This window comes from Ursus americanus, chromosome 30 (genome assembly GCF_024610735.1).
Source record: "Ursus americanus isolate L20-20 chromosome 30, mUrsAme1.1.p, whole genome shotgun sequence".
NCBI lineage: Eukaryota > Metazoa > Chordata > Mammalia > Carnivora > Ursidae > Ursus > Ursus americanus.
Window position 1 is genome coordinate 18,415,747 of NC_142156.1, and position 104,147 is coordinate 18,519,893.

Sequence of the window (104,147 nt, forward strand, 5' to 3'; positions counted from 1 at the left end):
GCACAGGGCTCCTCACCTCCAGCTGGTTGTTACCATGTGGCACCGGGGGAACCAGTCTGCATATCTTCTGCTCTTTCTGAAGAAGCTGGATATTTGGATTTCTTCTTATTGTGGTAAGATACACTTACAACTGACCACTGTAACATGTTAAGGTGCACAATTCAGTGGCACTACATACATTCACAAGGCTGTACAGTGATCGCCATCATCTAGTTCCACAACTTTCTCATCACCCCAAAAAGAAACCCCATACCCCTTGGAAGTCACTCTCTACTCCCCACCCTCACCCCCAGCCCGTGGCAACCACCAATCTGCTTTGTCTCTCTAGATCTGCCCAGTCTAGATACCTCGTGTAGGTGGAATCATACAATATTTGTCCTTTTTGTGACTGGCTTTTTTTACTCATCGTGTTTTCAAAGTTCATCCATGCTGGCTGTGCCATGTGTCAGTACTTCATTCCTTCTTAATACCTGAATAACATTGTATTGTGTGGATATACACATTTATCCATTCGTCAGTTGATATTTGAATTTTTGGTATCTTCCTCTTTTATTTTTTTTGAAGTTTTGTTTAAGAAATCTCTATACCCAACATGGAACTCGAACTCACTACCTGGAGAACAAGAGTTGCCTGCTCCTCCGACAGAGCCAACCAGCTGCCCCAAATATCCTATTTTTTCAGACATATGTATTCAGTTCTTTGTGGCCCTAAGCCATCAGAGGGCCAACAGGAGAGACCTCTGTTTTATAACCTGCTGTGACATATTTTCCTACATAATGTTCAAATGTTTTGCTGAGGTACTTTCTTATTTTTCGTATTAGGCATTCCATTTCTCCAGTAGCTCTCCCCCCCAAAACCAAAATCTCAGGGGAAACGGTTTGGTTCCGGAATGAGTGGGAGTCTGGGGTCTTACTTTAGGCTGTGAGCTTGAGCTTCCCTGGGACTCAGTGTCCCCCACGGATAAAATGACTGGTGTTGGACAGGTTTATCTCCCAAGACACTGCGTTTGCTAACAGCGTCACTCTCACTGGCCCTAGCAACCATCTGGGTATGAATTAGATCTGGTCACGGCGGTTTAGCGGCAGCTGAACACAAAGGTGTGGCCACCTGGGTTATCCTGATAATTGCAGATTCTCCCACAGAGCTGTCCCGAGGCACGATGGGGAGGAAACCACCTCCAAAGTCCTCTTTGTAGGCCGGCCAGCCCATTTCACTTGCTAGGGCCATCTGTGCGGTAGCAGCACCTGGTCTGAGCCTGGGACTTCGGTCTGGAGTGGCTTCAATTTAAATCGTGCTTCTCTGACAGCAACCCCAGAGGGAAAGGAAGAGCCCCAGTTGGAATGCTGATAATCGTTGAGATATTCCTTCGCGGAAAGGTATTTTATAGGCAAGGTCGAATGTCTCGCGGTCGCCTCGCCCCTGGCACCTCTCCTACGACTCTAGTTTTCCAGAAGGACGAGTGAAAGGGAGGCGACGTCCTAGCTCGCGTGTTTGCACAGGGCAGAGGGCCAGCAGAGATCCGTGCTTCCTAACTCTTTCCAAGAGCACCTCGCATCCCGAATCGCCGCCTTCAACTCCGAGAAGTCGGGAGCTCCACAGGAAACTTGCATTATTGCACCCGCTGCCACACACCCGGGGCAGCGGACCAGCCGCCGAGCTGGCTCCCAAGGAATGAGCCCCCTCCACGGCCAGCCGCCCCACGGGCGCGCCCTCCCCGGGGGACCCCGCGGCACCTGCGGCCTCCCAGTGAGTGTCCCCGCGCCCCGCCGCCCCCCTCCCTCCGCGCGCAGGGAGCCGGGGGTCGCCGGCGACCCCCGGCCGCCTCCCCGGGGAGCGGGGGGTCGCGGGCGCCTCGCTGGGTGGGCGGGGGAGGCTCGCGGCGCTGGCCGGCGGCGGCAGCGGCGCCCGGAGGCCGCACTGCTGGCGGCCGCGGCGGCGCTGCTCCCCCTGCTCGGTGCAGCTGGCGCCCGGCGCTTGCGCACTGGGCCCCGGGCGCGCGGCGGCTCCGGCTTTGTGTGTATGTGTGTGAGTGTGTGTGAGTGTGTGAGAGAGTGTGTGTGTGAGTGTGTGAGTGAGTGAGCGGGCGGGCGGGCGCGAGTGTGGCCGCCGCGGAGCGCGAGCAGGACCCGGCGGGCGCGCTCCCCCAGCCTCTCTCTCCCCGCCAGAACCATGTCGGGCAGGTCGGTTCGAGCCGAGACCAGGAGCCGCGCCAAAGATGATATCAAGAGGGTCATGGCGGCTATCGAGAAAGTGCGCAAATGGTAAGCGGAGGCGCCTGCTCGCTCGCTCGCCCGCCCGCCCGGCGCCGCGGCCGCCCCAGACCCCCGGAGCACATACAAAAAGCCGGCGGGCGCCGCGCCGCGGGCCGGCCGCGGGCCCGGGAGTTGGAGCGGCGGGCGGCGCGCGAGCCGGGTCACCTGCGCGAGGCGGGGGCCGCGGCCGCTGCCCAGGTGCGCTCGCGCCTGTCGCCCACCTGGCGCGGTGGCGGCGGCGGCGGCAGCCTGGAGGCGGCGGGGCGCCCCGGGGCCGGGCGGTGGAGCGGCGGGCCGGCCCCGCCGCGGCGCTCGGCTCCCGGGAGGGGGGCTCGGGGCCGGCCCCAGAAGCCATTTCGTTTTGTGCAAGTCACATGAAAGCGGCTTCCCGCGCGCCGGGGCCGCGATGCCGGCGGCGGAGGGGAGAGCGCGAGCTCCATTGTGCAGGCACCGAGCGGGCCGCCGCCGTCCCCGTCTCCTCCCCGCGCGCCCCGGGCGGCGCAGCGCCGGCCCCCGCGCCCCTGCCCGCGCCGGGCCTCCCTCCCGCCTCCCTCCCCGGCTGGCTGGCTCGCTCGCTCCCCGCCTCCCAGGCCCGGCGCCCTCGAGTCTGCGGAGTTTGCAGAGCGCGAGCCGTTTAAATTTAGCGCTTTGGGCTGCCTGGAGCGAGGGCTCTCGGCGAGGAAGAAAGATGGGGGCGAGCGCGAGGAGGAAGCGCCGGGGCGGCCGCGGGCCCCGGGCGCCCGGCACCCCCGCCCAGCCCTCCCTGCCCGGCCGGCGCCCGCGCGCGGGGGTCGGCGGGCGAATCTTTTTGGCCAGAAACCGGTCCTCGGCCGAGTCTGCCTTTCCCAAAGCAGCGGCTCGTGTTTGTTTTGCCGAGAGAGCCGTTGTTTTTGTTCTCTGCGCGGGGGAGAGGAGATTCGGGGTTGGCCGCGCGTGTTCTTCGAGCTCACGTTGGAGTCTGTCCGGCGTGGCCTTGTTGTAATTAATATGACTGAACGCGTTCGCCGCCTCATCGGGGTCTGGCTCCGAATCGGCCCGCGGGGCCAGGCCCCAGGCGCAAGCACATCGCCAGGTTGGGGCAGACTTGTTGAAAACTCCCGGCTCCTTGATTTCAACTTTATTATTTTTTTCCCACGGCTTCACCAGGGTCAGGGAGGGAGAGGAGAAGCCGCGACGATCTCGAGTGTCAGCCCCCCCCCCCCGCGAGCTCGTCCTTTTATTTAAAGACCCCAAACTGGGCAGGCCCCTGATGGGGTCTGTTTATGTTTAGGGTGTCATTTCTTGAGTAACGCCTTGGTCTCTAAACACCACTGGGGGTGAGCCTCTAGCCTAGCCGTGTCACAAGTTAGCTGTCCTTTCTGAGTCAAACCCAACAAAAAAAGGCAAGAGGAAAATCAATAAAGTCCACGTGCTCCCGGGCCTCCTATGGAAAGGGCTGCCTGCGGATGGCCGGATGCCCGGCCAAGGGCTGGGTTTGGCTCCAATGGGACAAAGAATTTTCAGAACCGTGAGAAGGGGAGGCCTTCCAAAGTTGAGATCCGAGTTTTTGGTGCTCTGGGAGCTCCCGGGGGCACGCAGGGTGCCCAGTGGCCAACTGGAGCCATTTAAAAATGGCAGAAACAGCTGCAGGCCAAAACACACACAGGAAAACAAGCCCACAATCCCCTCTCCTGTGGGATTCCCAGAGGGAAGGCTGGGGTTGTCCCCTGCTTTAGTGCCTGGGCAAAGAAAGAACCAGTGTCTGGGCCTGCGTCCCTTCTGTCAAGGCCTGGAGGTGAGAAAGGGGCTAGAGGCAAGCTGCCTTTCTCTGTTCAGAGAGGCGTGGTGGGGCCTTCTGCTCCAGGTTCCCAGCAGGACAGAGGCTCTGGCACCCTGACAGCTGCTCCTGGAGGGCCAGTGTGCTGGTGCTCTGTAGGGAGGGCAGATGGAGCTATGGGGTTTTCTACCCTGGGGGTGGCAGAACAGGCAGCCTGCAGGCCCCCTCTGGCCTGGCTTGTGTTTGGGGGAAGGGGAGCAGAACGTATTTCCTCCCTCCCTGCGTTTTGGGAAACAGGTCACCATGAAGACCTCAGGCTTCAGGATCTCATGGCTGGGCTTGCGCTTCACTTCCTTGCTGTGACCTTGGGCAAACTGGGGAACTTCTTTCACCACGGCAGCAACGGGTCTGGTGCTGCTTTCTCCCACCTAGAACAAGATCGTGTCTTCAGAAGCACTTACTGCTGTGGACGGGAGTGGTCCCAAACGGTGTCCTTATTGTAAGGTGGATGCCGTAAAATGTGTGTTTTGCTGATTTTTTTTTCTTTTTTTTCCTGCCCCTTTTAAGCGAAAAAGACTTTGCCTTATTTTCAGGGTTTCCCCAGCCCCGAGAAGCCAAATCTCACCTTCACTGTACTTCTGGAATAGGCCTTCCAGTCAGTCCTTGAGGCTTTGGGTTGTTTAGTAACTGCGTGGCCACCAACCATGCGTTTCACTAGTGGCTGGGACATCAGGTTGCCAGATTTAGCAAATAAAATTACAGGACACCCAGTGAAATTTGAATTTCAGATAAACAATGAAATAACTTTTTAAAAATAAGTGAGATATGTATATAAATTTTAGTGTAAGTATGTCCCGTGCAATATTTGGGACATACTTATACTAAATGGTTATGTATCTGGAATTCAAATTTAATTCAGCATCTTATCTTTTATCCAGAGAACAGAGGTGTCTGGCATACCACTTATCCTGTGAGTCTAGGGTGGTATTTCTTCTCAGCCCTGGTGACCCCTAAAATCCACCCCCTCCGCCAACCCTTCCCTTTCCTCGTCCCCAGAAAAAGCCAGCAGTCAGCCGTGACCACCCCATCCCTAGCCGCCAGCCGTTTTTCCTCCTGTCTGGTGTCCCGGCAAGGCAGGCTGGTAGGCTGTGAGGCAGCCGCAAGATGGCTGGAAGAAGAACAAAATGGTGGGCCCCTTTTTGGGAAACTGGGCTAGGGTTAGGGGCCCAGTGTGGGTGGAGAAGAACAGGTGAGAGACAAAGGCTTGTGCCACAAAGTAGGCTTAGGCCTGGGACCCCTGGGCCCTTGGTCCGAAGGGTCGCTCAGTGACTTATTAAAGGAGAGAGGCCTGTTCCCTGGAGACTTCCCACCCGTCCCTCAGGGAAGAGGCAGTTTGACCGTATTTAAGGTCTCACCCCTTTACCTTTGTGAGACCCCTCCTGCCAGGTACAGCGCAGGTCAAGTGAGCCTGGGCCTAGTTAGGATGACACTGGCCATAGACAAGTCCTTCTCAGTGTCAAGGACTAGCCCTGGGAAGTGCATATGAAGTGAGGGACTCGTGGTCTCTTTGAGGGAGTCAGCGGGGGCCCCTTGGGCAGTGACCCCAAGATGGTCTCCTTGGCTAGCCCTTGGACCTGGACCCAGGAAATCATTAGAAATTGATCGTGGCCAAGAAAATCTGTGGCGGGTATATGGGAACCTATACTGGGGGCAGGGGAATGTTTGGAGTTTGTTGCTACAGCTGGGACGCCATTTGCCCTTTTGTCCAGGAGCCCAAGTCTGGAGGGGAAGAGAGCGGTACTTAAGCCTGGCTGGTTTGGGGGGCGGGCAGCAGGGCAGGAGCATCCAGGGTTTGCCCACAGGCAGCTTTGTGGCAAGGTGGGGAGTGTGGCCTGCTGGCTGTGGTGAATCTGGGCCCAGTGCCTCCAGTGAGGGGGCGAGTGCTGGGGGCTCTGAGAGAGCCCTGACTCCTCACACGCGTGGTCCCCTTGTGGCCACGTCACCGCCTGTGTGAGAGTCATCAGGAATCTGGATTTTCGAGTGGAGTCTGACTTTTTTCCTCTCAAAGTTTGGCAATTGATTCAAATTTTTAAAACTAATATGCAGACCAGACAAAACATACCTGTTGGCTTGTTTGCCACCCCAGCTATAAAGTAGTGAGTGCAGCTTAATTCCCTCATTGAGGGCGGGACCTTGTGTTCTGGGATGATGGGTTTGGGGGAACTAGCAGGATCCCCACCGTTTCCCCTAAGCCCGTGTGTTGTTTTCCAAGGAGCTGCTGGCTTGAGGAGACACCCAGAGCCCACTGGTCATGTCTGTGAGATCCCGTCATGTCCCCCTGGTGCTTGCTCTGACTTACCACCCGTGTGCCAGGGCCTTGTCTCCCTGCGTGGCTGCTGGCCAAAGGGCAGCCCTGAGGCCCATTCCTGAGGTTGGATTCTTAATGTTTTTCCCGATGTCCTGGAGCCCCTCAGTGTCCGGTAGAAATGCAACTGAGAAAGGTTTCTAATCTTTGGGGTGAGTTGGGGGGACTCAGGCTGAGGGGTCGCCAACTGGAGCAAAGGGAGGCACGAGAACCTGGCTGTGCCACGCATAGGTTGCAGGGCCCTCAGCCACCCTGGGAAGCACGTGCAGCTAGCGGATTCATCTTGGCGCACATGCAGGCTACAAAGCCCAGATCTGGCATGCTTTCTGCCTTGAGACACATCCTATGTTTTGCAAATCAGTTACTTTTGTTTTTGTTTTTGTTTTTAACACAACCAAACCTTGGATTTGCTGACCTACTGGGGCCCTGGTCGAGGAAGGCGGTTGAGGGATTGTTGAGTAGTGAGTGCCTTTGGCCATTTGCGTGGGTTGCTAGCAATTTGCGTTTCTTTCTTTCTTTCTTTCTTTCTTTTTTAAGATTTTATGTATTTATTGGACAGAGAGAGACGCAGTGAGAGAGGGAACACCAGCAGGGGAAGTGGGAGAGGGAGAAGCAGGCTCCCCGCTGAGCAGGGAGCCTGATGTGGGGCTCGATCCCAGGACTCTGGGATCATGACCTGAGCCAAAGGCAGACGCTTAACGACTGAGCCACCCAGGCGCCCCAGCAATTTGTGTTTCTTTGTCCAGCTTCTGTAACCGCGGTGCTCTGTGGAATGATTTCTTAGTTTTTCGCAGGAGACAGAATAGCACAGAGTGGGCTCTAGGTCGGAGCCTGTGTCCAGTCCTGCTTCTGCCTTGGACTAGCTGTGTGACCATGAACTAGTTACATAACCTCTCTGGACCTCTTGGTTCCCACCCATAAAATGGAGTGACAGTGGCTCCCCTCTCATAGGCTTGTTGGGCAGTCTCTGGGGGAGAGGGCTGTATTGTAAATAAAGCACTTGGCAGATGTAAGCCTTCAGCACACAATGACGATTATGATTGTTGCTTTGTCCCCAAGGTTGTTCCTTGGAACGCCCCTGTCCCTTCCAGGTACCTTCTGATTATTCAGAATGGAGGTGGGGGAAGGACACGGATCGCGGGTTGTCCATCCCGCCTTCAAGACGTAGGAGATGGGTGGGTGGTGACTTAGGTACGTGCCTTCACTTAATTCTGGGCTGAAAGGGGGCAGGGGTGGGAGAAGCTGCCCCTAAAGCAGTGTGGCATGGGGGCTTTGTATACTGGCCCTGGGGAGAGCGATTTCACCATCTTGTGCCTTAGTTTCCTTGTCTGTCAAATGGGGAGGCTGACCGTCCCTGCCACACAAGGTTATGGGAAGATTAGAGCAAGTGTGTATGGGAGCTTAGACCTAGAAGACGCTAGAAATAGTCCTAAAATAAGTAAAAGCCAGACTGTGGTTTCCTCCAGCAGGGAATGTGTTGGACCTGAACAGGCACAATTTGGGGAATGGAGGTTTCTGTAGGTTGGGTTAGCTGGTTTTGCTCTTGCCTGGGTGCCCTGACCCCCCTGTTGCAAAGGGGTGCCAGGTGGCTGTAATGTGTCCCACCAACCCATGAAGGCCACCCACCCATGGAGGGAAGGAAGGCTGGTCAGGTACCTAGTAGCCCACAGAGGTACTCATTGCCACATGTAAATCTCAGTTCTGGGGGGACCCTTGTCACTAAACTTGTTGGGGGCTCCTGGCAGCTCTGTCACCTGTCCTAGGTGTGCATCTGGCCCCAACATCCCACTTTGGGTTCCTTGAATCAAGCAGCCGAGAGAGATCCTTTGTGCCCTCCCACTTCTCCTGAGATGGCAGAGCCTGGTGCCAGGAACGGGGACCCTAGAGCCCAAACGGCTTGGTTTGGAGTCCCAGCTTTCTTTCTGGATGATTCCACCGAGCCTCGGTGTTGTCAGGTGCACCTCTGGCCTTCATTCCCAACGTTAGGGGCAGGAAGTGACATGACCTGACTTGTAGACTGAAGGGGTCAGGGACCAAAGTTTGGAGGCTGTGGCAGGAATCTAGGGGTGATGGTGGCTTGGAGCACAGTGGTGTGGAGGAGAGGGTGTTAATTATTATCCTTAATGAAAACCAGTCACCTCATTTCCTTCTCCTGGCTTGAGATTTTTCTCCTTACCCATAAACCTGCGTCTAGTAGCGGGGGGGCCCTGGATGTGGTCCCCCAGGAGCTTAGGCTGTGTTGGGGGGGTGGGGACAGTGCAGCACATGCCTGTCTTGGAGCCAGGATGGCTGCTGTCCACAATCCAGCCTGTGCTTCCCTGTTGAGGCCTGGAGACCACCCTTGGGGCCAAGGCCACTGGGGATCCAGGTTTGCCCTGGCTCCCCTACCCCCTGGCTGCTCCAAGTGGCGTTTGCCCGAAAGAGCACTGGGTGGTTACTCGTGCTGTCTTCTCCTGTCTTCCTTCCTCTGACCTCAGAGGAATTGCAGGGAGGACAGGGTGAGCCCCTGGGTGCCCTTGGTGAAGAACCCCCCTACACTGCCCCAGGAGGAAATGCCCTGCTGGCCTAAAGCCCTCTCTGCTGCCCAAGGGGTTGGGGTGGCCCAGTTCACTGGCTCCATGGAGTTGGCAGTGGTGTGAGGCTCAAAAGCTGGAAGACCCTGGGGCCCACTTGCCTTCATCCGGAGAAATCCTCCTTAATGGCAGCCCCTCTGTCCCCCCAGGCTCACCAGGCACCTCCTTCAAGGCATAGAGAAGCTTTTCACATGTGCTGTCTCATGTAATCCTCATGGCAGCCCAGAGATTGATGACCCTATGTGGTCTAACAGATGGGGAAACTGAGGTGTAGGCTGGTGAAGTGACTTCCCCAGGAGCCCCCAGATACTACACCTGGAGTGGTCTGGAGCTCCTTCCCTTGACCCCAAGCTGAGCAGCCCCTGTGTCGCAGCTACTCCAAGGCAGTATGGCCCGTGTCCCCCGTGAGGGGTGAGCAGGGTTCTGCCCCCAGAAACCCCTGGTAATGAGCTCTTACTCATCTTTTGCAGGGAGAAGAAGTGGGTGACTGTCGGTGACACATCCCTGCGAATCTACAAGTGGGTCCCTGTGACAGAGCCAAAGGTGGACGATGTGAGTATGTGGGCCGAACCCCTGGGGTGGGGCCATCCGTCCGTGTTGCCCCTACCGCAGGTAGAAGGTGCTGTTCACCACTGCCCACCCAAGGCCACCTGGGAAGCAGAAGGACACAGCTTACAGCTGGAGAGGCTGCTGCACCTGGGTCCTCCCCCACTCATAGTCCAGCCCCAGAGTTTGGCCCTCAGAGAGCTGGGAAATGTCCCCTGCAAGTCGTCTCTTCTGGGCTGAGAGCCCTACGGTTTGCCAGTGGGGATATGTCTTAGTGCAGAGCTGTCCCCTCCCTGGGGCCCTGAGCACCACGCTTTGGGTGTCGTGTACGCATGGACAAGCAGACCCTCCCCCAGCACTGGAGCCCCCGACCATCTGCCAGGCGTTGCCTCACGTATTTCTCGTGCCAGGTCTGTTGAGCTGACTCTTTATCCCCTTTGTACAAGTAAGGACCAAGGCTCAGAGAGGTGAAGCCACTTCGCCGGAATCGAGCAGCAAGTGTCCGGTCTGTTTGACTCCAAAGCACATGCTGCCTTTGCTGTTGGAGAGCCTTCTGGAGGTTGGCGCTGCTGGCCACCCCAGAGCAAGCCCAGCACGAGAGGGTTTGGTGCATGGGAACACAGTCACTGTGGGGCCCCGCGGTGGGGGCGGAAGAGGGGGACTCCAACCACTAGAGGGAGCTTCCGCAGCCGTGCCCGGTGTCGGGGAGGGACCGCAGCAGCTGCTGCCCCACATCACAGTTCGTCAGCTTTGCGGCTCCTGGGCCAGTTTACCCCCAAAGACCCCAGGTCAGCTACTCTCGTTGGCAGTCGGCATCCAGGATGGTCCCGCCTACAGACCTTGGCATGGACCATCCTGCCCGGAGTGCCTTCCCTATTCGTGCCAACAATCCTCTCCCTCAGGAAAATGACTCACGCTGAGCCACATGGGTGGATGGCTCCATTTGCTTCTGGGGGTCGTGGTCATGATGCGTGGGGTTCTAGGGGCCGTAAAGGCGAGGCTAAGCCCCCCCCCCCCCCCCCAGCCATCTTCAGTTACCTGTCTCGGGTCTCCAGGCAGGGCTGAGGCTCCGTTCTTGACCCTGTGATCACAAGCCCGTCTTTGGGCAGGTTGGTGCCGGGCGGAGAACGTCGGTGTTTGTCACCCTTCCTAGTTCCGGGCTCCTGGAGCCACCGGGGTTGCAGTGCTCGAGGCCCCAGGACCTAGCCCGTCGCAGCCGCTGGTGCTGGCCGCCCTGGAGGGGAGAGCAGGGTGTAGCCGGCTCCTCGCAGGCAGCTCCTGGCTCTGGCCCCCGTCTGTGCCTTACACATCATTAGGTGTTGTATAAACGCCGGCTGCATTTGAGAAGACATGGTCCCTGCTCTCAAGGAATTTATAATCTCGTTGGGAAAGATAATTATAGAATAGCATGAAACAGACATCAGAGAAGTGCCAAAATGGATTGTGATCAAGGAGAAAGTGTAATATAGGGGCTGTCGGGAAGGACAGGGCAGCTGCAGGCTGGGCAAAGAGGTAGAGGACGGGCACCCCCCCCATTAACCTGTGATGTCAGACAGGTGACCCCTACTTGCCGGGCCCTGGCTCCCTCTTTTGTGCCGTAGAGCAGCAGTAGCCGGCTCCCGGGGTTTCGGCAACAGTGTGAAGGCAGTATATCAAACAGAGAGAACTTAACCCAGCACGGCTGTGCAGACGGTGCTCGAAAAATGCTAATTTGCCATTGTCTCTGAGCCATGATGTACAGTATGATGTTTCCTCCACCCGCCTTTCCCTCTAGGGCTGTGGGCCCCACCCCTGGCGGAGCATCCAATCCCCTGGGAGCCGTGAAGAAATGCAGGTCCCCGGGCCCCGCCCCAGACAGCGGAGTCGGACGTCTGGTGGTTGTGGCCAGGAGTCTGTATTGCGGAGGGGTAGCTTTTTATTTTTTTTAACACCCAGTTGCAGCGTGGCTGCACCATTTTTTCCCCCTTCAGAACTCTTGCAAGTTTTTTTCTTTTCCATCGGGAGACCAATTTACAGAATTCAAACACTACTTTAAAAACATTTTTTTTTCAATGAAGAGAACTCACATGCCATAACATTCACTCTTACGGTATACAAGTCAGTGTTAGGGTATTCACTGTCGTCTAGCCATCACTGCCATAATTCCAGAACATTTTCGTTACCCCCAAAAGAAAACTCACGCGTGTTAGCTGTCACCCCCCACCGGCTTCACGGTCCTGGAGCCCACCGGTCAACTCGCCACCTCTAGAGCTGTGCACAGTCTTCAGATGCTACTTTGTCACATGTGTGTATATATCTTTTTGTAACTCGGCTTCCCGTCCCCGTGTCCGCCCCCACGCCACCAGCGCCTTTCCCTGGAGGCGACCAACGTTTGTTTGTCCTTCCAGAGAGAGTGCGCACAAACGCGTGTGGATAGACACTCACATGTCCTTTTCTTTCCGTGAACAGTGGCCTTCCCTTCCCATGTTCTGCACCTTCCTTTGTACATCCTGGAGGTACCTGAGATAGTCTAGCACGTTGATATGTCTGTAGATCGTTCCACGTTAGTGCGGGAAGAGCTGTCTTGTTCTCGTAATTATTGCATTACGTTACGTTGAAAGAATGTGCTGTGATTTAACGAGTCTTACCAGTGGACACAGGTCATTTCCAACACGATTCTGTTCCATTTGTAAGAAGAGCAACAGCAACAACAACAACAAAACTGGTGGAACTGCACACAAAAAGCATCCTCCTCACCATCCCTCCTCCTTGGGATTTCCCCCCTCACCTGGCCTTCCGGTGTGCTGCTCGGAGTCAGCCGACTGCTCTTTGAGAAAGGCAGCCACGGGGCCAACAGGTAGTGGGAGTGTGTGACCTGTGTCTTCTCTGTCCCTCACCTGGCATCGCTGTACCTGTTTGCATGGCTGCTGGTGCTGGCCCCCCACACAAGGCAGGTTTATGCCCAGCCCCAGAATCCTCCCTTCTGCAGGTGAGGCCCCTAATGGGACGTGTTCAAATGCAGGCCAAGGAGAACCCTCCAGAGACTTGCAGGCTCCGAGATGAACTGGCTGAATAAAATATTCATACCACCCCCCAGGGGCTTGCTCACGCATGCACACGCCATGTGGTGACTCGGTTTCTGCTCCATTTTCTCCTCCAGAAGAACAAGAACAAGAAAAAGGGCAAAGATGAGAAGTGTGGCTCCGAGGTGACCACGCCGGAGAACAGCTCCTCCCCGGGGATGATGGACATGCATGGTGAGCTCTCCTGCCAGGCCCTGGGCTGTGGCAGAGCACTCGGTTTTTGTTCTCACCAGCAGGTTTGTTCACATTCCAGGCAAGGGTAGGAGGGCTGGGCAGCACTGGGAGGCCTCTGTGCCCAGGAGAAGGCTCAGTGGAGGAGAAACGTCTCTTCCCAGCACAGCAAGCCAGGAAACGTCAAACAAGCCAGAGACATGAAATAAGACCTTCTCCCCCAGTGGCACAAACCTCGGCGGGGGGTGACCTGTCAGCCCTGTGTGTGGTCAGGCACTTTTGTGGGTCTACGATCTTTTTCCGTCCTAGGCCTGACCTCCCGTAAAAATGACGCTATTTTCCATCTCCTATTTCGCTTTGGCTGCTGGGAAACTCCAGACTGGGTTTCCACATCCCGTTAATCACTCTGGGACCCGGGGACCTGCCTTCCACAATGACATCCTACCTCCCTTTGCTGTCTTATTTCAGAAGTTATAACCACTGTCCTCCTAATGGAATCCAGGCTGGAGACCTGCGTTAGCCAGTCTGCAGTTTTGACATTGCTTGCGTTGAGTTCCCACTTTACCTTGTTAACGGAGGGGAAAGGCACACATCATAAGTGTATGGTTTCATGATAGGTATACAGACTTCATACATGTATGTAACCGGCCCAGGTCAAGATGGAAGCGTGCCTGGCCATCCCCCTGGTGTCCCCTCCTGGTTGTCCCCACCCCTCCAAGAAAGACCGCTGCCTGACTTCTGACCTGAGAGATTCAAACATAAAATTTCTGAAACATTGAGTTTCCGATATTTATAAATTAGGAAATCTGCATTTTTGCCATACTTTGAGAAATCAGACCCAGAAACTCGGGGAGTGTGTTCTCCTCAAGGCAGCCACAGCTGTTCCTACAGGAGGCTGTGGTCACTGCAGGGCCACCTGCCTGGGCTGCCACTAGCAGAGCTGGTACCTCTTACCTTTTCCCATCTCTTGATCCCAGTTTCAACGTCTTTGTCCTTTTGACCACCCAGGCCTTTTGTATAGCACGGTGGTGTTAGATAAATAAGTACATCAAAAAGGAATATCGGTTCGATGGCGTTTCTGCCCCTCTGGTTCCGGGGCTGTCTTGCTCTGGGGAAGGAGTGCCAGTGAACTTTCCCATTTGCCCGAACTGACCAATCTGGAAAACAAGCTCCAAGGGCAGGGAGTCTTGCTTATTGCCGGGCTGGCTTCAGAAAGCACAGAGGGGTTTTGCTGATGACTCACAAGTCAAGAAAACCCCTCACTGGCCATACAATCACAGTTGAAACATGGGACACGATTGAACCAGGTATTGGAGCTGGGATGTAACCTGCCCCCCTGGCATTGCTTAGATCTTCTCTAGGGCTTGAGAAGAGCCCTGCCTGCCTCACGGGTGAGAGCCTTTTAGAGCAGAGGACAGGATCCCACCTGGGTTCACATCTGGCTCCCTAGGACCTCCCCCCGCCCTGCCCCCCGGCTGTGCGGTCCTCAGCTAGTTCCTTAACATGTAACTGTCAGGTCTGTTTTCAGTCTGCCCAGCGGGAGTGGTAATGCCCACTTCATAAGGTCCTTGGGAGTATTAAATAAGATCACCCCCTCAAAGCCCTTGGCATGTTAGTAGCTGACATTTAAGGAATTATCACAATGTGCCAAGCATCTCGCTAAGCTCATTTCATGCCTTACCTCATTTCATCCTAAAGACAAGCCCCATTGTGCAGATGAGGAAATGAGGGCTGGGGGAGGTGGCTGCCCCGAGTTAGGAAGCTCACGGATGCCGGTGCTGGCCTTGAGGTCCTTTGGAGGCAGAATCCGAGTATGTGGCTACCAGCCCGGGCGTCCCTGAGGCAGGAGCCTCGCTCACATTCTCAGTATCCTTTCCATTTTTAGTGCACGTGCTGCCGAGACCCACCTCCAGCCGCAGGGCACAGATGTGGGCAAAGGCAAGGAAAGATGGGGGCCTGGACAGGATTATCTGGAAGGCTCCCCGTGGGCAGTGGGCATCTGCAGCCCCTCTCTTGTGTCTGAGATTTTACCAACGTTGACCCGAGTGTCAGGGTCACGTGGTTACCAGGTGACCGGGTTAGGCTCTGGCAACTAACTTGTTAAACATTAGTGCTTGTTGTCATTAATTAACATAACTTCATGCTGGGGCCTCTGCCTTTTACACACATGCATACATAGCTTGGTTGAGGAAGGAAGTTTAGATTTTCTCAAAAGGCAAATCAGGAGAGTGCACTTTTTTTTTTTTTTAATCCCAGAATTCACAAGAGGATGCTTTCGTGCAACTAGTACACTTAAAATAAGGTGCACTTTACCTGGCCGGGACCGTGTGACGGCCTGGCTCTTCCTCGGCAGGTTGAGTTTGGAGGTGGGCAGACCAGCTTGAGCAAGGGGTTCTGCCGCACAGAGCCTCAGTTTCCCCCTCTGCAAACGAGGGAGGTAACAGCGCCTACCCGGCAGGTTGTCGGGAAGATGAAATAAGTGACTGTTTTTTCCCGGCTGCCAGCACGCAGCGGGGCTGGGGACGTGTGGGTGCGCTGCTCCGGGCCTCCTCCTTGCTCTCTGTTTCACAGAAGTGGCCTCGGTCCCATGTGTGCAGCGGGGCCGGGGACACGTGGGTGCAGTGCTCTGGGCCTCCTCCTTGCTCTCTGTTTCACAGAAGTGGCCTCGGTCCCACGTGTGCAGCGTGGCCCAGAAAAGCAGTGTGGTGATATTTTTGAAATCACCGCTTGGATATCTGCAACGTAACGTGACTCTGTGCCTAAGACGGGGTCCAGCGCCAGGGGCTATGTGCCCCCAGGCCCCCAGCCCTGCCACCAGCCCCACCATTAACGCATTGCTCAAATTACTGCTCTTTTTTTCTCTGTATTATGAAAAATTTTGTAATTGAGAACAGTTGGAAGAATAGGGCAGTGAACTTCATACACCTGTCACCTAGGTTTTCACTCACATGCCATGTTTGCCTCATCTTTTTTGTTTATGTTTTTATGTTAAATTTTTTTAATTGAAACGCAATTTTCATATAAAAACTGCCCAGCTCTTGAGTGTTAAGTTCAGGGAGTTCTGTCAACCGTAGGCAGCCCGTGCTGAAGTGTTTAAAATGAGTTTCCCTGCACTGTGTTTTAGGTCCGCGGCTAAACCCTTCAGCTCGCGTCACTAATACATGACATTTCTTTACACCCGTCTGCTGTTTTCTCTCCTAACAAAAGTAACCGTTATTCCGTCGTATCTTCTAAATCCCAGACTGTATTCAAATTCCCCAGTTGTTCCGAAATGTCCCTTACAAGCTGGCACATTCAAGACAGAATCCAAATAATTTTCACATGTCCTTAATTTAGCTGTTGAGTCTCTTAAATTTTTTTACAATAATTTTCCCTGCTTCTCTCTCCCTCTGTCTCTCTCTCTCCCTCTGTCTCTCTCTCTCTCTCTGTCTCTCTCCTTTAATGGTTCTGACTTGAAGAGCCTGGGTCGACTGTCCTGTGGTATATCCCACTTTCCGTTAACATGTTCCTCTCCCTCTCATTTTGTATCAAGTGGAAGTTGCTCTAGACACTTGATTAGATCAGTGGGACATTTTTTGGCAACGCTGCCTCATGGACCATGCTTTACCCTCTGTGTTGCCACAGAGCGAGCTGCACAGATCTGGCTTCTTCACCTAGAATGAGGCCTCAGATGTCCCCCAAAGACTTAAAACGTGGGACACCACTGTGTGTCACTGGCTGCCCCCCCCCCCCCGGCCACAGGACTGAGCCAGCGGGGGACGTTCAGGTAGGCTTCCAGAAGCCTTCTCCTTGCAGGACATGTGGAACGGCCCCAGGTGGCTCATCTCCAAGGTCTTGAGGGTGGGGAAGTGTCTCCTTCCCTGGGAAAGTGTCCCATGGGACTGCCGGCAGAGGTGTGGGGAGGCCAAACCCCCAACCCGCCTTTCCTCAGTAGCTGTGGGATTTCATCCTGTGGTTCTCTTCCCCCCTATGCAGATGATAACAGCAACCAGAGCTCCATAGCAGATGCCTCCCCGATCAAACAGGAGAACAGCAGTAACTCAAGCCCTGCCCCAGAGCCCAACTCAGCCGTGCCCGGTGAAGGCACTGACGCCAAGGTGGACGAGGCCCAGGCTGACGGGAAGGAGCTCCCTGGGGCCGAAGGTAGGTGCCCGCAGGGGCTGGGCCTTTGTGCAGTCGGTTGACAGGTCTCCAGGAGGTCCTGTCACATGTCGACCCCTGAAAGGTCACAGTAGAAGAAAGGTAATGCTTAGACTAGCTCATATTCTTGTGGGGCAATTTAAAAATCCTGTAGTCTAGTTTTGGGAAGATAAGTTCCATGGAAAACTATAATAAGAAAGAAGAGTGGAGGGTCTTAATGAATTATGGGGAGTGTTTCCATTTTAAATAGTGTGGCCAGGAAAGGCCTCACTGAGAAGGTGACATTAGAGCAAATTAGGCTAAAATTAAGTAAGGGAGCAAACCCTATGGAAAAGGGAGAGAAAGGCACTGTGGGCGGAGGGCACACTCCCTGAGGCAGGAGTGTGCTCAGTGGCTGGGGAAGGGCAGGTTCGCAAAATGAGATGAGGTCAGAAGAGGCAGGACCTTGAGTTGGGGGAGCTCTTAGGCTACTAAACAGACCCTTGCTTCTGTGCCAAGGGAGGCAGGAGCCATTGGGATTGAGTGCCATGGTCTGGAGGATCCCTTTGGTTGCTGTGATTGAGAAAAGATAGTAGGGCAGTCATCCAGATGGAAGACGGTGGCAGCTGGCGTGACCAGGGTGGGAGCAGTCGAGGTGGTAAGAAGCCGTCTGGTTGTAGAGGACATGTATGTACGTGGATATGTATACGTTGGTTTATTTTTGTCTATTTTGAGATCTGTGGATTCTTGAAAAAGAAAATTTTGAAACATGCAGAAAAATGAATAGGGTACTCTCCCGTATATGTCAACTGAATTCGACAGTGGTTTGTTTTGCTTTGTCCGTAAATATTTGGCGGGAGGGGGAGCATTTGAAGGTAACTTACAAATCTTACAGCATTTCATCACTGAACACTTCAGCACACATCTCTTAAAAATAAGAATGTTTTCTTACATGATCACAAGTACTGTCGTTACATCTAAGAAGATGCGTCTGTAATTCTCGCCTGTCTGATATCAGGGTGTATTTTGAAGGTCTGAGATGCAGTGTGTGGAGAGTGAGGTGACCCCTAGCATCTGGGGGACAGCCTCGCCAGCATCTGTGAAGGGAGGAGGAGGGAGAGGGCCAGCGGTGGGTGGAACGCCTGCACACGCCCAAGCTGAGCGTGAGGTCGGGCTGCTGTGCTGCTCACCCACCGGGGAAGACGGCTGGCTTCCCTGTGGCTGAGGAGGGAGTGGGTCAGGTCTTCTCGGGAGGAAGGCCTCTCTGTGTTATGGCATCAATTGGAACCCCAGAGGTCACAGACAGTCTAGATCCAGCACGGGGCATGTGCCTCTGGCCACGGGCCTGGTGCTGTTTTATTTTTAATTTGAATTGGATGTCGAATTTTAAAATTAAACAATTCCACTTAAAATAAGATTGATTTCCACCTTCTCTTGAGAAAATCAGAAGATCGGGCGATACTGGGTCTGCTTTTCCATGGAGCAGGAATTGGTTAAAGCAGAGATGTGGCTGCCCTTCCAGGGAGGGTGAGTGGGCCTGCATTTGCCAGCTTCCACACTCCCCACCACTCCCTATTGTCTTCCTGACACTGAGGCCCAAGAGTCGTGGCCCTGTATTACTCCATGATCACTGTTGCTTTCCTTATTACACATTTAAAAGAAAAATTACGTTGCTTTTTTTTTTTTAACCTATTTCTCTATCAAAAGTGGAAAAGTAAAAGTATGAAAGGTTGGGGGAATCTGTATTTCTTTGAGGAACAAGAGAATATTCCTTTAGATTTTTTTTTCTTACCACTGTCTGAGTTGAACAGCCCCCATGACTCATTCACGGCACTCCCTGGCCCTTAAGGGGGCTTTTGAGTTTGTGGTCAGTGCTGTGTTAGACAGTAGGAAAAGGGAGCTCAGGGGGCTCAACAAAGGCTTCCTGGAGGAGGTGCTGCCTGACTTGGGCTCGAAGACTGAACAGGGGTAGGAGGGAAATGAGCGATGCAGGCAGACGGGACCAGGGGGCAGTGCCTGGGGATGTGTTGGGGAAGGGGCGAGCCAGCCAGGCACGAGGGTCTCAGGGGCTCAGTGTGGCAACCCCTTTCTGAGCCGGATGAGGAAGGTGCTCATGTGCCAGGTAGGCCTGTGGGCGGGGCAGGGTGGGGTGCAGGTGACCCCACACACGGAGAACAATGCAGGCGTTAGGACGCAGACTGGGCGGCCCCCCAGCCAGCGCCTCGAGTGTCCTCCCCCGCCCCAGGAGGACCACTGTTGAGTCTAGTGTGGTGGCCGCAGAGACAGTCTGTGCACCTAGAAGAATCTAGATGAGATTGTAACCTCCTTTTTTTAGAATCCTTCCCTTAACGATCACCATGGAGATTGTTCCATGTTAGGACGTACAGGTTTGTTTCATTCTCTTCACCAGCTCTGCACTGTTCAGTGGTATGAACGTGTCGTCGTTTATTTAAATAGTCCCCACGTTGATGATCATTTAGGTTTTTTCCATCTTTTTTTTCCACACATGATCCTGCCGGGAGTCTTGTCCACACATCTTTTCATCCGTGCTCAGGTGCGGTGGAGCTGAAGGCTAGAGGGACTGTGTATTTAGTCAGAGGTGCGGGTGTTGAAAGTTGGGGTAGATCCCACCGTTTTCCTCCAGAGACGGGGTAGGCCGGACTTCTCAACCTCAGCACGCCTGGCATTTGGGGCCCGACGAGTCTTGCCTGTGGGGCCATCCCGTGTGTGGTGGGATGTTGAGAGGCCTCCCTGGCTTCTCCCCACAGCTGCCAGGAGCATGCCCCACCCCTGGATGTGACACCAGAAATGTTTCTGGACCCTACCGGATATCCCCCCAGCGGCGAGGGGCAAAATCGTCCTCTGTTAAGAGCCACCGTCGTAGGGAGGTTTGACAAGGGCCTTCCAGGGGGAGTATCCGCTCCTGTCCCCACAGCGGCCCCCAGCGCCATCCTGCCACTGTGGCTCTGCAGGCAGTGGACGGTGGGACCGGGGGCGGGGACCAGGGACAGGACGAGCTGTCACATCTGGGCTGACACTTGCTGGCCGTGTGGCCTTGGGCTGGCAGCGTCACCTCCTGCGAGCCTTCCTGTTTCCTTATTTACGAAATGAGACAAATGAACGTTGCCTCCCTCAGCCAGTCCCCGAAAGGAGTGGGGCGGAAAGGAAGCAAAAGTGCTCACCCAAGCCTGAGCCTGACGTGTCGGGAAGGCCTGGCGAGCAAGGGGAGGTAACGCACACCTGTAGGTCCTGGTGTGCACACATCCTGGCTTCTTTCCCATCCTGCATGCTTGCCCCCTCATGTCTCCCATGTCTGGGGGTTGCATCTCCTTTGCCCTAAAAGCCAGTTGAAGCTCAGGTGTAGAAATTGCTTCTTAGGTCACTGCTTCCAGAACCATTTTGGTAACTACGACACCCTGCTCCCCTCCCTGCCCCCACTACCACCAAAAGCTTTACCGGTCCAGGCAGGAGCCACACCAGGGTCCTCTTCTGGCGACACCAGGCCAGCACAGTTGCCCAGCATTGCTGGGGGTGGGGGGCATCATTGGGGGAGCCGCCCTACAGGAAAGACGTGAGGGCCTCCCAGGTGGGTGCGTACAGCCTGTGGGACAGGGTGGGTTAGTCGCCAGCTGTTGACCTTGCTTTGAACTTGTTTACTGCTGAGTGAGTTCAGGGAATGACATAATGTCCAAACTCACTGGACTAATTTTAGGCCCTAGGAAAATAATTTCCCCTGGGTGAGTTCCAGCACCAGCGCTAGGAGAATCAGGCCGCTGTACCGAGCCCTTCCGTGCTCTGTGAGCTTGAAGGCCAGTTCCCTCTGAGCTCTCAGGCTGGGCAGGGGGTCAGCATGACTCTCCGGGTGGCTGGCCATGATTTCTGAACCTCACTGTCCAGTCTGTGGAGCTCAGTGCATAGGGCAGAGAGGGGAGGCCTGAGGAGGACAGCAACAATTCAAAGTGTTTGCTAAAGCAAACATCTATTATGAACTAGAACATACCATTAACGTGGATTTCTTATTTTTTAAAAAATCGGGATGCAATTCGCCTCTGTCCAGTTCTAAAACATTTCCATCGCCCCCAGAGGAAAGTCTGTACCCACAAACTGTCACTTCCCTGTCCCCTGACCCCAACCCCCAGCCCAACCCCCAGCAACTGCCAGTCTGCTTTCTGTCTGTGTGGACTTGTCTGTTCCCATATAAGTGGGCGTGTAACGTGGCCTTTTGTGTCCGGCTTCTTTCACTTGGGATCATGTTTTCGGGGTTCCACCACGCGATAGCAGTGCCATTCCCTCCTCCTTCCTGTGACTCAGTAATAGTCCACTGGGTGGACTGTGTGGATGTGCCACGTTTTGTCGTTCAGTTCATTTATTTAATTTACATTTGGGCTGTTTCCATCTTTTGGCTGTTCGGAATAGTATTGCCGTGAACATTCGTGTACAGATGTTAGTTTGAGGACCTATTTCCAGTTCTTTTGGGTGTCTGCCTTGCGGTGGAAGAGCTGGGTTGCACAGTGATTCCATGTTTAATTTTTTGAGGAATTGCCATTAACACGGATATTAGGAGTAAAACACAGTAAAGGCCCGGCTGGCTCGGTCGGTAGAGCATGTGGCTCTTGATCTCAGGGTCAGGAGCTGGAGCCCCACGTTGGGTGTAGAAATTACTTAAATAAATAAAATTTTCTTTTTAAGTAGAACAAAATATCAAAAGAACTGTCAGGTTTATGGGGAGTGTGGTCCTGTGCCCTAGGTAAAGTTACTCCCCCCTGGGGTTGTTATGTTACTTGAGTACTTCCCTCGTCATTCCATGTAAGTCCGCACCGGGACTCCGCAGGGTGGCTGTTTTACGGCTCCCAGAGGAAACAAGTGGCAGAGACACACGGGAGCTCAGGTCTCCCTCTAAACCCTGGGTCCTCCCAGGTACCAGGTTGTAGGCAGAGCCCAGCCGTGGAGAGGGCGGACCCCCGAGCCTCCCCGTGGCAGCAGGAACACCCAGCTCAGGCCCTGGTGGGGTGGTGGGTCTCCAGGTGCTGCCCTCAGGATATCAGGGCTGCTGGTTTGGTGAGTCAGAGTATGTTAAGAGCAGCTCACCGGGGGTGGACATGCTGGGAGGTCAGCCTCCTTGGGAGAGGAAGGTCTTACACCTCCACCTGCCTGGCTCCCCAGCCCTCTGCTCCCCACTGGCTTCAGGCTATGGAGTGCTTTCGACTTGGCTCCATCTCTCCATGTTGCTTGCTTGCTTTAAAACTTAAACCTGGAGATAGATAGATAGATTGATAGACAGGCAGACAGACAGATTTTTTTTCTTTTCTGCCTCAGAAACCCCAGAGAGTGAGGCATTCTTGAGTCTTCTGGTGCCCTTTGAGAAAATCAGGGTGACGGATGTTGTCGGGGCCTCGAGTGCAAGCAGAGTGGGGCCGTGGGCAGGAGGCTGCTGCTGCCACCGTGAGCTCTGCGGCTCGGTGCCCAAAATAAGCTTCAGGTACAAACACTGCTACCTCCTCTCCCACACCCGCACCACCTCATGCAGCCAGCTGCGGCCTGCAACCCCCTTCTGCTAAAGAACCGTGCTGGGGAGGGGAGCAGGGAGACCGGTGCCTAAGAAATAGCCCAAATCATTGGCAAAACAGGATTCATAAATAGGTGATTGCTCGATGGAAGCCGTGCAGCCCTCTCGTACGCTCTTGTATGTAGAGAATTTTTAAAGACGTGAAAAAATTTTCCAAAATTCTGTGTGATCTCTATTTGGGGAGAGCAGAGAATTATAGGCATGTAGGGGGGAAAACATCTGGAGAGATGAAAATAAATCCTCTGAAAATGTTAGGAAATAAATCCTCTAAAATGTTAGTGGGTTGGTAGTTGTGGGTGGGGTGAGATAATCAGTGATTCTAACTTTATTTTTTTCCTGTATTTTCTGTTTCTGTGCAATCACCAGTCATTACTCTGATGATCAGGAAAATACCCACGTTAGTAAGAGAGATGTCTGCAAAGGGGCAGTTACCTCTGCGGCTCCCAACGCAGGCTCTGGGATGGAAAAGGGAGGAGTCCGCAGCCATGATGGTCAGGGCTCATTGTGCCCACCAGAGGGCGCCAGGTGCACGCGGCACAAAGCGTGTAGCATCCCTAAGATGTCCTCTCAGGGCACATGGCAGGAGGTGGGTGTGCAGGAAAGGGTTGGAGCCCCAGGGCCAGCGTGGAGCCTGGCCGCTTAAGACAACCTCACGAAAAACTCAGAGGCTTCCCAAGCACCCCAGCTCATTGCAGGCCCGACAGACCGCCTGGCCACAAAACTACCCAGTTGCAGGTATTTTTAGTAATTGGTCCATCTGGCTGCACATCTCACGTGTCTGAAAACAGCTTCTGTCATCTTGCTTTCCCTCAGATGCTTCTGACGAGCAGAATTCACAGTCTTCAATGGAAAACTCGATGAACAGTTCAGAGAAAGTAGAGCGGCAGCCATCTGGAGACGCGGGTCTAGCTGCAGAGATGTCCGCAATCTCTCAGGTACCTCGATCGAGGTCTCAGAGGGGCAGCCAGATCAGCCGGGAGCCCGTTGGGGTGTCGGGGGTACGTTGAAAGGTGTTTTGCTATTTTGTTCTGTTGTTTTCTCCTCGGAGGATTGGCACTTCCCTGCATTCACTGAGCAGGAGTCGTGAGTGTCCTGGGGCCCAGCCCTTCAGGGAGGAGGGTGTAGGAAGAGGAGGTGGCCTTTAGCCCAGCCTCGGCTTTGTCACTTTGTTTACTCAGGTCCACAAAAGCCTTGTCTGCTCTAGTGACCCAAAGTCAACTTCCTTTAGCGCGGGGACGATAAGTCTTCAGAATCCTAAATGCCGGATGAATCATCCTTTGGAATTTTGCAACTGACTGCACCGCCCCCTTGCTTGGACCCCGTTCTGGGTCATCCCTGTTTGTCAGCATCTGGCCTGAATCAGTGCAGGAGCAGGTGGCCGGTGGCTAGGAGCAAACATCCTGGGTTCGAATCCCAGCTCCCTCACTTAGCATAACCAAGCCTCCTTGTCTGCAGCTGTCAGAATGGGATCACAGAACTGTCTTGGGGCCAGGGCGCAGATGGGATGAGAGAATGTGGCTAACACACTCGGTGTGGAGCTGGACACGGGAATGCCTCAGATGCCGTCACTGTGATGTTTCACTGTCAACCCTCCGCTCACCTAAGATGAGTGGGGACTCCGAGGTATCAAAACTTGAACTAATAGAACCATTGTCCAGTACCTCCAGAGAAAGTGCCAGCAGCAGCAGCAGAAAGATTGGAAGGGGCCAGGGTGCGGCAGGACTTGGTCTGGGCTTTGCAGAGCCTTAAGCCAGGCCTCCCCAAAGGGGAAGTGCCTCCTGGACTCTAATGTCCATCTCCCCTTGGATCTGCAGCCTCCTCCTCCTGCAGAACACGCCGCCAAACGCCCAAAGACACAGAAGGAGTGTTGATGCAAGATGTGTTTGCAGTGGCAGGAAGTAGGCCACAACCTAAGTTTGTCGAAAGGGGACTGGCTAAATTAATCTGGGGTCATGGATAAAACAGACTGGTATGCAGCTGTTAAAAAGAGTGTGGCTGACCCAGGTACAGACAGACAAGAAAGAAATATCCTTCCGATGTGAAATGAGAAAAGCAAGGCCTAGAACCTCAGGCATAGCTGGAGCCCATTAGATTAAAAATCAAAGCCTCCTGTACAGTGTGGAAAACCAGGATATCGGCTGGGGCCTCCTGGCCTTCTGAACTCAGTGGAGGAAAGGTTAGCTTGAACCTTTGATCCATAGCTTGGGGGCATCTAGTGCTCCCCCCGCCCCAGATGTCTGAAAGGTGCAAGGGTCTTCTGTTTTCACGTGCCCCCCACCTCCACTCCCATTTCCGGGGGCCCAGACCTGGAATGGGGCCTCTTGCACTGTTCGCAGGCACACACAGACCAGATACTCATCCACAGAGCTCCTGGGTTTGTGAGCAAGGTAGAGGATGTATTACAGTTAAGCAAGCAACTCAATACTGACATTTCGCCGTTCCTGTGTTTAAAAAAAAAAAAAAAAAAGCTTCCCCAACGTCCCGACGGGAGCAGTACTCCGGCTCTTCTCCCCTGCTCAACTGTGCTGAGCTCGCGGCTCCGCTCTTTTGCTCCCCTTTTCCTTTCTCGTCCACTCCCAAGCGCACGTGCTGTCCTCCCATTCAAGCGCTCTGCAGAACCAAAGAACCTTCTCCCCTACGGGACCCAGCATCCTCTGAAGGCACAATACCTGCTTTCTCCTGTTACGTCTGTATTGGGCTTTTACTGCTTTCAGAATGCGGACCAGGGAGAACACAGAGGCAGCTCTTTCAGCTTCCCTGTGATGCCTGCCACAAGAAGCTCCCACACAGCCCACCTCAGGGCCTGGGGGCTCTATTAAACATATGTTGGGCACCCACTGTGGACCGGGCACTATGTCAGATACCAGGGACCCAGCATGCACCAGAGATGGGGTCCCTCCCAGCCCTCATGGGGCTCACCATGGAGTGGGGGAGAAGAGACACAGCCAGGGCATAGCAGGCACCAGTGGGTTACAAGGTCACAACGCGTGCTGCAGAAGAAGCTGAATGGGAGTGCGAGGAGGCCTGCCAGTGGAGCGTTCTTTGGGCTGGTGTAGGCAGAGAAATGGACGGTGAGCAGGAATTTGAGGGCTAAGAAAATAGGGCCACGAGGGCAGGCTTTCTGGGCTGGGCCTGGAGACAGGAGCAAGCCTGAGGAACAAAAGGGGAGGCCAGGGTGGCTGGGGCAGGGCGGACGAGGAAGAGAAGAGCCAGACGAGGCACAGAGGTAGGTCTGGGCTAGGTGCCGGGCCTTCCCAGCCTGGTAAGGAGGCGGGAGTTTGCTCCGGAGTCAGTGGGAAAGTATCCGCAGGTTTTATGTTCTGTGTATGGTTGCTATTTTGGGATTTCTCGGACTGTGGAAGGCTGCACAGGAGACCTCGGAGCCGGGTGCTGCTTTGTCTGGGCGGGTGATGGGTGCGGGCACAAAGGGCGCGGGCGTGGCGGTGGGAGGGGGAGAGGCGGGCGGGCCCAAGGATATTTGGAGATGGAGTTGGTGGGACTGTGGGTGGGGTGAGGAAGTGGGGAGAGCAAACGAGGCCGCCTGGGTCCTGTCAGCTTGATCCTGGGCAGGTGTGGTGTCATCAACAGACTGGGGGCGGGGGGCGGTCAGGGCGGGTAGTCGTCAGCTGGTCTCTGGTGATGGGTCAGGTTGGAGATGCCTGAGTGGGAAAGTCAGGGTGGGGGAGTGAGTGCCGGACCTTTCTGGGCCTTGAGACTTAGGAACGTGGTCACCACTACAGGCCTTTTCCCCAGAATAACACACATGAGCATTCAGGGAATGCTGAGTATCGGAGGAGCCACTGACCACGTGGCAAGATCAGACGAGGCCTTTGAGCTTGAAGAGGTAAACTTGGAACTTGTGCACATACGATTATCCTGGTGATTAAGGACAGTCGGGAAGGCTGATGATGGGGAGACCCCACGCCAGACCCAGCTGGTGTAGGGAAGGGGACGGGGGAGCTTAGAGGCACAGGGGGCAGTGTGCTCAGAAGCCACCGTGGCAGGGACAGGCGGGTCCAGGTGACCCTGGGCTTAATGAACGTAGGCCACAGGGTCAGAACTGTGGGTTTGAACCACAGAGGCCCGTCCTCCGTTTCCTCCTGGGCCGACCTTCAACCTCACGGCTGGCCTGAACTTCTCCTTGGCGTGGTAACCTGTATCCTCTCTTCTCCTCCCCCAAGGATTTGGAAGGAGTGCCCCCCTCGAAGAAGATGAAACTGGAGGCCTCGCAACAGAACTCGGAAGAGATGTAGACTCTGCGTTCAGTCCTGCTGTCCATGTGTCACGGGAGACCCATCTGCAGGCTGAGTCCTAGAGCAACCCACCTGAGCAGTTCCTCTCGGGTGCAGACGAACTACTAACTTTCCAAGTTTACCAAGTGCAAATCCAAGAAAACCCAGAACAGCGTAACTTCTCAGACACTGAAGAACTCTCTGCTGTGAAGACGAACACTCGAGTGTTGAAGGGACTGTCCTTGGGACGGCGGGGTCGACAGCTCAGGAGTGTCTGCACACTGTCTCTGAAGCCAAGATTACATTTGTGTTGCTGCTGTATTGTTTTGTGTCGTCCCCCCCTCCCCACTTCTCTATTTAACAATATAAGCTATTCGAGGGTGGTACCGATCAGGGAATCGGTTTTCGTCGGGGCTTTTCACTGTTCGCCCGATTCCTTCCGCTTTCTTTTTTTGTGCCTTGTGCCCTTGAGGTGACCTCTGGCATGTTTTCCTGGTTGTTTTGCATCTCCCTTTGCAAAGTGCCCTCGGTTTTGTCCAGGCAGCCGGTGCCACCGTCCTCACACCTCTCTCCTCCCTGACCCGGGACTTTAGCTGGAGCGGAGCAGGCAGGGAGGAGGCGGACCGGAAGCCTCGCAAGAGCAGGACCTCCTTGGCCGCCTGATTTGCAGGGGCAGGGGTGTCGGGCACGCCCTGGGCCCTGGGTCCTGGGTCCAAGGTCCGAGGAATCTCGGGTGTTGGGGCACTGTCCCCAAGAGCTGGCTTCGCGATGTGCTCTCACTTCCTCGGGGCATCTGAGGCCGGTGTTTCCAAGCCCACCGTGGCCCAGACGGACACACAGAACACTTCCACTGTCCTGGCACTTGCACCCTCTACCCCCACCACACGACGTTCTCCCACACCTCCGAAGACGAAATGGCTTCTGTGGCTGACTGCAGGATTGTCTCCTTAGGACGATAAAAGGGCTGAGGAGGCTGGGAGCAGATGGCAGGAAGAGCTGGTGCTGAACTTTCTCTCATAGGATGTTGCCTGGATTTCAAATCCACAGTAACCTGCTGCCCTCTGCCTCCCCGGCTCCACTCGGCAACCCCCCCCCACAAGGGGAGGCAAGATTGCAAAGTGTTCCTGACGCTCAGAGCCAACAGTCGAATGGCCTGTTGCTCCCAGGATGTGCTGATGGTCCCCACGGGGGAGCAGACCCTGACGATTGGGCCTCAAAGGCCAGAAGCAAGGCACCAAGGAGTGGAACGCTCTACACTCCTCCAGAAAGGGGCGACTGAGTCCCCTCTCCTCGCCTCCGTCCCCTGCCTATGCCGGGACACCTTCCTCTCACGAAAATGAAGATGCCCCCTTGGATGAACTGCCTGATTGTTTGGTTCTGAGGCCTGGTTTGCTCTTAATTCCTAGATGGACTCCTCGGACCTTAACCCTTTTCCTGAGCTTTCTTTACTGCACTGGAGTTCCAACTCCCTTTGAGTTGCGTGAGGGGTGGGCGGGTTGGGGGGGAAGGGGTTTGTTTTGTTTTGTGGTTTGTTTCTTTTTCTCGGTTCGTTTTTTCGTTTTCTTTTGCTGATTGGTGCATACTCACGTACCACCTTTGGTACCTTGACGTGTGGCTCTCTCTCCTGACCGCCGTGGAAAGTGTCTGCCAGTTCCTAAGTCTCTGAGGGGGAGGCTCTTGTTTTTCAGGGAGCCGATCTATTTCCTGCACTTCAAGAAGAATCAAAATGTTCCTGAATTTCAAATACCTCATGCAAAAATGTCTCCTGAAATAAGGGAAAAAAAAACAAAAACAAAAAACAAACTTTGAAAATCTTAATGTTGAAGTTCACAATGCCGAAAGGTTTCTGTCTTAAAAAAAAAAAAAAATCCTTATCAATTTTGCCCCTCAGGCAGTGAGCTCTGTGCAGAACTGCGTTCTGCGTTACCTCTCAGCGTATCTCAAGGCGGCGTTACCTCCAGGTCCTCTAGAGCTAGAACTTTCTTTCTTTGCAGCGAAACTCCATTTTGATGAAAGATGAATTTGGATATTTATTTCCTTTCTTTTTGGGAAATGAGAGGTGAGAACCAAGACAGCTGAAGGAGAATCACACGCATCCACAGAAGCGACAAGTCGGCTGGGGGTCCCCCCGGGGGTTCCTTCCGGTTGCGGGGGCCTCTCCGGACAGGCAAGGGGAGTCAACGCGGTTGAGAATGAAGACAACATCCGCGACACCGAGGCTGTCATTTGTTTTTCTCTGAAGTGCCTGAAGGTAGGAAGGGGCCCTTGGCCGGGGCCCCCTCGCCGCCGCGGCCATGCCAGGCAAAGCGCCAGCGGCCCTGCGCTCATCGCTGGCCGGGAAGGCCTTCCACGCGGGATGGTGAGACTGCAAAAATCCAGACGTGCTTCCTTCCCTGGAGCCACTGTCCCCCACCCACCCTGCACCCCTCGCCCCCCTCCCACCACAGAATCTAAGACCTTTCAGCCGGCCGAGCCAGGGGCGGGGGTTCTCAGCAGGTGCCTTCCACGGACACCAGGCCCCATGGCCTAAAGGGCTCCCAGGGCAACCTTACTCCCCGCCACACGTGAAGTTGGGGGGGGGGCTTCGGCTACACATTCCACAAAGTGCTGGCACTTACACCCGGAATCTGGAAGGCGGTGGACCCATCTATAGGGTGGTGACCTCCCGTTACAAATGATGTCATGGTTTGGAATGTTCATTATCGCCAAGGACCTGGTTAGAGGTATAAAGACCTTTTTTTCACTGTTACCTAATTTTTTTTTTCCTCTTACGTTTTGGGTTTTTTGTTTTGTTTTTGTTGGTTTTTTTTTTTTTTTTGGTGTGTTGTACAGCAGTATAATTTTTCACTTATTTATTCCATCAAGTAGATATGGTTTGTACAATGTACAATGGTTCCATTTCAGAAAATAAAAAAAAATTCAAGTCATGAACACCATGTGATTTTGTAGCATTATAATAGAGAGTAAATCTGATGGGTGGTGAGAAGGTCCCGCGCCGGCTGCTGTGGCCTGTCCTGCACAACTGTGTGGCCCTGACTTTGTGTAGGATACTAAGCTCCTTGCAGGCAGGGACTGTTGCCTCCCACGGTCATGTTCGCTGCCATCATGAAGCACTGGCTGGGTACTCTGGGCAGGTGTTGTAGGCCACCCTGTTGACGTGAGAACATGGCCCAGTCACATTGCCAGGCAGAGTCCTCCTGGAAAGGCCATGCCTGCTCCCTGGTCAAGGGATAGCTTGCCATGTCCTGACTGTGGGAGGCTGTGACTCATGGCAGGGACTCTGAGGGGTCAGCCCAGAAGTGGATTGTAGCTTTGTCTTGACTTGTCCTAAGTGACTTGTGGCCAGAGCCAGAGCCTTCCCAGGACCCTTTCCCCTCCCAGCAGCTGGGACATTTCTCTCCCTCCCTGGAGTTGACTAGTTCTTTTTCTCTGGCCTGTCTCACTGCCTCTTCTTCCACCTGAAACTTGAACTTGGCTGAGCCGCCTGCAAGGGGAGGAGGGTGGTGAGATTATTGTTCTAGCCAGGGCTGCCAAGACTCACGTGTTGACCCACCTGGAGGCAAACGTTCTCCTTTGTTTTGTCTGCCTCTCCTCCTCACCCCCTTCCTTTTTAACATGTTCTAATGTTTTCCCCAGGATTGATTGCTCAGCGAAATAAACTGAACTCCTGATAGAGAAGTTCAACTTGACAAAACAGAAATCATAGGAGCCTTGTTTGCTTAACCAAAGATGTGCTTCAGCTCACACCCTTTGGCTCTCTTCTTTAATGTCTTCCCTGTATGTCTGCCTCTCTGTCCTGGATGAAGTTCCTTCCAGACTTGTCTGTCTGGATCCACCACCCTTGTCTCCAACCGCTGCTCCCCGCCATTATGTTTCTCAGTCGTTCTCTCACTCTCTCTGTATCTGTCTAGCCTTCTCCGTCGCTTTCAGTTTCCTGTCCGTTGTGGAGCTGACTTCCTCTCACGTCCATTAATGGAGGAGCAGTCATGCGCAAGAGCTGGAAGTGTAGGCTTTGCGGGTATTCCTGTGAGCATCCTGTGTGCTGGGCCCAGGGCAGCGGTGACTCAAGCTTGAGCCTTTCCCTCTAGGCAATGAGCCAGTGTGTCAGGATGGCCAACACAGTTTGGAATTAGGGGAGGTGCATTTTGATGAGGGGGTGGTGTCAGGAGGTTTCTAAGTGGAAGGAGTCCAGGCATGGAGCTAAGAAGCTCATTTTTCCTTGTTGATGCTAAGGAGCAGGCTGGAGCTTTCTGAGCCAGGGCTCTGCTGGGCTGGGAGTAGTATTTCCAGGGAATGGCATGGATTGGAAAAAGCCCGACTAGAGATGGGGACAAAGCAACTAGGGAACTGGGGCAATAGGCCAAGCAGGAGGCCAGGAGTTGGCAAAAGGCCAAGTGCTCCCAGGCACTCAGTACTGCAGCCCGGTGGGGTGGAGTCAGGTGGGCTGGGAGAGGCAGGTAGAGAAACTCAGGTCCAGGTATTAGCCCAGACTAAGCCAACAGGGGTCATGGAGGTCCACAGTCAAGACCAAGGAGGGACTGCATACCTTAAAGGCCCAGTCAAACCATCCCCTAGTGAGGAATGCTTTATTTCCTTCCAGAGGCTCCTAATAGACACCTTGCTCTTTGTGGGTTGCGTTCCCCTCTCCTGCCAGTAGGGGTCACCCCTGCCCACTCAGTCCCAGGGGCGGCCAGGCGATGGAGGCTGGTACCATCCCCACGGTCCCTCCCCCTGGCCACGGTAGGTTCAGGGATGGCTACGTAAACCGACATGGCCCAGTGAGAGTCAGCCCTGGGATTTCTGTGGGAACTGCTGGGAAAGAGTCCTAAAGTAGTCCCTAGGGAATTCCCTAGAGGGCCACCTTTGCAGCAATGCTGGGAGAGTCCTGCTTGACAAAGAAGTGAACCCAAGGACAAGTGGAAAGATGGGAGTTGGAGCTTCCTGAGAGCTGCATTTGAACACTCGGCCCCAGCCGGCCCTGAAGCCAGCCCTCCTCCTGAACTTCTCAATCCCGTGAGTCGATACATGCCCTCGATGGTTTGGGTCCGTTTTCCCTGGGTCTTCTCCCACATGAGCCCGAGCTGTCTGTCCCAGGGCTTAGAGAGTGTCCTGGATGAATCCAGAGGAGGGGTGGTTGCCCATATGGTAGCTCTGACTCCTGATGGTGTCATTCCCTTGGAGAGAGTGTCTCTCTCTCCCCCCTCCCAACTTCCCCCTTTTAATGCTCCCATGTGACAAGGACTTAGATGACTCAGAGTTCAAGAAAAGGAAATAAACAGGATAACACGGACCCGTTTTGGATTTCTCAAACAGCCACTGCTGTCATCCTCAGAGCTCCAGCACTTCAGAGCTGTGTCACGTCAGGTAAGAATCTTAACCTCTCTGGGCCCCAGTTTCTCATCTATAAAGTGGGAAGTGCCTACTCGGGTTGTTACAAGGATTAAATGAATTGAAGTGCTTGGGACAGGTCCTGGCACGTAGGAAATCTTAATAAATGTTAGCTGCTACTGTTATTGCTATTATAGTTACTATTTTCAATCATGTCTAGACTCCAGATGTCCTGCTCCTAGAGAATGAGGCACAGGGAGAGGCAAGAATTGCCCAACCCCGGCTGCTGTGGGCTTGCCTTCTGAATTATACTTGACCCTCTGAAGACCAGCCTCTTCCCCAAGTGATTGACCCTGGGGGTTATCCACCCAGGATAGCCTGAACTGTGCCTTATAGGATGAGTAGAAGCCTGCCAGGAGACAGGAAGAAGGGAAGACACTCCTGGCTGAGGAGATTTGAGGACACATCCCTGTTGTACTCGCTAGCTGCTCAGTAAAGCAGGCCCAAGTGGGGAGCTTTGGGGCCCTGGGTCTCAGAGGAACAGCCCACTGGGGACCCAGTTTTCCAGCCTTCCCTCTTCACCGCTGTTCTTCCTCCACAGGCTCTTGAGAGAAAAGCCTCTGGGGGGGCAGGGACCAGGATGTGGTGCCAGGCCTGTGGGTTCTGACTCCCTCCAGGATACCCCTGGGACACTGGTCCCCATGGATGCACTGGGTGACTTGGGGCCAATGGCTTTCTGTCTTCAGACCTTGGCAGAAATAGCAATTCGCTTTGCACCAAAGAATCTCAAGAGACTGTTAATTCCTGCTCTTTTCTCCCTCAGGGCTCCTCGCTTATGAGCTCATTTGACCTCTGTGTGGTACTTTAGAGCAGAAACCAGCCTTCCCATTATACAGGTAGGAAAACGGGGGCCAAGGAAGGGACTGAACAGGGACTCAGCGAAGGGGGCTTTGGAATTCAGCCTTTCACTAGATGAGGGGTCAGCAAATCCAGCCCACGACCTGTTTTTGTAAATAAAGTATTATTGGAACACAGCCATGCTGGTTCAGTTACGTATCATCCCTGGATGGTTTCTCGATACAACAGCAAAGGTGAATCGTTGCTACAGAGACTGTATGGTTTGCAGAGTCAAAAATATTTACTATCTAGCCCTTTACAGAAGAAGTTTGCCAACCCCTGGAGTGGACCACACTTTCCCATGGAAACACCATGTAGATGAAAGAACAAGAATAATAATTCCCTGCTATGTGCCAGGCACCATGCAAGACTTTTCTGGAGTGTTTATCACCACGTAAAGGTGTAGCTCAATGAACTTGCCCACGCCGACTACAGCTGCACAGCCCCCCGCTATCCCTTCCAGGCACTACCCCCAAAGGGCAACCGCTCTCCCTCCTTCTGTTTGCACAGGTGTGTTTTGCCTGGCTTTGACATTTCCGTTCATGGAATCACAGGATGTGCTCTTTTGTATCTGGATTCTTCCACTCTATGTGATGTTTGTGAGCTTTATCGATATGCTTGCACATCATTGGAGTCTGTTCCCCTTGCTAGAGAAGATTCCATAGGGCAAAGACACAACAAGGTACTTACCCGTTCTCCGGCTGCTGGCCATTCGGTCTGTTTCCAGTTTCCATGGAGTATGATGACTATGCAAGATATTGGACCCCCCATGATGTCATCTCACCCTGGCCTCAACCCTGAGAGGGGGACCCCCGTGTAGCCTCATTTGGAAGATGTGCAGGTTTGGAGACACAGCAGGTGAGGAAAGCCTTTGGTGACGGTGTGCTTGTGGTCCTGGCTCTCTGGCTTCCATGTTAGATTCTGGCTTGAAATCCCACCGTGACTACACACTGCATGATTCCATTTGCATGAACTTTCTAGAAAAAGCAAAACTCTGGTGACTGAAGGTAAAGCCCGGGTTGTCGGGGACTGGGAGCAACAAGGATGGACTGCAAAAGGGCAGGACGTGCTGGAAATATTCTAACACTGGATTGTGGTCAGGATCACACACCTGTGTGAATTTCTTCAAAGCTCATCAAGTTGTATGCTTCAGGTGGGTGAAATGTTATGGGATGTAAGTTATACCTCAATAAAGCTGTCCTCCCCAAATCCCAAATTCACACTCATCTATTTCTTTGTGCGTGCACACACAGAGCTCCCCCTGCCTCAGTTTCCCTATCTATAAAACAGAGGTCACCGCTCCATAGATGCGTGAGGCCGATTGTGCAAACAGTGAGGGCCGTTTAGCCTGGACCTCTTCCGGCTTCCCCCACGATTAGACACTCCCCACCAGCGCGGCCTCTCTGCAAAGGCCTGGAGGTGGGGGTGGTCTCCCTGGCCAGGGGTGACATCTGAAGCAATCAGGATCCTGTTTGGCTTTGCCATATCCGACCTGCCTCCGGCAGGGGCAGGAGAGCCACGCGCAGCGGATGCACCGGCCCCAAACTGTTTCTCCAAGTAGTCCCCAGAGATGGCCCTTGGCTTTCAGTTTCTGCACTTGTTTATTTTCAAAGGGACGTTGCCAGACCACTAAGCCACCCCTGCCCTTTCATGGTTTGTTTTATGCAAGAGATTTCAGGAAGAGAGAGAGGAGGTAAAGCGACCTGAAACCAGTTCCTTTGCCAGCAAAGAACTGCAGCCATCCCCAGCTGTTCGACTGGAGGGACAGTGGGGCCACGATGCCCTCTTGGTGACTGCCGGCCCCCAGAACGCTGGGAATCCTGATAGTGTTAATACTCATTGCAAATATTTAACGGTCGATGCTGGAACAATTGGACATCCACCTGCAAAAGGAATGAACCTCAGTCCATCCCCTGCACCTTAGAGCAAAATTCACCCAAAATGGATCTTACACCAAAATGTAACTCCAAAAATTCTAGAAGAAAACATAGGAGAAAATCTTTGTGACTGGGTTTAGGGAGAGCTTTTTTGAACATGACGTCAAAGCGCTAACCATGAAAGAAAAAGTTAATAAAATTGGACTTCATCAAAATTCAAAAGTTCCGCTCTGCTAAAGACACTGCTATGAGAACACAAACCACAGACTGGCAGACAACCTTGGCCAAACACATATCTGATAAAGGACTTGTGTCTAGAATATATAAAGAACTCCCAAGAGTCAATAATAAGAAAGCAAACACCCATGCCCGAAGAAGAAGAAGAAGAAGAAGAAGAAGAAGAAGAAGAAGAAGAAGAAGAAGAAGAAGAAGAAGGAGAAAACCTAGCAAAATATCGGCATAGACATTTCATCGAAGAAAATAGATAGGAAGCAGATGAGCACATGAAAGAGGCTGAACATCGTTAGTTATTAGGGAAATGCAAGTCCAAAGCACGGTGAGGTGCCAGTACACCCCCACGGAGTAGCTGAGAAGACAGACCACACCGAGTGCCCTCGGGGGTGCGGAGCAGCCAGGCCCCTCCTGCCGTCCCACACTGCCGGTGGGAGCTAAAATGGTGCGGCCGTTTGGAGAACAGTTTGGCAGATTCTTATAAAGTTAAACATCAACGTACCGTACTGCCCAGAAGTCCCACTCCTACATATATTTATCCAAGAGAAATTAAGATGTCCAAAAGCCTGTGCACGAATGTTTAGAGTTGCCTTATTTATATAATCACCCCAAGCTGGAAACAACTAAAATGGCCTTCGATGGCCGAGTGAATGAACAAACTGTGGTGTGCTCATAACACGAAATCCTCCTCCCAAATAAGCAGGAACAGGGGCGCCTGAGTGGCTCAGTCGGTCAAGTGGCTGACTCTTGATTTTGGCTCGGGTCATGATCTCGCGGTCCTGGGATTGAGCCCCGTGTTGGGCTCCACACTGGGTGGGGAGTCTGCTTCAGGATTCTCAATCTCTCTCTCTCCCCCTCTCCCTCTACCCCTGCTCATGTTCTGTCTCTAAAATTAATAAATAAATCTTCTAAAATCTTTAAAATTTGTTTGAGAGAGTGAGCGAGAGAGAGAAGGCACATGAGAAGGGGCAGAGGGAGGAGAAGCAGACTCCCCACTGAGAAGGGAGCCCTAAATAATTTTTTAAAAAGATTTTATTTATTTATTTGACAGAGACAGCGAGAGAGGGAACACAAGCAGGAGGAGTGGGAGAGGGAGAAGCAGGCTTCCCGCCGAGCAGGGAGCCTGATGCAGGGCTCGATCCCAGGACCCTGGGATCATGACCTGAGCCGAAGGCAGACGCTTAATAGCTGAGCCACCCAGGTGCCCCTAATTTTTTTAAACAGGGGCACCTGGGTGGCTCAGTCAATTAAGCATCTGCCTTTAGCTGGGGTCATGATCCCAGAGTCCCGGGATTGAACCCCACATCAGGATCCCTGCTCAGTGGGGAGTCTGCTTCTCCCTCTGACCCTCCCCTGCTTGTGCTCTCTCTCTCTCTCAAATAAACATACAAAATCCTTCTTAAAAAAAGAAAAATAACAGGCATAACTACGGAGACACTGAAGAATAGGGAAGAATCTCAGATACATTTGCTAAATGAAAGAAGCCAGACTCAAGGCTATGTACTGAAAGATTCCATTTGTATGGCATTCTGGAAAGAGCAAAACAGGAGGGACAAGAAGCATATCTGTGGTTGCCGGGGGCTGGGGGGAAAGGAAGGGGTATGAGGGAAACCTCTGTGTGTGTGGAGGGGGTAGGGTACCAGAAACAGCCCACGTCTTGGTCGCGGTGGTGATGACATGACTATATATGGTTGTTCAACTTCATGGAACTGTACAAAGAGAGAGCTTTCCTGTAGTAAATGATACCCCAACCAACCGAACAGATAAAAATAATAATAAGCCAACATGGCATACCAGATGTCGGGCACTGTTTGAAGTACTTCACACATATTGACTCACTCAATCCTCACATCAACCCCAGGAGGTGGGCATTAATCATCCTAAATTGTGAAAGTTTTGTCCCCAGAGCTCTCTTGCCTTCTTCAATTTCCTCCCCACCTTGGTCTGACCCCTAACATGTTCTTCCTTCTGCAGCCCTCCTCTTCCGTGGCTGTCTTCTTCCCACAGCCGTAGTAGGGAAGAGTTCCCACTAACTTGTTCCCCTGAGAGGCACACAGCTTGGCAGGGAATGCAAACTCAAATGCCTGCAGGAGCCGGGCAGGTAATGTAAAGAAGCAAAAGCACACTGGGACAATCGGGAGTGGTGGGAACTGCGGGAAATGGGGCACCCATGCTGTGTCTAAAGGGGACAGTTGCTCCTGAGCTCCAGCTGCTACCAGGTGGAAATGATAAGGGCCCATTGTTGTCAGACCTTCTGATAGTTCAAGAAAATTCTAACATTCTCATGTTTATATGAAATATAATTTTTTAGACATCAGCAAACCAGCCAAATTAAGGGAAAAAAAACCTGTCTGGATACGTTTTTGTTACTGTAAAATAACGGCATGTTCACCCCTTTCTTTTCCACCAAAATCACCCCCAAAGTACAAGAAAACAAGAAGCAGAAGCGGCAAATCCATATTTAGTGAAATAAGACAACATCTGTAGCCCCAAACGGCAATATACAAAGTGGAAAGAGGATGAGAAATGCAACTGAGCTCTGCAAGGTGGAGAAAGATCAGACCCAAGTGCTGGAGAAGTAGAATCTAGCGAGAGGCAAGCCAGTCCCCTCCCGCAATCCCAGAAAGAATCAGGAACTGGATGCAGCAGCTACTGCAGAGAGCAGGGGACTAAGACGGGGCTTGGGTGAAAGTCCGTATATGCAACAGACCTCTAGGTTGCCACCCCCATCCTGCTCAGTCTCAGCTAACCACCCTCTCTCCCTTCCTCTGGAGACAGGAGGTCTAGCATCTGGAGAAATTACACCAGAGAGGCTCCAGACCCATGGGCAGTAGCACGGAGGAGTGCAGGGAGTGAGTTGCCAGAAGCTGCAGGCAGAGAGTTTGGTGGCAGTGGACAGATGAACAGCAAGGCCACTGCCCCCTTCCCTGGCCTTGCTCCAGAGATTCAGTAGCCAGGCTTATCCTTTCCCAGAAGGCAACTGGAGCTCCTCTGTGCAATCTGAACCACTCAGAGCAAAGACCTCCAGATTGTGACATGTAGGAGTCTCCAACCTAAAAGCTCCCTGGCCACCCACTGACTCACCACTTGATGAGCCAAGTTCCTGCCACACATGCTGCTCCTAGTGGTCATTCTAAGGGGCATCCAGACTTTTGAGGAAAGCTTCCCTCATGGAGAGAGAGTTCAAAACAAACCAATGGAAAAAAGAAGAAAAAGAAACATAAACAATTCAGGGAGCAAAAGATAATTTCAAATAAACTCAAAGTAATATTCTTAGAGAGATGCGATGAGATTCCATCTCTGAAACAGGCACTGGGTGCTCTCTCTATAAAGAAATAACACTCCAAAAATAAGAAAGACCTCTAAGAAAAAGAGTTTTAATGTGGCATAAGTTAAAATTTTGGTGAAATTCCCCTAGAAGTAGGTCAGAGAGGGGCGCCTGGGTGGCACAGCGGTTAAGCGTCTGCCTTCAGCTCAGGGCGTGATCCCAGTGTGATGGCATCGAGCCCCACATCAGGCTCCTCTGCTATGAGCCTGCTTCTTCCTCTCCCACTCCCCCTGCTTGTGTTCCCTCTCTCGCTGGCTGTCTCTATCTCTGTCAAATAAAGAAATAAAAAATCTTAAAAAAAAAAAAAGGTCAGAGAGACAAAAATCGGGAAATATAATAAAATCAGAGAATTGATCCAATAGTTCCAATATCTAATAGAAGTTCCAGAAAGAGAGAACAGGAAAAATGAAAGGGAGAAAATAATCAATTACATAATATAACAAAATATCCCTCACATAATGACACAAAACTTCACGTTAAAAGTGCCCACAGAGGGGTGCCTGGGTGGCTCAATCAGTTGAGATCTAACTCTTGGTTTTGGCTCAGGTCACGATCTCATGGGTGTGGGATTGAACCCTGCGTCAGGTTCCACACTCAGTGCAGAATCTGCATCAGATTCTTTCTCCCTCTCCCTCTGCTCCTCCCCTGCCCGCATGCCCTCTCTCTAAAATGAATAAACAAAATCTTAAAAAAAAAATAAAAGAGCCCACAGAGTGCCCAACCTCATTCATTTTAAGGGGATCCACACCAAGACACATGATCATAAAATTCAGAACACTAATGACAGAAGATTCTAAGGCTCCCAGAGAGAAAAACAGGTCACAGGAGGAAAAAAAACAAAAGCAAAAACAAAACACAACAATATAGGAATGGCATTGGAGGGGCACCTGTGGCTCAGTCAGCTAAGTGTCTGACTCTTAATTTTGGCTCAGGTCATGATCTCAGGGTTGTGAGATCTAGTCCTGTGTTGGGTCCATGCTCAGTGGGGAGTCTGCTTGAGATTTTCTCTCTCCTTCTCCCTCTGGCCCTCCCCCAACCCACTCTCTCTTTCTCTTTCTCAAATAAATAAATAAATAAATAAATCTTAAACAAACAAACAAAAAAGAATGATATTGGATGCCTCAAAAACAATATCAGAAGCTACAAGATAGTGGAGCAATATCTTTCAAATTCAGAGGGCAAATGATTTTTCACCTTCATTTTTTTTTTTTTTAATAATGATTTTTTATTATATTATGTTAGTCACCATACAGTACATCCCCGGTTTTCGATGTAAGGCTCGATGATTCATTAGCTGTGTATAACACCCAGTGCACCATGCAATATGTGCCCTCCTTACTACCCATCACCGGTCTATCCCTTTCCCCCACCCTCACCTTCATTTTTTTACCCAGCCAAACTATCAAACGAATGTGCCGGTAAAATAAAATCACTTTTAGATGTGCAAATTCCCCAAAATTCTGCTTCCCATGACCTTTCTGCAGAGGCTACTGGAGGATGTACTCCTATGAAACAAGAAAGTACACCAAGACAGACAAAGTCAAGGGGTCCAGGAAATATATTTGTGTGTTTCTTTCTTATAAAAGGTAGAATTGATGTTTTATTGTCACTTATAATCAGAGGGTAGTTGGGTATATAGTCTTCATGCTTGATATTTCCTTTGAATAAATGAAAAAATTATAAGGTTTTTTAAGATTTTATTTATTTACTAGAGAGAGAGACAGAGAGAGAGAGAATGAGTGGAGGGGAGGGGCAGAGGGAGAAGCAGACTCCCCATTGAGCAGGAAGCCCAATATGGGTCTCAGTCCCAGGGTCCTGGGATCACAACCCAAGCTGAAGGCAGACACTTAACTGACTGAGCCACCCAGGCGCCCCCCACCCCAAAATTGTAAGTTTTAAACAGGCAATGGCTGGTTATGCTCCAGCAAACATGATTAGATTAATTCATTCTTCAAGCTTTTCCTTATTAACTCCAGAAAATCCACCCACCTTTTGTCCTTTTTTAAACAAACTGGAAGGTTGGCATGCATTTGCCTTCACACTCTGAAGCAACATCCCGGCAGTCAGTCATTCACATCTGCTTCAAGGGACATCATGTTGGAACACTTTTCAGAGAAGGAATGAAGAAAGGCTTGATCATTTTGCAAGGCCCACAACATGTGAACAAGAAGTCAACTGCTACAAGTTTATCTCCTGCCTGAAAAGCATACTTGCTCTTGATCTGCTTCACCATTTTGGTGGCTGGGGTCTGACAAGCAATTGTAAAAACCAATGAGAGGGGATCCAAAGCACCATACAGAGCTTTGGAAAGGGAGGTCCCAGTGCAATAGCTATGCAGTAAGCCTAGACAACAATCGATCCATGTTGTTAGGACAAAGGACTTCAGTGGGAAAAATTGAGGCTGATAAAATCTGACAGGATCGAGTCTGTCAAAATTGTATTGAGATATATTTAACAAAACTACTGGATGGTATGGGAAGTCTTAAACCATAGGTTCAAAGAAAGCTAAACAAATGGGGGAAAAGTGAGGCAATTGTTAACTCCAGGAAAAACAAAAATTTCAACAATTTCTTGTTCAAAGAAACAAGGAAAAGAAATTTTAGTGCACAATAATTTTGTGGCCAGGGGCGCCTGGGTGGCTCAGTCAGTTAAGCATCCAATGCTTGATTTTGGCTCAGATCACAAGCTCAGGGTCATGAGATCAAGTCATGAGTTGGGCTCTGCGCTGGGTGTGGAGCCTGCTTAAGATTCTCTCTCTCCCTCTCCCCCTGCTTGTGTGCACATGCACACATTCTCCCTCTCCCTCTAAAAAATAAAATAAAACAAAACAAAATAAAATAAATAATATAAAATAATTTTGTGGCCAAAATAATAAAAATATTGAATATGAATTTAACAAAATATAACTTAACTGTATTAGTAAAATGAGGGAGGAAAGAGGTGTCTAACAAAATAAAGTAGAATCATTTTTTGAATAATTTAATTTTTTACTTAATGAATTTATTTGAGATAGAGTGTGTGTGTGCATGAGCGAGCACAAGTGGGAAGGAGGGGCAGAGGCAGAGGGAGAAGCAGATTCCCCAGTGAGCCCCCAACTCGGGGCTCAATCCCAGGACCCCGGGATCATGACTTGAGCTGAAGGCAGATGCTCAACCGACTGAGCCACCCAGGCTCCAAGTAAAATCATTCCAACGTAAGTCAATAGATGATATCTGAAGTTGATGATTTTAGAATATGTATAATGAGAGAGGTTTTTGTTTTTTTTTAAATTTGGAGATAAATAGAAGTAATAACTAAAAATGTGAAAGGGATTACCTCTGGGAAGAGGTGGGTAGCGCTGTCAGTTAATAAGGGGCATGGCATGGGTGTGTGGGGGCCAGATAGGGGACTGCTATTTTTAATTATAAGACTTCTAACATTAGTTTTTAAAAACTCTATTTTTTAATATTTTACTTTTATAAAAATCTTCTAAAAATCATAATTTTAAAAATACAAGTTTAAGTTTTATTTTATTTTTTTGCTCTACACTGTTTCTTGTACTCTGTTTACTTGAATTTAATTTTTGCTTTGCTGAAGAATAACCTCCAGTAATTCTTTCAAATATCTTATGAATGAAAAAGCCATTTATTTAACCTTTTATCCTCCAAGATTTATTGAGCTAAAATGACACATAGTAAAATTCACTCTTTTCAGGCATACATTTCTATGACTTTTGAGAAACTTACACAGTCATATAAGCGCCACCATAATCAAGAGAGAGTATTTTCATCACCACAAATAGTTCTCTTGTTCCTTTTTGCAGTTAGTTTCCTCCCCACAAGCTTCTGGCAACCACTGATCTGGCTTTTCTGACCCCTATCATTTTGCCTCTTACAGATGTCATAAATAACTGGTACCAAACAATATATGATCTTCTAGGTCTGCATTCTTCGACCTAGCATAATGCTTTTGAGAGTCATCCATGGTATCCCATTAACGGAAACCAAAGGTATAATTGATCATTACTCATCAGTTCTATTCACTAAATAGTTCCAGTCATATGCTCGGATTGTACTTCCTGGCTCCTTAGTGTTTGGGTGAGGCCATGTGATGAGTTCTAGGCCATGACTGGCGAGTACATATCGCTTCTGGGCTGGACCATTGAACCGTTAATGTGAGACCCACTGAGCTTTCTCTTCCTTTCTGCCACAGTGATGGGCAACATTCCTGCCAGCCTGAGTCTTAGAGTGACTACAACCAGCAGAGCCCACTGCTGACCTGTGACGGACAGTAGCCAATAGATAGGTAGCTAGAATGAGAAAACACACCTTTGTGGTTTTAAGCCGTTGAGATTTGGGTGGTTTGTTATCACAGCACAATCAGCCTATATTGATCCATACAGAAGGCTTTTGTTTTTAAGCACTGGAAATTTTTCTTTCATTGCTGCTCGGATTATTTTTTCTCTCTCTGTTTCCCTTCTCTCTTTCACTTTCTTCTTTCTTTCTGGAACTATTAGGCAGGTGCTGGAACTTTTGAATGTATTCTCCATGTCATTTACCTTCTCTTTGTCCTTTTAGAATTTCTAGGAGAAATTCTGTTTTAATCTTTTAGCTTACTACTGTGTTGTCCAGCCATATTCATTTTGCTTTCAACTCAGCTTTAAAAATATATATATTTATATTTATTTTCCACGACCTCTATTTGCTTCTTTTAACAAAGAAGCTAAAATGAGTTTTTGCTTGATGGGTGCAAAATCTTCCACATTTTTTTCTAGAGCTATTAATTATTTTTAAAGTCTTCTGTTTGTTCTGTTAACTTCCTCCTTACTTGTTAGTTCTCATGTAGCTTTCTTCCAGAGTGCTGGCTTTCTTTAACTGCTTGCTGGCTGAGTTTTCCTGGTCTGCAATACTCTGTGTTTGGGAATTCCTATTTGCCTGATTGTTGATTTGATGGAGTGTTTCTGAGTTTTCGAGAAGAGATGGCTGTCCTTACGAGGTTCTGTGTTCTTGTGGTTTGCTGGGTGTAGGAGCTCTCTGTCCTTTGTGGGAGTTAGCTCCCCTGGAGCACTGCCCTGCATGTCCCTCTGCACGTGGCTGTTGCTGCTTGCTACTCTGCAGGAAGGAAGGTGGGGCCCCTCAGGCTAGATTCTCTGCAATCATTTCCACATGTCCTGGTAAACTGCCCCCAAGACCTTCTCCCTCTAGCCACTGATTGCTTTTTGCACCTTCCAGATCTCACTCTTGGTAATTCTCTGCTTCCTGCCTTTTAAACTGTGTTTTCCTCCAGTCTTTCTTTTTTTCTCTAATATAATCTTTAAGAATCTATGGTGTTGATTAAACGAAGCATGTCTGTGCACTGCATATGGCCCATGGGTTGCCAGTTCGCAACATCAGCCTTAAGAGAGGTTCTGTCCTCCTAGGGAACTGATGTTTGCTTTTTTAAATTAAAAAAATAAAGCATACATCCTCCCACAAGGATGTCTTTGTGCTAAGAGACCAAAGAGAAATAAAGAGTATTAAAAAAAATATATATAAGTATTGTTTCTTTTGGAAATTAGAAAATACAGATAAGCATAAAGAAGAAAATAAGAATCACTCCACCCAGAGATGACTGGTGTGAAAGTTATGGTGCACTTTCTCTCTCTCTCTCTCTCTCTCTCTCTCTCTCACACACACACACGTGATTTTGTTAATATTGGTTTGAAATTGATATCAAACTACCGATAACGTTTTAAAAGTTGGTTTTCCACCCAACAATATATCATGGGCATCTTCCCATGTCAGTAATATTTGCTTCATTTAATATGTCCGTGTTTCAGGGGTGTCTGGGTGGCTGAGTCGATTGAGCCACTGACTCTTAGTTTCAGCTCAGGTCATGATCTCAGGGTCCTCAGATCAAGCCCTCTGTCAGGACTCGGTGCTCAGCGGGGAGTCTGCTTGAGATTCTCTCTCTCTGTCCCACCCCCCCCCCCAAAATGTAGTGTTTCATTCCATTTGGAGCCATAATATACTCAATGAATTCCCTCTTGTCAGACATTACGTCGTTCCTAATGTTCAGTGATGCTACAATCCAAGGATCAAATTCTAAAGTGGAATTCCTGCACCAAATGCAGGAATTTAAGAGTTTCCCAAGGAGAGAAGTCTTCAGATGAAGAAAAGCAAGTCAAAGGGTGGCCTTGTAGACACCTGCAACCAGCCTTGGGAGCGCTGCTTTGGGCAAGGGGAAGACCTGAAACTCACACTTGAAGCTGCCAGTCCCTTTGCCTATCCCTCCTTGGAGACATCGGGGGAAGGAGGATGCACAGCCACTTGGTAAGAGCCCTTTTCACTTACTCTTGAGCACTCTGCCCTTCCAGAGGCCCTTGTCAGGAGGAGGGTGGGGCAGGGTGCTCAGTGTCCACCCAAATCTGGAAGTGAAACTGGTTTCAAAAAGCAGAGCACAGAAGCTGTGGAGGACGCTCAGGGGACTAGAATAGGTGCTCTCGGCCAAGTGCCTCTTTCCCTCTCTTGATGCCCTGTCATTCCTTATCTTCCCAACACGGCCCACACCCCAGGCTGGCTTTGAGTCCCTGAAACCTTGACAGCTTTCTAGAAGTGCTATTAGGTTGAACCACACGAAATTGCTGCTTCTGTAGGTCCAAAGTGGTTGAGTATTGGCAATTTCTAGGTACCTCTGGTCTGGTTGGTTCCATTGCTTCCGTCTGTGGAACATTTCTTTAGCACTCATTCGGAGCTAGGCACCGTGCTAAGCAATTTATCATCATTTTAAACCGACACAACTTGCTTAGACATAGAATTGCTCCCTATTTGAAAGAGAAGAAAACTATGGCTCAGAATTTCCCCTTTCAGAATCGCTTGGGAGCTGATTCACCCTCCAAATTTACGATCTTAACAGTAACGACAATATTTGGAGTTGTAGTTAAAGGAGCTGGAGGCTCTGCCACGTACTGACTGTGATGTCTCTTGGAGAGTGCCTTAACTTGGCAGAGCCAGTTTCCACCTCTGTGCATGTAAGCTCCCAGTGAGAAGTGTTCTTGATATTGTTTCCGTGTTAGAAAAATCAGTTTGGTATTCAGAGACTCAGTCTTTTCCTCAGTAAGTTGGATATCATAACCACTGTGCTCAGCAACACCGGGAACCCGCTGTTAGGACACAGTTCCAGGCCCAGCCAGAGAAAGCGGAGCCCGGGAGGGGGAAGGAGCCCCACCTCCACCCACCACGTGGAGCGCCCGCCCCGCCCGCAGCGCGATTCCCGGGAGGGCGGGGCGGGGTCGGCACGGCACCGCTCGGCCAACGCCTCTTCAAGGCCACAACACTTGTGAGTGGCACCACCTGGCCACCGCGGCCCGCAGCATCCCCGGCACCAGGGAGCGGAGGGGCCGGCGAGGGGCGGAGCCTCAAGGCGTGGCCTCCGGCGACCTTCCTCCCCGCCCCACCCCCCTCCGCTCTTTTTTTTTTTTGTCCGCCTAGATGCGGAAAGGCTCCCCTGCGCCTTTAAGAGGCCGACGCGGGCAGCCGATTGGGCGAGACGCGCCGGTGACGTCACACCGGGGCCGGCGCCGAGGCGGCCCCGTCGGCCCGCGCCCTCCCCCTCCCGCCCCGCGGCGCGCTCGCGGACCCTCCGCGCGCGGGCCGGGCCGGCACCCCGTCAGCCTCGCTCACCCGCGTCGCCCGGAGCCCCGGGGAATGCCCCCGGCCGGCACCCCCTATGGCCGCCGACGTCTTCATGTGCTCCCCGCGCCGGCCCCGCAGTCGGGGCCGCCCAGTGCTGCTCAAGCCTCAGGTGCCTGAGGACGACGACGACTCGGACACCGATGAACCGTCCCCGCCGCCCGCCTGCGCTTCGGCCACCCCGGCCCGGGCCCACGCGAGCGCCGCGCCGCCGCCGCCCAGGGCCGGGCCGGGCCGCGAGGAGCCTCCGCGCCGCCAGCAGATCATCCACAGCGGCCACTTCATGGTGTCGTCGCCACACCGCGAGCACCCGCCCAAGAAGGGCTACGATTTCGACACGGTCAACAAGCAGACGTGCCAGACCTACAGCTTCGGCAAGACCAGCTCCTGCCACCTGTCCATCGACGCCTCGCTCACCAAACTCTTCGAGTGCATGACTCTGGCCTACAGGTAGGGACCCGGCGACCCCGGGCCGGCCCCACCTCTCGAGAGGAGCTTCCTACTTTGACAAAACCCGCGCGGAGGGCTCCACCGCCTGAGGACCCCAGGGCTGCATGCATTCCCATTGGTTCTTGCCCCTTTGGGAGGATTTATGGATCTGGGATCCTCAGTGGAAGCCAGAGGGGTCGGTGTCCTGGCTTCTTCCCCTGCTAGCAGTGCTTGGGTTCTTCCGGCTTCACGTTCTTCATCCAGGCCCTCGCCTCCAGTGTCCCGAGGCCACGAAAGAGGTGTAAATACAGGCTGCCCCTTGTGTTACTCAACTCTCCTCACCCCTTCCCCCAAATGCTTTGTGTGTTTCCAGCAATATTGAATAGTGGTTAAGAGCAGCTGTCCAGGGGTGGCTTAAGTGCTGGTTGCAATATTTAATGGTTGTGTCAAATCTCAGAGCCTGTTTCTTGTTTTATGAAGAGGGGATGACAGTAGTATCAGCCTCCATTGGCTATTTTGGGGATGGAAAGAGAGAGGTAGTGCTTATTCCAGTGCCTGACACATAGTTAGATGCTCCATGAACGTTAGCTACTTCTCTTATTGTCCCAGCGGAGAGAGGCTGGGTCGCCTCACATCTACTTTATTGGGAGACCCTTTCCCACCTTAGTGGCCACCCTGGGTGCCTCCTAGGTAGACTTTTGGAGCCACAGCTGTTGGAGGTGCAGTCTGCCCCCCTGACAAGTTGGACGGTTCTTTGGTCAGCCCTGAAACGTTATATGGAGATGGCATTGTTGAGGGCAGGCATCCCAGACACCATTCTGACACGTGGATCCAGCTCTGGGCAGAAATCCCTTTTTTTTCTAAGTCACAGATACGCCTGGCCCTCATGAGTTAAAGTGTCTTTCCACCCTCTCCTTCCGTGTGCATGTTAGGTGTTTATGCCAGGTGACTGCTTCAGCAACAGAACTTCTTTTGGGCTAGCTGCAGTGCAGAGCAGTCCAGTCCTGCACGAAGCTCACGATAGGATCTCTGCTTGGGTGGGGGTTATTGTATTGGTAACTGGACTGGCTCAGGCTGTCTTAGGTCTGCTGTGCAGGCAGCACAGGGAAAGTTTCCTAGGAGACTCCAGAAACAGGGTAAAGAAAAGTAGGTACGTTCCCCCCTCCCCCCCCCCCCTTTTGGAGAGCTTTTAAACCCAGATATATCCAAGTTAAAACATTACACATTTACCTGAAGTTAAAACATGGCTCAGGGTAGCATTTTCCCTCTCTGGAATAAATGATTAGTCAACTTGTTCCTTTGTTATGTTCCTGAAACGAACCCTCCCACCCCCACCCCATTTCCTCTCTTGAAGATTTCCCTGGTGGTTTGTTTGCCACATGGCTGCAGTGTATTACCCAGAGCTCTCTTCCCATCCCCCTTGCGTGGCACATTGGTTAGGTTCTGCTCTGATTCTCTAGTCTTGCCAGTTTGAGCTGGCACTGAGCCCGTGAAGATGTTCTATTTTTTTTTTTTTATGGTATTGAGAATGCAGCCTTTTGCCGTCTTTTAGCCCTACTTTCTCAGTCTCGAATTTTGAGCACTTCATTGGAATCAAACCCACCTAGATCATAGCATATGCCACAGGAGCCTTTTCCAACAAAACTATAGGTGAAAGACAGGAATGTGTTTTATTAAGAGGACTTAATCCTTTTCTTTATTTTAATATAAACTTCTTCGTGTACTGGGAGAGAAGTGATGATTAAGTAGCAGGAGGCATGAGTAGAAAGCTCTTACCTAAGCTTTGCTAAAGGAAAAATAAACCAGTCTTCCCTTTGCCCTTTTAGGTTTGGATAACCTAAAGGCTTATTATTAAATAACACCAAAGAATTTTAGTAATGGCATTTTTTCCCCACTTCTTTCAAAAATATCTTGGCAACTGGCCATTGCTCAATTAAGTTTCTTGATTGCAAAATGCGCCCTTACCTTGCTCTTCAAGACCTCCAGCCCCACTGGCTCTTTCGCTTTGCTGCAGTTCCCTATGCACAAGTCCTGCCACTCTGCAGGTCCCCAGTGGGTATCTGCCTAGTAATTTCTCATGAAGATACTCTTTGTCTCGCTGATTTGACTGTCCCCGAATTTAGTTGGCAGTGTGGAACTGTGGTACAGATTGACAGAGGAATGACTCAAAACCAGTTGTCTGGGCTGTAGCCCCTGGCACAGAAAGCAGCAAGAGAACAGAAGTGAGTTTCTGACCTCAGCTGTCCTATCATGACCACTAGCTGGCTCTCAGAGAAGGAGGGTTGAGATGGGGGCAGGGAGGGAAGCAGACTTGATCTCACTGGTGGTCTGACTTCCCTTTCCATGGGGTTCAAGCCTTCACCACTGTTGTCCAGGTTTTCTCCTTCTCCTTGGACCTAGACGAAGGCCAGCGGGGCCTCTTCTGCGTGACTGTTTCTGGCCTAGGCTCTTTCTAACCTCAGCTTCCTGTCTGTCCCCTGGTCTCTTGGTTCTAGCTGCCTAACTCTCCCTGGTACACTCTGTGCTTTTTTTTTTTTTTTTTTTTTTTTTTGGTTTCCTGTTAAACTGCTGTCTCCCAGCTGTTTCCAGATGAGGTTCAACAGCTCTTTTGGGGAGGAACTAAGTGCAAGGGAAGTTGTGGTTATTTTTTCCCCAGTCCCGTGAAGTGGTCCAGGGATTCTGAATATGATCTGTTCCTGAACATGCAAAGTCTTGAACTCCTAAAGGGTCCTTAGCAAGACTGACTTTGGGTGGGGGAATAGGGTGTTTGAGAAATGGGGACTGCACGTGAGTGTGCCCAGTGGCCCGTCTGGGTAAGTAGTAGTGCCAAGGGGATTCCAGCTCCATATCTGGCCTTAGAATCCATGTCCTTCCCACTCTGTGATGCTAAGTAGCCCCATAGCAAAACATCTTGATTTGGTCCTACAATGGGTGCTCAATTACTGGGACGTTCTGGAGGGGAAGAAGTTGCCTTTCTCCAAGGCAAAGTTTAGGTGATAGATCATGGGGAAAAAGCCCGTGGTTTACCTTTTCAAGCCTTCCTGTCTGCCACTGTAAAATGGGGAGGATAAAACTGACCTGCAGGATGGATGTAAGGGTTAGCGGATAGAATGTCTGGGAATGTGTCTAGTACCTAGCAGGCAAGAGGGGGCTTCACAGGCTGAATCCAGTCCTCTGTCTTTACCAAGCTGACGTTTAGGAGGACCAAGAGTCCTCATCTGTAAGCTGAAGGAAATAACGTGTCTGACTGGGGTCTTTCAGTGTAGCTTTCAAATGCCTGCTTGACAAATACTAAATAGACGCATTCTTGCTTTGCCCATGCTTTCCAAGCTCCACAATGGAGCTATGTACTCTAGAACATAGCTCATGGTTCTTGCCCTCTTAGCATTTTAAGGAATGTCACACATGTAACTCACCCACACAGATTCTGATTACATCTAGTAGATAGCTTTTTTGGGGGTTGGTTTTGGTTTCACTTCTCTACCTTTTTATGTAACTCTTTATTAGGAAGTCTAGGTGCGAATGTCTCCAGAGGGCAAGAGATGTTGTTTTTTTTTTTAAAATGTATGTAAGGATAAGCAGTAGCTTTCTGGACAATGGGTTTCTGCTTAAGTGGATATCTGAGGAGACCTTTTAATTTGAACCTGTGAGATAGCCTTGGGATACAAATTTCCAAAATCTACCCCTGTATACGTGTGCTCTGTATAGTAATCATGTGTTCCTGAACCAAGGTAGGAATCTCTGCCAGACTTAAGGAATTGCTGGGATTAAAGGTTTAGAGTGCGGTATCCTCCAGATTTTAGGTTATCAGTAGAAGTACTTTCTAATGCTAGGCATGGTAACTAGATGTAAATGGGAACCATGCACACAAATGACTAAATTTACTCTTCTGCAACCGTGCCAAAGATAAGCAGGCTTTCTTTTGCACTTTTTTCAGTATTTGATCATTATATAGAATGGACTGAGGGGCATGCACAGGTGGGGATGAGGGCTACAGAGATGAGAAAGACAGTCCCTGTCCTTGAGGAGCTCACAAACTAGGGGGTGGGGGACAGATAGACAGTGGTACAATAGTTAGCAAGGGCTGTGATAAAAACATGAGCCAGCTCTGACAGCAATACTGAGATTGAGAGAGTGCGTGTGTATTTACGTAATTGCTATCAGTGTGGATGGTTTCCCCTGACATCAGGGTTTAATACTTACCTCCCCTTCCCCATGTTAACTGTCCACAATCATGGACCATATTCCCCAGCAGGAAGCCCCAGTGTTCCTTTTCTCTATCTTCTTCCCTTTAGTAGACTAGGAGCAGATTTCCTTTTCACGTAGGGGCTGATTGGCTAATTGCCATCCTGATGGAAGGGCGAAGAAAGACGATAATATTGGGAAGAGCCTGGGAAAAGAAGTTAGAGGAGAAGGTGGGGGAATTTATTTGCAAGGGTGGAAGAAGGGATAAGGATTCACACTAACTGAGCACTCCTGTGTCCTGGATTCTCTTGATGTGATTTTTAAAAAATTTTATTTATTTATTTGAGAGAAAGAGAGTGAGCACAAGAGATGTGGTGGGGGGGGGGCAGAGGGAGAAGCAGACGCCCCTCTGCGCAGTGAGCCTGAGGATAATGACGTGGGACTCTGTCCCAGGGTCCCGGGATCATGACCTGAGCCGGAGGCAGACACTTAACCACCTCAGCCACCTAGGCGCCCCTCTCTTTAAGTGATCTTAAGCAGCTCTCACAATAGCCTTCTCAGGTGGGTGGTGGTGGAATCCTCATTTTCCATATTAAAAAAATACCCCCTCCCCAAGTTTAGAGGTTAATTTGCCCTGTTCTGGGGTGAGGCAGCTGGTCTAAGGCAGTGTCTCCGGAGCGGAAGTCGCCTCTCTCATCTGTCCCACAAAAGCCTGTGGTTCTGTTAGGAGGTGAGAGTGCCAGTCCCTCTAAAGCCAGGCATGGGGAAACCAAGATGGGGAAAAGGAATACCTTTAGGCTGCTCTGTGCCCTTCCATGTGCTGCCCTTCCTACCCGTCCTTCAAGACTCAGCTCAAGCACTGCTGTCCTAGTACGGCTTTTCAAAGGGCGCATATAGCACATTGCTCTGCAAATCCATGACCGTTGTGGATTCTGCCTCGTATTTTACGTAGACCTGACGTGGCACCATTCGTGCTATCTTCACCTTTGACTTTCCCACAGAGCCTAACAGTGTCTGGCACATACTAAGTGATTAAGAAATACTTGGTGGTTTGAAAAGGGAAGCTCAGGGACCTAGAAAAGCCAACATTATAAACTTGCCCTTGGCGAGCCTTGTTTATCTTCACCTCTGCAAAGACAAACACAAACTCTGTGGAGCAGTGCTTTAGAGGATGTCGGTGTGGAGTGGGGCAACAGGCTGAGTGCTTTTGTTGGCTGGTATTTGCGTTGTGGCCCACGTGGACTGTTGCAGCAGATTAATGACACCCCTCCCCCCAATATCCATGTTGTAATTCCCAGAACCTGTGGATATGTTAGGTTAGGTGGAATCAAGGTTGCTAATCAGCTACCTTTAAAATGGAGAGATTAGGGACGCCTGGGTGGCTGGGTCAGTTAAATGTCTGCCTTTGACTCAGGTCATGATCTCAGGGTCCTGGGATCGAGTTCTGCATCGGGTTCATTGCTCAGTGGGGGGCCTGCTTCTCCCTCTGCCTGCCACTCCCCGTGCTTGTGTGCGTGCTTCTCTCTCTGACAAATAAATAAATAAATAAAATCTTAAAAAAAAATAAAATGGAGAGATTATTTTGGATTATATGGGTAGGCCCACTGTAATCACAAAAGTCCTTAAAAATAGGGGAGGAAATCAGAGAGAAGCAGAGAGAGGAGCAGAAGGCCTGGCCTGATGTTGCAGGCCCTGAACATGGAGGCAGGGCTGTGTGCTAAGGAATGTGGGTGCCTCTAAATGCTGTTAGAGGCAGGAAAACATATTCTCCCCTGGAGCTTTAGAGGGAACCCAGCCTGCTGACATCTTGATGTTTAGCCCAGTGAGGCCCGCGTCAGACTTCTGACCTCTGCAACTGTAAGATCATAAATAGGCGGTGCTCTAAGCCCAGTCGTTTTGTGGCCATTTATTATAGCAGCCGTAGAGAGCTAATGCAGCCTCATTTGAAATGTTCCTCGAGGTCATGTTTTTAAGCATGTAACCCAGCTTATGTAGAAGGCATTTTCAGCTCTTCTTCAACCGCAGGAGAGCATAACAGCCCACCGTGGGGTTCTCTCAAGTTATACAGGGTGTAGTAGGTACCAGTTCAGGGGATCTAGTGATGGGGGGGCCCAGTTACATAAGGAAAAGCCTGTACAATGGGTCGTATCCTTAGTCCTCAGTACAATTCCTAGAATAGGGTATTGTAGAAAGTTAACTTTACTTATTTTTAAGGATTCGTACAATGATGAAAAATTCAGTGTGGGCTCCCATTCTCTTTGATGTAATATGTGCAGTTCAGACAGCAAATATCTTAGATGGTATTTTCCATCTTTTGTTGAAATTCTGTCTGTAGTTAGAAATCCAGGCCACAGGAGTTGTATTTTATTTAGACAGAGCTCTTGGGATCAGGATCATGGATCAGGGACCTTCTTGTGCTCACCTGTGTCACGGGGGTTTATTACAAGGATCAGGAAAGGTGCTGGTAATCTCATGATGATTCCAGGATTCTTACGACTGCCTGACTTCAGTGCAGACTGGAGCCAGGTTCCAGGCGGCTCTGTGGTGTCCTCGGCATGGGGAGCTTGTCCTTCTTTCCTACTTCACCCCTGTAAAGTGACTCGGCTCTTCTCAGGCTCTGCTTTTCTTTGCAGTCTTGCTTATCCCGCTGCCAGCTGGCTCGCTTACCTGCAGCTCTGTTTCTTTTCTGTGTCAAAGCTTCTGCGTAGTGGGGCTTTTGCATCTGCCTGACTAGGGTTTGCCTGTGGCCTGTGTTTCAGATACAACCCTTGCTTAGAGCTTCCTACTACCACCAGTGCCCTTTGCCAATTGCCAAACTAAGCCCTATAGCCTCCAATTAAAATGTTTGAGGGGGAGACTAGCTGTCTCCTCCCTCTCTGAGCAGAACCTCACAGGTCCCAGAGCATGAGTCTGGCCATGGTCTTTGGATTGGCTGCTCTTTTCTTCTAGAAGTTATTAATCATGCCTCTGTTGGGTGCTAGGCACAGCTTTAGCCTTGGTGATACAGTAGTAAATGAGGAAAATTAGTCATCTCCCCTCATGGAGTTTATATTCTAGTAAGGGGAATCGGTAAGCAAATCAGATGTGTGTTGTTAGTACAGAGAAGAACATAAAACAAGATGGAAGAAGGAAAGTGATAGGGCTGGGGGAGGGTGGGCAGATACTTTATCTCACTGGTCAGAGAAGTCTTAGGAGGAGGTGACATTTCAGGTCGAGCTGAAACCTGAGTGGTGAGTAGGAGCCAGGCATGGATAGGCATCCCAGGCTGTAGAAAAGCCTGAGGCAAAGGCCCAAAGTGGAATGAACTTGGCACATTGCAGGGCTAGAAAGAAGGCCAACGTGGCTAGAATGTTGAGGCAGGGTGAGTGGTAGGAGATAAGACTGAAAAGGCAAGAGGCCTTGTTGGCCATGGTGAGAAGTTAGGATCTTGTGCTCACCACACTGGGGGGTACGGCTTGTTGAGGCTGCTCTGTGAAGACTAGTCGATAGGAGACAAGAGTAGAAGCAGGGGTACCACTTGGCAGGCTGTTGGAGCCTTTCTCAGACTAGGATGGCAGCTGTGGAGGTGAGGAGAACTGGATGGATTCAGGGTGGGTTTTGGACTTGCCAAGGGATTGGACATGGAGGATTAAAGAAAGACTAGCATCTGCAATGACTGGGAGGTCTTGGCCTGAGCCGTGGGGACTCTTACTGAGATGAGGAAGCTGAGGAAGGCCCAGTCAACTGCGCTGGCAGGACACTGCTGTGCTGTGCACTGAACTTGCCTGCTGTGGGTGCCCTGTGGCCGGAGCTGTGGGAGGGGCAGCTTCCCTAAGAGGAGGCTGCGAGGGGGCTGTCCATGGAGGGGGCACTTCAGTTGTTCAGCGAGGTCCTCATTATCGCTGGCGCAATCTTTACCATAGCCTTGACCAGTCTTCTGTCCATGCTGTTCTGTCTTGCCTCCCAAACCTCTACTGTGCCTCTCGAGGGGGCCAGCTGCGGATGGGAGGTTTGGGACTTTCGAGGTGGCATTGGGAAGGCAGTGTTTTTTCCTGCAAAATATATGCTATCATATATCCCAAAAGATATTTTTGCTCAGCTGGGTCTGGTTGTGGTAGAGGAATACTGCCTGATCTTAAATGCTCTGAAGAAACTTCTCCAAATCTAGCATTCTTAATATATTTGGGGTTGGACTGCATCACCAGAAAAATCGTCTGGAAGGAGGTAGCATAGAAGGGGAGCTCTAGGAAGGTGTCCAAGATCTGGAAAAACAATTTCAGAAACAGGATTCCTCACTTTTGAGTCTCAGAAGTGAAGATAAAGAATCTAACAGCAAAGAGTAAAGCTAAGCAGTAAGAGCTCAGAAGGAGACAGCAAAGAGAACCAGGCTACTGAGAGAAGCAGGTTTGGGAGTTTTAGTTGCAGTGGAGTGAGAAACCATGAGGACTTAGGTAGTGTAGCTTTGCTGTTGAGGAATGTTCTGGGAGTAGGAGGATCTGTTCTGAATGCTACATTTCCTTTCCTCTGAGGCTTGTGGGCATAGGGAAGAGGGTGGCCTCTTTTGGTTTGTCACCATGAGACAAACTCGGTCATCAAAACAAGAAACAGCTTCTGATGTAAAAAGTAAGGAGATTAACTTAGTTTCTAGGTATTTACCCAATAATCGAGTTTCTGAAAGAACACCCTGAACAACTTCATCCTGTGCTCACATGGTAACTGGCCTATTTGCCGGCAGACTACCTTGTCTCATGATGGGCAGCTGGGACCCGCCCTGATAGCTTGATACTGAGCTTTTTAGAGGAAGTTAATTTATAAATCCCTTTTATTTATTAAAATGAAACACTTTGAATGAATTCTTAAAACAACATATGCTTGTATTAGTTTGCTATTGTAAACAACTCTTTTCTAGTGGAGTAGCAAGCAAGGTCTTTTAAAATGCCTTCTTTGTTCTTTAAATTATCAAACAGGTCTTTCTCTGCCTTGGAGCAGGACTCTTAGCCACTTGCACAGACAAGTTTTTGTTGTTTTTTAGCAACGTTACTGAATATAATTTATATACCATAAAACACACTCATCTTTTTTTAAAAAGATTTTTATTTTTATTTATTTATTAGAGAGAAGAAGAGGAGAGAGAGAGTGCTAGGTGGGGTAGGACCAAAGCGAGAGGGAAAGACAGACTCCCTGTGGAGCAAGCAGGCTCCCTGCCGAGTGGGGAGTCTGAGGTAGGGCTCAGTCCCACGCCAAGATCTTGACCTGAGCCCATATCAAGAGTTGGACACCTAACTGACTGAACCACCTAGGCACCCCAAAACACGCTCATCTTAAGTATACTGTTCACTGATTTGTTGTGCGGTCATTATCCCAATCCAGTTCTAGCACTGGATTCCGTCACCCCACTGAAATCTTGTCCTTTTACGTTTGATCCCAGTTTCCACCTTAGCCCCAGATGCACTCTGATCTGCTTTCTGTGTCTCTAGATTTGCCTTCTCTGGACATTTCATATAAATGGAACAATTTACATCTGGCTTTTTCCACTTAGCATCCTGTTTTCAAGGTTCATCCATGTTGTGTATTTTACGTATAATAAAGTACGTGTCTGTATTTTATTCCTTGTGATTACTGAGTAGTATTCTATGTATTAACATAGCACATTTGTTTATCCATTCGTGACAGACATGTTTTTGAGGACCTAGTACCTTCATCATTTGGGTATTGATTTTCCATTCCAGTAATAAAATTCTCATACAGATTGAGATGGGAACTTTCTTCTAAGGTGAGACGAGGAAACGGCAGCGCACGGGGTGGAAAGGTGATTGGTTTGCGCACTACTGGACAGTTGTGCCACTGGTTAGTGACATACCACAACCCCTCTAAGTCATTGTGTCTCTAACGGAGGGTGGGGGGGAAGGCAAGGGGTGGGGGAAGAGCTTAGACTAGAACCATGGTTACCAACCTTATTTATCTTCAGTGGACCTGGTGTTTTTGAGAGAGATTGCCTTAGAAACAGTGTGCATTCAGCAATAAAAAAGATCAAACTACCGGTCTATGCAACAACATGACGAACCTCAGAAACATTATGCTGAATGAAATCAGCCTCACTCTGAAGAGTATATACGATTTCATTTATACGAAGTTCTAGAATAGGTGAAACTAAGGTGAGGAAAAATCACACCAGAACTTGCCTTTGAGGGAGGTTGGGGAGGGGACTGACTGGAAGGAGGCACAAGAGAACTTCTAGGATGGTGGTCATCTTGGTAGAGGATTGTGGATATATTTGTCAGAATTCATTGAATGAGAACAGCACGCGTAAAATGTGTCCATTTTTTATATGTATTTCTTACCAAAAGCAACAGGAACCATTGACAAATACTGAACTCTGGTTGATGTCATACATGCTGATGTGTTAAGGATGCGGTGTGCAGACGTCTGCATCTCACTCCGAAGGGCTTTAAGATAGTGGTTCTCAAACCTTTTGGTCTCAGGACCCCTTTGTGCTCTTAAATATTGAAAACCCCAAAGAGCTTTTGTTTGTGTGGATTCTATCTGTTGATGTTTACCATATTAGAAAGGAAAACTGAGAAAATGTGAAAATATTTGTTAAAGCATTGAAAAAAATGATAAACCCATTACGTGTTAACCTAAATAACAGTTTTGTAGAAAATAACTGCTCTCCGAAAAAACAAGCAGATCTCTTTAATGTTCAGCGAACGTTCGGTTGGAAGACAGCTGGACGCTCATCTCTACGTTCGTCTGTTGCAGTATCACATGCCTGGAGAACTTCACTGTATACTCTTGAGAGAATGAGAGTAAAAAAGGAAAAAGCCTCTTAGTATTATTTTGAAAATAGTTTTGATATCATGGACCCCTAGAAGGGCCTCAAGGACCCCCCAGGGATCTCCAGATCACTTTGAGAACCACCGCTCAAAAATAAACAAGGTGGGTGGATGAATAGATCAACTTGCGATAAAGTAAATAGATCCAAGTATTAATTGTAGCATCCAGTTGTGGGGACGTGGGTGTGCCCTGTATAAGTTTTTCAATTTTTCTGTATATTTGAAAATTTTCACGTTGTTAGCAAAATGAGAAAAATGCATTTATTTAAAGAATGACCACCATGGCTTTACACTGACAAATAAATACACTTAAAAATATTGAAGACAACCTTTGGAGTGAAGTATTGATGTATGTTACAGCATGGAGGAGCCTTGAAAACATTATGCTAAGAGGCCAGACACAAAGGCCCACCTGTTGTGATCCCATTTATATGAAATGTCCAGATTAGGCAGCTCATAAAACAGAAAGTGGAGTAGCGGTTGCCATGGGGATGGAAGAATGGTTCGGCACAGCTGATGGGTGTGGGGTTTTTAGAGGGGTGATGAACATGTTCTAAAATCAGAGAATGGTGAAGATCATGCAACGCTGTGAATGTACTAACTACCAATGAACATTTTTATTTTTATTTATTTTTATTTTTTATTTTTTTTTAAAGATTTTATTTATTTATTTGACAGAGAGAGAGACAGCCAGTGAGAGAGGGAACACAAGCAGGGGGGATGGGAGAGGAAGAAGCAAGCTCCCAGCGGAAGAGCCCGACGTGGGGCTCAATCCCAGAACTCGGGGATCACGCCCTGAGCTGAAGGCAGACGCTTAACGACTGAGCCACTCAAGCGCCCCACCAATGAACATTTTTAGAGAGAAAATTTTGTGGCATGGAAATTGTGTCTCAATAGAGACTGTTATTTAAAAAATATTTAAAACACTTCAGATTTTCAGTATGATCTTTAGGAAGTCTGACTTGGGAAGCACTGGACCACATGATTTCCAAGATCTTAAATATGTCAGTGTCTAGAAATTTCATCATTTGGTATTTCCCCATCTCTTCTGTGTATAGTAAATGAGAGAATGGTTGGGAGAATGACCTGCTTCTCCAGCTTGCCGATAGCTTGCCAAATCACCTTCTCTGGGGTTATCCCATTAAGACCTTTTTTCCTCCTTGTGTGAGTCAGGTTACAAATACAAATGCCCACAAGGGCCAGAAAGTGATGTGAGCCATCTGTGAGGAAAAGAGGACCTTTTCTATCATGTATTTTTCTCCTTTTGATAAAAGTCATGGTTACAGAGATATTTTTTAATCGTGAAAACCCATGTAAGCATAAACTGCATTTGATATGGCCTCAGTGATGGAAGGAAAGGCAATAAGGAGTGGTGGGGTGTGTGGTGAATTAAAGAATGTTTGCCTGGTCTAAAGGCGGCAGCCATCACTCAGCTTCAGGTGTTTGATTCCTGCTATTTCGGAATGTGAGCCAGTGTTACGAGATTTGGCATATTTGAAAAGTTGGCAGAAATCTGAATATGTGAACTCCACTTTTAAATTTTGCTTCAATTTATAGTTTAATGTCTGAATCCAAGTATTAGTTATTCTGGGGAAATGAGTTTAGGCTAGGTTAAATCTAGTTTAGAAGTGAGTCTTGGCCAAAGAGATGAAGGAATGTGCTGTGCTGTTTGCCACAGGTCAGCTTCTGGCACAAGGAAAATATTTTTAGGTGTACTAGCTCTTAATGTGTACCTTCTACCCTGTGCTGTGTTTGAAGTCACGGGGCTGTACTCTTCTGAATATAAAATCTAAGATTGCCTGGTAAATCCCAGAGGTAAATGTGCACCTAGTAGACGGTTACTTTGAGTTAGGAGGAGCTTGGGCAATTATTGTAAATGATCTGATCTTGGGAGATGGAGGGCCGATTCTGCATTTTGCGAATTTCTTGGACTAGAAGTTACTCTTAGCTTTATAGTCTATCTCAGGCTACACCCCTTAACTTCACCAAACTTGGCTGGGTGGGGCTGTTTTCATAGGGGGATTCTGGAGGAAAGGAATAATAATTTGACCTAACTACAAACAGTTGATTTGGTTATAGCTGAAACAAAATTATAGCTCTAAGTTAGACTGAGGAGGCCTGTCTCTGGGCTCTTGTTTAAGGTTTCTAACCTACACATTTAACATTATATTTGTGTGTGTGTGTGTGTGTGTGTGTGTGTGTGTGTGTGTGTGTGTATTGAGGCAGTTAAGATAAGAATAGATGTGCCACTTTAGAATCCTCCTCCTAACACACATGTTCACACATAAAAGTATGGTCTGTGCAGCCACCTTGGGCATGTTCCGGTTCTCGGATTTCTATCTGTATTTGATCCGATCTATAAGGCTGTGGGCAAATTAGCTTTATAGTTTTGTTTTGTTTTGTTTTAAGATTTTATTTATTTATTTGACAGAGATAGAGACAGCGAGAGAGGGAACACAAGCAGGGGGAGTGGGAGAGGAAGAAGCAGGCTCCCAGCGGAGGAGCCTGATGTGGGGCTCGATCCCCGAATGCTGGGATCACGCCCTGAGCTGAAGGCAGACGCTTAAACGACTGCGCTACCCAGGCGCCCCAAGCATTATGGTTCTTAAATACCAAGAACTTCTGCTTCTAAGCCAGATTGAAATAGAATTTGTATTTATTATTATTAGAGGTGCAGTGATTCTGCTGAGATATGTTCCCTGAAAAGTTGGGGAGTTATTAGGCTTAACATCTTACTTTTTGAAATTTGACTGTATTTCCAGGCTTCTTTCCAGGAAAAAAAAAAAAAGCCACACCCAGAGATAACTACTGTCAGTTCCCTAGTGCTTATCCTTCCAGACCTTGTGGGGCTTTTTTCTTTTTCCTTTTCTTTCTTTCTTTTTTTTTTTTGTCATTATGAGTGTATTTTTTTTTCCATTTAATAGATTATGAACGTCTTTCTAAGCCCTAACATACTCATCTGCAATGTTTTTTAGTGACTGATATTTCACTGTGTGGATGTACTACTTATTTAATCCCTCTCTTGGTTACTGAGAATATTTCATGGTATTTTTGTGTAACTTTAAGGTGTTTCTGGGCCCTTGTTTCATCTCTGTTACTGTGCTGCAAGGTGGCTCCTTACTCTGGAAATGTGGCTCTGCCTCCTCCTTCTCCCTGACAGAAATAACCCTCGACCCTGAGAATCTTTCAGCAGACTCTCGAAAACAGGCAGCAATTGGAACTGCCACATTAGGCACCCCACCTGCCTTGTCACACCCTCCCGGTCCTCATCGATAAGATGTGTGTGGAGGGAGGAGGTGAGCAGGTAGGCAGCTGAAAAGCACCTTTTGTTCTATGCCCTTGGCTGCTGATAGGAAAGCTCCCCGCATTTTTGTGTGTGGCTACAGCCTGCAGAAGGGCAGGAAACAGGATGGATGGTGTTTGACACGCCCATCAGCAGCATGCACGGCTGAACTGAGGCCTGAGCTGGCATGTCTGCACTGTGTCCTGCTGGCTGACAGACCCCTGAGGCCAAGGGCTTCGTAGTGATGTGAACAGGTGAATGCGGTCCCTTGGCCTTCGTTGTTCCAGAGGCAGGGAGAGCATTGAGTGTCATGAAAGTTTGTAATTCCAACTGTGTAAATCCACACCCCACGTGATGGGGAGCTGTGTGGATGCATTTCCTTTGAAATATAAAACAAAATGCTGGTATGACTTGGTTTGTGGAAGGAAAAGGTAATTGAGTTTGCTGGAAAACAATTTAATTAAGCTCTGTCACATCAAGTCCAGAGATGTTGACCTCTGGCTTTGGCAGCCTTACTCGTCAGTTTGATCAGTTGTGGGGTTTCTGTGGTTCCATCTAGCATACCCCTGCGCTGCTGGCAGAATGTATGGTGGAGGGGCTGGTTGGAGACATGAGGACCTTGGTTATGTTTGAAAAACAGCATTAGTCATAGGACTTCTTGGTTTAGTGGAGAGGTTAGGCTGCCCACTGTGGCATCCACATCCATGTGCCACATTCCAGCTCAGGGTTCCAGAGCCTGGCCCCCCAGCCTCCTAGCTCTTTCTCAGGCTGGTCTTCTACTCATTAGACAAGTCTCTATTTCCCTTTAGCTTTGGAATTCATGATTCCCCCCTCCCCCCATGAGAGACCTTGTCAGAAGGTTTTTTTCCCATGGAATAAAAGCCTTCCAACAAAAGCAAAGAACCCAGTTATCAGCCTCTGGCTTGTCCTTGGCATTGTCCTTGTGCAGTACCTGAGAGCCAGCAGGCAGGTGGTGCTGGGGGAAACTCACCTGTGGCATGCATGGCCTCCCAAGTTGCTTCGCAAAGCAGCCTGCCAGAGACCTCTTGATTACAGTGGAGCTGGCTTGGCCAGTAGGTAGCCAGCTGCTTTTTGCCCCATAACTTTGTTTGCTTATCTCTGTTTGTGTGCTTGTTGCTGGCTCCTTAGAGTTATGGGTGTGTTTGTACAGTGCTTGAGGTGATTGCTGCTGATTGGTAAAATACGGATGAAGTGAGCAAGGCTGGGTGTGGTGTGAGAAATACTGTAATCTGCTCGTTCCCCCACCCCAGCTCCCTCCAGTTCTTTCCTGCAGAGAGAATTTCTTTCTGTTTCCTGCCCTAGAGGGTCCTGGGGTAGTAGCTTTCAGGCTCTTGTAAAGCTAGGGGCAGCCACCCCAGCTTGGTAGCTCTAATTGAGGTCCTGGGTGTGCTGCCCTACCAGATGTCCTGGAACGTTGACCCAGCAGCACTATAGAAAAACTTGACGTTTCAGCCCTTTGTTCTCTGTTGGCTGGGATCACTGGAAATATATCAGTAAGTGAGACTCAAATATGTCCTGGGAGTTCCAGCTCCTGGGTAGGAGATCCATGGCAGCAAAACAGCCAGCTCCAGTGATGTGTCATCTCTGAGTGGCAGCTGGCCTGCCTCTCTTGTGTCACGTGGGTTGGCTGATGTTGGTTTAAATGTGTACTTTTTCCCCCTCTTTTTTGTGTGATGTCTTAAAGTCATGGGGACTAGGGGCAGAAATTAGGAGGGGAGGGCAGGTTTTTCAACTGGCTCTTGTTGGCCTGTTGCAATCTCCTGACAAAGCCATCATTGTTTTGAATAAAGCAGCAGTTGGTTCAGTTTGAGTCGGTTCAGTGCTCTGAGACTGGCTGCTTTTCTTCCACCTCAGCCACGTTCCTGGGGGGAGGCGGGAGGAGGACTGCCCGGTCCAGGGGGAAGAACCTGCTTTCCTTTGCCCTCTTGACTCAGTAGCATCTTAGGCGATTAGTTAACCATTCCAGAATAGACAGCTGCCTCCTGGTCAGTAGCCATCCCAGGCCCCTCCTGGACCCCAGCTGGGTCGCAGCCATCATGGCCTCCAGCATGGAGCCTCCAGGAATCGGGCTGCTTGCCTGTGGCCTCAGCCTCACTTGGCACTCACTCTCCTGCCTCATGCAAGAGACCACCTTCTCTGGCCAGTTTCCCCACCTGCTGTTACTGCGGCCCAGCTGACTTCCGCGCCGACCTTTTGGCCTGGCATCTGCCCGTATCATGCGTATGATGCTTCAAGCTACGAAGTTAATCTGAAGAGTGAATAATTCCTCTGGCTGGAGTCCCAAACACAGTCCCTCCAGCCTGGAAGCAGAAACTCAGTGTTTGGGTTCTTTCTGCTGCTGACTTAAGTGGCACTGGCTTCCACCCCCCGTTTAGTTTCGTATTTGTGTGGTCAGATTAGTCACATCCAGCTGTCTTTGTGGAAATGCCAGCCTCACGGGTGCGGACAGCAGGAACTCACGTGGGGGTGGAGGTAGCTCACATAAGCAGTGAGAGGATCAGACTCCGTTTCCTTACCGAGTCAGGAACTTAGTTTTTCTGCAGATGAGCTGGAAGCTCCAAATGCAGTGTGGTTGCAGAGGGGCATTTGAAGAGCTTAGGAAAAATGCAGGGTATAAGACAAACATTTTTTAAAGACCTGGGCCCCAGACAGCCAAGCTAAAGTGCTTTTTGCGGAGGTGCAAAGGCAGGAGATTATACGTGGTGGACAGAGCCAGATGGGGGGGTAGTAATAGACAGTGATCTTGTGGCAGCCCTCTTGGGTCCCTACCTCCTCCGGAGTTCTGTGTTATCACTTTGCTGTGTCGCTCAGTAAACCTTGCTTTGCTGCCCACACACACACGAAAGTGATCTTGTCCACAGGGTTAGTTCTTACTCAGAGCTGGTCTTGGGAACCACCTACATGGTAAGATCTGAGTTGCATAGAAGAATCTGTCAGTGGATCTAAATTATTTCTTTATTATTTTTTTTTTTAAAGATTTTATTTATTTATTTATGTGACAGAGAGACAGCCAGCGAGAGAGGGAACACAGCAGGGGGAGTGGGAGAGGAAGAAGCAGGCTCACAGCGGAGGAGCCCGATGTGGGACTCGATCCCGGTACGCCGGGATCACGCCCTGAGCCGAAGGCAGACGCTTTAACGACTGCGCTACCCAGGTGCCCCTAAATTATTTCTTTAGTTCAGTCCTTTAAGTGGCATTAAAATTGGGTAGCTGTTAAAATATGTTTACAAAAATACCTTATTTATTTGCCCCTCTCTTAATGAATAGAGAGCTTCCTTTGATATAGTCTTTCAGTTCTCCATGACTTATTTTGTTAATCATCTCTGTAATAAAATTAACCGTTTCTAATGAAAAGTGGAAATCTCTCTCAAATATATAATAATCTTCACTGCTTTCTTGAAGGTTTGAGTATAACTTGATTGTCCAGCCACCTATCTCTGAATATTATTTATTGTGTCATTGTAGTCCCTTCCTGATATTCTTGAACTATAAAGGGATGTATATTTGCTTCTCTGCTCAACCATCACAGGCTCTCTTGTGCCTGGGTTTTCGCATCTCTAATGATTGTCTCCTCCAGGCTCTTGGCTGCCACTTGTTCTGCAGTGAGTTTGCCACTTACCCTCCCTGTTTGTCTAGTGCCTCCCGTTTTCTATTGGTTTGCATAACTTGTTAAATTGAGTGTAAAATTAGACTAATTAACTTAGTGAGGGTTTAGAGACTCTCCTCTGAGTCAAGTGCACAGACTTTTATTATCTGTCTTGAATTATTTTTACTTCTGTATAACTAAGCCGCAGAGAGTTGTGAGATAATGCTACACATATAAACTTCTTTTACAGAATCATCTTAAGCCATTATTATCCATTTACATCAGTGAAATTTGTTGATAAATTAACTTGTGTGTATGATAGAAATTATCTGCAAAAAAGGGCAAAGATAATACACTCTTAAGAAAATTACAGTGTATTCTTATTTTTGAAATGTGGCAAAAAAAAAAAAAACCCACAAAACTCCAAATTAACATGGCAAACTGAATATCATTTTCTCTTAATTATGAGATGGAAATTCACTTTTTTCCTTTTTCAAAATGGAAATTTTTGTGGAGGTTCCTCTCCAACTCTCCTCATTATATAGAAATGGGTAGTCATTGTCAAATGGGGAATTCAGACATTTCAGAAAGACAGGAAGAAAAGATCAGAATCTTCTGAAACACTCTGTGGAATTATATTCCCTGTTATTTTGTCACTACGTCCTTTTTATTTTTTTCTGTACCTGTGTAGATAAAAATAGACCTGCACTATCATTTTCAGTCATCTTTTGAAGAGCAAAAGTTTTAAATTTTGATGAAGTCCAGTGTATCTTATTTTTTTTTTTGTAGTTAATGCTTTTTGTGTCCTATATAAGAAATCCCCAAACCCAAGATCTCTAAGTTTCCTATATTTTCTTCAAGAAGTTTTATAGTTTTGGTTCTTACATGCAGGACAGTGATCCATTTGGAGTTAATTTTTATTTGAGTATGAGGAAAGGATTGAGATCCAGTTTAAATAGTACCGTGATGAATGTTCTTATTATTTGCTCTTCTCATTCCACTTCTTTAATTATTTTTTCAGGATAAATTCTTAGAATTAAAACTATAAAATAGAAGGGTATTCACACCGAAATTTTTGATAAATGTTGCCAGACTTGATTTTATTTTTTTTTTATTTTTTATTTTTTTTAAAGATTTTATTTATTTATTTGACAGAGATAGAGACAGCCAGCGAGAGAGGGAACACAAGCAGGAGGAGTGGGAGAGGAAGAAGCAGGCTCATAGCGGAGGAGCCTGATGTGGGGCTCGATCCCGGAACGCCAGGATCACGCCCTGAGCCGAAGGCAGGTGCCTAACCGCTGTGCCACCCAGGCGCCCCGCCAGACTTGATTTTAAAAGTTGTACCACTTAGAAAAGACAACCCCCCAGAATGGGAGAAAATATCCATTATTAGATACATGGATATGTTCTATAGAATATATAAAAAAACTACAACTCAGAAATAAAAAGACAAACAACTTGATTAAACAGTGGGCAAAGGACTTAAATAGATATTTCTTCAAAGATATGTGGATGACCAATAAACTCATGAAAGAATGTTCAACACCATTAATCATTAGGGAAATGAAAATCGAAACCACAGAAATACTGCTTTGCACCCATCATGGTGTGACAAGTGCTAGTGAGGATGTGAAGAGACTAGAACCCTCTTCACTGCTGGTGGGAATGTAAAGTGGTGCAGCCACTGTGGAAACCACTTTAGTAGTTGCTCAAAAATTTAAACATAGACGTACCATTTGTCCCAGGAGTTGGCATTCCTAGGTGTCTACGCAAATGAAAGCGTATGTCCACACAAAACTTGTGCACAAATGTTCATAGCAGCATTATTCAGAATAGCCCAAAGGTGGAAACAACCCAAATGCCCATCAACGAATAAGTAAATAAACGGAATATGTTGCATCAATATAATGGAAATATTGTTCAGCCATAAAAAGGAACTAAATATTCGCTATCACATGGATGAACCTTGAAAACATTATGCTAAGTTGAAACCAGTCACAAAACCACTTATTACATGATTCCACTTACATGAAATGTCCAGAGCGGACACACATTTAGAGGTAGACAGTAGATTAGTAGTTGCTTAGGATTGGGAGGTGATGACTGAGGGGTATGGTCTTTTTGAGGGAATGGAAATGTTGTAAAATTGACTGTGGTGATAGTTGCACAACTCTGTGATTAGAGTAAAAACCGTTGAATTGTACACTTTAAATTCGTGAATTGTGTGGTATGTGAATCACATTCCAATAAAGCTGTTAGGAAAAAAAAGTTGCACTAGTCAATATTCCCGCTAGCGGTGCATAGGAGATCCCATTCTCCCACATTCTCCCCAACGCTGGGTGCGTTACTGTAATTTGAAAATTTAATTCAGCTCTGTTGGGGTTTAATATGGAAACAATAAAATTCACCCTTTTAAATGTACATTTCAATAGTTTTGACAAATGTATACACATGTGTAACCACTAAAGCCAAGATACAGAACATTTCCAGCAGCCCAGAAGGTTCCTTTGTACTCTTTCCAGGCATTCTTCCCGTCCCCCATCTGCTCTCTCACTGTAGATTAGATTGGTCTTTCCTTGTGTTTTATATAAATGGAATCATACAGTATGTACTCTTTCTGCTTGATTTCTTTTGCTCAGCATGTTTTTAAGATTCATCTGTGTTGCTAAGTGTGTCAATAGTTAATATTCTGTTGCTTGGATATACCACAGTTTGCTTTATCCATTCCCCTATTGATAGACATTTGGCTTGTCTTCGTTTTATTGTTTTTAGCTTCGTTATGAATAAAGCCGCTATGACTGTTCATGTACAAGTCTTGATGTGGACACGTTTTCATTTCTCTTGTGTAAATGTTGGATCATAGGTAAGGAGATGTTTCACGTCGTAAGAAACTGCCAAATTATTTTCCAAAATGGCTGTACCTTTTTAAAAAATCGTGTAGCATTATTACTGTGCTTTTAAAAATCGTCGTTAATCCGATAGGCAAAAAACGGTACCTCAGGTGCTTTAATTTTTCATTTCTTTGATCTCTAGTGGATACATTGTTCCCTGAATTTGGCCATTTATTTTATATTTGTGACTTTCCTTTGAGTTCTTCCTTTTTGCTCTCTCTCTCTTTTTTTTTTAAGATTTTATTTATCTGAGAGAGAGAGTGAGAGAGAGCATGAGCGGGGGGTGGGCAGAGGGGGAAGCAGACTCCCCAATGAGCAGGGAGCCCGATGTGGGGCTAGATCTTGGGAGTCTGGGATCATGACCTGACCCGAAGGCAGATACTTAACCTACTGAGCCACCCAAGTGCCCTAGGTCTTTCTTTTTCCTTTTTTTTTTTCAACATTTTTATTATAAAAAATCTTAACAGAGAAAATTTGAAACAATGGTGCAGCCATCCCCTTCAGCCACCACCTGCGGTAGACATTTGTTAATCTTGGCCATACCTGCTTTATGAACGTGTCTCTCTTTCATATGGTTCAGAGAAAAAGTTGGAGACATCATGACCTCATATTCCTAAAAATAAAGATACTCCCTTTCATGACCATTATGTCATTTACATGTCAAAGCGAATGATCCTTCCACCTTTTCCCTTTGGCATTGACTTTTTGAAGCAGCAGGTCCAGTTGTATTGAAGAACATCCCATGTTTGGTATTTGTTTTCTTGTTGTGGTTAATTAACATGTTCCTCCACCCCCTGTATTTCCTGTAAACCATTTTGGGCCTAAAAGGCTTGATTACATTTAGATTCAGAATAGTCACATCAAAGATACATAATGTCAGGTTGTCCCACTATTAATGATGCTGAATTTGATCATTTGGTTAGGATGACTCCCAGGTCTTTTCATTGTAGATATGTTTTTCTCTCTGCAATTAGCAAGTAGTTAGGGAGCTTAACCGATTTTGTAGAACTACTTAGTAACGTTCTTTCACGATCTCTCCCTCCATTTGGCACTTACCTTCTAAATTTGCTTATTGTTTTTTTTATTTAGGAGAGATTTTTCACTTTTTAAAGTCAAACCACCAATAGTAGAAGACATATCTTTCCCAAACTTCCCTTTTCTCAATCCTGCTCTCCCTTTCCCTCTCTCTTTTTCTCCCCTCTTTCTCCTTCAGCTTTACTTCAGAAACGGATGGGACAAGCTAGCTCTTCCTCCCATTCTGTCATCTTTTTTGCATGACAGAGTCAGGAAATTGCACTGGCCCTCAATGTAGATACAGACGAACTGACTTCTCCATAGCTCTCTCTCTATCTGAGGACTTCACTGCTGTGCCCAACCCCATCCCACTAACAAGGGGGAGACTTGGATCCTGAAGGCTCCAGACAATCAGTGTTCTTACCTTCACTTCTTCGCTCATCAAAGCTAAGGATGGAGGAGAGAGGGGACCAGAAGCCAGACTGCTAATATTTTGAGAAAGACCTCTTTATTCCTTCTGCTTGCAGCCCTTTTCTCTACATCCTCTTTTTCTGGTTCATTCCTGCCCATCTGTGGGGGCCTCAGCTCAGGCATCCTACTTGAGGAAGACATCCTGGATCTGACGACGACGTTGAATGCTCTTTTGTGTGTTTCCATGCACTGCACATGAGCCTTAGCTCCCTCGGAACTGTCTTATTAGCTTGTGAAGACCTGATGTCACTGTCACCCAGTTCTCAGTGCAGAGTCACATCTCAGGTTCTTGGTACATGTTAGCTGGGATGTTTCCTTTCCTGGCCTGCAGATGACCTCTGCTGCACGAGCTGGATGCATTTGCTTCCTGGTGGTGAAAGCAAGTTGGAATCGCAGGCTCTTTTCGATCAAAAGACACGTTTATCTGTACCTTATAAATAATTGAGGAATTAAAACTCTTTGGCCACCCCTTCTTTAATTGTGCCAACAGCCTTAAAGCTGGCTTCTCTGCATTCTAGGGTGGTTGTTTCTCACTCGGTACCTTTCTTATTCTTTATTCTTATAGACCTATAGAATTGTGGACTTTGAGCTGAAACAGGCTTAGCATTCAGCTACACCACCAAATATACAGACCCACAGACTGCCCACTTTCTCTGGAGCACTACGTGCTCGGAACATCATTCCTCTCTCTAGCCTGAGTGATGCCTGGTACGGGACACTGCTGTGAAGTGTGCCCCAGAGCTGATGTTGAAAGCGAGTCATCAGCCCCCAGCGGTAGAGGGAGCCACTGGGGTGTGTGTGCCAGTAGTGGGAGGCCGTGGAGGCCCCCACCTGCAGTTCTTGTTGAAGGGCTATTACACCTTGCTACTACGTAGATACTCCTTTGTGGTGGAGAGTGACCCGGAGAGTGAACCGGTGCTAAGAAAAAAGAAAGACAGTTGTGTCTGTGTGTGGGCACTAGTGGGATTTGATTGTGTTTCATTGAAGAACCGCGTATCTAATCTCTAAATGGCAGTTCCCTCCCTCTCTCTAGACCTTTGCTCATAACCCACCCTAACAGTCATGCTCTCTCTTTGTCCCCTGAGTCCAGTTGCTGGGAGGCTTGGCTGCTGTGGCCGAGAAGTCTTTAATTGTGCTTTAATCACAGCACGCAGAGTCAGAGCAGCTCTGAACGTCATGGGGAACGTCAGCCGAAGTCGTAAATCCGTTGTATTGGCAACCTCTTGTGTTCCAGACGCTGTTAGTCCATCTAAATACCTTACTTCGTTTAATTCTTACCATAGCTCTGTAAAGTAGGTTGGTTTTCTCCCCGCCCCCCCCAAGAACGTGAAGTTCAGAAAGACCAGATGTTTAGGCAAGGCTATACAGCGGGCAGGAAGGTGGGGACACAGTCTGTCCCCACTGCTGTGGCCAGTGGCAGGTAACAGGTGATGAGGAAGGAAGGGCTGCTCCTGTTCTTGAGAGTCAGCCCGTCGTGGGAGCCATCCTGTGTTTCCACCTGAAGAGGGTGGCCTGGCCTGAGATTCTCTTGGTAGGTGAATTTTTATGACGTGAATTTATCATTGCGACACAGTGGACAGGATTAAATTTCCTTAGTAAAACCTGGGATTTTGACTTAAGAAGAATTAGATGTTGTTCATCTTCCTTATACCAGGGAAGTGGATTGAACTCCTGCAATAATAGGAAGACTCTGAAATTTTACAGTTAAAAAAATCAGTTTAAATGGTTGGCTTCAAGTTATGTTCATAGGAACTTCTCTCCCTACTCTTTTCCTTCCTCTCCTCCCAAACGCACACCAGTTCCCAGAGACCTGCAGGGTGAGAAAACAGGCTCTCCTTGCCATTTGGTCAGTCTTTCATACGAGCTCCTCCGGCCCGGCTCGTTTGTTGACTTCATATGTGAATATGGAGGGGGAAACAGCAGCATATCAAGGACTTTGGTTTTGAGAAAATAAATGTCCCATCATTTTTTCTTTTGATTGTTTTTCCTGCTGTGTGGTTTGTTAAATAATTTGTGCCTTAGATATGTTCATTTTATTTTTGTCTGTTTTCCCAGGAGGCCTTGAAGCAGGGGTAAATGAAAGAGAAATAAGTTACCCTGACCTTGGTTTTTATAGCACTGTAGTGACCAAGGTGTGTTTATCCTCCCACGGAGCTATAAAGACACTTTGCTTTTCAAGCATTCGCAACGGCAGTTAAGATGGGAAATGCCCGTGCCGCAGGGTTCATACCGTATAAAGGTCTTAGGTTAAAACTGGGATTTGCTAATGAACCGAAACCTCATCTTCTAGCACTGTTTTCAAGTTTGCTTTCATGAATAGCAAATTGTTTCTTTTGACAGGAAGACCAGAGTGAAAATGAGCGTATCGTGAAGACAAAAATGTAGGTATTTTGAGTGCCAATAAAGACAAAATACGTACACTCGTCTCAGGAGACGGTCAGCAGAAGGGCTGAGCGGCGCGGTCAGGGTGGTGCGGAGATTCACAGTGTTTCTGAAATAGACAACAGCCTGACATTATCTCGCTTGCCTTTGTTTCAGTGAGTGAGCCCCAGCTCTCCTGCCTACCCCAAACTTTTTACTTGGGTGCCTGACAAGTTGATTGAAATGCATGCATGGGAGGGGAATAAGAAGAGGGAGAGATTTAGGGTGACAGCTGATTCTCAGTAGCAGATGGAAGGGAGATTGTCTTTAGCAGGCAAAGGTAAAACAGATTTCATTTGGAAATTTCTATTATGTGAGGAGGGCCATACAAAGTTCTTTTGTTTGTTATTTTTATTTTTATTTTTATTTTTTAAATTAAGTTTTTATTTTAATTCTGGGATAGTTAACAGAGTGTGGTATTACTTTCAGATGTATGAAAGAGTGATTCACCCTTCCATACATCACCCGGTGCTCTCTGGGACAAGTACCCTCCTCCATCGCCATCACCTTATTCCCCTATCTGCCCCTCCCCTCCGGTGACCATCAATTTGTTCTCTGTAGTTAAGAGTCTGTTTCTTGGTTTCTCTCTCTCTCTCTCTCTCTCTTTCATTTCCCTTTGCTTGTTTGTTTTGTTTCTTAAATTCCACATATGAGTGAAATGATACGGTATTTTCTTTCTGACCGACTTATTTCACTTAGCATTCTGCTCCCTAGCTCCATCCAGGTTGTTGCAAATGGCAAGATTTCATTCTTTCTTATGGCTGAATAATAGTCCATTGTATATATATTCCACATCTTGATCCATTCATCTATCAGCAGATACTTGGGCTGCTTCTAGATCTTGGCTATTATAAATAATGCTGCTGTAAACATAGGGGTGAATGTATCTTTTTGAATTAGTGTTCTTGTATTATCTTTGGGTAAATAGTAGTGTGATTGCTGGATCGTAGGGTCGTTCTATTTTTAACTTTTTGAAGAACGTCCATACTGTCTTGCATAGCGGCTGCGCCAGCTTGCGTTCCCGCCAGCAGTGCACCAGGGTTCCTTTTACTCCATATCCTCGCCAACACCTGTTGTTTCTTGTGTTGCTTGTGCTTTTTATTTTGTTTTGTTTGGGTTTTTTTTTTTGCTTAAGTTTTAATTTATATTCCATTTAACATACAGTGTGATATTAGTTTCAGGTGTACGATATAGTTATTCATCACTTCATACAACACCCAGTGCTCATCACAGCAAGTGCACTGTTTATTCCCCATCACCTGTTTCACCCATTCCCCCACCCCTATATTCGTGTTTTTCAAACTCCTCCTCCTCCTCAGAGATACGGCAGCGGTGTGTGGTTGTGGTGGGGGTGTTACAGATCTTTCTATTCTTTCTTTTGCTTAACAGTAGCTATGTTTCCCCAACACGCCCCTACTCTGGGTACCTCTCATTTATACTCTGCAGGGGCAGCATCTCCCCTTCTGAGGAGGGGTACGGTTCTAGACTCGAAGAACTGGCAGGAAGTTGGCATAAGCTAATTCAGTTCTCTCTCGTCACAAAAAGGGAAACTGAGGCCAGAACTAAGTTGGACAGAGATGGTATCCCATTTAAAGTCACACTGCTGGTTAGCATCAGAACTGACAGCAGTGCTGCGTCCCGGCTCCGGGTTTAGTTCTGTTCACTTTGTAGCATACTGTTCCTTTTCATCTAGATGTGGTCTCTAAAATGAAGCAGACCTAGAAAAGGCTGTAATTGTTCATTTACCCAGCTGTATTACCTGATGTTAAAGGGGCGGGGGAGAAGGGAGGTAGAATGGGGGGACCCACAAACCAAGAACAAATGGGACAATAATGCATCTGCGCAAGTGCCTGGAGTTCCCACTGAGGAGAGCAGAGTATAGACTGAAACAGAGGCCTCCTTGCAGATGGGCCCAGTACGCAGGCCAGAGGGGGCAGAGTGCAGGACAAGTGAGGCAAGGCCGGCGGCTGTCCTAGTCTGCACTGGGCCTCTGTGGGCAGTAGCAGCACACTGGTGTTTTCACTCTGGCGGTCACTCAGCACATACTCAAGGGCCTGGTGCGTGGTGGCGCTGTGCTGGGATGAGACAGGTATGGGTGGATGGAATAGACACGGTTACTCCCTCATGGAAGGTGCAGTCTGCCTGCAGAGACAGTCAACATACACATCAGTAGGTAATGGCAAATTGTGGTGGGCACAGGGTGTTGGAAGAGGACTTAGCTAATAATTTACACTGAGAGTGGTCCAAGAGGGCGCCTGCGGGAAGCTAGTATCTGCAAGATGACGGAGTTGGCCGGGTGAGTGAAGTGCTTGTTTACGCCAGGTGTGTGCAGCTGGGGGACTTTACCGTAATGAGTATTTAGGGACTCTGTTCTACCTTATAAGCTGTGAGAACCCCTGCAGGAGCTTCAGCAGGGGAGAGGTGTGAGCAGATACAGTCGTTGAGGTCATTCTGGCATGCGGGTAGGGGGGAGACAAGGGAGAGAGTGGGGTATGGAGGGTTCAGGACAAGCCCCTCGACTGAGGGAAGGGGGAGGGAAAGCTGGCGAAGGGGAGAGCAGCCCGGCATAGGAGTAGGCTGCATAGTGGGGAGGGCATGGGGATAGGGGGAGGGGCAGGTGTCGCAGGAAGCTTTGTCGCAAGAGCAGTTTTGTTGGCTTGTTGAGGCAGAAGCCAGGATCCATCAGTGTCCTCACTACCACCTTCCACGTTCATATCTTGCCCTATAGAAACAGCTCCCAGCTCCCTCTCCACCTTGCTTTGGCTCCATACCACTGAGTGCTCCTGACATAGCACATACTTGGTTGCCTGTCTTTCCCCATAAATACAAGCTCCATTGGGCTAGGGATGTTGTTTTGTTTTCTGCTGTATCATTAGCAGCTAGAACAGTGTTAAATAAGTTAATCAGGATAGTGTCATGAAGAAAGTGGTGTCTCTGCCAGATTAATCTGGCTGCAGTAGTCATGCTGTATAGCCCACATGGAATCTGAAAATGTTCTCATTCTTACCAACTCATTTCTTTTGTTAAGCACCATTTTACACGGGGCATTATAGTAGTTGCTACATAGAATTAACCTACTAGCTCTAGCTCTTGCCCCCAGAAAAGTTAGGATTTGATAGACGTACCCATACCTACTTACCTTACTGTCAGTGTGACCCTTGTTACTGTCAAAGTCAAGGTTTGGGGTTTGAAATTCAGTGGAGAACAGATTTCATGGGTTTTCTTTAATTGTCGAAGCTGACTTTTGGAAAAGGAGCCAGTGTTTTTATATTTATAGGTCTTGGCTACCTGGAGAGTGTTACCTTATCCTTTGAAATGCATCAGACAGCTTCAGATTTCTCTGCCTTTTAAGTTGGTTAGGTAGCTGGCAGTGCCTTGAAAATGACTAATAATGGTAATAATAACAAATTTGTTTCTTGCCAGTCTTCACAGGAACTCAGAAACATCTGCTGATCTATTTCTGTCATATCTCTGCTAGACAGTTTCTAGAGTCCTGACTCCAGGTGTGTACTCTGGCTGGAGACCTTTATTAATTTACTTCCTCTTTAAGCCAGATGTCTAACGGGGTGGAGTTTTTCATCCTTTACATAAAAATCTTAACCTTGGTGAATATTTGAACCTACTAATTACCTTTTTGCGTAGGTGGATAAAAGCGTTAGGAAAGGGGCACCTGGGTGGCTCAGTCGGTTAAATGTCTGCCTTCGGCTCAGGTCATGATCTCACAGTCCTGAGGTCGAGCCCCCCCACCCCCCGCCCCATCGGGCTCCCTGCTTACCGGGGAGTCAGCTTCTTCCTCTGCCTGCCACTCCCCCTGCTTGTGCTCTCTCTCTCAAATAAACAAATAAAATCTCTTTTTTTTAAAGAAGTATATGATTAGAAATGTGAAAGACGTAGATGAAGTAAATTACAGGACACCAGACAGCTTCAGATTCCTCTGATATTTTAAGTAAGGTAAGTGGCTTGAATAAGTGGAGAAACGCACACTGCTCTAGGATGGAGATGACCTGAATGGAATGGTCAGCCCTGCCCACATTCATTTATTTACTAAGTGCCACTCTAATCAAAATACCAGAATAGTTGTCTTTTGAGATTTGACAATGTGACTGTAAAGTTGGAACATGGAAGAGTAAATAGGCAAGGATTCTAACATTAAAAAAAAAAATGATGGGGACCAACCTAAACTAGATAGTAAAGTATATTACAAATTTATAATTATTAAATCAGTGTAATACTAGCATAGGGTTGAACACGAATCAGTGACACAAGGCCCCAGGACAGACCCTAGTGTGTATTATAATTTAATATATATTAATGGAAGTTTCATAAATTAGTTGAGGAAGGTGAGACAATCAGACAGCTAATCGGGGTGAGCTTTGTAAAAAAGTAAATTGATTTTTTCCCCTAGATGAATCAGAGTTAAATGTAAAAAGTGAAACCATTAAAGACATATGCACAAAACACCGAAAGAAATAGGATGTTCAGGGATAGTCCCAAATACATATATGGGAACGTAATATATGATAAAGATGGTATTTTAATCCCAAGAGAGGAGAGTTGGATTATTTAGTAAATAAGTAGGAACCATTGACTAAAGCAGGATCCCATTAACACTCATTACAGCAAAATAAATTCCAGTGGAGCCAGGACTAGACTGTAAAATGTGGAGGAGCTGTGAGAGCACTGGAACAAGGTACAGTTTTCACAGTCTTGGCATAGAAAAACCCTTTTTAAGTATGACCAAGAAAATAGAAACATTAAAGAAAAGACTTTAAAATTTTTGACTACATTAATGAAAAGTTTCTACTAAAAATAACAACAAAAGCCCACAGTACATACAAAAAGTAGAGTAGAGCAGGGGCGCCTGGGTGGCACAGCGGTTAAGCGTCTGCCTTCAGCTCAGGGCGTGATCCCGGCGATCTGGGATCGAGCCCCACATCAGGTTCTTCTGCTAGGAGCCTGCTTCTTCCTCTCCCACTCCCCCTGCTTGTGTTCTCTCTCTCTCTCTCTCTCTCTCTCTCTCTCTCTCTCTCTCTCGCTGGCTGTCTCTATCTCTGTCAAATAAATAAATAAAATCTTAAAAAAAAAAAAAAAAGTAGAGTAGAGCAAAACCCAAAACAAAGCACACCATAAATGGTCAAGGCGGGGATAGACCGTCAAGACAGGCCCAGTTACTGTGGTACGTGTTGCCAACATTCCCACCACATTAAGAGCTCTCACACAACACAAAACACGGAGAAGATAGGCGGATAATTAACATACAGCTTCCAATGGCTAATAAACAGAAAAAGATATGTGGGAACCAAAAAAATCAACTGATTTTTTGCTTGTCAGCTGCACAAACATTAATAATAACTAATGTAAGTACTGGTTTGGGGAAATAGGTGCTAATCACTGCTGTTGGCAGTGTAAATTAGTATGAACTTTGATTCTTTGTAACAAAATTATAAATATACACATACCCTCCGATTCAGCTTTCAGGTTTCTAGGAATTTATCTCACAGAAACAGTCACGTAATTGCACAGAAATGTAAGTAGCAGGATGTTCATCACAGCATCGTTTATAATAGTGAGAAACAACATGTGTCCATTAGTGAAAATGAATGTCTGTTTATGGAGAAACAGTTAAGTACATTGTGATAATATATACAGCCAATAAAAATAATATAAAACTATATTTATTGGCCTAAGATACCTATAACATATTAATGAAAATGGGTTATAAACCAGTTATGATCCAACATATTTAAATATTTTGTTTATTTGTATATATAAGTATATATATGTATATTACAAGGACTTAAGGGCCAACTACAAAGTTAGGGAGAATTGTCCACAAGACTATCCTCACTTCTAACACCAGTTTATAAATTAGAGGAACTCCCTTAACCATCTTCAAGTTGAACAATTCTCTAGAAGGACTCACGGAACTCACTGAAAACGTACATTCTTTATTACGGGTTTATTACAGGGAAAAGCTTCTAATTGAATCAGCCAAGGGAAGGGGTGCATAGGGCAGAGTTGAAGACGCCTTCAAATGCAGTGCTTCTGGTTGTCTCTTCTGGTGGTGTTACCTCCTTCCCACCGCAGTGTGTGACAGTGCACACGGAGCTTTGCCAACCAGGCAAGCTCACCTGAGTCTTCGGTGTTCACAGTTTTATGGGGCTTGATCACGCACTGCCTGTGTGGCTACCTTCTGGTCCTCAGCCCCTCCTGGAAGTCTGACTAATACCTTTAGTTATCAATCCTCTGGAGACTGGAACTGATACCGTGTGGTCCAAAGCCCCTATAGTGAATCAGACTGTGAGAGTCTCCTAAGACCAAAGCCCCCAGGCAAACAAAGACACTCCTGTCAGGCAGGACATTCCAGGGGCATAGAGGTCACCTCCCAGGAGCCGAGGGCAAAGGCCAGACTCTCTTTGGATAAGGTTATTTCATTTCTTCACTACACAATATTATCACCAAAATTCAGATAATGGTTATTTCTAGGCAGTGGAATTGCAGGGGACTTTGCTGTTGTTTGTACTATATTTTGTCATTTGAATTTTCTTTCAGCGTGGGTGTATAATTTAGAATCGATAAGACTAAAAAAAACTAAAAAAGAGATTAATGGAAACGTGGGGTAGACGGGCAGGCAGCGAAGCAATAAAAGAAATGATAGAGGAAGACCAGTAGATATGACTGCACAAATGTATAATCTGCTTATTCGAAGATATGCTGTATAAAGAATTAAAACTCCCAAACTTAAGGGAAACACTTGCAGAAATGTCACAAATTAATATTATGGCGTTACCAACATAAAATAGCTGAAGAAAAACAGCGAACATTTTAATGGAGGGTGAAAACTGAAAAAGATTTGTAATAGTTCACGATAATCTGCCAGAGCCGGTTTCCTAGTGGTGAGATTGTGCTTCAGCCACAGAGGATGCTGCCCTGGGGAAAGCTGCGGACTCTGTGCTATTTTTTGCAACTTCCCGTGAGTCTATAATTATTTCAAAACAAAAAGTTTTTTTAAAAGACAAAGGGCACAAACAGCTTATACAGTAAAAGAGACACATGGCTAATGCACAGGTCTTTTTAAGTATTAAAATTTATTTACAAATGATGCAAACTGAAGTGACATACCACTTTTTCTTGTTTTATTTTATTTTATTTTTTTAAAGATTTTTTATTTTTATTTATTCAACAGAGATAGAGACAGCCAGCGAGAGAGGGAACACAAGCAGGGGGAGTAGGAGAGGAAGAAGCAGGCTCATAGCAGAGGAGCCTGATGTGGGGCTCGATCCCACAACGCCGGGATCACGCCCTGAGCCGAAGGCAGACGCTTAACCGCTGTGCCACCCAGGCGCCCCTCACTTTTTCTTGTTTTAAGTCTGGTCCAGTACCCAGTCCAAAGGAGTCCGAACACCCTGGGTTCTGGATTCAAGTTTCTTTTCCTGGCAAATAAACAGATGAATCTGGCTTTAAATGGTGCCCTGCACAGCATCCCTGCTCCTGCCTGCAAGTCCAGTTATGTCTAGAGTCTGACTGGAAACCCCAGGCTTTAACACTCAGCGACGTGCCCCAGAACTGACTGCTGTTCAGCAGCGCGCCCCGGCGTTGGCTGGCATTCCCTCTGTCCTTTTATACCTTACCTGTGGTTCTCCCAGTGAGGTGGACAGCACCACCATTTTATAGAAGGTGGGGCTTGGACAGCTCAGGTCACTTGTCCAGAAATGGAAACCACTCTCCTTTCCCTGTTGGCTTGGAAGTGGTACAAGCATGGCGATGTCTGTCCCCTTATGGAAGGCCGGAGCTCAAGAGAGAGTGCTCCCAGCAAGGACACAGGTCACCAGTGTTCACAGACAGGGTGAAGGAGAGGTCACCACTGCAGCTACTCTGATTTTGCCTGGTTTCAACTCCTTCAAGTTGCTTTAATTTTTGAAAGTTATTGAACTGATTACTCCCTGGGCGCCTGGGTGACCCAGTCGGTTAAGCGTCTGCCTTTGGCTCAGGTCGTGATCCCAGGGTCCTGGAATTGAGCCCCACATCGGGCTCCCTGCTCAGTGGGGAGTCTGCTTCTCCCTCTCCCTCTGCCCCCCCCCACCGCGTTCGTGGTCTCTCTCTCTCATATAAATAAATAAAATCTTAAAAAAAAAAGAAAGAAAGAAATGATCACTCGCAGCTTTTTACACAAAACAAACATAGGCCCTCACAAACATGCTCACACATGAGGGCAGATGAACACCCAGACACACTAGCACACACATATACACAAGTGTGCTCTTTCACACACACAGTCACATGTGCACACCACACACCTGTACACACACCTCACACACCACATACATCAACACACATACACACATGCACACAGCACACACTCGCTCACCTTGTCAGTGAGTGACCTGGGATGAGGACCTCAGGAGGCCACGTTCCTGCCTTGCTGTCATTGCCCTCAGAATCTGCTTCTCCAACGGGACTTTCTTTGAATTTAAGAAAGTAAAATAAAAACCAAATAACCCATGAGGAGGATGAATTGCGGGTGCAGGAGAGAGGACCCATGTTTAGGTTTGGGAGCAGGGCCTGACAACCTCATGAGTTTCCTCTGGGAGGAGGCTCTGCTTGGGCGGGAGGCCCAGGGCGGAGGCCCACAGCTCAGGCGATTCCGTTAAACACACTGCCCTCCTCCTGCCATGCCTCTCGCTGTGCCTGCTCCCCACGTCTTGGCTCCTCAATGAACCTTTGTCTGTCTGGAGCCTGTTAGTTTTGGCTCCTAGCAGCCTGTGGAACCAGGCCCAGATCCCAGGAAAGCCAATAGAGACCGCTCTTTTGAAGAAAAAGAGAATCTTGGAAGAGAGACCAGTCTGAGCGTTATTAATCCACTCATTAAAGAAACCACTTAATAAGCATTATCCTCATATTTGGGTCTAGTTCACAAAATTGACTTGCACATAAATTTTATATCTGCTCATGTGATTAATTGCCTTCCCCAGTTAACTAGAAGCACTATTATAAGGTTTTGGACTATACCTGGTCTTTTTGCCTTATTTACTTTGAAAAAAATAACATATTCTTGTATTATATTTTAGCAGTATAAAACAGCAAACAGTGAAAACTAAGTTTCCAACTGAACCCCTTAATTCTCCAGTCTAGCTCTCTAAAGGGAAATCACTGTTTCCCTGTTCCCTGTTTTTCATGTATCTTTCTGAGATCGACTGACAGGCAGTCTTCTCCCCCTGCCCCAGCCTGTGTGTCTTGTGTGCGTGGCTCCCTGTTATAAATACACACGGCGGCCATGCTGTCCCTCTTGCACCTTAGTTTTCTTCTTGCTTCGTACAGCTTGTGGCTTTTGCCTGTGTCTCAGCACATATAATGCAGCATTGCTATTGGTTTAGTTGCCCCATCGTGTCCCTCTGTGTGGATACAGCACAGTTTTTAAACCAGTTCCCTTTGATGAGTGTGTAAGTTGTTTCCAGCCTTTTGCTGCCACGTCAGTGCTGCTGTTTGATGTCTTTCCACGTATGTCCTTGGGCATGTGTGCACGTGAATCTGTGGAATCAGTTCCTAACAGTAGGACTGTGAGTCAAAGGGATGTGCATTGAAAATGTCAACAGACAGTTGTCCACTTGCCCCCCCAACAAAGTTGGTTTTGCCCATCTTTGTGTCCCCAGTGCCAGCTTAATGCTCAGACCTCTCTCCCCTGCCAGCGTGCTGAATTGTTTGGGAAATGAAACAGAGGAGTTGGTCCACAGCAACACTATTCACGACAGCCAAAAGGTGATGGACAAATGTCCATGCGCGGGTGAAAGAATAAACAAATGTGGTCTGTCATCCAGCGGGATATGGTTCAACCATGGAAAGCAAGGAAGGACTAGCACATGTTACGACGTGGACGACCCTTGAAGCTCGTATGCTTAGTGAAAGAAGCCATACACAAACGGCCACATATTTTATCATTCTGTTTATATGAAGTGCCCAGAAGAAACAAACCCAGAGAGACAAAGTAGATTACCGGTTGCCAGGGCAGGGGGAGGAGGAACTGGGGAGTGACTGCTCCATGGGTACAGGGCTTCCTTTGGGGATGATGAAAACCGTTCTGAACCTAGGTAGCAGCAATGGGCACGTAGCATTGCAGATTGCTTAAAGCCACTGAATCGTATGCTTTAAAATGGTTCAAATGGTAAATTTTATATGTACTTAACCATGGTAAAAATGAGTCAATAGATGGTAGCCAATATTACCTTTATTGTTGATCAGGCTGAGGGTATGGCTTATAGGTGAACCCCAGACTGCCTTTCCAGGTGAACCCAAGACTGCCTTTCCAGGTGAACCCCAGACTGCCTTTCCAGGTGGTGCAGGTGGTCCTGGACTAGGACAGGCCTCATCCCCTACCCCAGGCTCTGTAGGAGCAAAACAGGAGGAATGGCAGCTTGCTCCTAAGAGGACAGGAGGGGAAGGGTCTGGACCACCCACTCCTGTTCTTCCTTCTACACTCACTGCTAACATACCCATTCTACCTCGCTGGGTGGGAATAAAGGGGAGGCAGGGCTAGGGGTGTCTTGCTAGTGGGCATCCAGGAAGCATTTCAAGGAATGGCGAAGAAATTTTGCCCCATAACAAGCAAGTATGGTTCAGTGAACAAATAAATGGGCCCCACCACTCTTCTGGGACCTGTAGCGACAGATCCTAGAGACCACTACCTGCTTTGTTTTGGAGAGCATGGTCCGACTAAGAGTTAGGAGCTAATCCTACCTGGGAGGGACAGAATCTAAAAATCCCTCTTGGTCCCATCCACCCTTGTTCTTCTTAATTTCAGCTCCTGTGTGTGCAAAGCTTGCACTTTAATTTCCGTTCCAAAGCAGTCTCTTGTCAGACCCCTGAAGAACTCAGAGTTTGCTAGTCTATCCAACAACAGTCTTTTTTTAAAAGATTTATTTATTTGAAGGGGGGGAGGGACAGAGGGGGAGAGAGAGAATCTCAAGCAGACTCCGTACTGTGTGCAAAGCCCAATGCAGGGCTCAGTCCACGACCCTGAGATCATAACCTGAGCCGAAACCAAGAGTCGGCTGCTCAACCAACTGAGCCCCCCAGGGGCCCCCCACCAACAGTTTTGAGAGACCTTTGTTGTACTCTGAATTTCCTGTTTCAGGTCATGAGCCTGTCTTCTAGGAGAGTGTCCATGACAGGGCAGTGTGAAGATTTTTCATTATGGAAAAGGTTAACACTCACTTAATAGCTGTGTATTTAAAAGTGCCTCCCATGTGCAAGGCACTGTGCCGGGGTGAGTCGGCCCTAGACTTTGGCCTTTCCATAGTTTGGGGAGAATCCAGGGTCATTGTTCCAACAGGGAAGCCCATGGGGCATGTAGGAGGGTGGGTTTGGGAGGTGAGGCCAAAAGAGGGCTTTGTTATTGAGGAGAAGCTGGTGGTCTTAGAAATTTTTAATGTGTTTCTGGTTACCCCGCCCTTTTTTTAAAAGATTTCATTTATTTGCAGAGAGCACAAGCAGGGGGAGTGGCAGGCAGAGGGAGAAGCAGGCTCCCCACTGAGCAGAGAGACCGATGCGGGACTCAATCCCAGGACCCCAGGATCATGACCTGAGCCAAAGTCAGGCACTTAACCGACTGAGTCACCTGGGTGCCCCTCTGGTTAAGCTTTAAAGAAGGAATGTGGTGGGTGCCTGGGTGGCTCAGTCAGTTAAGCACCTGACTCGATTTTGGCTCAGGTCGTGATCTCAGGCTTGTGAGATCAAGCCCCGTGTCGGGCTCCATGCTGGGCACCTGCTTAAGATTCTCTCTCTCTCTCTCCCTCTGTCCCTCCCCCCCCCCCCAAGAAGGAATGAAGCATAATCCTGAGTTAGACCAAGAAGTACCCCCATCAGCCATGTCTGGAGGACGAATGAAGCTGGAGCAGAGTTGGGGGGAGCAGAAGCCCAACTGCAGATACTTTCTGGGACCCCTGCTCTAGAGAGCTTTGCGAAGGAGCTCCAAGTTCCCTTTTAGAAATGTGTAGAGCAGCCTTTCCCTAGTATGTTCCCTGGGAAACTAGACTTTGGGTGCCTCCCATGAAAAGGGTCCCAGTCCAAGTTTGGTCTGTGGACGTCTGCATAAGGAATGTCTCTTCTTCCCTCCTTGAAGATTGACAGTGACATCAGTGCACCAGAGGCTCTGAGAAGCCCATCAGTGAGGAGACTTTAAGAAATCTATCCCCACATTTTTCTAAAAATGTGTCTCTGGATTCCTTTTTTCTCTGTAGTACCTTGCTATCTAGAACTGTGCGTGCTGCTGCTTCAGATCTTGTCTGGAAATGTCTGTGGGCAAGTGGTGGTCAGTCACCATCAAAACATCGTAGTTGCTCTTCCGTGGTCTCTACTTCTGTGGGTGTCTTAGGTTTTGGTTTTGGACTCAAAGGTTTTGTCTTTGTGTTGCTTGAGCACCCCCTGTTGACTGTGGAGATATTACAGAAATTTGGGACGATGATGGTATGCCAGTTGTATGTTCCGAACTCCTACGTATTTGTGCTGAGGTTTGACCACATATGACGTAAACATCAAGGAAAAGTGAACCATTTCAGCAAGCAAGGAGGAAGAAGAGGAGAACCCCAAACTGCCCCTTGTCCAACTTGGTTTCTAGCCCACAGGGTTTGGGCTCCCTTTGTTATCTGCCCACCTCATTGTAAGTAATTGAAGCTGCCAGAGTGATCTGACGTCTTTGAGAAGATGGTCTTACGCGCACATCAGCCACTTTTTATTAACAAAGCAGGGGTAAGGTTTGGTCTGTAGTTAAGGGCAATGGTTAGTTCTTAACACTGCAGGACACCAAAGGTTGTTCTGTTCTGTGGAGTCCTCATTCACATGGCAACCCTTGTGCTTCTGTCCTCCGCGGCCATCTGTGTAGGCGGCAAACACCCTGGCAGGATTCTACAGAGAAAGTGGCCTTTGAACCCTGGCTTCAGTATGAGGAAGCTGTCAATTACAGAAAAAGTGTTTTTTTTCCCTTTAAGGAAATAAGAAAACAGGGACAGTTTTCTGTTTTGTTTTGTGTTGTTTCCTGGAACCACCTGCCTAGCTAGATACCAATTTGCTGGAAGGTCTTACAGAGGAGGGAAGGAGGGTTAGTTTTGCCAAGTTGTGGGACCTAATCTATTCTGCCATGTGCCCTGCTCTCCAGCCTGGCATAAAGTGCCCCACGCGTCTCCTGCAGGCGCTCTTAACCAGTCGTGTGCTTGCTTACCTCAGGGCTGTCACAGGCAGGCAGAAGAGCTGCAGAGGTCACTCCCTGGCACAAGGTGGAGCCCATTTCCTTATCTTCCAGGCAGTAGCTGAGATGTCACCTCCTCCAGAAAGCCTCCCCTGACTACTGAGACTGGGTTGGTTACGCAACTCTATGCTTCCACAGCCCTCTGCTCTTCTTTGGGACCCTCAGCGCCTGGTATGCTCCGCAGGGGCGGGGCCTCATGGGCCCCATCTGTTCCTTTCCTCCATTTGTAGCTCTCATCCCTTGTCGAATGAGTGAATGAGACCCAGTCCCTGCCTTCAAAGCGCTTAGACAGGGTTGCCCTCTGCCCAGGTCTTTGTTCACTGGTATCGAGGGTGGGCCCCTGGGTGTCACCTTTTTCCTCCCCTGGAGGAGGAAGAGCCACGTGACGGTGGTGGCAAACACAAAAGAAAGGACTTCAGGTCAAGAGGTGTTAAAACTCAGGCCTTTCAGTAATAACTTGAATTTAGATAATTGAGATGGTTATGAATAACTTATATTTCGCTGTAGGGTTTACCAGTTATATGTGTCTAAGAGTATATGTATATGTACATACATACACATTGTCTCTCATTTAACCCTTATTAAAGCACGCAGGAGGAGATGGTATTATCCTGAGCTCACCCAGGAGACTGGGTGTCAGACAAGTTCCCTGATTGCAAAAGCCAGCGCACTTGCGGTGCGGCAGAGGTCGGGACCTAGCCGCTGGCTGCCGAGCCTGAGGGAAAGCGGGCCGCTTGGAGGTGGGCTGGGAGTACCTTGGGACTGGGCAGAGATGGCAGGAAGGTTTCTGACAGGTTAGAAACGTCCAGCCCTTTGAGCTGAGACTGCTGTTCTCTCTCCCTCAGACTCTACTAGGGCGTCCTGTGATATTTTCTCTCCGGGGGTCACAGCCTTCTGGCCTATGTGATCCAAAGCCTGGCTCACTGGGGTAGGTGGGAGAGGCAAGAGGTCTTTGCCAGGTGCACAGCCAGGGGTTTTGCTTTTAAGCCAGTTCTCAGGTTCAGGTAGGGTTCACTGCTTGGGTGCTGTCTTTGGAGACCCCGTTGCTGTTCCTTACGAGGCCTTTCTGAGTGGGTTTGCAGAAGAGGCAGGGCTGTGGCTCACAGCTAGGGAGAGCCACCAGAACCCCCTAGGGTGTGGACTAAAGATCATGCCTTGCCCATCTCAAGCCTTCTGAAAAAGGGAACCCTGTGTCAGCTGCCCAGAGGTGGCTTCTGACACAGCACTTGGCAAACCAGACTGTCTGAGAAGCCTGCGCCACTGGGGAGTGCTCCTTGCCTGCTGGTAGCTGGTGTACGAGGGCTCCTTAACTCATCCAGAGAAGAATTATTCCCAGGCCCTGCTATGTGCCACGGTCTGTGCTAGGGGCTTAGGGTGATGACACCTAATGGGCCCTCCCCTCGGGAGGCCGCAGGCCGCAGGTACTGCGTGCAGCTGTGGGTGTGGGCACTGCTCTGCGGGGGGTGGCTGAGTGCCACCTTTGAGTTTTAATCGTGCTCAGGGAACCCCGAAGGAGTCATCAGCAGCCTGGCAGAAGCCAGTGCCAGCACAGAGGAGATGGTGTTGGAGCAGGTGGCAGAAGGAGGTCCCTGAAGAGTGAGGACCATGTGTGCACAGGTCTGGAGGCAGGAGAGGGTCCCGCAGGCTCGAAGGCCAGTGCGACATTTGTGTGCCCACATTGTAAATGCCTCTTGGGGACTGGTGGCAAAGGAGGTGGGCCAGGGTGAAGGAGCTTGGCTTTTGTTCATTTGCCAGCAGGTTTCTGTCTTTCTTCTCGCTCCCCCACCCCTGCTTTATTGGGTTGTAATTGACATACAACATTGCATAAGTTGATGTAAGGTGTACAATGTGATGATCTAATATATTGAAAAATCAAAAGATTTTTAACTTTTAATTACGGAAAATTTAAAAGATAGGTGAATGTCGACAGACTAAGACAGTGAACCCATGTGCCATCGTCCCACTCCAACACCTACCAACTCATGACCAGTCCTGTCCCCTCCATGCGCTGACACCACCACCACCCCCACTCCCACCTCTCCCCTTCCCTACAGCCGATCACTTTGAAGAAATCCCAAAGTGACTCATGTCTTCCATCAAGCCTAGCCAGTGGCTTGTGATGGATTAATGTAGAATTTCGAGGCCTGGAGTGAATGGATGGCAGTTTTTGATTTCATTTCATTTTCAGAGGAACCACTAAGTTTCCCTTCTTTGTCTCACCTTTCAGTGGGAAGTTGGTGTCCCCCAAGTGGAAGAATTTCAAGGGCCTGAAGCTCCAGTGGAGAGACAAGATCCGGCTCAATAATGCCATCTGGCGGGCGTGGTACATGCAGTGTGAGTGTTCCCCGGGCTTCCGGCAGGGCGGGCCTTTCAGGGGCCCCAGGACTCGGCAGACCTCCTCATTCTACCACCTGGAGGCCTTTGCACCTTGGGGACCAGAGCCCACTTTTCAGACATTATGCCTCAAAGGGAAGCCTCTCTTGGGCAGTCTGCAGCAAGAGGAAAACCAAGCCAAATCCTAATGAACTGGATACTTCTCAGGTGTCGGGCACAGGGGCCAGTCACGTGGTCTGTGTCATGTAGTTGCCCATCATCTGCAGGAGACGATGTGTTAGCCCAGTGCTCGTAGCATAATGTGCTCATTATTAGGTTAGATGCTGGGGCCCAATGTTGTAAAGGTAGAGGAGGAGGGAGGGCTTAGTTCTTTCCAGGGGAGTCAAGGAAGAGGTGATATTTGAAGAGTCAGGGAACAGTTCCTATTTTCAGCAGGTCAGAGAAGATGCAGACCCAGGCCTTGTTCATTCTCTAGCTGGCTTCATGCCAGTAGATCCGATGACCTCTGTAGGAGATCAGCATGCTTGGGGCATGCTTGGTTCAGGCTGGCATTTCTCTTGATAAGCCAGACTCCCTTTCTTACCCATGAGTTACTGACAGATTCTTTTCCTTTATTCTCTGAAATTTCATTTTCAAGGGAAGGAGAAGGGAAGAACACTTGGGAGGGTCCCACCCTGAGGGGTATAGGGACAGAGGGGGTAGGGGCTCCTTCAGGGTTCTTGGTCATAGTGATGATGTCTCATCCTTTCTCTGCCCAGATTTGGAGAAGCGCAAGAATCCCGTGTGCCACTTTGTCACTCCACTAGACGGCTCTGTTGAAGTAGACGAGCATCGCAGGCCAGAGGTACTTGGCTTGTGACCATCAGTAGCTGGAAAGGATCTGCCCTCACAGGAGGAAGGGGCTCTCCCAGGGCTGGGAGCAGGGGTTGGATTCTGCAGCAGTGGGGGCGGGGTAGGGAGAAGGTCTGGCTGTGGTGACCTCTCAAGGATGAGGTTGTGATAGCTCACAGAGGCTCCCCTCTTCTCAGGCTGAGCTGACCCAAGGACTGAGAGGTTCTCCTGTTGGGACTCACTCTCCACTTTCTCTTAACATTGGCATTTCTCTAGAGGTCATTAGGGAGGGATCTGGGTTCCTTACAAGGCAGAATCTTTAACAATTAAAGAATGACCTCAAGATCTTTATGTGCTGAAATGGAAAGATGCTGAAGAAATAGTAAATGAAAAAAAAGAAAGCAAGTTGCGCAACAGTATTTTAGTAACTTTATGTTAATTTTTTTTAAAGTGTGTATGTGTGATTGTGTGTGTGTTAGGAAAAGTCTAGAAGGATATACAGAAATCCTTTATTGGTGGCCTCCTTTGGGGAGGGGGATTAGAGTGAGGCAGATACCCTTTATACCCTTCTGCATTGTTTTAATGTTTTGTGTTTGTTTTTTTTTTTTTTAAGATTTTATTTATTTATTTGACAGAGAGAGAGAGAGACAGCCAGCGAGAGAGGGAACATAAGCAGGGGGAGTGGGAGAGGAAGAAGCAGGCTCCCAGCGGAGCAGGGAGCCCGATGCGGGGCTCGATCCCAGGACCCTGGGATCACGCCCTGAACCCAAGGCAGACACTTAACGACTGAGCCACCCAGGCGCCCCTGCATTGTTTTAATGTTATCCAAGCATGTCTCACTGTTGGGATAAAAGGGGGAACAATTAGAAAGTGACCCAGTGAAAGAACCTTTTGAGCGGTAGGATGTGATCTGATGTTGGACAATATTAAGGAATATTGTTTTGTTGGGTCTGGTGATAATACTGTATTGTTCACTGTGAAGATTCTTTACTTCAGACACACAGTGAAGTATTTTTAGGTGAAATTTATGGACCTTATGATATCTGGGACTTGCTTTAACGTAGTCCAGCCGTAAACAAAAAGGAACCTGAAAGTGAGGCAGGCTCTCTGAGGCAGTCATGACTCCTTCATCACCAGAGCTCTTCAGGGATATCATGGGAGGGGCTCACCTGCGTGGTGGAAAGTTCGAAGTAGCTACTCTTGGAAGTCACTCTCCACCTAAAACTTCTGTGATTGGCCATTTGTTGTCACCCTTTGAAAATGTGGCAGAGCCTCCTGGATAAGGGCATTTAGTGCTACCCCTGGCTGTCTGGTGGGCTTTTTCAGTGCCTGGGTGGAGGGCCCTCTCCCTCTTTCCTGCCGGAGCATTCTCTGACCCCATCCAGACCCTTAGGACCCATGCTAACGAGGCCGCACTCAGTTATCTGAGGTCATGAAAGAAAAGCCCCTCTTTAGGGTGGAGGCTAGTTGTAGCACAGAAGAGGTGGGACGCACTTGGTGAATGCAGTTGTATTATGCATGTGGTAGGGTTCTCTGAGCTGCGCTGCCCGGGGCTGACTGCCAGGGTCAGATGCATCTTTATTTTCAGGTCAAGTTCTGCCAGTCAACCTAGATTGCCCTCTCTTGATTCCGACACGCATCTCTTCACAGGCCATCACGACAGAAGGGAAGTACTGGAAAAGCCGCATTGAGATCGTGATCCGGGAGTATCACAAGTGGAGAACCTATTTCAAGAAAAGGGTATCAGGCTTGGGCCCCAAGAAGCGCATGTTCAGGAAGCCCCATTGAGGAGGGAGGGTCTAAGTCCTGTGTTCAGACACAGGCCCCTGAGGTTGGGGCTCCATTGCTGCCCCTGTGGAACCCAGTGTTCTACCCCAGCCCAGGTGCTGGGCCTGCTTTGGCCGTGTTATCTATGGTCTCAGTTTCTTCTGCTGCTAGTTATTACACAAACACTGGTTGAGAATCTCTTCTGTGCCCATCATGGGCAGAGAGCAGAATCCCTCAGTGCCTCCCAGGGAGAAGAGGCCTAGATGCTTCCAGGAGGAGAGGCTGAGGGCCTCTTCCCCTCCCAGGACCCTGGGTGACCACCTGGTCTCCTTCTCTCCACAGCTACAGCAGCACAAGGATGAGGACCTTTCCAGCCTGGCCCAGGTGAGTGAGCTTGGGGGCTCTGAGGACCCTCATGGCAAGAAATTGCAATGATGTGGGTGGCCCGACAGTGAAGCCTGCCGCAGAAGGTGGTGGGGACGCGGACTGTCCGTGCAGCTTCAGGAGGGGCCACCCCCCTTCTCACACAGAGGACATGCAGGCTAAGGAAACAGGCCAGTTTTCCCTGCTCCACATACTCCCCTCATCTTTTACAACAGCCCTTACAGCTCTATACAATAGGGTAACATACTTCCCTGGTATGATGTGATTGGGAATTCTGAGTTCACTAGTGCCCCTCTGATTTTTCCTCCCCACTCTGTTGGTGGTAGGATGATGACATGCTTTATTGGCACAAACGTGGGGATGGATGGAAGACCCCAGTCCCCATGGAGGAGGACCCACTGCTGGACACAGACATGCTCATGTCGGAATTCAGCGACACCCTCTTCTCAACACTCTCCTCACACCAGCCGGTGGCCTGGCCCAACCCCCGGGAAATAGGTAATCCACCCCTAGATTCTTGACTTTGAACACACAACTGATTTCCTTCTCTGTCAGTGGCCCCACAACCCAGCCCCCAGGTCAGGATTGGCCAACCTCACTGGCATCTGAGGGCCATGTGCACTGAGTGGGTGGGGACTGCAAGTGGGCCTTCCTGGGCAACTGTCAGACACGTGGTGCCCCTGCGAGAAGACTGGGGATTTGGTCTGAATCAATTTCACATTTCTGATACTGTCTCCTTAGCAGAGGATTTGTGCTTAGGCCAAGTGACAGGGCCTTTGACTGACAGGGAAGAAAATCAGAAGCATTCCTGGACATGACCTTTTACCTGGCAGCATTCAGGCATCCAGTTAACACCTCAGGGAAGAGCCCACAGACTAACAGAACTGGGGATCTTTGCATCCTGGGAGTGTCTGTTCCCTGACACTTTACCTTATAAAAACTCTCTTTCTTTCTTTCCTGCCTTCTGAGGGTGGAGAATAGCCACCAACCCACAAGAAGGTAGAAATTCCAGCCAGCCGCCTGCACTTCTCCTTGGAAGAGTCTAGAATGTGAACAGGGCCAGGAGGATCCATTCCAGGCCTTTAATGTGTTTCTGCAATGTTGTCTGAGAAAGCAGAATGATTCCTCTGTCTCCTTTCTGATTCTTACAGCACATCTGGGAAATGCAGACATGATCCAGCCAGGGCTGATTCCTCTGCAGCCCAACCTGGACTTCATGGACACTTTTGAACCCTTCCAGGGTGAGGACATGGGGTAGGAAGAGAGCATGACTGCCTGCATCTCCCTTTGCCCAGGATAAAGTGCACTGGTGCTTCCCTTTCTTAGAGGGAAGTGTTAGAATGGGCAAGGGGAGGACTTAGAATTTTTCCAGAATTACCTCTTTTTTTTTTTTTTTGGTAGTAGTTGCAAAGTCTAGGAAGGTTTTCTGCCACAGGGTTCTCTCTCAAGGGAATCGCCATTCTCACTCCTGCGGTCTCAGATCCTCAGGTTTGCCCAGGACTGTAAGCAGTTCTCCCTGTGGGCAGCAGAGGGTGCTGGCAACACAGCCGCCCCCCAGCAGTGCCCTGCAGTTAGAACTGGGCTCCTCAAGAGCCGCCAAACGCCAGGCCTGGGAATATATCAGACCCCGCACTAGTTGCCAGCATGAGCGGTTCCAATCAGAGGGCCTCTTTCTGCAGAGTTGCCTCAGGGGGGAACGCCCTCTGGCCATGGCATTCCTCTGGGTAAGATGGGGTTCAGTGCCCAATTCATTTGCATCTTAATTCAAGGATATGGTGGGCACACAGAGCTCAAAAGCACCTGATGTTGTCTTTCAGACCTCTTCTCTTCCAGCCGCTCCATTTTTGGTTCCATGCTGCCTGCTCCTGTCTCAGCACCTGCACCAGATCCCAACAGTCCACCTGCTCAGGTAGAGGGAGCTGGGGAGAGGTGGCCAGGGCTAGGCTAATGAATAACCGTGCACTCATGAGCAAAGTGCGAGGGCTGCTGAACAGACATGTAATGCATAAAGGAGTTATGCTAGCCCTGCTTGAGAGCAGCCATAGGTCTCCAAGAGGTGGGAGCTGTTGGTAAGCGTGTGCTCCTGGCTGAGGCTCCACGTAACCTGTGTGCAGCAAGCTTTGTTCTAACCAGTTGAGAGAGGATTAGCAATGGAAAACATGAATCGCTAAGAAAAAGAAGTTCCATGTGTTGTTTTTTTTTTTTTTTGCTTTTTACTTAACAATTAACACAAATTGGTTATGAGCTGCAGGGGCTGCAGAGCTGGGTGATGCATGGCTCTTTGCCCTTCGGGGCGCTCAGCCTGGTACCTGTATGCACTTAGACACCAGAAACCTGGCCCCACCTTCTTCCATCTGGCTCCGGGAAGGATTTCTTCTATGGAGACTGAGATCTTGACAATTGATTCCTTATAGCGGTTCCCTTTTAGGAAGAGGCGACCTCTAGAAGTTGATACATGAAACTGTCCTGAGGGAACCCCATGAGCAGCTGTGCTCCAGGCTGCCTGTGCTCTGTAACAGAAGATGGCCGGGACTTTGGGGGGACCCCTGCTGGACTCTAGAAACAAGATATTCCCAGGCCTAGAGCCAACTGTGTGCAGTCACTTTGTCTGAGCTCTGTGTTATCATTTAGTCCCTAATGGAAACAAGACCCCTGCAGACGCCCGGAGAGACACAGTTCCATTCCCCCCCAGATTAGCAGGAATGGGGACGGGAGCCATCACTGTGTCCCTCTGTCTGAAGGTTCTGCTCAGGCGCACAGCATACATTGTTAGGCTTTCGGTATGTCGTACCAGGAAGTGACAGCAAGTTGTATGATCCAGCATTTGTCCTTCTTTTTCTCAGGAGAGCATCCTGTCAACCACCGCTCTCCCCACCGTGAGCCTCCCTGATGGCCTCATAGCACCTCCTGCAGCCACCGCCCTGGACCCCACGGATAGGCAGGGCTGTGAACGAGCTCCCCGGCCTGGAGACCCCTTTATCCAGCCCACAGACTTCGGTCCCCCTGCACCACCGCTGAATGTCCCTCAGCCTTTCCTCCCCGTGTTCACCATGCCCTTGCTGTCTCCCAGCCCTGCCCCAGCACCTGCTTCTCCTGCCCTGCCTTTAGCCCCACCCCCTACCCCTGCCTTGAGCCCCTCAGCTCCACCTACCTTCCTGCAGCCGAAGTTTGCTGGAGCCAGCAAGTCGCCCCCCATCATCACACACACGGCCTCTGCAACCCTCACCCACGATGCATCTGCCACCACCTTCAGCCAGAGCCAGGGTCTTGTCATTACAACCCACCATCCCACGTCCTCGGTGTCCCCCTGTGGCCTGGCACTGCCTCCGGTCACCCGGCCGCCAACTGCTGGGCCTCCCCAACCCTGTTTAACTTTTGTGCACCCCAAACCTGTCTCTTTGACTGCGGGGAGGCCCAAGCAGCCCCCCAAAATAGTGCCTGCGCCCAAACCAGAGTCTGTGTCCGTGGTATTGAAGAATGCTTGCATCGCCCCAGGTGAGTCAGGTGGAGGGAAGCCAGAGTCTGATCTTCCCTTCCCGAAGGATATTTCCCTGTCCCCAAGGCTTGGAGACTTGTGAACACACACACACACTTGTGAAACGAAAGTGTTCTAATCTACCACATTTGTGTGATCTAGTCTGTTGTCTACTCTGTGGCATTCTTTTCAAGTTAGTCTCAACCCAGTTTGAAAAAGCATGGTCTAGGTGATCTCTTTCCTGGGTCTGTAATCTGTCCCTTCAAGGAAAAGTTGCAAAACAAATGTCATGTACCCCGGTGGTGGTGTCTGTCCGTGGCCTGCGGTGAGGAAGGTGATGTCTGAGCAGCAGGAGAGGGGTCTGTATTGCCCCGGGGAGCCCCACGGTGCCTGGGCTCAGCAGCAGTAGTGTCAGAAGCAGCCCCCACGACTCCGGGCCTCACTCTCACCCTCTTGTTTTGGCAGCTGCCTTTTCAGGACAACCACAAGCAGTGATTATGACATCAGGCCCTCTGAAGAGAGAAGGGATGTTGGCTTCTACGGTGTCCCAGTCCAATGTGGTCCTCACGCCTGCTGCCATTGCCCGGGTGAGGGGGCCCTAGGCAGACCCTCTGTGTCCCAGCACAGCCCTACTCTTGGGTGGTCCTCACCTGACATGACTATGGTCGGGGGTGACCTCTCTCTCCTGTGTCACCTCAGGCTCCTGGAGTCACAGAGTTCCACAGTGGCATCCTGGTGGCAGACCTTGGCCACACCACGAGCAGCCAGCCAGCCCCTGTCTCTCGGCTCTTCTCTCCAGGCACTGTGCAAGACTCTCTGGTGAAGGGCGAGCAGGTCCCTGCCACGGGTTCCAGTGAGTGTGCGCTCCGGTCTGAACGGTTGGGACTTCGTGAGTGAAATGAGCACGCCCACACTCGGGTTAGGGAGACTGCCCACGGGGTTCCCCAGGATTGAGGCTGGACTTACAGGATGTGCAGTGAGGTCTTAGAAGCCTGCTAGTGGCCCACGCTGGGAAGTGCTGAAGTAGTGCCAGGTCATCCACAGTAGCAGGAAAGTGGCACGCGTGTGCCGGGCAGGCAACTCATGCACTTGGGGAACACCACTCTGACCTCCTTCAGAAAGGCCTGCTCTGAGCTGCCAGTTCTCATCCAGAAAAGGGATTGAGGCTGTCAACGCTTTCCAGAAAATGGAAACCACCCAGGCTTGTCTCCACATCAACACGGTCATCCCTTGGTTTTCAAGCACCTCACATCTGTTGAGCCCATTTCCACACGGTGGGCCTTTCATTGGCAGGACAATGGGGGGAGAACTGATTTTGCCCAGTGAAGAGCGTGAAGCCAGGGATAAAGGATTTGCCTGAGGCTGTGCTCCTGGTGATGGGGTAGAAACAGAACGTAGGCTTCCTCCTTTCAGACGCGTGTGGGAGAGGGAGACCAAGGGTGCCTTGTCTCAAGTAAAACCTGGGCGTGGTTGCTCCTGGAGCTCTATGGTAGACAGTTGTCTTCTTTGAACAGTCAGGAAGACCCGAGGAGGAAAGGTCTCTGCCTACAGAGATCAGACAGTAGAGGGACTTGTCCAAGGAGGCTGGACGAATAAGGGCCTCCAGTCTGGAAAGCTAAAGATGAAGACTAGTTACAAGTCAGGCCCCTACGGGGTTGTAAGTTAGGGCTCAGGTAGCATAGCGTTACCCTGTCTGCCAAGACACAGAACACTGGGCATTGGAGCTGCGTGGGGAAACTGAGAGCAGCAAGGCGAGGAGGTGGTCAACGGCGCAGAAAGGAGTGCACTGAGACTCTCTGGGTAGGCAGGCAGGGCAGCTCCAGGGGGCTCCAGGGCCTCCTGAGAGATGCCAGTGACCAGGGCACAGCTGCCATGGGAGTGGGCGAGGTTGGAAATACAAGAAAATGTATAAGTAGAGTTTAAAGAACAAAAATAGACAGATACGTGTACTTTTCACACAGGGTAAGAACTAGAGCCTCACAGAGGCTGCGGAAACCGCAGGTGGCCTCCAGGTGGTTTGTTAATAGGCTGGGTTAGCAGTCAGGCCTCCTCTCAAAACTCTGTGTGCCCCAAGACCTGTGGCTGGCCAACCTCAGGCCATGTTCCTACCCCACGTCCAGCCAGCCTTCATCAGGCCTTGTCCATACCTAACAGAATCCTCCTCAGGATGTTGGCAAGGATTTCTCCAGTGTCTGCTCTGGGGTAGCTGTGGGAGGTTCCAGATGGGTGTCCAGGGTTTGGGACTTGCAGGGGTTCCCTTCCTGGGTGAGCACTGTTTCAGCTGCTGCAGCCAGCCATATCCTAAGAGGAGTCTCTGTTCTTCTCAGGTCGAGATTGCCCAAACTCAGGGCAGGCCTCTCCATGTGCTTCAGAGCAGAGCCCCAGTCCCCAGTCTCCCCAGAACAACTGCTCAGGGAAATCTGCAGACCCCAAAAATATGGCTGCTCTAAAGGTATCACAGGTCTCTCTTGGGTCTTGATTTCCTTGGAGGGGTGGGAGGAGAGGCAAGGAGATTGTCAAGGGACCATTGGGGCAGCTGCATCCCTTACTAGGGACACATAGGAAAGGAGCAGCACAGACCTGGCTGGTGTTCCAGCAGCCTAGGGTAGCATCAGGAACCTGGACGTTTGCTATTTAATCTGGAGATGAGGTCGGCTCCTCCCATTCCCCACCTAGTAGCCGGCCCCAAGCCCTGGAACCAGCCCCAGACGCTGTGGCACACGGGAGGTGGCAGCTGTAAGAACTGGGGCATCAGAGGGCTGGGCCAAGGGTAGCTGGGAAGTGCTGGTCAGCGGCGGCCGTGGCCCCTGCTGAGGGCCTCCATTCTGCAGGCAGGGTTTTCTAGCACCCCTGTCCTGCCCCAACATGGCTCCTCACTGGAGCCCTGTAGCTCTCTGTCGCCCCTCCTTCCACTTTCTAGCCCCTGAGCCGCAGGTATGGAGGGAGGGCGGTGGCCCTGCAGTGCACCCTGTGTCACAGCGACCTCTCCATTCCCCAACAGAACCGGCAGATGAAGCATATTTCAGCTGAGCAGAAAAGGCGCTTCAACATCAAGATGGGCTTTGACACCCTCAACAGTTTGATCTCTAATAATTCCAAGCTGGTGAGTGGTGTCAGGTGGGCGGGGAGCCCCTGCGTTGGCCTCAGTGCCGGCTACACAGGCAGGGTCGCCGTGGCTGCTGTGGCTTTGACCCCGCCGCTCCTCTCCCAGACCAGCCACGCCATCACGCTGCAGAAGACCGTGGAGTACATCACCAAGCTGCAGCAGGAGCGGAGCCAGATGCAGGAGGAAGCCCGGCGGCTGCGGGAGGAGATCGAGGAGCTCAACGCCACCATCATGTGAGGCTGGGAGCATGGCGCCCGGGGCTGGTGCCTCATCCTCCCACGTGTGTGTCATAGAGGCAGGAGGGTCCTTTGGGCTTTTGTCATCCTCCTCCTGAGGCCTTTCCTCTTGGGCCTGCGGTGGCCAGCAGCGGCTGGCCCTGCCCACTCGGCGCCCCAGGGTCCGGCTTCACCGCCGGCCGCTCTGAGCTGCCTTTGATTCTTCTGTTGCTCCAGCTCCTGCCAGCAGCTGCTCCCTGCCACGGGAGTCCCCGTCACCCGGCACCAATTCGATCACATGAGAGACATGTTTGATGAGTATGTGAAGAGCCGGACCCTACAGAATTGGAAGTTCTGGATTGTATCTTTGGGCTTTCTTTGCTTCTCCCACCCCCACCCTGTGCACTGAAACAACAGACACTGACACCCCAGTTCCTTTAGAAAAATTCTTTATAAGTGGTTGTCGTTGAGTTTATCCAACAGGCAGTGCTAGTTTCTGCCTCGGTACAGGGGCCTGGCCTGGCCTGTGGTGTGAAGTGGGGCCGTTGGTGACCATCCAGGCTCAGGGCTTCCTGGGGAGGCAGAACAGGCCAGCTTTGCTCTCTACGTGCTTGGGAAATAAAGCAGCTTTCTTGCAAGGTGCCAGAGCCACCAGCTGAGGCAATCCTGTAGGAAGGAAGTAAGATCTAATCTGACACATCCTGGCGGCCGTCTCAGTCCTTGCAACAGCAGGGGGTCGAGCACTGCCCGGTGGGGTAGGTGGGAAACCAGGGCTCATAAATGGCTGAGGGGCAGAGTCAGGGTTTGAAACCAGCTCCCTACAGGCTGTTGTCTGCATTCGGGCCACATGGTCTTGGGCGCTGTCATGAGGCACATACACCTGCGTGCTGGGTTCCGTCCCTGGGGCCAAGGCTCACCTGCGCTCAGCCTTCCAGATGTCAGCAGGGCCCCTCTGGGGGACAGCTCCCGCCTTGTCATTCACCTTCCAGCCACCTCTCTGCCTCAGACAATCTGCACACATGGTGGGCTGGCCATGTGTCTTCACCTTATTGCTGACAGACTGAGGAGACAGCTGTTCGGGAGCAGAGGATTTTATCTGTTTGCACTCGAATGTCTGGTTTTGAAGAGAGGGATGACAGACCAGACACCAGCTCTATTTCCTCTGCTTTACCCGGCTTACTCAGCCTGGCTCTGGCCCTTATCATTGATGGAGCGAGGTGGCAGCTGGGATGAGCCAGGACCTCTTTGGTAAAATGGCACATTCCTCATCATCAGCCTCAGATCAAGGAGAAAATGGACCTCATGCCTTTGCAGAGTTGATGGCCCAGGATGGTTTGGGAGACCTGCACAGAAGGTGACTAAGAGCCAGCACGTGTGTTTATCACAAAAGACAGACCTCCTCCATCTCTAGACAGATCCCCCTTATGGTCTGCTGTGTGCCTCTGCTCTTCTTGCCACTATGTGTGGACTGCTGGCCTCCATGTCGGTGTACTAGAACTGTTCCACCCCCAGGAAACGTCTCTGTCCCTGCCTCCAGCCTGTCAGTGGCTGTTAACCTGTTGCTCAGTTAGAGTTAGATGGAAGGGTTTCAGGGGAACGTGAGAGTGCATCTACCTAGATCACGCTCCCTCAGCAACTGCACACAGTTACTTGCCAGTCCTGAGAGACGTTGGTCATGGGCAAGCCCGTAGCTGGACTTGATTCTCCCCACCCCCCGGTTACGTGTGCACTGGCCCTCCTCCTCGTTTATCTTTTCTTTAACCCACGTGCCGTGTAGTTCAGTATCATCATCAAGCCGCTGTTTGAGTCCTTCAAGGGGATGGTGTCCACCAGCAGCCTGGAAGAGCTGCACCGGACGGCGCTGTCCTGGCTGGACCAGCACTGCTCCCTGCCCATCCTCAGGCCAAGTGAGTCGGGGCTGCACGGGGGCTGTGGTACCACGGGGGCTCTCCAGACCCTGGAGGACAGTCACGGGGAGCTGTGTGGGAGGCCCCGACCAGAGGCGCCAACTGTGGGCCAGGGGCACGTCCCCTAGCGCCTCTCCTTTGCTTCGTGTCATCCCCGTGTGCGTGTGCTTGGGTCCACCTTGCGTTTTTTGAGCACCTACTGTTCACCAGGCCCTGTCTCAAGTACTTTCAGATATGTTTTCTGATTTAATTCTTACAACTAACAAGGCTACGCCCGTATATTGAGGTTATAGAGGTGGACAAACAGGAAGAGCTGGGGATTCTCTGCTTGTCTGTGGGAGAGGAGACAGGATTTGCAGTTATCCTAGGGTCAGAGGCTTTGCTGGCGTTTGTCCCTCGGTTGCGCTCAGTGCCTCTCCTCCTTTGGTGGCATGAGGATTGCCACACGGGTTGTGTGCCTGAGACCACGTGTGCTGTCTGCTGTGGGACTTGAAGCGGCCATGTGTGCCTGTGTCCCTGGGCTAACCTCCCCCTTTCTTCCAGCGGTGCTGAACACACTCCGGCACCTGAGCACCACCACCTCCGTTCTGACAGACCCGTCCCAGCTGCCAGAGCAGGCGGCAGAGGCTGTCACCAGAATTGGCAAGAGATCGGGGGAGTCTTAGCAGCGCCTAGCGGGCCCATGGCCGCACAAGATGCCATGGAGGCTCTTCCCTGCCTGCGGAGAGGATACTGCACCCCGTGCCTCTCCTGACGCCGAGCTCAGGGCCCCCCTCCAACTCCACCGGCCCACTGGGCCGCTCAGAACACTGCGCTCAGGTCTGAAGCAGGTTCGGGTCCTGCCGACAGCAATAGCCCATCTTTGGGAACCCCTTGCTGTGAACTCTTACTCAGCGACCTCAGTCGTGACCTCCCCTGCCCTCAGGCAACCCAGACAAAGTCCTGTCCTGCTGGTGGTCTGCCCCTGCTGCCTGAGCAGGGAGTAGGTGGGACAAAGGGGCAGGGCCTGCTCCTGTGAGCTAGGAACCAGAAGGGTTCCTCTTCGGTTCTGTCCTCAGACTTACGGATGCTCGCTCCTGTCACCCCTGGGCACTCGGATGGCTCCGAGTGATTCCCTGTGCCGCTCTGACTCGCCTCTGGGGCAGCTGGAAGGCACCTTTCTTCCTCCCTCAGACTGACCTTGTAAGTTGTTTGGACAGCTGCTCAGACTTGCGCACAGTAGGCTGCTCCCACCGCACAGGCTGCCGGGGAGCCCCAGAACCCACATGCAGAAGCGGTGGGTGTGAATGCGCGCAGGGCGAGAAGGAAAGCACAAGCAACGCAAAACTGCTGCTCTGCTTGGAGAGCCCTGGGCGGCGCCCCGGCATGCGTCGGTGACTTGAGAACCGTGGCAGGGACTCAGGGGGGCCTCACTGGGCACCACCTCACCACATGGCCCTTGTTCTACACCTTCCTCCAAGCCTCAGCCTCACACGAGCCAGCAGTGTTCGGTGGAAGCTCACAGCCCTCAGGGTGTAGCATTTGAGAGGCCGGACTCCACGGTGCCGCCATCGGCCCGTCATCTCGTCTGGATTGTTCAGCCAGGAGCCCCAAACCTGAGAATTAGCAGTTCTCGGACCAAAGATGTCACCACACCCAAAGTCTGTCCTGTGTAGTGTTTGGAGGAAGAAATTGAATTTCGACAGGCGGCACTCTGAGGCAGCCAGCTTCAGAGCTGTCTCTCGGCATCTCCCAGATCAGACAGTGAAGAATTACACTCAGATTTGATCGAGGCGGAGGCATATCTGGGGGCAGTGGTCTGCTTCTGAACGTGAGAATTGCATGTGGAGCGTCCAGGCCCATGCTCTTGCTGTATCTGCAACAGGAGCTGCCGACGGCCGGCCGGGCTCTCCAGCACTCAGGAAGCCCAGCCAAGGGTACCTCGTTGAAAGAATGTGCTTCTAACATTCTGCTGTGAAGCTCAGAGGGTCAGAGGACTTTCCATTCAACCTCTGTCCTCCCTGCCAGAGATGAAGCCTGGGCAGTGCCAGGTACCCGGAAATCCTGGGGTAGGCCCTGTGGGGGCTACCGAGGGCTACCTCCTGCAGCTTGGATCCATTCGGAGGCTCCCGCTGGTTCCTGGAGGCCTGCTGAAGCTGCTCAGGGGGCAGCCAGCCCTGCCTCAGCCTCAGTTGATGGAGGATGGAAGGGGTGTCCTCTCCCTGCCACCGGCTGTGCCACCGTCTTTGCTGCAGGTCACCGACCAGTCACCTACTCCCTTGTCTGTGCTTCAGCCCTGAAAAAGAGCAGCTTGGCGGCATCCCTCAGCCTCTCCAGAAAACGTGTTTACAAGCCTCCCAGATCACTTCCCTGAGGGGCGAGCACAAGACAAGACTGGGCCGATCCTTAATGTCCACTGGGAAGTGGTAAGAGAACTCATCCTTCACCCCAGGATAAACATGAAGTCGCCCTTCAAAAGGGGAAGACCACCATGGTAAGAACTCACTAGAGTCAAAAGGAAAAACGTGAGATGCCCCCAGCTATGAGGGCTCGTAGAGGGTCATGAGCTCGGTCCCTTCCCCAGTTCCTGTGCCTTTGTAAACCGCGTGGATGGCCGTAATGCTTGGCCCACCAAGACCTCTCCTAACTTAGCAGCCTTCTCCCCACCCTGTGCTGGGAGTCTTTTTTTTTTTTTTTTTTTTAACTCTGTGGGATATAAAATTGGCCTCTTGCTTCTTCGGCCTACCTCTCCTTCTCTTCCTTTTGCTGAATTAATGTTTCTGATTCTGTTTTGTTAAATATTTAAGGCTGTTAGGTCACGTGAGACTTTGAAGGGTGTGTGTGTGTGTGTGTGTCCTAGCAGACTGTTACCTAGATGCATGTTTTTGTTTTGAAACATTTACTTAAATCCATTTCTCTTGGTGCTCACGATTATCACGGCTATAGGGCCACAAAGCTGTATCTCTTACCACAGACATGATTGTTTCTTGTCCCAGAATCATTTCTTATTTTGGAATCTTGCCTGGTGAATCTGGCCAGGCAGAGGGGCGTAGCCGGGGCGCAGGGACAGTGAGACCACCCCTGGCAGAGGCCTCCAGGGCATGCTGACCACAGGGCTGCGCTTTGTTTACACTCATTGTCACCCCTGCCCCTGCCTCTACTCCCATAAAAGAAACTTTAAAATGCTGACACTTTGGAAAATAAAAAAATCAATCTGAAAAAGAAAAGGAAAAAAAAAAAAGCCTGGTTGGCACATAAATCTTTGACAAGCATTTCTGTGAAATCTTTCTGTGCCATCAGCTCCCTTCACATTGCTGCCTGCTCTCTCACGATGAGTGGGAAACACAGGGACAGGGCAGGTGCCACTGTGGGGCTTTCTGAAAGTCGGCGGGCCCGTCCCTCCCATCTCAGGCGGGTTACACAGCAGCAGTCACCCCCCAGGAGGGCCCCAGCCCATGCACCCCAGCTGCTGTCCAGCCAGATTTTCTCACATGAGAGCAGCAGTCCCAGTGTCACAAGTTAGCGTTAATGAGGTGCTAATGGGCGTCACTGGCTGTCAGGAGGAAGGACTGGAGGGCAGGGAACCTGGAGCATCTGCAGGAGGAAGGGTGGTCAGTGGTCACCTATGTGTCCTGGGCACCTAGCTTTATCCACTTCCTGCCCTTGTGACCTGACGGTTGGGCCTGAAGGATTTCGTGCTCTGGCTGATAGAAATATAAACTTAGACTCTGAGCAAGCATGGCCCTCCAGGGTGGTGCCAACCCCCTTCGTCTCACCCCAGGTGAAGGGGTGTGGTGGCAAGTGACCTGAGAACTAGAGGAACGAGGAGCAGGCTCATTGTTTCCAGGATTACAAGCTGTCGCGGTCTAGCTGAAGCACACGTCGGCGTGCCAGGCCATCCTCAGTGCTCTCTGCCCTATGTCCAGGACCCCCTACGCCATGGACAAGCTGGCCCACTCTCTCTTCTCTCTCTGGTGGAAAGTCGCCTTTCCCTAGAGAGACCCTGCTTCCCATTATGCACTTTGCCAGTGATGAAACCCACCCACCGCTTGTGGGAACTTAGCTTTGCCAAGTGTTCCCTTGGTCATGGTTTCACTGGGGAAGAGAGCTGGGCTGCCCTGGTGTGAGCAAAATGGCAGCCTCGAGCCAGAGTCTTCGCCTCGGTGCCCCATACCTCGTATGTTGAGAATTTTCACCATGTCTGAACATGGACAAGGGGAGAAGAGGTTTGGAGGGTGGAAGAGCTTGGAAGCTCAACACCTGTTTGTCACATTCAGTGGTCTCCTCGGCCTTGACCCTCTCGGATCAGAGGGGCTGCAGGAGCAGGGAGAAGCCTTAGGACCTACTGTGTACCTCCAACAACTGCCCCATTTTCTTTCCCTCCTGAGGACTTGGCTTTCCTGACTCATCACGCAGGGGGCTGTTTCCTTGTTGGAGTTTGTGAAAATCAGCCTTTGAGAAAGAAAAGGGAACTTTTCATGTTGAATGTTGGCTTTGAGTGTGTGTGTGTGTGTGTGTGTGTGTGTGTGTGTGTATGCACGTGCATGTGCTTGCACAAGCCCACCTGTGTGCATTTACTTAATGGAATTTTATTTTTGTGAAATTCCTTCCCAATTATGTAGCAGAATTCACCACCATCTCCCAGTCAAACTTTTGCTTTCACAGTCAACCCTGGGCGTCACTAATTGGAAGAATTCTCTTCTGGGTTTCTAAACAGAGGTGTGCTCTTCCCAAGGCTTGAGGTCGTGGAGGGTTTGGGAGAAACGGATACATTTCCATAGAGATTGTCCTGCAGTTGAAGGGTATGAAGGGCTCAGCCCAGGAGACACATCCTCAGGCTGTTTCTTTCTCAAGGGAGCTTGAACGCAACCTCTCCCCGACAACGCCCTGCTGTGTCTCTACCCGAATCTTCTCAGACGGCCCGCAAAAGGGAACCTTGTTCATCTACTAGCGTTGTAACATCATGGCTGAGCCACCACGTTCTCTTCCTTTGCCAGCTTCCAGTTCGTTGTGTAAATGGTTCGTTTTTTCTGTTGTGAGCTTTGGTGATTGCGTCAGGGCTCCGTTAGGAGACAGTTTCCCCTTGTGGTCCGAACAGCAAAACCCGGGAAGAGCCTTGTTACTCGGAGGCTCCCTCAGGCCTGCGCCATGCAGAACACCACCCTTCATGCTCCACTGTCGAAAAGCACGTTTCCACCAGCTGTATTCAACACTACAATGCAGTTTTAAAACTATATTTGCATCCGAGACAATAAAAAGCTGTATTTTTTTGAAAAGCCTGTGATGTGTGGTCTTAAATGCTACCCTGTTGGGCTGTGGAAATGATACCGGGAGATCGGAACAAAGTGACACTAAGACTGGCTTACTCATTCTAACCTTGGGGGGTGGGTTCAACCTGGGGTGAAGGCTTTGGGGGTGAGGAGAGAGACCCCAGGTGAGTAGGGGCTTCTAAAGAGAGGCTGCTGGAAGAGCCTATGTTAAAAGCCCCAAATTACTGATTCTTGCTTGGAATTCACGGAATTCACCAGAGCCTGGTGTTCCAGGCCTTTCCCAGGTGGACGGAGTTTGGTGGTGCTTGTACAAACTGCCCGTGTCCTCATCTGGAACCCAGGCAAGTGGCACCTGCCCTCACACTTGAACAGGGTGATTCTGAGGTTCACATAAATCCTGTCAAGCTGCTCAGTAACTTATGAAGGACTGTACTTAGAACGTGTAGGTTCTCGTCAGTATGGCTAACACTGGCCCCAGTGTTGAAGGTGTTCTAAGTCGAGGTAATGGCCCCAGGAGGCTGTGGTCTCCCTGCTAACCATGGACCCAAAGCCGCAGGAAAAGGCAGAGAAGCTGACG

General features: G+C 49.7%; 2 protein-coding genes and 1 pseudogene across 7 annotated transcripts; 2 read left to right on the top strand and 1 right to left on the bottom strand.

The window, feature by feature from the left end:
* The first annotated feature begins 1,992 nt into the window (after window positions 1-1,992).
* BCL7A (BAF chromatin remodeling complex subunit BCL7A) lies at window positions 1,993-29,573 on the top strand. 3 transcript variants are annotated; one of them, XM_087857396.1, is made up of 7 exons: window positions 1,993-2,261; window positions 9,417-9,498; window positions 12,632-12,728; window positions 16,701-16,868; window positions 23,224-23,345; window positions 23,866-24,033; window positions 26,592-29,573. In XM_087857396.1, the coding sequence occupies exons 1-7, from the start codon at window positions 2,170-2,172 to the stop codon at window positions 26,661-26,663; spliced, it is 801 nt and encodes a 266-aa protein (XP_087713522.1). In that variant the 5' UTR covers window positions 1,993-2,169; the 3' UTR covers window positions 26,664-29,573. The 3 variants fall into 3 exon arrangements, with proteins under 3 accessions (XP_087713522.1, XP_045633586.1, XP_045633593.1); XM_045777630.2 differs by lacking the exon at window positions 23,866-24,033 and having other exon boundaries at window positions 1,995-2,261; window positions 23,224-23,408; XM_045777637.2 differs by lacking the exon at window positions 23,866-24,033 and having other exon boundaries at window positions 1,999-2,261.
* A 10,639-nt stretch (window positions 29,574-40,212) lies between these two features.
* LOC123778522 (thioredoxin pseudogene) lies at window positions 40,213-40,536 on the bottom strand (annotated as a pseudogene).
* A 5,325-nt stretch (window positions 40,537-45,861) lies between these two features.
* On the top strand, window positions 45,862-103,576 carry MLXIP (MLX interacting protein). 4 transcript variants are annotated; one of them, XM_045777662.2, is made up of 18 exons: window positions 45,862-46,402; window positions 86,530-86,636; window positions 87,395-87,480; window positions 89,118-89,207; window positions 89,577-89,618; window positions 89,945-90,116; window positions 90,770-90,859; window positions 91,298-91,342; window positions 91,436-91,527; window positions 92,462-93,113; window positions 93,559-93,680; window positions 93,793-93,982; window positions 95,421-95,545; window positions 96,095-96,196; window positions 96,305-96,432; window positions 96,652-96,775; window positions 98,192-98,321; window positions 98,865-103,576. In XM_045777662.2, the coding sequence occupies exons 1-18, from the start codon at window positions 45,990-45,992 to the stop codon at window positions 98,984-98,986; spliced, it is 2,832 nt and encodes a 943-aa protein (XP_045633618.1). In that variant the 5' UTR covers window positions 45,862-45,989; the 3' UTR covers window positions 98,987-103,576. The 4 variants fall into 4 exon arrangements, with proteins under 4 accessions (XP_045633618.1, XP_045633624.1, XP_045633635.1 ...); XM_045777668.2 differs by having other exon boundaries at window positions 93,793-93,946; XM_045777679.2 differs by lacking the exon at window positions 91,298-91,342 and having other exon boundaries at window positions 45,863-46,402.
* The last annotated feature ends 571 nt before the right edge of the window (window positions 103,577-104,147 follow it).

Coding starts and splice junctions, on each gene's coding strand:
- BCL7A (XM_087857396.1), top strand. CDS start 2,170: ATGTCGGGCAGGTCGGTTCGAGCCGAGACCAGGAGCCGCGCCAAAGAT. Junction 9,499..12,631: donor CAGAGCCAAAGGTGGACGAT/GTGAGTATGTGG, acceptor TTTCTCCTCCAG/AAGAACAAGAACAAGAAAAA. Junction 24,034..26,591: donor AGATGAGTGGGGACTCCGAG/GTATCAAAACTT, acceptor TCCTCCCCCAAG/GATTTGGAAGGAGTGCCCCC.
- MLXIP (XM_045777662.2), top strand. CDS start 45,990: ATGGCCGCCGACGTCTTCATGTGCTCCCCGCGCCGGCCCCGCAGTCGG. Junction 91,528..92,461: donor CCAACAGTCCACCTGCTCAG/GTAGAGGGAGCT, acceptor TCTTTTTCTCAG/GAGAGCATCCTGTCAACCAC. Junction 96,433..96,651: donor GAGCTCAACGCCACCATCAT/GTGAGGCTGGGA, acceptor CTGTTGCTCCAG/CTCCTGCCAGCAGCTGCTCC.